Source organism: Camelus dromedarius, chromosome 7 (genome assembly GCF_036321535.1).
Source record: "Camelus dromedarius isolate mCamDro1 chromosome 7, mCamDro1.pat, whole genome shotgun sequence".
NCBI lineage: Eukaryota > Metazoa > Chordata > Mammalia > Artiodactyla > Camelidae > Camelus > Camelus dromedarius.
The window spans coordinates 84,359,619-84,479,997 of NC_087442.1; the positions used below are offsets into that span (position 1 = coordinate 84,359,619).

Here is a 120,379-nt window from a genome sequence, read left to right on the forward strand (position 1 = left end):
CCAGTTTGTGGTTTTTTTTTACTTTTATGGTGTCCTTGAGAAGCAGAATTTTCTGTTGTAATGTCAGATTTATTCGCAAGCATCATGCTTCTGGTATCTTGTTGAAGAAACCCTTCTCTGACTCAAAGTCAAAATGGGTCTCTCCTCTATTTTTCTCTAAAAAGGGTTAATTTTCTTTAAACTGTAGTTCCTGTAATTAAGTTCTCTTAGATTCCTAATATTTATTTATACTTTCTCTCCTTTAAAACAATCAATCTCTACAAAAGGTTGTCAATTTTATTAGTCTTTTTAAAGAAACCACTTGGCTTTGTTGATTCTTAGGATCAAATACGTGTTTTCCATTTAATTGTAGACTTTTCTTTACTACCACCACCCTCACACGATATTCTATAGCTCTTTATCCAGCCTCTTAGCTTAGGGTTCTCAGTTTTTTATTTTTAGCCTCTTTTCTTCCCATTGAAGTATTTGAGGTTATATATTTACCCTTAAATACTGTGTGCATTGTATCTTTTTTAAGTTTTACCATGCAGTAGTTTTTATGGTTCAGTTCTAGGTATTTAAATTTTTTTGATATTATTTCATTTGAGTCATGAGTTATTTAGACATATGGGAATATTTTAACAATCTTTTTCTATTTACATATATTTTGATTCTGTTGTGGCTGATCTATATGAGTCTTTGAGATTTTTCAGGTTTATTTCACAACCTAGTGTTAAATTTTTTCTAAATGTTGCATACCTAGAAGTATATATAGTGAATAATGAGTTTGTTAATAGTGTTGATCAAATCTCATTTATTGTTACTAATTTTTTGTCAGCTTGGATTATTAATAATTAAAAGAGTGGATTGAAATCGACCACTCTGATGATACGTTCATCAATTTCTCCTTTTGGTTCTCCAATTCTTAATTTATATATTTGGAGTCCACTTTTTGCATGCAAGTTTAGAATGCTTATATGGTATGGATTGAAAGTTTGTGTCCTTCCCCCAGATTCATATGTTGAAATCCAATCCCCAAGGCGATGGCATTATAAGGTGGGTCCTTTGGAAGGTGACTAGGTCATGAGGATAGAGCCCCAATGAATGGGATTAATGCCCTTCTAAGAACAGGCCCCAGAGGGCTAGTTTGACATATTCCCACCATGGGAGGAGATAAAATGTCAGCTGTCTGCAACCCAGAAGAGGGTTACCTCTTCCAGAACCCACTCACACTGGCACCTTGACCTCAGGTTTCCGGTCTCCAGCGCTGTGAGAAAACAATGTCAGTTTTCATGGTGCTTTGTCATAGCAGACTGAGCTGACCAGACCTCTACCTTCCTGGTTTAATTGAAGCTCTTGTCATTATATTGTGACCTTCTCCATCCTTAGGAACACTTTCTGTATTCAAGTTTACCCTGCCTGTTAACCTTCTCACGTAGCCGTCTTTTAGTCAGTGTTTGCCTTTCTTTCCTGTTTCGGTGTCGTTACCCATGAGCCCCTATAAACAAACTTCTTAATTTTGTCTGTATGCCCAATATTTGTCTTTTCACTCACCACACGGTTCAGATCACTTTTCTGGTTCATTTTCTTTTCCTCCTGGAGCCCTCCTTTCGAAATTGCATTACTGTAAGTGTATTGGTGCAATTCTCTTGGTTGTTGATTTTCTGGAAGTATCTTTATATCATCCTCATGAATGAAAGTTTATTCTGCAAACTGCACCATTCTTAGATCAGAGGTATTTTTTTCTCAGTCCTTTAAAACCGTAATTCCTCTTTATTGAGAACTTCTCTTTGTTGCTGTTTGAAAAGACTGTTCTCGGTCCACCTGTCTTCTTTTGTAGGTGACAGATGTTTGTCTTTTGGCTGCTTTTAAGATACTGTGTTTATTAGAGACTGTTGCTCCCTCACTTTCGTAAGTACCCTTTTAATTCCTTAAAAAATGTATTCATTGTTAGTCTGTACCCTGTGTGTGATCATTGCATTATCTCAAGTCCTTGAGGGTCTAAATCTATGTTGTTTGTTTGTTTGTTTTTTCTGTTGACTGTCACACTCAGTAATTTGCTTCCTTACACCTTTGATGATCTGATGAACTCAGGCTTGGTTTGTCTTAGTCTGTGGGGAACTAGGGACCCCAACCGAGGTGCCTTCCTATAGGGAGCACTTGTGATTTTGCTGGTAGCCCAAGGGCTGAATTCCCTACAGGTTCCCTCCTTTCTTGCCTTCTTCTTCCCTTTTCTAATTTTCAATATAAAAACTTTCAAACATAAAAGAAAGTGGAAAGAGAGTTTTCTTTGACTGAATGAATTCAGTGGAAGTTATAGACATTGTGAAACTTCATCCCTGAATATCTGAGCATCCATTTCCTAAGAACCAAGCCCCTCTAGTTCATTATTCCAACATCATTGTCACTCTTAAGAAAATCAAGTCAGCTGGCCACATGCCTCAATATCATCTAAGACCCAGGCCATCTCCACGTTTCCTTCACTGTCCCCAACAGCTCTTTTATGGATTTTAAAAACCAGGATTCAATCAAGGTTCATGTTTTGCAATTGGCCATTATTATGTCTCTTTTATTCTAGAACAGCCCCCCCACCTAAAAATTATATTTTATATAAAAATATAAAATAATTTTTTTTCCTCCTCACATATAACTTCCCAAAGGGGAGTCACAGACTGGCTGGCTCTGCCACCCACACTGATGAACTCCAGCCCACGGTTAAGGTGACTGCCCTGCGTTGTCCCTTTCTCCTAGCCATCAGGAAGGAGGACAGCAGTGGAGACGCATGCCCCACCCCAGCCCTGATCCCTTTCCTTGCCCCACACCCTCATCCTCCTTAATCACCCTCCCTGCGGGGCTAACTGTCTTTTCTGCAGGTGAGGGGACCTGACTCCCCTCCCCACAATCCCTCGGGGCGTCCGTGGGGGCTCTTCCCAGCACTTCCACAATGGTCAGGTCACCCCATTTTCACAGTAGGGAGAGATCATCACAGTCACCATCCTTTTTACAGTCAAAAATGTCAAGGCTGAGAGTCGGTGACTGGCTGAGGTCTCACCCGGGCAGGTGGAGGGTTCATTCTGGAAAGAGGTCCGTGGCAGAAACAAACCCGCCGGTGTGCAAGGCCAGAGCTGAGCTCCAAGCGTTTGTGCAAAGTGAACCACGCCCCCCACATCAGTAACTCCCGCCAAAATCCAGATGCACCGCCCAGGAGCACCCAGCCTGCCCAAGATGCTCACGGATGCAGGTGTGCACACAGGTGTGCACAGGGCTGGGGACTGCACATTGCTGAACTCAGGGACCCAGGCCATACCCCCTTCACTCCCCAGAAGCCTGTTCAGTGCAGATCTCAGTTCCATGCCCCCCTCACCAGCATCCTGATTTGCCCATCCCCCTGGGATGCGGGGGCACCTCCTTGGAGTTCTGGTCCTCTCTTCCGTGATTTGTTAGCATTCTAACTTTCTCTGTTTCTTCCTGAAAACGTTAATGAATGCACAATAACTAAGCATTTACTCCAAGCTTGTGACTGTCTGTGGGGAAGAAGGAAGGCCTGCCTGCAGGGTTCCAGCTCGCTCTTTTTAAACAACATCTGACCAAAGAAAGTGTGCATTGACCAGACTTCACCAGGGCAGCCCAAGGCCTGGTTTACTGTCATTTCTGGCCAAGCTCTGGAAGCAAGGTCTGCTTTCTTCCCCCAGCCAGCCAAGCACAGGGCCTTGATAATTGTGAACCGAAAACCTGCATAAACTGGCTGGCTTTTCTCTCATTGTTTACAATTTATCTTGACCTCCAAAAGAAATATCATTACAATCATGGTGTATATTTGGCCTATGCTTTACAAAGGCTGAAGTCCTTCCTTATCTATTCTGATGTATTTATTAGTTCTCACAGCAGACCTGTAATGTGTTCGATTTGAATCAAGCCTCATATTAAATGACATTTTTTTCTGATTATAAAAATTTGTCATAAAAATTTTGAAAGCCACAGAAACACACAAAAGGGAGGACACAAGCATCCATGTTCTCACCCACAAGAGGCACGTGGACCCCTGGTTTTATGCACTTTTGCTGTTCTGGGTGTTTCACCATACGTCTGCGAGGGCAGCGCTGAGGTCCGGGGCCCCAGCGCTGGGCACGTCAGGGACTACAAATGATGGAGTAGCTTGCCCTGACTCAGTGGCCATCACTGCTCGGAAACACAGGACCCTCAGCGCTGGGAGACTCAATGAACCTTAGTCCCGGAGCATTTGCTGAGTACCGGCTGATGGGAGCTAAGCCTTGGGGTTGAAGGAGCGAGATACAAAAATGACTAAGAAGGTCACAAGGGAGGGAGACGGGAGTAGCTAGGTAATTGTCCTTCAATACTGTAATGGCTTCTTAGGGCTGCTGTAAAACACACACACACACACACACACACACACACACACACAAACTGGGTGCTTGTTTTAGAGTAGAAATTTATCCTCTCACCACCTGGACACCAGAAGTTCCACATCAAGGTGTCGGCATGGCTGTGCTCGCTCCAAAACCTGTTCGGGGAATCCTTCCTTCCCGCTTCCAGCTGTCGTGGGGGCCCCAGGCATTCCCTGGCTTGTGACAGCATCACCTCAAGCTCTGCCTCCATCCTCACATGTCCATCCTTCGTCCGTGCTGGACACCAGTTGTTGAATGTGGGCCCTCCCCTAGATACAGGATGGAGACCTCTTGAGACCCTTAACTAAGTGCATCTGGAAAAACCAAATAAAGTCACATTGTGAGGTTTCAGGTAGACATGAGTTTTATGGGCGGGGGTGGGGGGTGGGGTGGACCCTGTTCAACCTGCTGCAAAGACAGATGCTGCTGAGTGTGGGAAGGAGAGGGAGCATGGAGAGAACTGGTATGGGGCGATGGTGGGGCTCCTTTGATGAAGATGGAGTTGACCTTTAAATGGGGATATGATAACTGTGTTTCATCTTACCAGTGTCCCAACCTTCCCCAGTTGACATGGCTCCAACAGGGTGCCAAGCCATGCGTCTCCCTGACACCTCCTTGCCTAGGGTGGACACAGGACCCAGATTCAGGCTAGTTAGTCAGAGACCTTGGGCTCCCAGTTTAGTGATTGTCCCAGGAGCAAGTGCATGGCCTGGCAGGGCCAGAAAGGCTCTTGGCAGAGACGTTCTAAGTGAATCCCAAGAAGCGACCTCTTTCTCCTTCCATGATAAACTCTGAGTAGGCAGGTTGGGACCACTGCACTGCCTTTGCTGGCATGTGGAGGACAGAGCTGACCTGAAATGACCTCAGGTATAGGGGGCACCTTCCCTTCCTTGTGTTCCTCCCACTGGTGCCTATTAAACACAATTTAAGTCTCAGGACCCATCAAAGACATGCACAGACCAACCCATGGCTCTGTTTTCTTTTCCTTTCGGTTGAGCTGGAAGGTTTCTGGCTGATGCAGTGGGTGAAACTGTCCAAAGCAGAGGAGAGGTGTCGAGAGGACCACACAGAGGATGGCTGGGAAGAGGTAAAGAATCACCAGTGGGAGTTTGGGAGCGACCAGCAAGCAGGTGTGCAGGGGAGGAGGTGGGCTGGGTGCCGGCCTGCCCTGCCTTGTCCATAGCGCGTTCCTGCTACACGGAGCCCCGGGGTGTTCTGTGGTCAAGTTAGTTGAAAGGCTGCATTAAACCAAGGTAAGTGGCGTTTCTGCCTGCAGCATCTCTTGAAAGCTTTCAGAGACAGCATTTCTTTTCTTAGGGTTTTCCTCAGGATGCATGTGCTATAAAAACACGCTTGGGGGCTGCTCTGAGGCATTCGGAAGCATCTTTTTTTTTTTTTTAGAGCAAGGAATAGATAAGATCCTTTCTACATTTTAAGGAAAATGTGCCCGTGCCTGAGTGATGGCAGGGAGGGCGGTTCCCGTGGTCCCAGCAGGAAGCGGTGAAGACCCGGATGAAGGCAGCAGCATGTGGGCGTGAGTGGAGACACACAGGAGGAAGCTATTTCAGGGGCTGGGCACATAGGACTTGGAGACAGATTGGATGTGGGGTGAGGAAGGGAGGCATGGAGGGAGGCTGCCGGGTTCCCGGCTGGAGAAAGGCGGTGCCTGGAGATGCAGGGATCTAGGGTGGGCTGGGGCGGGGTACCCACTCACATTTCCCGTGGGAGGACCTGAGCGCTGTTCCCAACACTGAGTGTGACCCCAGAGCTGCAGCTCTTCGGCACAGGGAAAAGCCAGCGGAGCCGGAACCCCACGGCCATGAGCAGAGGGCCAGCCGGCAGCGGCAGCGGCAGCTCGGCTCTGCACCAGCCTCCACCCTCCGCAAAATGCAAAATGCAGGGCTCTTGTCTCCGGTGCCTTGGGCTGCATTTACAGCACTCTAAGTCCCTTGCCTTTAGAAGGGATGCAAAATGCATTTAACAGCCCTTCTGGAGTTTTGGTTTTCCTTTTAGTCCCAGATGGCCTTTTCAGCCTCTGGCTCCTATGTTTAACCTATTTAATGAGATTTCTTTTCCAGTAATTCCTGAAACTGGTAATCTCTAATTGGGTCAAATTCTCTACCCACAAGCCAGCGATTCTATTTTTAGCACAAATCCTCCGGCTGAAGCTTCCCTGCCTTTCGGGCGCAGCTGTCAGAGCCGACTCTCCTCCGGGCTTGGCTCCCGAGCAGGGCTTACTGTCAGTATCCCCCTGGTCTGTTTCAGGGTGCACCTGTAGGTTCAGTCTCCCGCCTCCCCCCATCTTCAGCCTGCCTCCCCTACCCCGCCCCCAGGATGGTTTATACAAATCCATTTAGTGTCGGTCAGCTCAGGTCCCTTGTGTCACTATAAATAACTGTCAGCGGCGGCTTTGGGGCAGCGCAGAGAGTGCGCCTCTCCTGTCGCCTTCTGTCCCCTTTGTGGACAGTCCATCAGGAGAGTGAGTACTAAGAGTGTTGTTTCATGAACTGTAAGGAACCTGAGGGTTCCTGGGAATTCACAGAAAATCCTGTCCTTGTCCTCATAGGGTGGAGTACCCCATTCAGCCTCAGGGAGCCTGGCTGGCACTGCTTCCTGCCCACGGCTTCCCACCACCTCCAGGGTGAGGCCCTTGTCCACGCCGATCACCCTGTCTTCTCTGACAGCAGAGGTGACCACCTGGTGCTGTCTGGGTTCCCTCCTTTCTTGCTGCAGGACTGTGAGCTCCCGATGGGCAGGGTGGGGTCTTCATCATCACTGTGTCCCCAGAACTCAGCACCAAATGTCCCCTAAGTTCCCCTCATTGGCCTCACCTTTTTTGGGGGGGCTGGGTCAGAGCCCCTGATGGAAGCGCAGGTGTCTCAGGTGCATGGGGCCAGGGAGTCACTGCCGGGAAGGGGCCCAGCCAGTGTCTGGTGTGGGCGAGCATGTCTCTGAAGTCCATCCCGCTCAGCAGGCTGTCACGGGGACCCACGGGCAGAAAACCCTGAGCCCCGCATCCACAGCTGGGGAGCTGGGAGGGGGAGCAAGGCAGCTCTGGGTTCCTACCCCGCCCCCACTGCCCAGTCTCGACTTGTCGGCAGTCGCTGCTGAGCAGGCATCTCCCTCTTCTGGAATTTTCCGCCCCCTTCCCACCCTCCCAGAAATACTGGGAGAGGAGGACGGTCAGCTCATGCCCACCTTCCCACATCAGCCCCAAGTCTGGATGGGGAGGTCATTCCTAACCTCAAATGATTTCCCACTGACAGACCTCAGTCTGGCCGTTCTTTCTGGTTCCTTTCAGGCCCAGCTCCCCCAGCCAGCAGATCCCAAACATGACTACAGTGTCCTTCCTGAGAGAATCACACTGATGTGATTCTGAATCAACTGAGAGGTGCCTGTGTCCTAAATGTGCCCTTGGGTTATGTTCAGGGTGAGGAGCCTGGGTACCAGCACTTCTCTCTCCTGGCTCCACCATCCCCTGCACCTCCCAGCACACAGGCCACAGTGGCCAAGGATGGCTGCGCCTTCAAGACACACCCAGGTGAGGACACATGGTGGAGCCTGGCATCCTTTGTGAAGTTGTTCGCCATCCGCGGGATAACCAGGGACACATGAAAACCTGTTCAGGAAAACCACTGGGCAGTCTACCTCCCTGACGGAGACCTGTGCTGTCTGCAGTGTAGCACAGCTTGGGACGGACCTCGGATTCGGAACAGGCAAAGTCCCACATGAGAGTGACCACTTGGTACCCCGAGGGTGTGTGCAGGGCCCCGGAGAGCCTGACGAGGACAGAGCCATGTTCCTGAGCCGCGTACTTGGCCCCAGATGGAAGGCTCCCCTTCCTTTCAGGAAAATACCCCTGCATACCTGTCCAGAATCTAATTTCTTTTGAATTTAGTAGGAAAAATTGCAAATTAGAGAAAACCCAAAGGGGATGCACTTGCTCTGGCTTATTGAGGGAGATGAGGGAAGACAGATTTTCCTCAGAACACGCGAGTGGGCATGAACGGGCTTGAATGAGCCGCTGCCCGTGCCGGAGAGCATCCACCATGGTCTCCCTCCCAGGGCCACCGGGACCCTTCCACCCTGCCCGTGGTTGATGTCCACTCCTTGTGAGGTCGCTTGCTGTCTCACTAGGATGACACAGAAACCTTACAGGCACCCCGGTTCCAAGCAGTACTGGAGATGGGCCCTGGCCCTGACCTTGAGTCTGGATTGTCTGGGCCCCACAGAGTGGTCTAGACATCCTGAGCTCAGGTCACGAGGTATCCCTGCTGCTGCCGATAGCCCACCCTTCTGGGCACTCGAGTGCTGTCACAGAGCCCAGCGTGGCCTGGCCCCACTCCCCCCACCTCAGGGATCACTGAGGACGTGCATGCGGCTGCTTCCTTTGGAGGTCTTTGCCACAGTGGTGATCACATATTTATCCGTGTGACTGCCAGCCTGGCACCGGCCTCTGCAACCAGCCAGGAGTCCTCTTCTGCTTGATGCTGTGTCCTAAGTGACAAGGGCAATTGGCAAAAGTGCCCATCACACAAATCTCCTCCTGCCAGCTGGATGTCCCTGCAAAAGAGGCATGCAGTCAGATACTTATCTGATGCCTGTCACCCCTAGGCTGGCTGGAGACCCTGGCACAGAGAGAGGCGAGGACGCTGAGTCCCCCCAGGACCCGTGAGCCACCTTACGGAGAGGCAGAGCTGGCTGGAGACCCTGGCACAGAGAGAGGCGAGGACGCTGAGTCCCCCCAGGACCCGTGAGCCACCTTACGGAGAGGCAGAGCTGGCTGGAAGCCCCAGTTAGCCTTCTTCCCAGCAACGCAGGGGAACGGCGATGCGTGAAGGGGCCAAATTAGCCAGTCTGATCCTGCTGCGGCTCTTGCCTGGCTCAGAAGCTCATGGGTCATCTGCCTACTGGTCACCCACCCGCTCATCCAGCTGCTGTCCCTGCTTGGGCTCCAGGACTCCCTGCCCTTGCTTCCAGGAGTGGCCCTGCCTGGGGAGTTGTGGTCCTGGCTCAGCCGTCCAGGCTTTCAGTTGGGAGAGAGAGCCAGCCTCCTAGCTTTGGGATTCAGATAGCTGGGGTTGGAAGTTCTTTGCCCCCTTTTAGCTGAAGGAGTCCTTAATAGATCCCATGACATTTTCTAATCACTGTCCACAAATTCTGTTAATGGTTCCCTCATGCTCCCAAAGAGCAAGTCTACCAGGAGATATGAGACAGGCTTGGGAAGGGTGCCTGTGGCTGGCATCAGAGGAACATGCATCTGGGCTCCCCTGGAGACTGAGCCCCCGCAAGTCACCCAGCTTCAGGGTTTCTCCACTTTAATGGCTCATTGAATCTGTCATGTGGATCATTTGATTATCTAGAAATGGCTTTGATAAAATTAACTTTGCTGAATATAGTTCCGTTAAAACTCTTCCCGACAAACTTGCATTTCCATGATCGCTCAGAGTCAGTCCATTAGAGGTGGGTCTCTTCCCTACAAACCCATAGGGGGAACTTGGTCCCAAAATACAGAGTGAGAGTGGGATAAGAAACACTTGTCTGGAAGCCAAATATCTGGCCAAAGTCCAAGGAACTCAACGAGCTCTCTCCTGACAGCCCTGGCTTACAGTGACTTCCCTGGTATTATGGTCTGCTCAGAATGCCTGAAACTCATACATTTGCCTCAAAGAGTTTGAATAACATTTACCCATTCCTGTGTGCATGGAATGCTGACTCACGAGAGGCAAAAACTGTCCACTTTGTGCTTATGAAGTGCAGGCTTTGTGTACATTTGAGACCTCTTCTCATGATAACTCTGTAAGCCAGGACCTGTTACCTTTCCAACCTAAGGAGAACGTAAGGCACAGAGAGGTTGAGTAACCTGCCTGAAGTCACCCAGCTGGGAGAAGTGGTGATGAGACATCAACGTGGCTATGTGACTCGAGGTCCATCCACCACTGTGGTGTCTGGGACGGTGGACCTGGCTCCAGGATGGGCCTACCCTGAACCATGCCCATGCACTATCCAGAGGAACTGGATTCTTTCCTCCATAGGCCAGGACCAGCAGCAGTTGTGAGGCGCAATTGCAAAGACACACCTGAGATTTATAAACAATGAAAAGTCAGAAGGACTCTCAGTGGCATCAATGGCTGCCAAAAGAGCTGCCTTCCTGGCTCAAATGAGGTGCCAGCCCTCCTTACAAAAGTGAGGAGAGGACTACAAACCACCCCCACCCACCAAGGGAAAGATAGAGCCAAAGGTGTCATACTTTTTTTTTTTTGAGAGGAAAGCTTTTGTTTGGTTACAAGGAGGTAACCGAACACCTGTCCTCCCAGACCAGCAGGACACAATGTGGCCCATTAGGGTGCCCTTCACCTGCTCCCTTCTGATGGGGAGGACGTGCTCCCCAGAAGAGCAGAATTCCCCCTTGTGATCTTTGCAGCCCCTTTGCTGTTGGTCAACATTCACCCTCTGCAGCATGGAACATTATCCAGGAGAGGACATGTGCTGGATGTCTCAGTCTGCTAGGGCCACTGTGATAAAGTAAGGCAGACCGGGAGCTTAAACAACAGAAATGTGTTCTCTCTCCGTTGTGGAGGCCAGATGTCTGAGATCCAGATGTGTATATGTGGGGTGTGGGGGCAAGAACGCTTCTTCCAAAGGTGCTGGCGAAGATCTCTTCCTGGCCCCTCTCCTGACTTCCGGCACTTCCTTGGCTGGTGGCGGTGGCACCACACCTGTCTTCATGCCCTTCTCCCTGTGTGTGTGTCTGTCTGTTTCCAATGCCCCCTTTGGATAAGGACACCAGTCATACTGGATTAGGACCCACTCTACTCCGGCCTGGCTTCATCGTCTTAATTACATCTTCAACAACCTCTTTTCCAAATAAGGGCATGTTCGGAGCTGCAGGGGGTCAGGACTCCAGCACATGAATTCTGGGGGAGCACAGTGCAACCCACAACACACACTGACAGTATGGGGTGTGTGCCCTGGGCTGTCTCTCAGACAACTGCCCCATTATCCTTGCCTGCACACTGCTCATTTGAGACCTTCTCCTTTTAACCCAGCAAACAGGATGAGAAAAGATGAATATATTAGCAGCACATGCCCACACTGTTGACAGTAACACCCCCTCCCACCCTCCGGAGTTACAAGGCAGAAGTTCCCACAGATCGCTCCAAGCTCTGGCACGTCCTGTCTCGGGCAATACAGCAATCTCTCCAAACCTCTGCCTTTTCTTCAACAAAGCAAGAGTGATAAACCTTTTCTCCGGGATGCCATGAGGAATGAAAAGGATGATGGACATGACAAGGACCCATGAAAAGCACCGCCCGGCCCTGGATGCTTTGTCAAGAGAAGCATGTGTGGCAGCAAGCAAAGGGCATGGTGCCCAGGCCTGAACCTCTTTCCAGCAACCCTGACAGACATCATCGCAGGCTCCTTAGGAAGCAGTTGATACAGAGCCTGCCTGTTACACTTGCTGGGCGAGGGAAGAGAGTGCTACTGATTTATGAACTTTGCACCCAGATCGCTTGATCATACTTCTTTCATTCTTCTGTAGCTCGACCCATTTAGCTTTCCATTCATAAAAGCATAAGGATATATCCAGTCATCTGTCAATGGACATTTAGGTTGTTTCCATGTCGGCTATTGTAAATAGTGCTGCTATGAACATTGGGCTGCATGTATCATTTTGAATTAAAGTTCCCACCAAATATATGCCCAGCAGTGGGATTGCTGGATCATATGGTAAGTCTATTTTTAGACTTTTGAGAACTCTCCATACTGTCTTCCATAAAAGCTACACCAGATGACTGGATAAAGAAATTGTGGTATATTCATACAATGAACTACTACTCAGCCATAAAAAGAATAAAATAATGCCATTTGCAGCAACATAGATGGACCTTGAGAGTGTCATTCTAAGTGAAGTAAGCCAGAAACAGAAAGAAAAATACCGTATGATATCACTTGTATGTGGAATCCTAAAGAAAAAAAAAAGACAAGTGAACTCATTTATAAAGCAGAAACAGACTCATAGACATAGAAAACAAACTTATAGTTACCAGAGAGTGGAAGGGGGTGGGAAGAGATAAATTGGAAGTTCGAGATTTGCAGATACTAACTGCTGTGTATAAAATAAGCAACAAGTTTCTACTGTCTAGCACAGGGAACTATATTCAATATCTTGTAGTCAGCTATAATTAAAAAGAATATAAAAACAAATATATGTATGTATATGTATGACCGAACTATTATGCTGTACACCAGACTTTGACACAACATTGTAAACTGACTACATTCCAATAAAAAAGAAATCATTAGGATATAAAAACACACCACACAAAAGAATCTACTGTTGACACTCAGTACTTGAAAGATCCTGCAGACTTCGCTACCATCTGGGGACCTGCAGAAAATTAAATGATAGAAGACAGGCGCTTTGCCAAGTCCAACACAAATGAAGGGGAGGCAGGCCATCTTCCTGGTCCAGTCACTGCCCTCCCAGGGCTGCCAGTTCTAAGAGGGGTGGGAGACAAATGACCAGATAGAGTGGTGGGTTTTAGGGGGAGTAGGGACTGGGATGAGGAAGCAATTGGCTGGGGCGGGGCAGAGCCCGGAAGGCTTCACAGAGGAGGTGCCCTGGGAGGGGAGACCATTCCCCACCAGGAGGAGGGACCCAATGGCCACCAAATATTTGCTGATATGAAGTATGGGGGACGTGGAAGGGAGGTGCTCCTGGCCTAGGGAAAGACTGTGAGGCATTATCTCTACAACTATCAGAGCTGATGTGTGACTACTTCGGATGTTTTACAAAAATGGCAACTTCATTATGGCTCAACCAAAATTGTTTCCAGAAAGATGTGAAACACCTCAAATTCTAATCCTTGTGCTCATGTAATAGTAGATGGTGCAGTGGTCCTCATCCCTAGGGCCCCTGCATCCCATGGAGTACCTCCTGCAGGGGGCTAGCTTCCTGCTCTTTGTGACTTGGTGGGCCCTCCAGTTCCCAGTCCACCCATACTGGGGTCCACTCATATGAGAAAGGGCATGGGATAATGGAGAGGGCAGGGGTTCTTCTGTGAGTCCTCATGACTCTCCAAGCCTCCAGGAGCCAGCTGCTTCCTACCTGAGACGTGTAAAGGAGGACAGAGGCACCAATCCCCGGGAGCCATTGTGAGCAAACACCAAAGGAGATAATGCAGGTGAAGGCCGGCACAAAGCCCCTTTCCTTAGAGTGAGTGAGTGTAAGCAGTAGGTCCCCTACTTGCCCCATGGCCACGGTCCCTACATTTGTCCTGCTGGAAGAAAACACCTCCCCATCACTTGGGTTTCCAGCTTCCTCTTAGCGCGAACTTCAGCGCCCCTTCTTTTATCTCCTACCTGATCTCTGCATCAACAGTTTCACACCCGCTTCCTTAGACACTTCACTCCAAGACTCTAACCAGGCTCCTTCGGCACCCGGGTGGCCCTGGCCACATGCCCTGGGGCCCGGAACACTGGCTCGGGGCTCTGCTTGTCCGACCTTACCACTGCTCCCAGACCCCTGCACTCGCACACACGGTTTGTAGGAACCAGGGCAGGACTTGCCTACAGCCCACCGAGTGGAGGGTCTCACGTTCGGAGGGGCTAGGGGGACGGATACGCCTCTTTCCCGCCCCCGGGGTCCTTGGGCATGGCTTCACCTTGCAAGGCCCAGTCTAACGGTCCACAGACAAGCCTGCTCTCCGCTTTGGGTTCCTTTAGAATAAAGAAGCTTGCTTTTATTTGGAGGGCACACATTTGACAGGGTAAGCCCTTCCCCCAGGGAAAGAGAAACAGCGCAGAATCTCAGCATTTTTCAACTCCAAGAGGAGGCACTGTGGGCTGCACGGCGCACCACGGGGGGAAACTGAGGCTGGGAGGGGCCAGGTGGGCGCCTAAGGTCACGCGGGCCCTCTGGCGGCTGGGGGCGCGGGTTGCGGGGTTGAGGTGCAGGCCGGGGCGCGAGCGTGGGCCTTGCGCGCCCAGGCCCGCGGCTCCGAGCTCGGCTGTCGCAGCGCAGTCACCGGAGGACCGCGGCCGGGGCGCGGGCGGCGCCAGTGCGCAGGCGCGGCAGGCGGGAGGGGACGCGCTCGGGGCGCGCGCGCGGGGCAGCCGGCGCCCCAGCTCGGCCCGCCGCGCCCCGGCGCCTCGCCGCCCGCCCGCCCGCCCGGCGCCCCGGCCGGCGAGGGGCGCGCCTGCTGCATGGCGCTGGGATGGCGGGGGCGCCGCGCGGCGGAGGCGGCGGCGGAAGCGGAGGCGGCGAGGGCGAGTCTGGGGGCGCCGAGCGGGCGGCGGGGCCGGGCGGCCGGCGCGGGCTGCGGGCGTGCGACGACGAGTTCGCGTGCCCCGAGCTGGAGGCGCTGTTCCGTGGCTACACGCTGCGGCTGGAGCAGGCGGCCACGCTGAAGGCGCTGGCGATGCTCAGCCTGCTGGCGGGCGCGCTGGCCCTGGCCGAGCTGCTGGGCGCGCCGGGCCCCGCGCCCGGCCTGGCCAAGGGCTCGCACCCCGTGCACTGCGTGCTGTTCCTGGCGCTGCTCGTGGTCACCAACGTCCGCTCGCTGCAGGTGCCCCAGCTGCAGCAGGTCGGCCAGCTCGCGCTGCTCTTCAGCCTCACCTTCGCACTGCTCTGCTGTCCCTTCGCGCTCGGCGGCCCCGCCGGGGCTCACGCCGGGGCGGCAGCGGTGCCGGCAGCAGCCGACCAGGGCGTCTGGCAGCTCCTTTTGGTCACCTTCGTGTCCTATGCCCTGCTGCCCGTGCGCAGCCTGCTGGCCATCGGCTTCGGGGTCGTGGTGGCCGCCTCTCACTTGCTGGTCACGGCTACCTTGGTCCCCGCCAAGCGCCCACGCCTCTGGAGGACGGTAAGTGCCGCTGCGCGCCCCCGAGCGGGTCTGGGACACACCTGCCCGGGAGGGACTGGGAACGCTGGGAGAAGGGCACACATCTGCCGGTTGGGCAGGTGGGGAAACTGAGACCCCGAATTGGAACGGGGACGTTCAAGGTCACTCAGAGAACTGGGGACACCTTGGGGGCTGGCACCCTGGGGCCAGACTCTTTTCCGAGTTACAGTCCACAAAGCGCCCCTGCATGTAGAGTGTAGAGACCGGAGACTAGCGTGGGGAAGGCAAGTATTGGCCCAAGGTCAGGCAGCTGATGAGCGGCCAAGTCGGCCGGGAGCTCGGGTCTGCTCTCTGGCTGCACCCATCCCCGCAGGAGGGACGAAAAGTAGGCGCGGGGAGCTGGCCCCAAACAGGCAGGGTTCCTGCTGGCTGTGCGCACAGCCGCGGGCTCCTCTCCCGTGCGCCTGGAGCGCGAGCAGGGCTCGCAGAGTCGCCTTCCCAGCCTTGCGGCCACGCGGGATGGGGGGGGGCAAGGTCTTTGGCCCCCTCCAGCTGCTCTGGCGCCGAGTGTGGCCCTATCTGGGGTCCAGAGGGACAGGGTTTGCCAAGGCTGTACAGGGCTCTGGTTCCTGCCGCCGGCTCTGCTGCAGCCAGACCCAGGCTCGCAGCGCCTGAACTTTGTCACTGTCTTGGGCTGGGCGGGCAAGACCGTAGCGAGGACGCCCATGTGGTGCTTGCTGCTGGCTCCTTGTCTGAGGAGGTCTGAGGCAGATGTCTTTCCGTGTGGGGTTTTTGGATCTTCTCTGTTCAGCCCAGCGCATCCCACCTGGGCTTGGAGAGCCCTGAGGGAGGGTTTTGTTCCTGCCTCTGGCTGCATTTTGGCAGGAGAGTGGTGGGAATTTGATGGTGTGGGGGAGCCCATCTACGGAGAGAATGGCAGCAGATGGAGGAGATGAGGAGATGGGGTGGGGGGAGCTGGACAGAGCAAGATTTGGGAAGAACAACTGCGGGGGATGATGGGAGTCAGACAGCTGGGGCCTGGGCCCCACCAAGGGCCCACCACCCAAGGACCAAAGGAGGTGCTCCCAGACAGTGATGCCCAGGGTGCACACGGTGAGGGGCCATGGGACACACAGGATAGACACTGGTGGACCTACATTTCAGGATCCAGAGAGGCCAGTGTGGGCGGAGGGCTGGGAGGGCAGGAGGAGGGAGTATGTGGAGTGGAGCTGGTGGAGAGGGACTGGGCAGGTTGGGGGAAGGGAGGAACAGAAGTAGGGTGAAGGCTGGTGACCCAGAGGAGGCAGAGACAAAGGCAGAAGAAAGGGAGAAGGGTCCGAGGGCTGGGTGCTCCCTGGGAGGGGCGGATGGGCAGGGAGGGGGAAGAGAAGGGGGAGTGGGTTCAGTTCTGGACTGTTCTCCAGCAGGCCTCCTGCCTTGCATCCTATGGGCATCGAGTGGGGCTGTTTGACCTTCTCAAGAGGCACTCCTGTACCTCCCCTGCCGCAACCCTCCCTTGTGTTGTGTGTTTGGCCCCTCCAGCAAGGATAACTCCCCTACTAGGACCAGAAGTGGGGCCCAGAGGCCAGGTCAGCTTCAGTAGGGGAGGAGGCCTGAGCTGGGCAGGCCTGGGCTGGGGTCTTTGAGTTCTGTGCACCAGGGGTTCATACAGCTGCTTCAGTGAAGGGCTGTACTGTTGTCTTCTCCTTTTTAAATAAGTGACGGTCTACATAGCCTGTAGTCATTCCTTTTAGAGAATTGACAAGATTGAGAGGGAGAGAGGGAGGGTCTGTAAAGGTGCAGGGGCACTGAGAGCCCTACCCCCTACCCCTTCCCCAGGAGAAGATGGGCTCCTGTGTTCTAGGGAGGAAGGGAGCCCATCTGAGGAGCATGGATCCTTAGGGAGCAGACATCTGGGTTTCACTGCTGCTGGCTGTGACTGCCTGGCAATGCAGACCCGCCTCAAGTTTCCCCACCTGTCTAAAGAGCATGGAAGCTCCCCTGGAGGGCTGCGTGAAATGTCTGTACTGGAAAATCACATATTCGAAGTCTTGTGCCACTTCTAAATTGCTTCGGCTTCTTTTGAATGTTCATATTTTAAGCCCACAAGTCCGTACAGGTGGTGGTGATACTGACAGATAGATGGAGATGGATACCGAGAGACATATGGTGATCAGACTGTGTGTTGCCCCTGGGATTCTCCCTTCCAATTTGGAAATTCTGGGAGTCTGTGAAATCCGCCTTTAGTGAGCTGAGACTTGGGACTTGAGGCTGGTGGAGGAGGTGGCACCCACGTTTACGAAGCACATTTGTTGCTTCTCACGCTTCGCCGCCTGCCATCCTGCAGCGCACACACCTGCTGACAGCGCCGCTCCCTCAGGATGGAATTCAATTCAGAGCAGGCAGAAGCCCTGCAGGGGACAGGGTAGAGGCCCAAAAGAGGCTGAAGAAGGGCTGGATGGGCGAGGCAGTCTGTGCTGGGGGGTTGTCTTTGCTGCATATATGCAGTGTGTCATATGCTTGCTGGAGAAAGTGTGCTCAGTTCATGTGTGGGCTCCCAGGGCCTCTGTCCCTCTGCAGGGAGGCTCTGGGGTTTCCTGCAGCCATCCTGCGCTGCTCTGGTGTTCAGGGCTCTGGGGACGCAGCCGTGTGCTTTGGGGCTCTGTAGAGTCCAGGCCAGCCCAGATGATGGGAGGACAGGGAGGACTGGGTACCTGACTGCACAGCTGAAATTCGGGGGGCTGGTGCTCCACCCTTTCCTGAGAGGCTGTGCTCCCTGCTGCTTTCAAAACTCCAGAGCAGAAGGAGTTCAGGGGAAATGGCCTGATTTCCACCTGGCCTGGCACAGAGGAGGAGCTGCATAAATACTGACAAGACTGAGTCCCCTCTCCCAGCCCCTTGCTTTCAGGGCCCCCTGGTTATACCTCAGCTGAACACAGTTACTGACTTTTATTTAACTGAGCGACTTGTGAGAACTGAAGGCACATTATTCAAGAACACCAAAGGCCTGCTCAGAGCCAGCAGCTGTGGCCAGGCTGGAGAGCGTGGTGAAGGGGGTGGGGTCCGGGGTGGGGTGGTGAGGGTCAGTGTAACAGGCTGTGGGTCCTGGGGCTTCGAGAAGGGGAGTGGGAGATGCCAGACTTGTGGATTGCTGACTTACAGAGCCTTGAGGGGCGAGGCTTGGGGAGGAGGTGACTGTGTTAGGGATGGGGCAGGGGAGTGGTGGGGAAGTTGAGTCAGGCGAGTGCTTGCAAACGTCACTGCAGGGGAGTGATGGTGGGGGAGGAGGGGTATCTCTAAAGAAGGGCAGCTGGCTCGGTGTGCCTGCCCCACCCCTGGTGCCCTGCCCCCAGGTGCCCGCCCCCTCGGCGCCCAGCCCCCTCAGGTGCCTCTCGCCAGCGCAGAGCCTCCTCCCTATGTCTCCTCTCTTGCTGGCTTCTCGGCCAGGGTCAGTCAAGATTGGTGTATTTTTTCAGAGGGCAGATAGTGAAGGACCACTACCGTGTGCAGTTTGCAGCACAGCTTGGTTGCCTGTCAGTGTAAAAGGAATGTGTTTAGTGCCCGACGAGTTCTGAACCACAGAAAGGGTAACGGAAAACCATGGCTGTCCCCAGGGACGTGGCAGCTGACCAGAATTCCCCCATGGCCCTCCAATTTGGTCTGAGTTCTTGATGAGACCTCAAATGCTGGCGGGTAGAGCAATTAACCTCCCTCCAGAATCACCAGTAACCCTGGGCCCACACATGTGGCTGCCCACAGGCGTGGACCCCTGCCTCCTGCCCCTACCCGCAGGGTCTCCTCCTTCAAGTCAGGCCTCTGGGGATTCTGTCAGGACCTGTGCAACTCCCTCAGCCCAGCCCCTCCTTAGGCTGAGCCCCTCACCCTGCTGGCCCCCTTCCCCACTGGCTGGCCCTCTGCCCCTCCCCCTCCGTGGCCTCTGCTGCCCTGCCCCACAGCTGACCCCTCACCCTGGTGTGGCCCTTTTCTTCGACTGGGCGCTTTCCCAGGCAGGGCCCCTCCCCTGCTGCCCCTCCTCCCGCGTCCTGACTCCTCCCCCCTCACTGATACCTCCCTCTCCCTCCTCTGCCCCATGGGTCCTGTCACTTGTTTGCCCACCTGCTTGTGTGTCCACCTGCCTGGCTGACCCAGTGCTGCCCTGGCCGGGGCAGGAGCAGGGAGGGAGACAGGTAGATCCTCCTGGTGTAAGCTTGTCCTCGGCTGGACGCTCTTCTTCCAGGCCTTTCGTCGCGGGGCAGGGCTCAGCCCCCACAGCCCCTGCTCTTACTGCCCCCGGCTTCCCATCCCACTGTCCATTACAGCCCGGCTGCTCTCTGAGCCTCAGGCGGAGTCCGGTGCGTCCTCCAGGCCTCCTGGTACACATCCAGTGGGCAGCCCACCTGATTCCCCAGAACCTACACCCCCAGCCCCCTTGTCTGATGATGGGTGGTTCCCTCCCTGCATCCTGGTCCATTTCCATCACAGCTCGGGTCCTCCCAACAGGGCAGCCAGCTCTAACTTGAAGAAGCTCTCAGAACTGTTCCCGCCAGGGCAGCAGGAATTAGGGTGATGAGTTCAAGTACAGAGTAACTCTATCAGGGTCCAGCTTCTCCTCTGCTTTCTGGGAGCACAGCCGCCTCTGACGGATGAATGGGCCTTGGTGCTCACGCGGCAGCCCTGTGGGGCCCGTGGTACTGTGTGCCCAGCTTGGGGGTTGTCGGATGTTGTACTGTGGACAAGGAGAATGACTGGCGGTATGTGGGACATGGCCCTTCAGCCATCCCTTCTGCTTGACCTCTCTTCCTGGGCACTGTCCTCCTGGCACCCTTCTCGGCACTGCCTGTAAATCCAGGTGAGACTGCACTCCTGGGAGGGTGTCTCCCACCTCTGCACCGGCAGCCTCGTGCGCATCTGAGCCAGGCATCTGCTCTGAGACATGCTGCCCCTGCTGGGAGAACTTGGTTGTGAGCATGGGGCTGGGGGCTCACTGAGAGCCTTGTGCTGGCGTGATGTGCTGGAGGGATGGCCTTCTCTGAGACTGGTTAATGTGTTTTTCTTGGTGCCTTTTGCCTGATTTCCTTATGGGAGAAACACTCTTGTCAAGAGAACGCATTGCCCTCCTGAATCAACCCTGGCCAAAGGGATCTGACACGCGCGCTCTTTGAACTTGTTTTGCGAGGTGGCTGCTTTCCCAAACCCACGTGCCCTGCTGCAGGGATGCGAAACTCAGGGAGCACATTTGGGGAGTCACTGGTTTAGCCTACGGATTTGGAAATCTCTCTGGCACTTTATTTTAAAGCAGATCTTTACTTGCAGATACCACGCTCTCTCCTGGACACTCACCTTGTCCCCGGGGGACCCTATGCAATGAGACCCATTTCTACAATCCAGTTTGTTCAAGGGTCAGGGATGGGTAGTGAGGTGAGAGCCTCTTTGTGGCTGGAGTTGGCGTCCAGGTGTCTAAAGGTGAACGGAGGTGGGGAAACACTGTACGTGCTGTGGATGGGCGGGTGGGGAATGCCGGGCACGGGGTTCTGCGGCTGGCTGGCTTGGAGTGGGTGCTGCGCCCCAGCGGGTGGGGTGAGCCAGGCCCCAACACCAGGACGTCCCCTTGATGAAGGTGCTGAGGGTTACACAGCACCGTGCCCGGGCATCTGCCCCCTACCTAGGTGTGGCGACCACAGCCCGTTGGTCCTCATCCTCAGGGCTTGCAAATGCAATGGCAGGAGCTCAAAAGAGCCCATTAGAATCTTTTTAAAAAATACCCTGTTTTTATTTTATTTTTATTATGGAGAATTCAAACACACACAAGAGCAGAGGGACCTGCTCTTGGGTACAAGCCCTCGGCTCCAACAGTTATCAGCATTCTGCTCTTTTTTCTAAAGATGCTGATCCTAAAACACTTTCATTAATTCGAAAACGGAGAGCTAACAAGCAATTATGTTAATTTAACAACACACTTGTGAGCGATGTTGAAAAGCCAGCTCCACTTTAAAAAAATGACAGGAGCACCACCCAGCCTGCTGTGACCGCGCAGAGGTGGGAACGCGTGGGTCCCACTCTGAGCGCCTGCGGGGAGGAGGTAAGAGGGACCCAGTGGGTCTTAGGGCCTGGCCCACGGCCCAAAGGCACAGAGGCTTTGCAAGGTGGGGTGTGGAGGGTGGGGGTGCGATGATGGACCAAATGGATGTGCCCAGTGAGGTGCGGGACAGTTTCAGGTTGGCGGCAGTTGCTTTCTTGTCTTGTGGCCACACTGCCCTCTGTGACAGTGAGAAGGACGTCTTCGGAGCCAGACCCTTATGTCTACACACTTGCACTCCTCTGCAGGAAAGGCTGTGTGCCCAGTCTGGATGGCGACAGATTGAAAATGGAACAAGTTCAGCAAAGAAGTTGGAGTAATAAAAGGGGATCTTGGCATTGTGGAGGGGGGGTCAGGAGGCTGCCGAGTGAAAGGAGGAAACCCTTGCAGGCAGAGGCAGTAGTGAGAGGGAGCAGTGCCAAGGGGACAGCGTGGTCTCCCCCGAGCTGAGGCTGCGGCGTTTGCATGTGTGTGCATGCACGCATGTGTGCCCCGCGCCCTGCACACGGGGTGTGAGCAGTGACCACAGGGAGTATGAGAGCAGTGACCGTGGGTGCGGGTGCCGTGAGCATGGAGGTGTGAGAGCAGGGATCGGGGGTGCGGGTGCCGTGAGCACGGAGGTGTGAGAGCAGTGACCGCGGGTGTGGGTGCCGTAGGCATGGAGGTGTGAGAGCAGGGATCGGGGGTGTAGGTGCAGTGATGGGGGTTTGGGTGCATTGATCATGGGGGATGTGGGGGATGCTGTTCCCATCGTCTGCTGATACTTGAACTGGTTTCTCAATTGCCATGAACTTAGAAAAATTTTTCTTTGGTGTGTGTCATTTCGTCTTATGAAGGACCCCTCTGAGGACACCAGGGGCTCTCTAGGAGAACATACTTGCCTGTTTAACTCCCCAGCTTGAAATCCTAAGTGTTTGCCCTTCCTTCCTGAGGAGCTGTGGGGGAGGGGAGGGGGGTCTCCCTGCATCCCCTGGAGGTGGGGCGGGGTCCACTAGTTGGTCCAGGTCTGACCCCAGGCCTGCTTAGCTTCTTAAGTTTTCATATGCTTGGGGCTGACCAAGTGCCCTGCGGAGGAGCCTTTGGGGGAAGCCCAGCAGAATTCCACTGGGGGACAGAGGGTAGGGGGGCGCTCACATGCGCTTCAGCATCAGAGGGGTGCTTGACTCTGTCTCTGAGTCCCTCCTGTTCTGAGATGGCCCTTTCCCACTGGAGGAAAGAAGGGAGCTCCAGGGGCTGGGGTCTCAGGGGCAAGGCTCGGGCCCTGTGTCTACCCTGGACTTGGTCACCTTTCTGGGAGGGGGATCTTTGGCCAGGTGAGATTATGCCCCACCCACCTGAGCCCCGTGGAATTAAAGCTAGCATGGGGTCATCTCCTTTAGGGAAAGGGTGCAATGCATTGCACACTCCCAGGTCCACATGGGGACCAGGGCCCTGAGCAGCCTCTTGGCTGAGGCCATTAGAGCCCTGTGGAAAGCAGCCCCAGGCAGGGTGTGGTCCTGCTGGTCACCCATCACAACTTTAGGGGCCCCTGTGCCAGCCCTGGCCTGGCCTTGGAGCCCAGAAGCTCATGGTCAGGCTCTGGAGGATGGGGTTTCTTCAGGATTGCAGCCTGGCCAGACCGAAGAGGTGTCCATTTGGCCTGTGTCCAGTGCTGGGGGTCCCCAGGAGTAGGGGGCACTTGGAGATCCCCACCTGAGAGGAGGCCCACTGAATGGCTCTGGGATGTGGTACAAGTCTTTCCCAGGCCAAGTGACAGTTTCCCACTTGGGAACTCAGGTACCCGGGCACAGTCCCCGTGTGGGCTGACTGTGGCCCATAGTGGGCCCAGGCGCTCCCTCAGAAGAAATCTCTGGCTCACCTGGGCTGGGAGAGACGAGCGCTGCTCTCGATCCTGACCCCCACCCTGCCCTGGGCCCTGGCCGCGGGCGATTCTGCCTGGGCTGGCTTCTAACTCACCTGGCCCAGGTCCTAGGCACTATCCTGGAGCCTTCATGGAGAGCCCGCGTGTTGACCTACTGCTGTTTCTTTCCCGTGCTGAGTAGTGAGTGATGCACGTGTCACTGTGGGTGCTCCGGGAGTGCAGCCTCTCCTGAGGAGGGCTTGGGATCCCATCACTGCTCCAAGTGTGGCAGGTGATGCCTGCAGATGCTGCCTCCCCCGCCCCACTCCCAATCCTGCAGCCTGTGGTCACCCCCATCTTTGAGCAGCTCATGGTGACCCCAGGCCTGTCTACCCTGTCGTTTCTGCACAGGCCCGTCTCCCCTGTCGTTTCTGCACAGCCCGTGCTAAGCCATGTGGCCTGCCAGGCCATGAGTTCAGAAGGCTTCGTGGGGAGAATTAAAATCCTGAACCCTGGGGAAAACCTCTGGGGTGCCTGGTTTGGATCAGTAGATGCGCTGGGCATGTGAGGAAGCTCCAGTCTGGGAAGACGCAGGGGAACACCCAGTCCCAATGGGTAGCATCAAGGGAGAGAGCCCTGGGGGCTCCCAGGGTGGGGTGAGAGGTGGTTGGCAGACGTCCCCACCCAGTCTTCCTGAAGTGTCCCCTCCCCTCGGTGATCCTGTCTCGGGAATCCCTTTGGTTCTCCTGGGGTGGGGGGCAGCTCTCAGCTCCCGGGGATGGGTGGTTTTCCTCCTGGATGAAGGGTCTGCAGGTGGTCGGAAGGTGGAGTGGAGGGGAAATATGTGCTTTGTTTGTGAGGTTAGCTCTCAGATTTCCTAACTGCGGTTAACTAGTTATCCTCGCGCCAAGCAGGACAGGTTTGCAGCTAATAGAGATGGGGAGGTGAGTTATGGGGAAACAGGCAGAGCTGCTTCCCCCTGAGTGGGGTTCTGGAGGCTGCAAGGAGCCCATGAGGGATGCTGCTGGCGGCAGGGCAGTGGGGACACGGGGAACGCCTCCTTTGGGTGGCAGTGAGGGAGACACCACTTGGGAAGGGCGCTGACCACACACATGGCAGGTGTGTGTGTGTGTGTGTGTATGTGTGTGTGGGACCCAGGACCCTGGCACATAAGGACCAACTGGTCAGTCATCTCGACAAACCAACACACTGGCTCTTTTATGCCCCCCAGGGACTCCTCATTCATGTTTGTAATCTAACCCCGAAGATGAGAGAAAGGAAGCTAAGATGATGAGAAAACCTCAGCAGGGGTTGTCTGTTTCTCTCCATGATAGTTTTCTCGTAAGGGCCTCTGACTTCACAGCCTGTGGTTGTCCAGTGAGTTAATAGCCAGCTGGGCCCGGCTGGTTGAGAAGCCATGTCACTGCAGACATCAGGACACGTTGCCTCTTCTGTGCCTTTATTGTTCGTGGTAAAGCTGGAGTCCCTCCCTACAGCTCATCTGGTGACGGATCTGAGAGCTGGGACACAGTCTTATCAGCTCTCATCTGAGGCGGCCTGGAGAGAGGTTGGGGAGTGCAGGCAGCAGCGCCGCTGTCAGCCTCAGAGTCTTCCCTCCACCCCTTTCCAGCAGTGTGACCAGGCTGGGCCACCTCACCACCCGTGCACCCTCAGTTATTCATTCAACCAACACCAGGGCACCTGCTACAGCACGAGAGGCTCTCTTCCAGTCTCCCAGATCCGTCACTGGACCTGACAGGCTGAGGCCCCTCTTGAGGGGCAGACAGGCAGGGAAGGTGATAAGTGAGTTAAGGATATAATGTATTGGAAGACAGAAACTGCTAGAAACAACAAAAAGAGATTTGCAAATACTAACAACTATATATAAGGTAGATAAAAAGCAAATTTCTTCTGCAGGGCACAGAAAACTGTATTCAGTATTTTGTAGTAACCTATAATGGAAAAATATGAAAAGGAATATATGTATGTGTATGTATGACTGAAACGTTATGCTGTATGCCAGAAATTGACACATTGTAACTGACTATACTTCAATTTTTAAAAATACAAAAAGAATAAGGAGAAAGAACTGGAACTGGCTGGCAGGAGAAGCTTTAAAGTACAGGTGGGAGTGTGTGCATTTTTTGACACGGTGGTCAGATAAGCTGGTGAGAAGGTGACAGTTGAGTGGTGCTCCTAGAGGTCGCGGGGGTGAGTGGGTGCCATATTGGGGAAAGGGTTCCTGCCCAGAGGCCCCAAGCAGAGGAGGCCAGGCCGGGGAACACAAGGAGCGTAGGATGTAGGGGCATCAGGGCTAGGCCACAGAGGCCTCTGGGCCCAGGGGGACTCCGGGCCAGGAGGCTAAGGCAGAGGACAGAGCCATCTGACCTTGGCTGCTCAGTTCAGGAGATCCTGGGAGAACAGGGGAGGCACTGTCAGCAGCCAGGCAGCGGCTGGCCCTGGGGGTGGCCAGGTGCCCCATCTGTTGAGTGGGGGCTGGTAGGATTTGCTCATGGTGGAGATGAGTCCATGGCCTGTGCATTTTCCAGGGGCCTGGTCAGCAGAAGTGGGAGAGGCTGTGGGGTGAGTGTTGGGGGTGACCAGGGGTTCCACCAGGGCCTGTCCCATGGTGGGTTGAGCAGACCCCCAGCTGGAGACATGCATGGGCTGGGGAGGGGCGCAGCTGGCTGAGCCAAGCGGAAAGCGTTGATTTGGGGTCTTTGACACAGGGATGGAGTTCCAAGTTGAGCGTGGATGAGACACCAGGAGAGGTGATGTTTGGGGTGGAGAGGGGTGCAGGGGTGAGGCTGGGGAAGGGGCCAGGGCAGGGGAGCTGGTGGTCCTGAGCAGGGTGGGCTGGGCTCAGGATGTGAAGGTGGCCCTGACCTGGTCACAGATTGCCCAGAGCAGCCACGGAAGGGAAAGTAGGCTGGGGTAGTGCCAAGGCCAGGGGCAGGGTCGGGGAGGGTGAGTCTTTTCTAGGAGTTCTGCTGGAAAAGGGAGGAAAATGGGCAGGTCTGGGAAAGGAAGAGGAGTCAAGAGAACGGTCTCATTTTCAAGGGAAAGAAATAATCATACATCGGCTGCTGAGGGTAAACATAGAGAGTGGCAGGTCCCAGCTTCAGGGGAGAGGGGAGCCCTGCTGGCGAAGGAGCGGGACTGGCTGGGATGGCTAGAGGGAGGTCCCTGAGGGAGGAAGGGCAAACGACGATGACTTCCTTGCGGCTGGAGTAGCACTGGGCACGCGGATGTGCGCTCGTGGGAGACGGCTCCGTGGGGTGTGTCCTCTGCCGGTGCCAGGCACGTGCATGGAGCTGGCTTTGACCAGCTTGGAATTTCCAGAGTGTGAGAAAGGCATGCGGCTGTCCTGTTGGGCCATGGAGTTTCAGCTGGAAAAGGAAGCCTTCAAAGGGTGGGGAAGGTGCAGGATTGGGGTCCAGGCAGGGCCCAGGCCTCCAGGGAAGCGTGGGTTGCAAGGAGGTCCTTGGGGGCCTTGTATGCTGAGGCCAGGTGTGTGTGGGGGAGGTACCCCGAGGCCAGGAGTGCAGGGCAGGTACAGGGAGGCCAGTATGTGGGGCTCCTGGCTGTGTACTGCCCTCTGCAGCTGGGGCCCCTGAACTTCCTCAGTGACCCCATGTCTGTAGAGTGGGGTTGCCGGGCAGGGGTGGTGAGAACTTGTCACTTCCAGGAGGCCCTGTGGCCACATGCTCAGCCTCCACCCCAACACACACCCTCCCCCGAGCTCAGAACCCTCTCAACCTGTTTCCCCCATCACCTCTCCCGCTGCCAGTGTGAACCAGCACCCTCTCCGGGTCACACCTGCCGGCTGGTGGCCTCTAGGCAGCTTTCTTTCTGCGTTGTCATCCTTGTCACTTATTACTAATTAGGTAGCCAATCGTGAAACCTCCCCGTGCCCTGTGGGTTGTCCCTGCCCACGTGCCCATCACTGTGGCTCCTGATTGCGGGTAGGCGGTGAATGAAGGAGGGAGGCAGGGAGGCAGGTGTGCAGGCAGCTTTGCTGTCGTGTGGGTGGCCTCTTCATCTGCCTTCCTGGGGGAAGGTCAGCGGGGTGCCTGGAAGCACCCTGGGTGTACGAATGTGAATGCAGAGCACCAGGCAGGGGAGGAACCATCCCCCCACCAACCCCAGGATCTCTGCTCCTGTCTCACCCTACTCACCAGACTTGCCATATGGGGCGGGCCTGGGGCTACTCTCCATGTGAGCAGCTCAGACGGTGTTGATGGGGCAGCCAGGTACTCAGTGAGCACCCAGCGGGGCCTCGGTCTCCCTGGGGGAGCACATAGCCGGAGTAAAGGGAAGGTGTGATGAAGGTGGGTATAGAGGAGGTGACAAGCTGGGACTCCCAGTGACCCAGCCTGCTGCTACTCTGCTATTGATTTTTCCCAAACTGTCCAGCCTCTACTGGCCCTTCTGCCTCCCAACCCATGTTTCACCTCTCTGCCCAGACCTTAGTGGGGACACCTACCTCCCCTTGTTTCTGCCACAAGCCAGCTGAGGCCTTGCTTTCTGGAAAAGCCATGTCTGCCAGGCCCAAAAGGATGGCCTGTGGCATCGTGCACCCTGTGCTGAGCCGACCCTGGGCGCTGGCCCCTCAGTTGGACTCCTTGTCCTCTATCTGACTGTGTCCCCCACCTGACAGTGACAGCTGGGCTCCACCGCAGGGGTCTGCGGGAGCTGTGGGGGCGCCAGGCTGGGAGGGCATCTCAGGAGAGGTTACTGCTGCATCCAGGGAGGGTGTCCTGTGTGTTGTATGTTGTGTGTGTTCAAAGCCTTAAGCTGAGGCTGGGAGGGGCCGTGACGATGCCACGAGTGATGAACGGTCTACTAGGAGAGAAGCACGTTTTGTGCAGAGACTCACTATTGTTTGAATTTTTAGAAATGCGTCTACTGCTGTGCCTGTGGGTGTTTTAAACACTCTCAGTGCACATTTAAATACTGACTTTACCAAACTGCAGTTTATTGTTTCATAGATGCCAGTCTCCCTGTCGCCACCAGACAAGTGCCTTCATAAACAGATCGGCATGAGCTGATCCCAAAATACAGCAGATGGTCCTTTGGACGCAGAAAACATGCCTGATGCAGGGGCTCAGCACAGCTCCCCTAGGTGCAGCCAGTGCTGGCCACGCGTGCCTGGCCAGAGGCTGGTGCTGGCACCAAAAGAGCATTGGTGTTCCAGCCCTGCATCCGATTCAAGCACAGATGTCCCAGCTGGGGGGACAGTCAGACCTGGGGATGTTCAGGGTCACGGTGAAGGTGATCAGGGTCACTTGGAGATGTCCTGGGTCACATGGAGATGGTCAGGTCTTATGGAGATGTCCAGGGTCACAGGGAGACGTCCAGGTCACATGGAGATGTTCAGTCACATGGAGATGATCAAGTCACAATGAGGTCTTCAGGGTGACAGTGAGCACCGTTTTTATAGGACTTTGGTCCACTCTCCTGTCCCCTCAGAATGGCCGTCCCTCGACCTGGGTGGCAGAGGTAGGATTCGTGAGGCGATCTGCGGCAGAATATTTTTGCGTATTTGCATATTTGTGAGACTGTGTGTGATGTAGGGGTGTGCACATCCTCTCTGGCAGGTGTGTGTGAGATGGAGCAGCCCCGGCTGAGCTTTCTGGGGACTCACCCCCTGCTGGGGGGTTTAGGGAGATGACCATTGTGAGCTGCAATCCTGCAGATTCGAGTCCCTCGGCCTCGCTGCCTGTCACCTCCTGTGAACAGCTCTCACGTCTCTAGGTGGTTGTCACTGCCGACTGCCACCTCCTGGGTCTCTTCTCTCCTCGTCCCGCCGCTCACCCTGTTAAGGCCGCCTTGCCCATCGCTGCCTGGACTCTGCCCAAGGACTACTGTGTTTGTCCTGTGTCATCGGGTGTGGCTGACAGTCCTGGGTGGGGCGTGCTTCCGGTTAATCCACGAGGAGCAGTGTCCTTTGGAACCTGCAGGAAATGCTGGAGTTTAATCAGGCACGAAATCATCCATTTTTGCAGCAGCTGAGAGGCAGCGGTTTTGTGCAGTGGTTGTAAACACCGCAGCCCCACCGGGAGGTGGTTGGGGGTTCTCTCTCTCTCTCTGTTAGCGGCCTGGGGGCCCCGGGGGGATGTGCTGGGTCTCCCAGCCCACGAGAGGCACTCCTTTCTTTTGGCCATAAGAGGTAGGGACAGACCAGCTGCGGAGGACCAGTGGGGAAGTGGGGTCTGATCCTCCCCCAGGCCTGCCACTCTGTGCAGTGCGACCAGGGGCGAGTGGGTCCTCTGTCCATGTAAAGTCCCCCAAGCTCGGTCCTGGGCGGTCTGGACTGGACTGGAGTTGAGGCAGGTGGAAGCAGGAAGCAGTAAATGCTGCTGTCCTCAGACCCGCATCTTCACTCACGCATCCTTTCCTGGTCAAGCAAGTCCCAGCCTCTGAGTCTGGGTCTCGGCTGCCCTGGAGTGGGTCCTTCTCAGCCGTGCCCGTCTCTCGCTTGTCCATCGACGTGGCCTGAGAACCCAGGGGCACTGGGAGAGGCTCTGGACACATTTTTACCTTCATGCATATATCACAGGGGTTCACTTCATACCCAGATGCCGTTCTTTCTTTCTCTCTTTTTTTTAATCAACCCTCCTTCACAGCTTCTCTCCAGATGTAGCCTTTGTGGAAATAATCACTCTGTCTTCATGTTTACTTTCTAGGTGTAATTCCGAGGGCTGTGGGAACAAAGTGCCACTAACTGGGTGGCTTACACAGTTGACGCTGACTTTTCACAGTTCTGGAGGCTGGTTTCTCCTGAGGCCTCTCTCCTTGGTGTGTAGACGGCCGTCTTCTCTTTGGGTCCTCACGGTCGTCCCTCTGTGCCTGTCTGCGTTGTAATCCTCTTTTATAAGGACACCAGTCGTGTCGGACCAGGGCCCACCCTCATGGCCTCATTTTAACTTGATTACATCCTAAAAGACCCTCTCTCCAAATACAGGCACACACTGATAGATTGGGAGTCGGAACTTCATATGAATTTTGGGGGCACAGCCCTTGAGCCTTGCAGATTATTCTATTACGTGACAAGCTTGTAGCCCCTGCACAGGGTGAGGGGGTGAGGTTGCTTCCCTGGCCCTTGGCCATGTGAAACCAAGCGGCTTTGCACTGTGGGTCTGGCTGGCGTGGTTCTATCATGGGCTGGTTGTCGGGGGACTCCTAGGAGCCTCTGCGCAGTGGGGACCCCTGCACCCAGCACTCTGCGTTGTTCTCTCCCCTCCAGCTCGGCGCCAACGCCCTGCTCTTCCTCAGTGTGAACATGTACGGGGTCTTTGTGAGGATCCTGGCTGAGCGCTCCCAGAGGAAGGCCTTCCTGCAGGCCCGGAACTGCATTGAGGACCGGCTGAGGCTGGAGGATGAGAATGAGAAGCAGGTCAGTGCGCGGGGGGTCTCGCGCGGGGGTTCGTGGGGAGCACGGGGGGCGGGGAGCATGGAGCCGGCGCAGCCTTCTCCCCGCAGGGCACTGGGAGTGGGGCCAGCCTGGCCTGCCTGGGAGTTGGGTGGGGACCTCAGGCCCCCGTTGGCCCCCCTGCCTCTGTGGGCCAGCCCCTTGGTGGTTTGGAGGAGACAGGACAGCAGGGGCACCCTGGAAAGGGAGGCGGAAGAACCGTCACCCTCCGTCATCCCTGGGTTTTCCCTGTTGGTGACTCGAGGTGCGGGTGGTGGAGGAGACACACTCAGGTGGAGGGAGAGGAGAGCTGGGGAGCCGGCACTGAGGGTTTGGTGCCTCTGGGAGGGGCTGACCTGCTAGGAAGAGACAGTCACCTGGGCAGCCCTACACCTGCAGCTTGGCTTGAGGCCGCAGGGCACCCCACCGGCTGGTGCAGAGCACTGTCCCCTCCAATCTAAAGGGCACAGGCTTGGAGGGAGCCGGGCTGGGTTCCTCCCACTCCCGGCTACTGTCAGCAGCATGTCCCAGGCTCACCATTCTCTCAGCAGTATTTCCTCATCCACTGTCCTGGGGCCCAGGAGGATGGTCCGAGAGCCCTGGGCGAGGTTTTTAACCCGTAGAACCCGGAATCCTGTGCTTTACCGGAGTACTGATGGTGGAGGCTTGTTTTCCTGTGGTGGAGGGACAGGATCAGTTTATAAGAGATGCTATTTTTACTGTAAATACAAGGCATTAAGTACTGACCATACCTTTAAAAAAATGCACACATACATTTCCATTTATAGGTATTACCATGATACCTAGTGTTTACAGTAACAGCCGGGTATCATTTAGAAATAGATGGCATATGTGTGTATTTAGATCATGTGTGTGGGTCTGTGGGTGGCTTTATTGGGGGGGGGATATGTGTCTGGGTGGATAGGTGCTCACATTTCATGTGACGTGTGCAGGTGTGTGTTGTGTGGCACATGCATGTGGGGATGTGTGCGTTTGTATGTCTGTACACATGTGTATGCTTGTGGACATGTGGGGTAAATGTACGTGTGTATGTGTGTGTGCATGTCTCTGTGTGTGTACACATGTGTGGATATGAATTCATGTGGACTGTGTGTGTCTGTCTCTGCGTACGTGTATGCATGTGTGTATGCTGTGGGGGGTGTGCATATGTGCGTGCGTGTGTGGGTGTGTATGGATAAGTGTGCACACACACACGTGCATGCGTGTAACGAGCACGTCTTCTGGGGCTGTGCCCTGAGCATTTTCCCAGACCGGCACCATCAGCAGGGAGGATGGGGGGGACTCCAGTGCTCAGAGGTGCTTGAACTTGCTGTCCTTACCTTCATCACCTCTGCGAGATCCCAGAAGTGGCTCTTCAGGGTCCTCGCCCCTTAAATACATCACCTGAAGTACTGGACAAATCAATCTTACGGCTGTGCTTGTGTGTTTCTGAATCTTCCTTTGCTTTCCTGCTGTTTTCCCTCCTCTCCATCTCCTTTCAAGTCTCTTCCTTTCCCACTTCCTCTGATTTTGTCTGTTTCCATTTCTTTTCTTTGGCTGCCACTCCTACAGACTACATAGCTTCCAGCCTTAAAATAATTTGAATGCTTGGTGCGCCCTCTGTCACCCGGGGTGGGTCCCATCTGTCGATGCCAGTGGTGATGGTGGGGATGCTGGCTGTGACGCGGCCACCATCGCGTGCCTGCAGGCAGAGGCTCTGCAAGCACGAGCCTCTCTCCCCTTGAGCCCGCGTCCCTGCCCTGGGAATACAGCGGCCAAGCAAGCACTCCTGCTCTCACGGAGCAGCTGCAAGCGTTGGCTGCCATACGTGTGTCATTTCACGCGCAGCTCGCAAGCAAGGGCTCATCTTCTCAGCCCCGCAGCCGAGGGAGCCCAGACTTATGGAGGCTTAGGACACATGCCTGAGTTCTAATCACAGACCTGATCTTAAGGAGGAAATGTGCAAAACGGGAAATGTCAGCCAATCCCACCAACCCAGCTGAATGCTCTGGGTTTTCAAGTTTTCATCTTTAGACATGTTCTTTTCCCACATCATTGTCGTTTTGATGTAGACGTAGATTTATTTTTAATTTCTGATTTTTATTTGTTTGTTTATTATTGAAGTACAGTCAATTACAATGTGTCGATTTCTGGTGTACAGCACAGTGTGCCAGTCATGCATATGCATACATATATTCGTTTTCATATTCTTTTTCATTAAAGGTTATTACAAGATACTGAATATAGTTCCATGTGCTATGCAGAAGAACATTTTTTCAATCTGTTTTTACACATAGTGCCTAACATTTGCAAATCTCAAACTCCCAAATTTATCCTTTTCTAACCTCCTTCCCCCCGGTAACCATAAGATTGTTTACTAAGTCTGCGAGTCTGTTTCTCTCTTGTAGATGAGTTCATTAGTGTCCTCTTTTCTTCTTCGTCTTTTTTTATAGATTCTGCATATGGGTGATATAGGGTATTTTTCTTTCTCTTTCTGGCTTACTTCACTTTTTGCTCTTTGTTCTGTTCTTTTTCTTTTTGGGGTTCAAAATTTTTCTTTTGTAATATCTTGGTTACTTTTCGGTTCCTTTGACCGCATTGTATGTTTTTGATTTGTGGTTACCTTGTTTTTCAGGTGTATTAACTCATTACTATATCTGTTTGCTTTAAACTGATAGCCCTATAACATATCTTAAAAAGAATGAAAAAAAGAAAAGAAATCTATATTTTCTTGTTCCCCTCTCCCAGCTTTAAGGATTTTGATGTCCTCTTTTACATCTTCATGTTTATTCTGTTGTAATTCATTGTAGTTATCACCTTTCCAATCATGGCTTTCCCCTTTCTGTAGCATCCTGCGTCTTTTCTATTTAGAGTAGACCTGTCAATATTTCTTTCAGCATAGGTTTAGTATTGCTGAATTCTTTTACTTTTTGCTTGTCTGTGAAATTCCTCATCTCTCCTTCTGCTCTAAAGGATAACCTTGCTGGATAGAGCATCCTAGGGTGAAGCTTTTCTCATTCATGCCACTCCCTTCTGGCCTGCAATGTTTGTGTAGGGAAATCAGCTGAGAGCCTTATGGGGGTTCCCTTGTAACTCACTCTTCGTTTTTCTCTTGCTCCCTATAGAATCATTCCTTTATCTTTAACCCTGGCCGTCTTAATTAAATTAATATGTCTTGGTGTAGGTCTATTTGGGTTCTTCTTGTTGGGGACCCTCTGGGCTTCCTGTACTTGGATATCTGATTCCCTCTTTAGGTTTGGGAAGTTCTCAGTCATGATTTCTTCAAACACCTTTTTGATCCCCTTTGCCTTTCTTCTCCTTCTGGGACCCCTATTATCATAGGTTGGGGTGCTTTAAATTACCCCACAGGTCCCTTGTATTGCTTTCATTAGTTTTCACTTGCTTTTGTCTGTTGTTCTGATAGGGTGACTTCTGTTATCCTGTCTTCTAAGTCACTTATCTGTTCCTCTGCATTATCTAGTCTGCTTTTGACTGATTTTAGCTTGGCTCTTATCTCAGCCATTGAGTTTTCTGTTTTTAATTGGCTCTCCATTATAGTTTTTATTTCCTTTTGATAGTATTCTGCATTTTTATCTATAGTCCCTCTCACTTCCCTCAGTGCTCTGATCACTCTGTTTTTGAAGTCATGATCTAGCAGACTGTCGAGTCTATTTCATTGATTGTTCTTTGAGGGGATTTCTCTTGCTCTTTTAATTGGGAGTGGTTCCTCTGCTTCTTCACTTGACTTCTGTCTCTCTCACTGTGGCTTATGGGGTATCAGTTATCTACTGTGGTCCTGAAGGGCCGTTTTTGTGTGTTCTGTTTTGTTTTTAAAGAGGATGCATTCCTGTGTAGAATGTGCGCCTCTACTAATTTTGTTGCAAAGTCTGTTTTTAGTACGTATGTTTGCCACATCTTTCTTCCACCTGTGTTGCCTGTTATCCCTTTGACTGGGGCTGTGGCTGGTGTTGTGATCAGAGCCTGCCCTGGATGTTGAGTGGGGCCTCCTTTTTGTTCTGTGTTTGTCACAGCCCTGACGGGCCGGGTCTGTTCCCCTTTTGTTGGAAGTGAGGCTTCCAGACCCATTTCTGAGCTGTGGTGTGTGGTAGGCAGGGTGGGAGCACTTCAGATACTCTGCTGATTCTGCCCTTGTCCCTGCTTTAGCCACAGGAATGTCAGTGCTCTGCCCTGGTGTCCCCCAGGTTCTCCGCCCTCAGAGCTGCCAGTGCAGACCCACCAGCTTCTGGGTTGCACACCTGGACTGTGGTGCACTATTGGGGTAGCGCCATCCCTGGTGCCCAGTGCGGCTCCTGCACTTGCCCTTGCTGTGTGAACTCTGCTCGTTCACCTTAGAGGCTTGCACTGGTAGAACCCCAGCCCTGCGGTGATTATGTGGTCGTGCCACCAAGTCAGAGCTGTCCCCAGTGCCACATCCGTGCATGGTAGGCAGGCCCACTGAAGGACCCCACCAGCCCTCACCCCCACTGTGTGCCAGAACTCTGCACCTTGCTTGTTTGTCTTGGAGTCGTGGGTCCACAAAGGCACCCGCGGACCCAAACAGTCCCTTCTGCCTCGGGCTGTAAACAACTCTCAGTCCCGCCTATGAAGTTGTGGGGCCCCTGGGTACAGATTCGGGCTTGAACCCCACCTTTACCTGGGAGCTGAACCTCTCCTCCCGAGAACACTCCAGTGATGGTACCACAGGCATGTGGAGACAAAGGCTACGGCCCAGCTGCGTTGCGCCCCTACCCGCAGTGCACACCAGCAGTGTTCCTTTTTTCCTTCTTTTTTTGAGGGGGGGGGTGAGGGGCCCAGGCTATCTTGTTCTGTATACACACCCAGCCACGGCGTACAGCACGCTGGATCCAGCCCCTCAGGCTGTCTCTGCCCACTTAGCCCCAGCCCTCCGCTGGGCTCGGGCGGCCGGTCCCACTCCCCCCGTGCCGGCTCACTTCTAGGGCTGGAGATTGCAGGGATCCGGGGATCGCAGGGATCCTCTGTGCCGGTTTCTCTCAGTTCTGTCGGCCAAGAGGCTGCTGTGCACTCCTCTGAACCTCGGAAGGTCCCCCTTCATCCCCACTGACCTCTCTTTTGGAGTGGGGGTCGTCCCAGCGTAAGAGCACTGTTCCTCCTTTGCTGCACCCTCCCCGAGGGACAGGTCCCACACTAATTTCCTTTTTTCTTCTGCTTTTTTTTTTCTCCTCCTACCAGCTATGTGAGGAATTTTGTCTTTTGAAGAAGGTGATATCTTGTCAAAGTTCGGCAGGTGTTCTGAGTGGATAGGTGGGTCCGTGGATGTCTCTCTTGGTGTGTTCGTGGGAGAGAGCGAGCTCAGAGCATCCTTCTACTCCACCATCTTGGCCGTTCCTCCTTCCCTTTTGTCTCTCAGTATTTGTTTTATATGATTAGGTGCTTCTATATTGGGTGCGTGTGTTAATGAGTGTAATATCCTCTTCTTGTATTCCTCCTTTGGTCATTATATAAAGTCCTTTGTCTTTCTTTATGGCCTTTGTTCTAAAGTCTGTTTTGTCTGATATGAGTACTCCTACCCCTACTTTCTTGTCATTTCTATTTGCATGAAAAATCTTTTTCAATCCTGACACTTTCAATCTATGTATGTCCTTCACCCCAAAGTGGGTGTCTTATAGGCAGCATATTGTAGGCTCTTGTTTTATTAGCCAATCTGCCACTCTGTGTCTTTTGATTGGAGCATATAATCCATTGACATTTATGGCAATTATTGATAGATGTGTGTTTACTGCCATTTTAAACTTTGTTTTCTGGTTGATTTTGTATTTCTTCTCTGTTCCTTTCTTTTTCCTTTTGTTCTTTCTTTTGTGGGTGATGATTTTCTTCTGTATTAGCTTGATTTCTTTCCCTTTTTTATTTGCTTTTTTTGTGACTCTATTGTATGCTTTTGATTTGTGGTTACCCGTTTTTCAAGTATGTTAACCCATTACTATATCTATTTGCTTTAGACTGGTAAGCATATAGTCTCAAACACATCCTAGAAAGAAAGAAAAAAAGTTTACATTTTCTTGCTCTCCTCTCTCACATTTTATGATTTTGATTGTCCTCTTTTACATCTTCATGTTTATTCCCTTGCTGTTCATTTTAGTTATCATATTTCTAATTGCGGTTTTCTCTTTTCTACAGATTCCTGCTTTTCTGTTTGGAGAAAAACTTACTATATTTCTTTTAGGATAGGTTTAGCATTGGTGTATTCTTTTAGTTTTTGCTTGTCTGTGAAATTCTTTATCTCTTCTTGCACTCTAAAGGATATTCTTGCTTGGTAGAGTATCTTAGGTTGCAAGTTTTTCTCTTTCAGGACTTCAAATATATCTTGCCACTCCCTTCTGGCCAGCAGTGTTTCTGTAGAGAAATCAACTGATAGCCTTATGGGATTTCCTTTATAACTAACTCTTTGTTGTTCTCTTGCTGCCTATAGAATCTTTATCTTTAACTTTGGCCATCTTATTTATAATATGTCGTGGTGTAGATCTGTTTGGGTTCTTGTTTGGGACCCTCTGTGTTTCCTGCACTTGGATATCTATTTCCTTCCTTAGATTTGGGAAATTTTTAGTCATGATTTCTTCAAATACTTTTTTGATCCACTTTTTTATTTCTTCTCCTTCTGGGACCGCTATTAGGTATAGATTGTCACACTTTATATTATCTCATAGGTCCCTTACATTACTTTCATTTGTTTTCATTTGCTTTTCTGCTATTCTGATGGGGTGATTTTCATTATCCTGTCTTCTAAATCACTGATTCATTCTTCTGCATCATGTAAGGCTGCTATTGACTGCCCTTAGCCTAGCTTTTATCTCAGCAATTGAGTTTTCTGGTTTTAATTGGCTCCTCTTTATAGTTTTTTTTTTTTTTTTACAGTATCTTTCATTTCTATCAATAGCCTCTCTTATTTCCTTCAGTGCTTTTATCATGTCCTCTTTGAACTCCGAATCTAGTAGACTGTTGAGGTCTATTTCATTGTTCATGCTTCCAGGGGACTTCTCTTGTTCTTTTAATTGGGGGTGGTTCCTCTGCTTCTTCCTTTTTTAAATATTTCTCCTTGACTATGACTTTAGGTGTAACAGTTATCTACTGTGGTGTTGAAGGGCTGTTTGTTCTGTTTTGTTTTGTTTTTATATGGGAGCATCCTTGTGTAGACAGTGTGCGTCTCATATTTTTGTCACAAGGGCTGTTTAAGTATGGGTGGCTGCCAGGTCTTTCCTCCCTGTGTGCTGGCTCTTATTCCCTTGATTGGGAGTATGGTTGGTGCTGTGGTGACCAGAGCCTGCCCTGGTTGTTGAGCAGGGACTCCTCTTTGTTTGGTGATTGGCACAGCCCTGACAGGGGCCAGGTCGCTTCCCTGTTGTTAGAATAGAGGCTTTCAGGCCCATTTCTGAGCTGTGGTTTGTGGCAGGAGGGAGCACTTCCACCGGAAGAAGATGTCCACTGGTGAGTGCCTTCTGTGGTGTCGTCTGTCACTCATCATGTAAGCTTACAAAGTGTACTTTGTTGTCTCTGCCCTTGTCCTCCCCTTAGCCACAGGAATGTCAGCAATCTTCCCTAGTGTCCCCCAGGTTTTGCACCCACAGAGCCATTCATGCTGATCCACCAGTGTCAGGCACCAGGACCCACTGCAGTGCTATGCGGTCATGCACCTGGATCCACTGTGAGCCACAGAGTCAGCCCAGAACCCAGTCTTGCATCTGCGAACGCAGGCCCGCTGTTAACGCCAGACCCACCCAGCTGCATGCCGGTACTCCACTTGTTTGTCTCAGAGGCGTGTCACAAAATCACCAGTAGAGCAAATTTGCCACCAGCGCTTGGGGCTAAAATCAAATTTCAGTCCCGCCTATGAAGTCTTGAGACCCCTGAGAATGGATTCTGTTTTCAGCCCCAGCTCTGCCTGGAAGCTGAGCACCAGGGATTGTGGCCCTCCAGAGCAATCCGAGAAGACTGCTCCGTGTGAACCGCTTTGCGAGAACACGTGCCAACATGGTTCTGAGCAACGCCCCCTGGGCTAGTGGAGATGGCTGCTATGTCTGGGCTGCGTTGCACCCCTCCCCTCAATGAGCACCAGCAGTGGTGCTTTTTATGGGGGACCCAGGCTGTTAGGCACACACTCCCAGCCTCAGCCCACACCACACTGCAGCCCCCTAAGGCTGCCTCTGTGCAGTCAGCTCCAGTCCTCTCCCTCTTCTGGGTTTGTCTGCAGAAGCCCAAGCTCCAGCACCCAGTCCTGGCCTGTCCCTTCCAGCTCACAGCTCACGTTAGGGGTTGCCAGGGCCCTCTGTGCTGGTCTCTCTCAGCTCTGTCTGCCAAGCTTCTGCTGATTTCTCCTCTGAGCCTCTAAGGTTCCCTTTCTGTAGCAGCTGACCTCCCTGCTGGAGAGGGGACTTCTCAGGGTGAGGGCACTTTTCCTCCTTTACTGCTCCCTCCCGGTGGGACAGATCCCACATCAATTTCTTTTTCCTTTTTTTTTTTTTTTTTATCTCCTACTTCTGCCCATTTTTGGATTGGTTTTTTTTCTTTGTTTGTTTGTTTTTGGTTGTTGTTATTGACCTGACCTGTGTAAGCTGCTTGTACATTTTGGAATTTAACCCCTTGTCAGTTGCATCATTTGCAAATATTTTGTCCCATTCTGTTGATGGTCTTTTCATTTTGTTTGTGGTTTCATTTCTTGTGCAAAAGCTCTTACGTTTAATGAGGTCCCATTTGTTTATTTTTGTTTTCATTTCCATTACTCTAGGAGATGGATCCAAAAAATCTATTGCTGTGATTTATGTCAAGGAGTGTTCTGCCTATGTTGTCCTCTAAGAGTTTTTCAATATCCCATCTTACATTTAGGTCTTTAATTCATTTTAAGGTGTTTTTTTTTTTTAATACGATGTTAGAGAATGTTCTAGTTTCATTCGTTTACATGTAGCTGTCCAGTTTTCTTAGCACCACTTGTTGAATAGACCGTATTTTCTCCATTATATATTTTTGCCCCCTTCACTGTAGATTAATTGACCATAAGTGTGCAGGTTTATTTCTGGGCTCTGTATCCTGTTCCATTGACCCGTATGTTTGTTTTTGTGCCAGTGCCACACTGTTTTGATCACTGTAACTTTGTAATATAGTCTGAAGTTAGGGAGCCTGATTCATTCAGCTCCGTTCTTTTTTCTCCAGATTGTTTTGGCTCTTTGGGGTCTGTTGTGTTTCCATATAAATTTAACAATTTTTTTCCAGTTCTATGAAGAATGCCATGGGTAATTTGATAGGGATTACATTGAATCGGTAGATTGCTTTGGGTACTAAGGCCATTTTAACAATATTGATGATTCTTCCAATTGAAGAACATGTTATATCTTCCCATCTGTTTGTGTTGTCTTCAGTTTCTTTCATCAGTGTGTTACAGTTTTTGGAGTACAGGACTTTTGCCTCCATATTCCTAGGTATTTTGTTCTTTTTGATGAGATGGTAAATGAAATTTCTTCCTTAATTTTGCTTTCTGGTACTTTGTTGTTAGTGTATACAAATGCAGCAGATTTCTCCGTGTTAATTTTGTATCCTGCAACTTAACCAGATTCATTGACGAGCTCTAGTAGTTTTCCGAGCATTTTTAGGATTTTCCATGTAAATATCATGTCGTCTGCAAACAGTGACAGTTTTACTGCTTCTTTTCCAGTTTGGATTCCTTTTATTTCTTTTTGTTTTCCAATTGCTATGGCTAGGAATTCCAGAACTATGTTGAATAGAAGTGGCAAGAGAGGGCATCCTTGTCTTGTTCCTGATCTTAGAGGAAGTACTTTCAGTTTTTCTTCATTGAGTTTGTTGTTAGCTGTGGGTGTGTCATATATGACTTTATTATGTTGAGTTTTGTTTCCTCTATGCCCACTTTCTGAAGAGTTTTTATCATAAATGAATGTTGAATTTTGTCAAAAAGCTTTTCCTGCATCTATTGAGATGATCATGTGATTTTTATTCTTCAGTTTGTTACTGTGGTGTATCACACTGATTGATTTGGGGATATTGAAAAGCCCTTGCATTCCTGGAATAAATCCCACTTGATTGTGGTGTATGATCCTTTTCATGTACTGTTGGAGTCTGTTTGCTAGTATTTTATTGAGGAGTTTTGCATCTATGTTCATCAGTGATACTGGCCTGTAATTTTCTTTTTTAGTGATCTGTCTGGTTTTGGTATCAGGGTGATGGTGGCTTTATAGAATGTGTTTGGAAGTGTTCCTTTCTCTGCAATTTTTTGGGAAAGTTTCAGAAGGATAGGTGTTAACTCTTCTCAAAACGTTTGGTAGAATTCACTTGTGAAGCCATCTGTTCCTGGACTTTAATTTTGGGGAATTTTAAAATTACTGATTCAGTTTCAGTACTGGTTTTTGGTCTGTTTATATTTTCTGTTTCTTCCTGGTTCAGGCTTGGGAGATTGTAGCTTTCTAAGAATGTGTCCATTTCTTCCAGGTCATCCATTTTATTGGCATATAGTTGCAAACGGCCTTTGCATTTCTGTGGTGTCAGTTGTAACTTCTTCTTTTTCATTTCTGATTTTATTGATCTGTGCCCTCTCCCTTTTTGCTTAATGAGTCTGGCTAAAGTTTTATTAATTTTGTTTATCTTTTCATATCTTTTCAAATAACCTACGTTTAGTTTCATTGATCTCTTCTATTGCTTCTTTAGTCTATTTCATTAATTCTGGTCTGATCTTTATCATTTCTTTCCTTCTACTAACTTTGGGTTTTGTTTTTTCTTTTTCTAGTTACTTTAGATGTAATGTTAGGTTGTTTATATGAGATTCTTCTTGTTCCCTGAAGTAAGCTTGTATTGCTATAAACTTTCCTCTTAGAACTGATTTTGCTGCATTCCACGGGTTTTGTTAGTGTTTTGTTTTGTTTCAGTTTTTCCTTGCAGTTGATTTCTAATCTCCTAGTGTTGTGGTCAGAAAAGATGCTTCATATGATTTCAGTTTTCTTAAGTTTACCAAGGCTTGCATTCTGGCCCAGCATATGATCTATCCTAGTGAAAGTTCCATGTGCGTTTAAGAAAAATGTGTGTTCTTCTGCTTTTGGATGGAATGCTCTGTAGATACCAGTTAAGCCCATCTGGTCTAATGTGTCATTTAAGGCCTGTATTTCCTTACTGATTTTTCTGTCTGGATGATCCATTCATTGATGTAAGTGAGGTGTTAAGGTCCCCCACTATTATTGTGTTACTGTTGATTTCCCCTTTCATGACTGATAACAGTTGCGTTATACATTGAAGTACTCTTGTGTTGCATATGTATTTACAACTGCTATATATTCTTCTTGAATTCATCCCTTGATCAGTATATAGTGTCCTTCTTTGTCTCTTGTAACAGGCTTTATTTTAAAGCCTATTTTGTCTGATGTAAGTATTGCTACTTCAGCTTATTTTTTTGGTTTCCATTTATTTGCAATACCTTTTTCCATCCCTTCACTTTGTGTGTGTGTCTTTAGCTCTGAACTGGGTCTCTTGAAGACAGTGTATAAACAGGTCTTGTTTTTGTATCCATTCAGCTATTCTGTGTCTTTTGATTGGAGTGTTTAATCCATTTACATTTAAGGTAATTATCAATAGGTTATGTTCTTATTGCCAATTTCTTAATTGTTTTGGATTTGTTTTTGTAGGTCTTTTTCCTCCTTTCTTCTTTTGTTCTCTTGTAATTTGATGACTTTCTTAGCATTATGTTCGGATTCCTCTTCCTTTTTTGTCTGTGTATCTGTTACAGATTTTTGGTTTGTGGTTACCATGAGGTTTTTGTATGGAATCACACACACACACACACATAATTGTCTTGAATTATTTATCTTTTCATTTCTAATACATTTTAGATACCTACATTCATAGTCTCCTCCCCTCGGGTTACTGGCTGTAGCATCATATTTTATATTTAATCATTTTGTGTATCATTTAACTACTTCTTGTGGATACAGGTGATTTTACTCCTTTTGTCTTTTAACTTCCCTATTAGTTGATGTGTGGATGGTTCTCTACCTTTATTGTTTGTTTGCCTTTTCTGGTGAGCTTTCCCATTTCATAATTTTCTTGTTTCTATTTGTGGCCTTGACCTTCTACCTAGAGAACTTCCTTTATTAACATTTGTTGTAAAGCTGGTTTGGTGGTGCTGAATTCTTTTAGCTTGTGCTCATCTGTGAAGCTTTTGATTTCTCCATCAATCTGAACAAGAGCCTTGCAGGATAGAGCATTCTTGGTTGTAGGTTTTGCCCTTTCATCACTTTAAATACATCGTGCCACTCCCTTCTGGCCTGCAGAGCTTCTGCTGAAAAATCCACCTATAACCTTATGGGAGTTCCCTTGTATGTCATTTGTTGCTTTTCTCTTGCTACTTTTAATATTTTCTCCTTATCTTTAATTTGTGTTGACTTAATTACTATATGCGTTGGTGTGTTTCTCTTTGGGCTAATTCTGTATGGGACTCTCTGTGCTTCCTTGACTTTGGCGACTGTTTCCTTCCCCAAATTAGGAAGTTTTCAGCTATTATCTCTTGAAATATTCTCCTCAGGTCCTTTCTCTCTCTTGTCTTTTTCTGAGACCCCTGTGATGCAGATACTAGTTGGCTTCGTGTTGTTTCAGAGGTCTCTTAAGCTATCGTCATTTCTTTTCATTCTTTTGTCTTTTTTTCTGTCTGTGGAAGTGATTTCCACTACTCTGTCTTCTAGCTCACTGATCCATTCTTCTGCCTTATTTAGTCTATTCTTGGTTCCTTCTAGTGTGCTGTCACCTCAGTTATTGTGTTCATCAAATCTGTTTAGTTGTTCTTTGTATTTTCTAACTCTTTGCTAAAAACTTGGAACTTCTTGCTCTGTGCATCCATTCTCCTCCTGAGTTCTCTGATCTTCACAATCGTTACTCTGAACTCTTTCTCGGGTATATTGCCTATCTCCTCATTGCTTAGTTGTTCTTGTGGGATTTTATCTAGCTCATCTGCCACCTCATTTTGTCTGAATTTCTATTTGTACTTTTATTATGTGATGGGGTAGTTACATTTCTTGACCTTGGAGAAGTGGCCCCCTGTAGGTGATGTCCTGTGGGTCCCAGCAGTGCACTTCTCTCTCGTCACCCAAGGGTCAGGCTACTGGTCCCAGGGTAGAGTCTGGCTTCACTTTGTGGACTCATCCCACAGGCTGTAGGAATGTTGCTTTCTCGCTTCTGGTGTCTGCCCCCTGGTGGGTGAAGCTGAACTAGAGGGCTGTGCAGGTTTCCTGGCAGGAGGGGTTGGTGCCTATCCACTGGCGGGTAGAGCTGGGTCTTGGCCCTCTGGTGGGCAAGGTCATGTCTAGGGGCATCCTGTCTGGTGATAACTGGGGCTGTGTTCCCACCAGGTTAGCTGTGTGGCCTGAGGCATCCCAGTACTTAAGCTTACAGGCTGTTGGGTGGGGCCAGGTCTTGGTGCTAACGACCCATGCAAGATCTCATCTTCCAGGAAAATGTATGTGGGTGATAAATACTGACTATTTACCGCCAGCTTTTGTGTCTCCAGGTGAGCCACAACCACCACACCCCCCAGTACCCCCCCCCCAGGAGATCGTCCAAGACCAGCAGCCAGGTCTGGCCCAGGCTCCTGTGAAATCACTACTTCTGCCCTTGGTCCTGGTGCACGTGAGACTGTGTGCTCTTTAAGAGCAAGTCTCTGTTTCCCCCAGTCCTGTGGAGCTCCTGCAATTAAGCCCCGCTGGCCTTCAAAGCCAAATGCTCTGGGGGCTCCTACTCCCGATGCCGGACCCCCAGGCTGGGGAGCCTGACCTGGGGCTCAGAACTCTCACTCCTATGGTTGAACCTCTACAATGTAATTATTCTCCAGCTTGTGGGTCACCCACCTTGGAGGTATGAGACCCGATTATATTATCAGTGCACCCTTCCTGCCTTCCCACTGTGGTTCCCTCTTTACGTCTCCAGTTGAAGATCTTTTTCGGTAGGTTCCAGTCTTTTTTTATCTATGTCTGTCCAGCAGTCAGTCATGGTTTTGTTGTGTTCATGAGAAGAGGCAGGTGTTCCTACCACTCTGCTGTCTTGACTGGAAATCCACAATAGATGGTTGTTAATTGACAAACCGCGAGACTCTTTAGAGCGGGGACCGTGGCAGGACCCTTCTGTTCCTCAGCCTCACCTGGCCATGCTGAGAACGCATCTCGCTGGCTGAAACTTCTTCCCCAGGACTAAGTCAGAGAGGAAGGACTGGTTTCTTTAAGCAGGAGCTCAGCCTCTGACTGTCTTAAGCAAGGATGCCACGGTGAGCTTTTATCCCTCACCCGCCCACTGCCGGGAGGGACCTGTGGGAATTCTGTGTGTGTAATCACTGATTTTGTGGCAACCCTGTGAAGAAGGTGATAATTGCTCCAGTGATCGGGGCATCCCCTCCCCTCCCATATTATTTGGAATTAACAGCCCTGCAGTTGTTATTTTAAAAGAAATCACAACTGTTTTGGTTACAGAAGCTTTTATTGATCTCTCACCTTGCTCCCTATCGATGAAGACAGGCATGGTCTCCCCAGACCAGTCTCCAAGAACAAGGTCTCCTCCTCCAGTGTTTTCACGAGTGGGAATATTAGAATCATTCTGTCCTCCTCAGGGCAGCCTGCGGAGCCAGAGGGGCTGGGACAGGACGGACAGCGGGCCGTCTCTGCTTCCTTGGCACACTCTACTTCTGGAAGGTTGTCTGCTCTACTTCGAAAAAGCTACCTGAGTCATCAGTGTCCCCAAGGCTGACTCCTTTGAGAGGGACTCGGATGTGCTGAAGTGACCCCTCATCCCACCAAAATCATAACAAGACAGTGGCCCCTGTGCAGGGCTGCCTGGCTCTGTCCTGTCCCGCAGGGGCTTGGCAGAGCAGATCAACATGCTTGATCTGCACGTATTCTTTCTGGGTTCTTAGGTCTTTAAAACTGATTTCAGGCCTCTGCATCCTAGTTAAGCATGTAAGAGCTTTGCTCCACTTTATAAATCAGAACTGGGGCTGGCTCTGAGAATTTAAATGATGTGGGAGGGATCATACGGTGAGTGACCATGTAGTTGGTGGCAGAGAGAGGAAGCAGAGGCCAAAGCCAAGAATCCACCCCCGACCCCAAACCAGCCTTGGCCCACTTTCTTCCTTTATAGTCTCACATCTCCTCGGCCATTAAAAAAGGCTCACACAGAGGTTTGGGGTTTGTAGGTACCCAGGTTGAAATATTCCAAAGGGCCGTGAGGTGCCTTTTAACCGGAGTCTTTCAGTTTCAGAACAAAAATGTCAAAAGTTGGTTCTTTGAAATAGGACAGCCTTAGGGAGCCTGACCAAGAAGAAAGAGCAGACACAACTGAGATGATTAGGGGTGGGAAAGCACGTGGCTTCCGGGATAAAGCTAGGTTAAAAATAGACGAGAGGGAAATATTAAGAGTTTTTTTTTTTTTGCCAGAATATTTGAAAACTTAGACAAAATGGACAAATTCCCAGGTTTTGAAACTGGTTCTAGAAGAAAAAGAAAGCCTGGAACATCTTATGATCATTAAAACAACTGACTGCTCAGGAATGGAAAGCTTGCCAAAAAGTAATCACCAGGCCCCAGTGGTTCTAAATTTGTAAGGGAAACATTCCGATCTGATCATCCATAGGACAGAAACTCCTTCTGTGAGTGCAGGATAACCTTGCGCATGATCGTGGAGGATGGAGCTAGGATTCCAGGCTGTCAGAAGTGCAGGTCAGGTGGACGTGCTGGGAGCAGCCCCCGTCCCCCAAGTCCTACACTTGTGAGTAGTGTCAGCCCCGAGGCCCTTTGCCTCTTGATGCTGGAGTGCATTTGGAGAGGCCCAGCTGGAATTCTCTGAGGGGTGGTCATCCGTCTGAATGCTTGGCACATGGCTTTGGAGATCCCAGGACAGAGGGAACCTGTAAAAGTTGATGTAACTGGATGGGAGACAGAAGGCAGCAGTTGGCCCCCATGGAGAGGCCCAACTGGAGAATAGTGGCGTCCAAGGGGCATGCTACGTAGAGGGAAGGTACATTGGGAATGGATGCCAGAGAAAGTATATTTGGTTGGGGCTTTGGAGGATGTGTAGGAGTTTGCTGGGTAGAGGGTGGGAGATGGGGAGCAGTAGATGACATTCAGGCAGCAGATGGGTGGGGGAAGTCACAGCATTGTTTTCCAGACAGGACAGGCATGTTGGTAAGCTGTAGCTCTGTCTTCCTTCAGCTTGGAGAGGATCAGGCTGGAGGTGGAAAGTCTGCTCCACTGAGGGGCAGAGACTACCTGAGGGCCTCAGCTGCTCACAGCTCCCCACTGGGCCGTAACCCTGACATTGGAGTCTGGCGGAGCTGGAGAGCACAGGGAAGGGAGTGAGAGGGCTGTGATGGTCACCCCTTAACTCCTGAGGTGGGGGGCCCTCCTCTCCTGCCACTGCTGAGCCCAGCCAGGAAGCCTGGGCTTCAGGAGCCCACCCTTGAGCTCAGCATCAGCAGAGGCCGCCACTGCAAAGGCCCTGCTGTTCCTCAAGTGCCGTTATTAATTCATAATTCCAAAATTACGTACAGTTGTTTACAAAGCACGTCCTCAGTTTGTCATCATAACAAGGTAAATGGGACAATTCTGATTTCCCATCGCACGAGAAAATTTATCAAGAGGAAGCAAACTTCCATTTGAGTGATACAGGATGGATTTTTTTAAAGCGCTCTGGCCGATTCACAGCCCCTTTCCAATCTGCTATAGTTGTTATTTATTTTGTAATTTAGAAAGAGCTTTTTTGATCTATAGTTTACATACTGTTAAGCTCGATTTAAAGTTCAAAGCAGCTAGATGTTTTTTCCCCGTATTTAGAATGTGTAACCATTACGATAATCTAAGTTTTTAGTATTTTCATCACCCCAAGAAGAGACCTGTACCCATTAACAGTCACTTCCTCCTCCCAGACCTAGACCCCAGTAATTTATGTTCCGTCTCTGTGGGTTTGCCTGCTCAGGACGTTTCATATAAATGGAATCATACAGTATGTGGTCTTTTGTGTCTGGCTTCTTTCATTTTGCATAATGTTCTCACGTTGCTATTCATGTTGTAGCATCAGTGCTTCATTCCTTGTTACATGGCTGAGTGGTGTTCTGCTGTGTGGATGGACCACACTGTGTCCATTTATCCTGATGGACAGCTGGGTGGTTCCTACTCTTTGACTGTTAGGAGTAATGCAGCTGTGAACGTTCCTGTGCGCATGTTTGTGTAGACAGACGTTGTCATTTCTCTTGGACGGATACCTAGGAGTGGAATCGCTGGGTCACATGGTAACTATGTTTAGCATTTCGAGGAACTGCCAGACTGTTCTGAAAGAGGCTCCACCATTTTACATTCCATATTTTTTCTTAATTAAACTTTAAATTTTGAATTAATTGTAGATTCACACGTAGTTGTGAAAAATAATAGAGACCCTGTGTACCCCTTACCCCATTTCCCCAACGGCAACATCTCGTACAGCCGTCACGCACCGTCACACCAGGATGCTGACGGTGGTACGGCCAAGATACGGGGCCTTCCATCACCACGGGGATCCGTCACGTCGCCCTTAAGTAGCCCCAGCCACTTCCCTCCTCCAGCCTCCAGTTTTAAGCCCTGGCAACTACTAATCTATTCTCCATTTTTATAAATCTGTCATCTTAGAAATGTCCTGTAAGTGCAATCATACACTGTGCGTGGGGGCAGGGGACTGACTTTTTTCACTCGGTCTTATCCTCGACGGTTGATCTAGCTTGTTGCTGCATCAATAGGCCTTTCATTGCCGAGTGGTGCGGATGGACCACCGTTTGCTTAACTACTCACTTCTTGAAGGACATCTTGATTGTTTCTAGTTTGGGGCTACTGTGAATATGATTTTATCTATCTGTCAGTCTATCTGTCTGTCTGTTTCTCTGTCTGTCTGTCTGTCTAATCCATCTAGGTATCCATCTGTCTGTCTACTCCATCTGTCTATCATCTATCTTCTACTTTTAAGCTTTGAGAATTCTTTATACATTCTAGATACTAGTTCTCTGTTGGATATGTGGTTGGCAAGCATTTCCTCCCAGTCTTAGAGTCTTTTCATCCTCTTAACAAGGTCCTCAAAGATCGATTGTTTTTCATTTTGTTGAAGTTTAGTTTATCAGCATTCCCTTTTATTGATTGTGCTTTCTGTGTCAAGTTTAAGGACTCTTTGCTTGGCTTAGATCTTAAAGATTTCTCTAATGGGTTTTCTAAGTTTTAACTTTTATTATTTACATTTAAATAGATGATATATTTTGAATTAATATTTTGCATGAAGTGTGAGGTTTAAGTCAAGGTTTCTTTTCTTTTCTTTTCTTTTCTTTTTTTTTGCCTATGGACGTTTACTTGCTCCCACACCTTTTGTTGAAAACACTGTTATCTCCTTTATTGAATTGCTTTCATCACTTTGTCAAAAACCAGTTGGGCATGCTTGTGTGAGTTTATTTATGAGTTCTGTGTTCTGTTCCATTGTCCTATGTGTTTATCCTTCCATAACCCTGATTATTGTGGCCATACCAAAAATCTTGAAATCCGGTAGCATGAGTCCCCGCATTTTGTGGTTCATTCTCAAAATTATTTTAATTATTATTGTTTCTTTCCCTTTCTGTGTAAGTTTCAGAATAATCTGGCCTATGTCTATCAAAGAATTTATAGAGATTTTGGTAGGGTTTGTGCTAAGCCTGTCTATCAATTTGGGGAGAATTGACATTTTACTATATTATCTTCGAATCAATGAAAGTTGTATGTCTCTCCATTTATTTAGCTCTTCTTTGGGCTCTTTAATTAGTGTTTCATAGTTCTCAGCATGCCGGTCCTCTACATGTCTTGATAGAATATGCCTGAATATTTGATTCTTTTTGAGTGATAGTAAATGATATCATATTTTTAATACCCATGTCTGTGTGTCCATTGCTAGTTTGTAGAAATACAGCTGATTATTGTGTGTTGTTCTTGTGTCCTATAACCTTCTGAACTCAGTTATCATTTTAGAAATTTTTTGTTTTTTGGATACTGTTTTATTTTATCTTGGTTTTTTAGAGTCCTTTGTGTTTCTTATGTGGACCATCATGTCACTGGCAAATAAGTACAGTATAATATCTTCCTTTCTAATCTGTGTGCCTTTTAGTTCCTTTTCTTGTCTGTGGCACTGAGTGGATGGACCTCATGCCAAGCTGAATAAAAGTGATGAGAGTGGGCTTCCTTGCCTTGTTCTTGACAGTGTTCAACGTTATACCCTAAATGGATGTTAGCTGTGGGCTTTTTCTGGATGTTCTTGATCAAGATGAAGAAGTTCCCCTCTCTTCCTGTTTTTCTGATACTTTTCATCATGAATGGATGTTGAGTTTTGTTAAATTATTTTTCAGTATTAATTGCTATGTGATTTTAATTTGTATCCTGTGGGCTATGCTGTATAACACTGATTGGTATTTCAGTATTGAACCACCATCGCATCGCCTGACGAAAGCCCGCTTGGGTCAGGTGTTCCGGAGGTGATGCTGGTGCTTGCCCAGCGCTCTGGGAGCCAGTGACCCGTGCAGTGACAGTCCAGGCCTGGGCCCTGCCCACCCAGGCTCTGGGGCCGGGCAGGGTCTGTAGGACTGGACCACATGCTCGTGGAGGGCAGCTCCCCGGCACCCGCCTCACTGGGGTGGGAGCGTAGAGGAAGCAGGGAGGGGAGCTGCCGTGTCACGTGGGCCCGTCTCTCCTGTCCAGGAGCGGCTGCTCATGAGCCTCCTGCCACGGAACGTTGCCATGGAGATGAAGGAGGACTTCCTAAAGCCCCCGGAGAGGATTTTCCACAAGATTTACATCCAGCGGCATGACAACGTGAGGTAGGGCTGGCGCTGGCCTGGCCCTGCAGTGGGCCTGGGGAGCCGAGGTGGGAGGGGAGGGAGGGGAGGGGTGAGGGAGGAGGTGGAGGTGATGGCAGAGATAGGAGGTGGGGGTGGAGGTAAGCAGAGGGTCCTAGTTTGAGGGAAGGAGGGAGTGGGTGTGGGTCAGGAGCCCAGGTGAACACTTGCCCGGCAGGGGAGCAGTGTGTTGCCTTCATTCCACAGCTGTTCTCTCCCGTTTTCTCATTCTGCACCTTTTACTTCCTGTGTTGGTTAAAGAGGGTCAGAACTCTGTTCCTAAGCCGGGTTTGGGCAGCGGCCTTTGGGCAGGGAATTTGCCTGTGTCGGGTCAGTAGCCATTGTTCTAGTTGGTGCCAGGCTCTGGGGTGGGGTGTTCTCTCACTCTGTTCCTCTCGCGGCCACCCCAGGAGGTGGGGATTGTTGTTCCATTGTATAGGTGAGGAAACTGAGCCCTTGGAGTGAGCCACCTCTCCCTGGACACTCTGAGGTTTGCTTGTTTGTTTTTAAAGGGCCTGTTAAAAAGCAGTTTACTGTGTTAAATCTTGGATTCCCTTCTACGGTACTCGGGATAGCTGAGCGCTGCCTGTCTGGGGGTAATACTTTACCGTAAGTGTCACTCAGGTAGGAGATGAGGTTTGAAGGTCTGAAGCTTTCTCCCTTCTCGCTGTTCTTTACTGGCTTTCCTGGGTGTCGGTGTCAGGCCTCCCTGCTCATCGCGCCCCTACGGACAAAAGGAGAAGACATCCTTGTTCTGTTTGTGTCAAGAGATTCAGACCATGTCCCTGCGAGCTGGTGCCTGTTCATCCGAAGCGAGCTAGGGGCTGCTGCCGCCAGCCCCTCCCCAGCAAGGTCCAATTGCCCCTTGTGGGGGCCAGCGTGGCTAACAGCTTCTGCTGAGTGCACTCACTCCCACTGTTGTGCCTCTCAGTGAGGACCAGTGCTGTCCTCCTACAGAGGACACCGAAGCTGAGGGGACTTAAGGCCCCGTATGTGGGGCGAGCATTCACGCCCAGGCAGGACACACCTCTCCACTGGACACAGGGTTCTCTTCAATGTCATCGTAGCCCTGATATCCATGGGTCCTGTCCCTCCACTTTATATGTGAGGAAATTGAGGATCAGCAAAGTGAAGTGAGTGTGCAGGACTCCCTGCCTAGTAAGTGATGGGGTTGGAGCTAGACTAGGATTGGCTGATTCTGACATCTGCCTAGACTTTGGACACAATTTAGTGGCCCAGCCCCTGACTGAGAAGATCAGACCACTCGAACAATCCAAGGAGCACCTTGCCAGGGCAGAGCATCTGTGCACAGCAGGGAAAGCATCAGACATGAAGAGTCTTCTGGTGCTGCAGGTGAAGCTGGGCACAGTGCACGGGCACCCAGGTGCCTTTCCCTCCCTCTCCTCTACCTGTTGACAACAAATACAGATGTGGTGACTCATGAATTCCCTTTGCTGCTAGAAATTTTCCATCCATGCCCCCTGGTGGACCAGTGTGCTGGATGCAGGCATGCCAGCCCTGAGATGGGAGAGGAAGCTGAGACTCCCTGTCACAGATGATGCCAGCTGCACACTAGCCCCGCTGGCCACCCTCTAGCAGGGTTCAGAGACATCTTTCTACAGCCCCGATACAAACATCTCAGTGCCCTCTCTACTATCCTTGTTACATCCAAGCTCAGTGTGCCATTCACAACTCACAGCGGCTGATGCCATTGGGAATGGTGGAACACCATGAGAACCCTCTCCTCCATAGAAGCAATGACAACGTTGGAGAAAATGGTCTGAGTCAACATTGTTAGAACATTGCAAATTAACCAAAGTCTAGCAGGAATCCGGGAAAGTTTCTTCAAGTTAAAGACAGCAAAATCTTGGTAAGAACAGTGAGCTTGGTGCAATTTTAACTTTCTCTATTCCACCCTCCCATCTCCCAATTCACAAAAGTTTTGAAAGCCAACAGCTGCCATCATGATGAAAACTTGTAGCCCGGCAGCGACTGGCAGGGGCAGAACTTGGCTGGCAGTCTTTCAAAACCCCATTCAGAGAATTACCATTATTTGACCGTCTGGAAATTCACTGGAAAACACCACTGATGGGCTTATCTTTATCTGAGCTGACTGACATTCAGTATGTACAGCCTTTGCCTGGACATTTGTTGAAAACAATCAGTGTCAATTGTTTAATATCATAGCTACCTTAGGCAATGATAACAGAGAAGGCCAATATAACAGAGAAGGCCAATAGCAAGGTAATCAAAAACCATAAAGGGAAAACAGGAAGATGTCCATCAGGGGCTTTGAAAGGGAGTATTTCTGGGAATCAGGAGACCATGTACGAGTGTAGGGATGTTTGCATGCTCAGGAAAGACCTGAGAAGGCCCTTAGTTCCCACCTCTGCCTGACCTTGAGGGTGTAAGCAAGCAGGAAGTGAAGGCTAAGGCAGAGTTGCAATCTTCCTGGCTGAGTGCTGACATCATGCTCCAACATGCACACACACCATGTTGTCAAAGACTGAGAGACTCATTGGCCCCAGCCATCTAAGGAGACTTCTGTGTAGTCATTAGCTGACCACTAAGATCACAAAGCAGACACTTTAGTTGCTTCACGTAGCAAGGAATACAGAATTTACAGAATTAGTTCAGAAAAGTCACTAAATAAAAAACAAAATAAACAGCAACGTCAGCAAACAAACGACAAACCCTGAGATGGGGTAGGGGAATCATTTTCAGAGTTGCCACATTATGTTATCCAGTTTTTAATAAAAAATATGAGACATGCAGAAAACACGAATGCATGGCTTACACAGGAATGAAAAAAAAAAGCAGTGAATAGAAGCTAACCCAGAGGAAGCCCAGACATTGAACTTATTTGATAAAACCTTTAAAATCAGCTATTTTAAATACACTCAAAGAACAAACTATGTCAAAAAAGCTAAAGGAAAGTATCAGGATAATTTCTTATCAAATAAAGAATACCAATAAAGAGATAGAAATTATTTTTAAAAATAAACAAATCTGGATGGTGGAGGATGTAGCTCAGTAGCACAGTGCATGCTTAACATGCACAGGGTTCTGGGCTGAATCCTCAGTGCCACCATTTAAATAAATAAATAAATAAATAAATAAAAATAGGCAAGCAAGCAAGCCTCACTCCCTCCACAAAAATCCAACCCAATAGAAATTCCAAATTTGAAGAATAAAATAACTAAAATGAAAAATTCACCTGGGGGCTTAACAGCAGATTTGAGGCTGAAGAAAGAATCAGTGAATTTCAAGATAGTTCAATTAGTTTACCCAATCTGAAGAACAGAATGAAGAAAGAACGAAGATAGAGGAACAGAGCCTCAGAGGCTTGAGGGATACCATCAAAAATAGCAACACATTCATCATGAGAATCTCAGAAAAGAGGAAAGAGAAAAAGGGACAGAAGAAGTATTTGAAAAAGCAATGGCTAAAAATAGCCCAAATTTGATGAAAGACACTAACCTACATATCAAAGAATCTCAATTAGGATAAACTCAAAAAGATCCGCACCTAGACACAGCAAATTCAAACTCTCAAGAGCCAAAGACAAGGAGAGAATCTCGAAAGCAGGAAGAGGGAAGTAACTTGTTACACAGAAGGGGACCTTAATAAAGGTTTTAGGATATGTGTCATCAGAAATTATGGAGGCCACAAGGCAACGGGTTGGCATGTTCAAAGGCTGAACTAAAAAGACAAGAATTGTATCCAGCCAAAATCGCAGCTGTTCCCTCCGCCTAGAACCTCTTTTTCCCAGTGTCTTCATGGCTTCCCCCCTCTTCGGGGCTCAAGTGTCCCCTAACCTGTCCTAGTTAACATTGCTCATGGCTCCATACTGATCGTCATTGTTTCATTTTTCTCCATAGTTACACATGTCACCTTTGAAATACCTCCCCTGACTAGAATGGAAGCTTCTGGAGGGCAGTGATGTTTGACTCTTTCCTTCACTGCTAAAGACCCAAGCACCTGGAGCACTGCCTAGCACAGATATCCTTCAGTAAATATTTGTTGCATTAGAGCACTTACTAGTTACTATAAAGAAGCAATTGTTGCGCTCTTACTTGGTCCAGGGTATTATTCTAAGTGCTTTGTTAATCCATTTACCCCTCACAACCTATGAGATGGACTCCAGTCTTGTTCCCATTTTGCAGATGGAAGGACTGACACGTGAAAGTGTTGGCTAAGTTGCTCGTAGGTCCTGTTGCTGTACATGGTGGAGCCGGACAGTCCGACTGGAGTCCAGGCTCTCACCGCTGTTCCCCTCCTGCCTTTCCTGGGCTGACACTCAGGAACCTCTCATCCTGGAGACTGTGCCCTGCTGCGTATTACTTGGACCCGTGTTTCAACCACTCTGGATCTCTCAGCTTTTTATAAGTCATTATATGGTTTCACACTCATCTTAGTTTCCCACGTGCTATTTGCACTTCTGAATCAACCCCCTCTTCCTTTCTTCTTCACTCTTTCTCTCCTTCCTTCTTTACTTGTTGGTCTGGATAAATGCCTGGGTGGGCTCTAGACCCTGCTCCAGCCTGGCTGCATCAGCCAAGTGGGTGTTGTGCCTTCCTGCAGAAATCTGGGCTTCCCGTATCATTGCTTCCCTGTGCTCCATCCCTCCCTGCTCTGAGCCTTCTTCTCCGGATGTTGAGCTCCTGAGGACAGGGACCTGGTGTGTAAGAGGTCCTGCACACGTGCTTGCCTGTGTGCATGGAGGATGTCAGGGTGCTTCAGCGGGAGGCTGAGGAGGACAGACAGGGCCAGCGCTGGGGGGCTTTCCTAGCATGGGGGTTGGCAGTGCTCAGTCAGTGTTTGTGAAACTCCATGACTGAGCAGAGGCTGAGAAGACAGTGGGTGCAGAAAGGCATGTGAACGCATGGTTACTTATAGAGTAGAGAAGGAGAAAATGGTGGCCCCTCAAAGGTGTAAATGAGCCTGAATTTTATACCAAAAGAGAGGGGAGAAAACCTGTGCTGTCTGTCTCCCCGCACACTCTTGCAGCCAGCTCCGTCTCCCAGCTTCCCAGTATCAGTGACACTTCCATAGCCTAGACACCCAGTTTTTTTACCCACCCATTCATCCATTTCATAGCAAAAGTACACATCCCCTTTGCTCTGTGTTTGGTGCTGTGGGATGTACAGGTTGGAGTCTGCGTCCTTACGTGCCCTGAGTCTCGGTGGGGGATGCTGTCCCACAGTTAGGGGATGACAAAAGGATATGAGACTCGTGGTGGGGTGAGCCCCAGGGGCTCTCTGCTCATGGGCAGGGCATGGTAGACGTGGTGGGGTGAGGGAGAAGCCCCTCTGAGATGTGGGCTCCCGCTTTCTGCCCATGACATGGTCCCCACTTACTGCTTGTGACAGGGGTCCCCACTGTCTGGCATGAAGTATTGTTAAAAATGCAGAACTGAATTCAGATCTGACATCAGGAATCAAGGTATGAACACAATTGTGTCCAAAAATCGAACTTCTATATTTCCAAGTCACTGTCAGACCCCTTCACGTACCCCTGTGTGTGACCTCCCAGGTCTCACAGCTGAGGACGCTTTAGGCTGCAGGTGACAAAAGTTGGCTGTGCAGTGTCTTCAAGAGTGAGGGGCTCACTGTCCCCTGGGATGAGAGGTCCGGAGGTGGCGCCTGGCGCTGGTCCGGTGGCTCCGTGTTCAAGCCCCGTGGCCTCTCCCTCGTGGGTTCCCTGGAGTGCCTCCCCCCGAGAGAGGCCCCTGGTCACATCTCACTCATCCGTCACACGTTTGGGGGCTCGGACACTTGGAGGGCTCGTCAGGAAGCCTGGCTCCTCCCGAACGTACGGCTCGGGGAGGCTGTCCGTGATTCTGCAGGTTCTCTGTGCTGCCTGGGTCCTCCGTGCTGTTTCGCTATTTAAGGCATTTACATCCTTTGCAGCATCTGGGAAGACAGCTGTGCGCCGCGGGTGGACACTGTGTTGTTTAGACTGACCCGGGTTCTGTAGGAAGCGGAGGCCCAGCGTGTAAGAGAATGTGCCCCCCACCCCTGTAGCGGGCCCGGGTGGCCCTCTGCGCAGCACAGTAAGCCACCGTGAGGCTGACAGTGCCTGCGTCAGCCGTGGGAGGGAGGGAGGCTGCGGAGGCTGCTGCTCCCTTAAGAGCACATCACTTCTGCTCACGTGCCCGCAGCCACGGTCCCGCCACAGGGACAGCCCAGGAAGGGGCAGGTCTAGTGGCCTTTGAGCTGCTCCCCTGTGTCCTGGGTGGGGTCAGCAGGAGCTCTGAGTGGCTCCAGCAGTTCCTCCCTCTGTGACTGTGAAGAGTCCCCTGGCCTCTCCCAGCCTCAGTCCTCTCACCTGTGAGATGTGAACAGCAGAGCCTTCATTGCCAGCCTGCTTGGAGGAATAAGCCGGGAGCTCTAGTTCAAGGTGCTGTGTGAGGGTAAGCGTCTGTCTAGGTGGCGGAGCCTGTCCATCCGTGGAGGAGGGCAGCCTGCACCCCTCTGTCTTGCAGCATCCTCTTTGCAGACATCGTGGGCTTCACGGGCCTGGCGTCGCAGTGCACAGCCCAGGAGCTGGTGAAACTCCTCAACGAGCTCTTCGGCAAGTTTGACGAACTGGCCACGGTAAGCGCAGCCGCTGCTTTTGTTTGGGTGTAATTTGAGTGACTCCTGGGGTGACGATGGGCCAGGTGGATCCCCGTGTCGGAGATGTGACCCAGGGTGGTTGGGACGCGGTGCTTACCAGCCTGGCTGTAAGTCACCACTGTTTCAGCCTCACTGCTCATTGGCTCCTTCCCTCGGACCTGAGTGCTGCATTTGCAGAGGGGAAGATGCTTAAGGGGCCACAGGCAGGAGGAGGCGCTGGCTGTGTTGCGGGGCTTTGAGAGGGTGTGGCTCTGCCAGCCGGCCACCCCCCACCTTCTGCCCCCTGGCAGATGTCACCTGGGCTGGCCTTGGCGGGGGGCCCTGCGGAGCAGGCCTGCTCTGCCATTCTCTGCCTGGACTTGAAACTTCCCTGCTGGGGGCCAGTTGGTGACATCTCACGGTGCCTGGTCACCTCGCTCACTGCGAGCTGAGCTCTGGGTTTTGCAGGCCAACCTGAGACAGGTCACATCTAAGTCCAGCCTCCGCTTGCAGCACGTGGGCCACTGACGGCCTGGGTTTCCTTGGACCCCAGCACCTGCTTGTGTCCTGCAAGGACCTGGGGACATAAGCACGTGGACAAGTTCACTTGCCCATCCAGCCTTGCTCGAGGTGGACGTAGAGGGGCCCCAAGTTGGGGTTGTGAAAGGGGGAGGTGGCAGCAACTTCTGCCAAAGTCAGAATCCATCTCAGAGGAGGTGACAGTTAAAGGTCTATGAGAAAGTGTTAACATCTCCTCTTGAACAGGGTGAGGAGAGGACCCTGGCCGGGCCTGGCTTACGCAGCGGCCAGGAGTCATGAGGGACATTGTGTGTGTGTGCGCGCGCGCGCGTGTGTGTGCGCATGCGTGCGTGCGCAGGGCTGCATGGTGGGTTCAGTGGGCCACAGACTCGGGCCAACCCCTGTGCAGGGCACAGAACACCAGGGCACAGCCTTTGCCCTTGACCTGCAGGCAGAGCAGGCAGGGGTCACACTGGCCGTAGTGTTGTCATGCTGGGCATGGAGCTGCCCATCCGAGATTTCCTGGCAGCCTTGGTCCAGGCGGCCACTGTGCTTGTTCCCAGGAGCGAGGCTGTGGTTGGCGCAAAGAAATGCCACCTCCCTGTCGTCCTCCCCACGGACGGGGATGCCGGTGGGTTTGGAGAAGCCTAGAGGAGAAGGAAGGGCGTGAGCATGGCCTGTGCCCCATGTGCCCCTGGCTGTCACTTGGGGCCTCCAGGACCTTCTGCATTTGGGTCAGGATGTGTGTCTTGTCCAGCTGAGGGGTGGTGACTGGCGGCCGAGGGCTCTTGCTGCTGCCCCACCGCTTTCCCGGGCCCGCTCCTTCCTCCCCTCCACCAGGAAGCTTCTGGACCAGGGTGCCACTCGGCCCACCAGGGCCTCTTCTCTGAGCATGTGCACAGGAGGGCCTGAGCTCTTTGCCCCGTCGTCCGCTTGTCCTCCCAGCAGTTGAGGTCAGCATCGTGGCCCCCCAGGGGTCAGGGCCAAGTGTCAGGGCCAAGTCAGTGACTCCCCGGTAAGTGGTGCTGCCAGCCTGCCCCTCCGCTGTCCCTGGGACACCCCCCGCTCCAGGTCTCTCGCGGTGGCACTTCTCCCCTGCCCCCGAGGAAGGCACAGGGAGTCTTTATAGATTTTCTGCTCATCCTTTGTTAGATGCCTGATTTGCAGATATTTTCTCCCTGATCTGGCCTGTTTGTTCATTTTTGTAACAGTGCTGTGTGAAGGGCAGAGTTTCGTTTTTATGCAGTCCACTGATCACTCTCTTCTTTTATGGATGCAGAGCTCCTAGAGGCAGGCATTCCGCCAGCCGGCCCTCTCGTGCTGCCTCCTGTCAGAGCAGACGCGGGGCCCGCCCCGTGCGAGGGCTGGAGAGATGGGCCTCCCTGAGCTGGGTGGGAGGGCACGGGTGGAGATGCTGCCCCCGGGGGAGGCTCTGTCTGGGCCTTTGTTCTCAGGATGAAATGTGTGACCTGGAGGCTCCCTGTCCTGTCCTCTTCCTTCTTTACCACCTTAGAGTACAACTCCATCTGTCACTTTGCCAGTTTCTTCCATTTTAAAGCAGCTGCTGTGTGTCACCTCGAGCTCGAGGCCTGTGCCCTCACCCTGGCCCTGGTGGGGCCTCTTCAGCCCATGTCCCACCTGTGACATCCACTGCCCCTTTCCATCTGCACCACCACCCAGGGTGCACGTGGCATGGGGTCCACATGTGGGGACATCACACGTTCCCTCTAAATGTCTCCGTATTCCATGTGTCTCCTGAAATCTTAAGATTTGCCTTTTTGTTGTTGTTGTTAAATTTATTTGTAGGTATTTTATTCTTTTTGATGCAGTTGTAAATGCGAGTTCTTTCTTTCTTTTTATTGAAGTATAGTCGGTTTACAATGTTACGTTAATTTCTGATGTACAGCATAGTGATTCAGTTAGACACACACATATATATTCCTTTCAGGCTATTATAAGATCTCAAATAAAGTTCCCTATGCTATAAAGTAGGACCTTGTTGTTTACGTACTTTATACATAGTGTTAGTATCTGCAAATCTTGAAACTTCCAATTTATCCCTTCACCCTGCCTCCCTTCCTGCACTGGTATCCATAAGTTTGTTTTCTACGTCTGTGAGTCTCTTTCTGTTTTGTAAATAAGTTCATTTTTGTTTTTGATTTTTTAGATTCCACATATAAGTTATATCATATGGTATTTTTCTTTCTCTTTCTGGCTTACTTCCCTTAAAATGATGATCTCCAGGTCCATCCATGTTGCTGCAAATGGCATTGTTTCATTCTTTTTTATGGCTGAGTAGTATTCCATTGTATAAATATACCACAGCTTCTTTATCCAGGCATCTGTCAGAGGACATTTAGGTTGTTTCCATGTCTTAGCTATTGTAAATAGTGCTGCTGTGAACATTGAAGTGCAGGTATCTTTTTGAATTAGAGTTCTCTTCAGATAAATGCCCAAGAATGGGATTGCTGGATCATAGCGTAAGTCTGTTTTCAGTTTTTTAAGGAATCTCCATACTGTTTTCCATAATGGCTGGATCAAACTGCATTCCCACCAGCCGTGTAGGAGGGCTCCCTTTTCTCCATAGCCTCTCCAGCATGTATCATTTGTGGACTTCTGAATGATGGCCATTCTGACTGGTGTGAGGTGATACCTCATTGTAGTTTTGATTTGCATTTCTCTGGAAATTAGTGTTATTGAGCATTTTTTTCATGTGGCTGTTGGCCACTTGTACGTCTTCACGGGAGAAATGTTTGTTTAGGTCTTCTGCCCATTTTCGGATTGGGTTGTTTGTTTTTTGTTATTGAGTTGTATGAGCTGTTGGTATATTCTGGAAATGAAGCCTGTGTCAGTCACATCATTTGCAGATATCCCTACTCCTTAGGTTTGGGATTGTTTTCTTAATTGTGCTTTCTGATAGTTCATTGTTAGTATATAGAAATGAGACAGATTTCTGTATATTGATTTTGTATCCTGCAACTTCATTGAATTCTTTTATTAGTTCTAACAGTTTTTTGATGGCATCTTTAGGCTTTTCAATATATAATATCATGTCGTTTGCAAATAGAGATAGTTTCCTTTTTTCCTATTTGGAAGTCTTTTTCTTTTCCTTGCCTAATTGTTCTGGCTAGGACTTCAAAACTGTGTTAAATAAAAGTGCCAAGAGTGGGCATCCTTGTCTTGTTTCCTGATCTTAGAGGAAAAGCTCTCATCTTTTCACTGTTGAGTATGATGTTAGCCATAGGACTGTCATGGCCTTTACTATGTTGAGGTCTGTTCCCTTTATCCCTGCTTTGTTGAGAGTTTTACTTCTGAAAGGATATTGAATTTTATCAAATGCGTGTTCTATATCTGTTGAGATGATTGTATGATTTTTATTCTTCATTTTATTAATGAGGCTGATCACATTGATTTGTGCATGTTGAACCATCCTTGCATCCCTGGAATAATGCTGTGTGACCCTTTTAATGCATTGCTAAATTCGGTTTGCAGATTTTTTGGTGAAGATTTTTGAATTTGTGTTCATCAGGCTACTGGCCTGTAATTTTCTTCTCCTGAGACGTCCTTGTCTGGTTTCATATCAGGGCAATGCTGGTCTTATAAAATGGGTTTGGAATGGTTCCCTTCTCTTCTACTTTTTGGAAGAGTTTGAGAAGAATTGGTATGAATTATTCTGTGTGTGTTTGGTAGAATTTACCTGTGAAACCATCGGGTCCTGGGCTTTTCTGTGTTGGGAGGTTTTCAATTACTGATTCAATCTCCTTCCTCCTAGTAGTTTTGTTCAGATTTTTCTATTTTTTCCTGACTTAACCTTGGTAGGTTGTATGTTTCTAGGAATTGATTTATTTCTTCTAGGTTGTTCAGTTTGCTGGCGCGTAAGAGATTTCCCTTCTTATTCACTACTTTGCTCGTTCACCAGGACATGTACTAGCGTTTGGGACGCTGGATTAAATACTTTCATCAAGAGAAGTGCATGCCTCCAGAGAACAGGTGCTGCACACATTGGAGCCTCATGGTGGGTTGAGTGGAGTAGAAGATGTGTTAGGTGTGTGTGTGTGCACATGGGTATGAGTGTGCTTCTGTGCATATATGTATGTTAGTGTGTACTATGTGTGCTAAAGTTTTGTATAGGTTTTTTCCATTTAGGTCTGAAGGATAAGTCTGTGGCTTTCTTTTCTTATGTTGTCTTTATATGGTATTATAGTAAAGCTGATGTTATACAAGAGTTTGGGATTATTTCCTCCTGTTCAATTTTCTGGGAAGAGTTTGTGTAGAACTGGTATTCTTTCTTTCCTAAATGTGTGATAGAATTCATTGGTGCATGGAGTTTTCTTTGTGGAAGTTTTTAAAACAAAATTCAATTACTTTAAATAGAGCTAGTCAGGTTACTTAATTTTCTCTTGAATGTAGTTGGTGTTTTTTAATCTTTAAGGAATCTGTCCATTTAATCTAAGTTGTAAAAATTACTAGAACAAAGTTGTTCCCATTATTGCTTTGTTATCCTTTTAATATTTGTAGAATCTGTGATGATGGCACCTCTCCCATTCCTGCTTTGGGTCATTTGTGTCTTCTTTTCTTTCCTCATCATTCTGGCTAAAGGTTTATCAATTTTGTTGAGTTTTTTTTTTTTTAAAGAATTTGCTTTTGAGCAAATAAATATATTTCTCTATTTCTGTTTTATTAATATCCTTTCTGATTTTTAGTGTTTAGTGTCTTCTGCTAATTTTGGTTTTGATTAGCTCTTTCTGTAGTTTCTTAAGGTAAAAGCTGAGGTCACTGATTTTCAATCTTTTTGTCTCTGCTGGTGTAAGTGCTTAGCACTGTGAAATTCCCCTGGAGTACTGCGTTAGCAGTATCCCAAATTTCTGATATGTTGTGTTTCTATTTTTACTCAGTTCTAAATACTTTATAATTTTTCTTTTGACTTTTTTAGACCCGTGGATTATGAGGATTTTGTCGTTGTTTGCTTATTTTTCTAAGGGTTTTGCAAAGATGTTTCTGTGTTTAACTTCAAATTTAATTTTATTGTGGTTAGAGAACATACTTTTAAAATTTGAATCCCCTTCAATTTATGCCCCAGGATATGATCTACTTTGGTAAAGGACCTATAGACACTTAAAAATAATGTGTATCCTGCTTTTGTAGAATCCTTGTGTTCTGGATGCTCTGTAAATAAAATTAGGCCAGTTGGTTGATAGGGCTCTTCATGGCTTTTATATCTTTACTGATACCCTGGCTACGTGTTCAGTTACAGAGAGGGGGTAGTGAGCTCTCCGACATAGTTATAAATTTTCCTGTTTCTCCTTCCAGTTCTATCAGGTTTTGCTTCACGTACTCTCAAGCTCTGTTACTCAATTTGTAAACATGTAGGATTGTAAAGTCCACTTGATGAATTAACTCTTATCACTAAGAAATGACCCTCTTTATCCTGGTAATCTACTTTTCATTGATGTTAATGCAGCTACTCCAACTTTCCTTTGATTACTGTCAGAAGGTGTATCATTTTCTATACTTTTATTTTTGTTTGTGCTTTTTAAAGTGTTTAAAGTGCCAGATTTTCCTTTTTTTAATTTAATCTGACAACCTCTGATTTTAATTGGGAACGTTTAGAGTATCTGTACTGCTGCTGTGGTCAGGTTTAAGTCTCTCATCTTGCTTTTTGCTTTTGGTTTGTCCTGCCCATTCTTTGTTTTGCTTGTTTTTGTTTCTGATACTTTTAATGTCCACTGTGTTCTATGACTCCATTTTTACTTCCTTTGTTGGCTTATTGGTTATAACTGTTTTGTCGTTTTAGTGGTTGCCTTGGTGTCTGGGAGGGATATCTTTAATTTACAACCATCTTCTTCATGGGGTTTATTATACCTCGCACATCACCTACAGTATCTGAAGGCATGTCACGTGACGTGTTTGTTACTTCCTTTTTGGCATTTGTGAACTTCTTGCTGTACATTTCACTTTTTCTTGTTAGGAACTCCATTCTACAATATTACTATGTTTGTTTACACAACCAGTTCCCTTTTAAAGAGATTGAAATAAGTCTTTCATACCTGTTATGAAGTCTAAAGTTGTTCTGCTTGCTGCACGACAGGCCAATAAATTGGGAGAGGAGGTGTTGGGGCAAGGAATAACCACTTTATTTGGGAAGTCTGGCAGACCAAGGAGATGGCCGACTGATGTCCTGGAGAACCATCTTCCCCAAGTCATAATTCAGGCTCCTTTTGTACTAAAAAGGGGAGGGGGTGTGGTTGGTTGTTGCAGACTTCTTGGTGCAGGAATTCTTCTTGGAATTCTTTGTTCTTGCAGCCGTCCACCTCGGTCAGGTCAGGGTGTCCCTGTAAAACCTCCAACAAAACAAATGTTATTTCCTATTCTGCAACTTGTTATCTTTATATGAATGGAAAAGCGTTAATATCCTTAAAGGTCAGAGCCTTCAGAACAGGCTCTCCTGTCTATTTCAGGCTAAAGGCAACATTGTTTTACAAAAGGCACAGAACAAGCAAGACTAAACCTAGGAAACAGGGCACAGGGTTAAAGCCAAAGGAACAGATCTAATATGGAGTCAGATTTGTTCTTGTCTACTACATACCTACTCCTAGGGCTTCCATTTCTGTGTGTCTTCATTCGTTCTTTATTCAGGGTAGTCTATATGTGGCATAGTTCCATGTGTTTTTTTTTTTCCTGTCTAAATAATTTCCTCTAAAGTCTCTTACTGTGTGGGTCTGCTGGTGATGAATTCTTTCAGCTTTTATATTTCTGAAAGAACCCTTTATATTGCCTTTATTTTTCTTTTTGAATTTCTTTCTGCTGGATATAAAATCCTAGGTGCCCAGATTCTCCCCCTAGAACTTTAAAGATGCTGCTATATTGTTTCTCACATGATAGTCAGTGAGCAGTCTCCTGTCAGCTTTGTTCCTCTGTATGAAATATGTCTTTTTTCTGTGTTCTTTTAAGATTGTGTCTTGGTCGCTGGTTTTAAGCAGTTTGATTTTGATGTGCCTTGCTGTGGTTTTCTTCATGTGTCTTGTGCTTGCAGGTTAGTGAGCTTCATGCATCTGTAGGCTTATAGTTTCACAGTATTTGGGGGGAAACCCCTCAATTACCCTTTAACAGATACTTTTTCTGCCCCTCCCCCTCCTCCTTTAGGGACATCAGTTCCACCTGCGTCAGGATGAATATCTTTTTGTTACTTGTGGGTGGGGTGGGCGGGTGTCTTTCTTTCCATTTCATTTTGGACAGTTTGTACAGCTGTGCCTTCAAGTTCACTGATCTTTGCATCTGCAGCGATTAACCTGCCACGTCTCCATCCGGCACAGCTTTCGTCCCCGATGTTACAGTCTCATCTCTAGAAGTTCAGTTTGGATTTTTTTTCTCTTCTTGTTGTAACTGTGAGGAGGCTTAAAATTAAGATGGCCTCATTCCCTTCTAATTTATTGCTTTTTTCCTCTTTTCTTCTGTGCATTGACGTTGTGTGTTTTAGATACATTTGCAAGCTAATCTGCTTGCATCTTACTCTGAGGAGCACCTGAGACGTGTGCCTGTCTTGTGTCCGAGTGCCCAGGGTGCAGGGTGTGGTGACCCCATGAGCACAGTTTTGGAAGTTACAGACAGGTGATCCAAACACAGCTTCCTTTAAAAGGTCCCTGCCGGGCAGTTAGATAAACACAGAGTGTGTTTGTCTTTGTCTTCATAGGAGCTGATGGTTTCTTTGCCCTGATCCCTGGCTGAGGGCCACAGATAGGCACTGAGTCTTTGACATTTCCCCCATTTTAGATCCATTTTAGATTTGTGTTTGCTCTGATGTCCGTGTGTATTTGGGGCACTGGCCACATCCTTTGAATTTATGGAACAACACCTGTCCTGGGCTCAGCCTTGCTCCACCACCACCTGTCAGAAACGAGGCCCTTCTCTGGATGTCAGTTTTCTCAGCGGGCAAGGGAACTGGCCAGACAGAGCAGCCCTCCCTCTGGCTGGTTCCAGGAGGCTGCGGAGCAGCGTGGAGAGTTCTCGGTGTGTCAGCGGCAGAGACCAGCCTGAGTCCCAGTGGACTTCTTATCAGCCGGGCCCCAGGGGCCGGTCGTGGCCCTGTTCTCAGGGGTGACAGACAGATGAGAACACAGTCCTTAGCTCTGGTCATGACCCCAGAAATCCCTCGAGGACTGTTTCCCAGTGAGAGCGGGTCACACTGCTGTCAGTCCTCCACTCCGATGTGGCTGTCACGTGGCACAGTACAAGGGACGCATGGGATTTTGGACAGTGCGGGTGGCTGATGTGCTTCATCGTGGGACCCGGCCATTGTGTTGAACCTTCAATTCCTGAAAGATGGCTGTTATGACCTGTGTTGGTGAGGGCATTACTTTTCAGTTACCTGTGTTATTAGGGATGCTTCTGAAAGGGACCCTGGAAGGTGGCCTGAGGGCTGGAGCTCCCTACCCAGTTCCAAGCTCACTCGGGTGTGTTCACGTCCATCCTTCCTGTACGCTGTCCTTCCTCCTCCTCAGGAGGCTTCCTCTGAGCTTGTTTCAGAGGGTCGTGCCTTTGTGCCGACATCTCGGTCCGGTGAGCTGCTCAGAGCTGGGTTCTAACTTATGCAGGTGACAAAGAGACGACATAGAGGCTCATGCCATAGAAGGCAACTCTGTCATTCACAGTCCTGGAGAGGAAGGGTCACGCCAGGCCTCCCAGGGCCACAGGGGAGCAGAGGGGACTGGGAGAGCGTGGCCTGGGCTTTATCAGGGTTTCCACGGGAAGAAGGGGTAAGGCAGACGTAGGGCTGGACAGTATGGATGATGAGAGCTCTGGGCTGCAGGGTGTCCCCTGTTGTCTGGCCCCTGCCCTGGTGATTAGGGTGGGGATCGTGGCCAGAGAGTGAGCGTCCACAGAGGAGGCGTGGGCTCTGATCCGTCGGTGGAATAGGAACGAGCTATTTCATGTCCCCAGGAATAAGCCAGCCCTGGGAATGGGAGAGGAGGGGGGTCCTTCACAGCCAGCAAGGCCCCCAACATGTCACACTATCATAGGATACAGAAGGTACAAAACTGGATGAATAGACATATCTCATTCAGTTGATATGCTTGCTAAGTGTTTCTTGTTTTTGGTTTTTTCTTTCTACTCTTCATTGGCACTCCTGCCCTGTGTGGCGCTCCCCGCAAGGCTGGGTGGCCGTGTGCACCTCCCACCTCGTCCAAGCCCGGACCCAGCAGATGCCCCTGCCTGGCTTAGGTCCTGAGCTTGCTCCCTGGTGTTAATGGCCCTTCCTGGGCCTGCGGGGCTTCTCCCCCTGGGCGCCCGCCCCTCCTCTGGCCTCCTCCCGCCTGGTCCCCTGGATCACAGGTTCCTGGGTGGTTACTTGCTCCCCAGGACGTGGATCCGAGGGGTCACAGCGGCTGCCCCCAGGGCTCAACCTGTCGGTAGTCACTTGTGTTTACACAGTGGTGGTGTCCTAACTCTGTCGTTTCTTCTGCATTTCTTAACTTGTGATTCTTTAAAAGTGAAGAACCTTTACTCATCAGCTGTTGGGTTGTCTTTAAAAACGGTAAATGCTGATTCTTTCCATTTATTTATTAAGATTCAGGAAAACCAGTCGGTGCTCTAGAACCCTCCAGAAGGGTGAGCTGTGAGGTCGCCTCCTGCTTGCTCGTGACACGGCCCGTCCTTTCCGAGCACGTTCCTGCCTCACGCCCAGATGCGGCGTTTTCTGGAAGCTCCAGCTTCTTTCAGCGGGAAATGGTTTTTCCAGCCTGTAATCTGGGTTGTCTTTGGTTTGGGGACTTCATGGGAGACAGAAATGGAAGATATTTGCTAGAAAAAGAAAAACATTCTGATGCTTCCAATTCACTTAACTTCACTCCTTTGATTTTTATATTTGTGTCTCTTTTCTTTTGTTGGAAACCCTGATGACAGTAATATAACCTATTTGTTTTATCCTTTTATAAACAGTTGGTTCAAAATAATATTGCCAGTATTATTATCCACAGTAAGACCGTTGAATGCAATTTAAGATGTCTTTAGTACTTTCTTCGGTTGTCTTGTCCTTGGATTTCAATTCATTAGATATACAGTCAAATACATAATTTCATGTACCTTGGAATAATTCTCTGTTGTGTGGTCATGCTACCAACACAGTCACAGTTAGGTTTCTGCATTTTGGTTTCGATTTTTAGGCGTCTCTTTTAAATTTAATTTTTCTTCAGAAGTACATAAAATATTCGCACTGCTCTGTCCCGCAGCGCAGACAAGACACGTGGAGAGAGAGCTGCCCCCCACCTCTCCCTGCCTCCTGCAGGTGGGCATCTACCCTGGGTTTGCAGTTGCCCCTGCACGGTTCCTTTTAGACACCAGGAGCAGATGCGGACGTGTGAGTGTTTATCACTGGAGAGCGGGCCTCAGTGGGGCCGGGTGACGTCTCTTGGGCATGACCGAGGCTGCAGAGACTTCCGGTACTGAGCTGACTTGTCCGGTCCCTGCTGCAGGGCAGGTGTCTGTGGGCTCCAGCTCCGTTGCTCCTGTGCGGTCCCTCCGTGTGGGCAGGAAGCCCCGGGGGCGCAGGCCCCCCATCTCCACATGCACTTGTATCCCTCGTGCTTACCGCAGGGGTGGCCCACGTCGGGGTCAGAGGAACTGTGCACGAGGGATGTAAGCACGTTGAAGCTGAATGGTTATGTCTCCTACCTTCCAGGGATGGGCGGGGTTTATATTTTGGTGCCTTTCTTTTCAGCTTTGTGTGGATGCAGCAGAGTAAACACACACTGCCTGAATGCATGAGAAGGCCAGCTAGAAACAACATTTTCTAAAATCTCTTCTTGTTTTCCCACTGGTAGCCCAGCGCCTTGCAAAGTTAATGTCACTTGGCCAATTGGCTTCTGGATGCAGTTACCTGGGGCATAAACTGGATCTTTTCAAGCTCTCTCTGCCCCTCCCTCTTCCCTGGGGGTGCCACCAGCCCCCAGGAGCTGACCTGTCTTCCCAGAATCCAGGCATAGCATTGGGGGTCCACCTGTTGGCTCTGGTTTCTCTGGACCCCACTTTTTCAGAGCTGGCCTCGGAGGGGTTTGGGCATCTTTGGGTTCTGGAGTCGCAGTAGGTCTTCCTGATCCCCCTAAATCTTCTCCTTCTTCCCAGGCCTGGGGCCAGGTGAGCAGGGTCACAGAGCCCTTTAGTGTGAGGGTCTCAGGTCCTCTCGGGCAGGGCCAGGTGGGCCAGAGTTCACCTGTGAGCCTGCAGACCACACCTGGGAAGCAGAGCATGAGACCTTCCTCCCATAGCCCGTCCAGGTCTCTGAGGGGGCTCTGTTGTCCTATCCTGTCACTCCTGTCCCTTCCAAGCGAGCCCCCCAGTCCTCCTCCTCCATTTTCTTTCTTCACTTTGGCTGGGAAACAGCTGTTCAGGTGTCACAGATGCTCCCTGATGGGGAACTGCAAGCGCTGGCTGTCAGTATTTGCAGGGAAGATTTTATAACTTGAAACACTAAAAGTAATGGGAAACGTCTTTTTTGGTTTCTCAATCTTGTTAACAAAAGCCAAGACAGTTGAGATTATAAAACAAGGCGACAGGTTAGCATTTCACCTCCCCAGTCTGTCCTGGGCTGTGTCAGCTGCCCCGAGATGGAGCTGGGCTCCTGAGGGACCGCATCTCAGGATGTCACTGATGGGCTGTAATTATGTGCCCAGTCCTGTGTGTGTTGACGGGTCCAGCCAAGGGTGGCTGTCCTTTAGGAAGGCGTCCCCAGAGCGCAGTGGACCTTGTCTACCTGTCAGCCTGCCGAACGCCCGAGGCCTGGCCGTCACCGGCTGGATGCCCTGGTCCTGCCTTGGAAAGCGGCCACATTGGGTAGTAAGGGCCACTCTTGTGTCTCACTGAGAGCACCCGCTGCCTTCCTGGCAGTTTACACCTTGTTCTTCCAAGGCCTCCTCCCCCGAGGAGCCCATCATTGGACATTCCACCCACCCACCCCCACTGTGACTTCCCTTTTCGGTGGTGGCCGCCCCAAGTCTCTGCATCAAATATGACAGCCGGGCTCCCGGGTGAGGCCGTTTGGGGCTGCTCCACCCACGGCCTCTTACATACCTTCAGATCTGATGGCAGTGCTGCCACTTACCACCTGCCCGTCGGCTTTATGGCCCGTTCACTCACTCACACCCCCTGCCCGCTCAGTGGCCTCATACTGCGCACCTCCCAGCCCCAGGGACAGGCTTGCTGGGGACACACAGAGATTAACAGCAGGCCTCAGGGTTGTGGGGCCTGGAGACGGCCAAGAACACTGCAGAGCCAAGCTGGGGTTGTGCAGAGGGGAGCCTGAAGAGTCTCGGGGGTGAGCTCTCTGCAGAGGGTCTCTGTGCCAGGGGAGGGGTCAGCCCCCTGCTCTGGCCCCTCGTCTTATCCCTGGGCTCTCGGTCCAGTGAAGGCAGCCTGAGTGTGAAGATGGGCAGAGGGTTGGGGAGATGCTGCCTGCCCCCCATCCCCTGGCCTGCATGGTGTGTACTGGCAGTGATGATGGCGACAGGTGGGGACAGACAATCTAGACGCCCCGGGAGAGGGCCAAGTGCTGCCCGCTGTCCTGGAGGCCTGGGGACTGTGGCCTGGAGAAGGCTGGCTGGCTGCCTCCCGGGGGCCCAACCCTTGGCTCCACAGGGTGGTCCTCTGCACCTGGCCATCTGGCTCTGGGCTCCCAGACTCCATCTGTCACGGGACGAGTCAACCCCAGTACGGCCTGCCGATGCAGTGTGGGGAAACCCCTTCTGCAGACCAGGAGGCTGGCGTCCTCATGGTTAAGTGGCTGCCCCTTGTACTTGGAAGCTGAGAGGCCAGACCCTGGACCTTGCTGAGGCCAGCTCTCTGTCTGCAGAGGGAGCCTTCAGGGCTCTGGATGGAGCAGATCCAGTCACTGGGCTTTCTGAGAGCCCTCCTGGTGACAGGTGGAAGTGCCTGCCCTTTGACTGAGTGTCCCTGCATTAAGGGCGGCCCAGGGCTGCGAGAAGCTGGGCACCGAGCCGTCTGTGTGGAGGCTGCGCCTTCCTCTGATGCCAGGGTGTGGCCTGGGCCATCTCTCAGGAGAGCAGTGGGGTCACTGGCCCTGGTTCCTCCCCCGCCCTCTGCCCTTGTGGAGAGTGTCCTGCAGGAGTGCAGGGAGTGAGCTGAGGGTGCGCATCCCAGAGCCCTGTGTGAATTGCTAGCAGTCAGGGAATCCCGCAGGAGTCTGCTTGGCTCCTTTGTAAAAAACTGAAGAGCAGAATTAAATAGGAGTGACAGGATGTGTTCTCAGCGTGGGGTCGGCACAGCTCTGGGCTTCGGGGGACTGTCTCAGGGCTGTGAGGTCCATCACGTCCAAGGTCAGGCTGCGTGAGGCTGGTCTCCACAGTCCGCAAGCTCAGGAAGTAATGGAGTGAACAAGAAACCAGAGAGTCAGCTGTCCCCTGTGAGGACAGATGCTGGAGACTTGCACAAGAGAGAGCAGTGCCTCCTTTTCACTGACTGTTTTTGTGGCTTTGGGAAATGACATAATTTTTCATAAAATATGTTACCTGTGTTAAAAGTAATGGATTTGCTATTGTTGCTTTAAATGCATTAATACATTAAAATTTTCTCAGTTGTAGCTTCTTATGTGTAAATATCCGTGGCTATAACCCAGTTAGATGAAAACTTTCCGTGAGTGTGAAGGGGTGCTGCAAACGAAACATTCTAGACCTGCCGTTTTAATGCTGTCCTTGAAATAAAACTGACAGTCACTGTCACAGTCGTAGCTAGCACCGATGGGTGAGCACAGGGCAGGTGGTAGTGAGCGTCTGACGCTTCTCTTCTGTCTCCAGCAGATGGGGAGGTGGGTCCTGGTTTTCTTCTGTTGTGTAAATGTGAGAGGGGGCCCTTCTGTGGTGCGGGATGCCTTCCCCAGGTGCTCCCTGTTGGTGGTGAGGTCAGGGCCCAGGCCCTGACTGGTGATTTTGGGGGAGAGCGGCTCACATATCTCATGGACCTTGACTGGTGGTTCAGAGCCACAGGGGCACTCAGATGTGGGCTGCCCTTCCTGGGGTGGGGAGGAGTTGGGCATGTTCCAGAAGGGCGATCAGGTGGCCATCAAGTTGGTCGTCAAGAGGGGTGCTGTGCTACCCGTCTTGGGAGAGGGTCCCCTCCTTGGGGACAGGAGCTGGTTCCCTGGGGTTGGAGTTGGCCCGGTGAAATGAAGGGCAGGATCCCCACGTGGGAAGAGGCTGAGTGCAGGTGTGGGGCGGCCTGGTGCACCCCACGGCAACCCTGATCACAGCCATAGGGGCCACCCGCCCTCCCGAGGCTGCCCTGAGTGCGGGAGAGTGGCCCGGGCCCCGATGTAGGTCGTGCCTTGAACTTGATGGTACATTAGAGGTGGCAAAGGTGCAGGTGCTCGGGTGCCCCCAGGCACGTCACTAACATGCCATGTGTCCTCTTGCCCAAAGGAAAACCATTGCCGCCGCATCAAGATCCTGGGAGACTGCTACTACTGCGTGTCCGGCCTCACCCAGCCCAAGACCGACCACGCCCACTGCTGCGTGGAGATGGGCCTGGACATGATCGACACCATCACGTGAGTGTCCCGTGGGACCTGGACCTGCCTGCCGTCCCGGGGGGCCCCTTGCAGGCCTGCGTTGTCCTGGCTTGTCTGTCCAAGGTGGGTCACCTATGCCATGCAGGGCCACGTGGCGAGCTACAGGGTGGAGGAGTCCCACCTGATCTCTGAAGCTGTGCCCCTGCCATCCCCTCCTTTGCATTTTGTTGGGACTGCATTTCTTGGTCCACGGTGATCCCAGGCATTGTGTGCATTAGTCAGGGAAAAGAAATGACTTTTATAGCTTAGCCTGATAAGATGGTCAAGGAGTGGATGGGGAAAGGGCTGGCTCCAAGCCAGCCAAGTTCCAGGTGAAAAGGAATCACGTGTGCTTATCTTCATGCGGGCAGGTGACCAGGGGTCAGGTGCGCTCTGTGGAGAGAGGGTTGGCTGGAGCGGGTGATTATTCCTGGAACACTGGGGGCCTGGCCTGCCTGTTTCTTAACCAGCCTTGTCTCCTCGCAGCCCTTGACTGGGATGAGGAGTTAGGGAGCCTTGTCTTTAGTGAAGGAGGACTTGGAGGCGGGAGGCTGAGCTGGTGGGTGGAGCGCAGAGCCACATCCCAGCCCCTCAGCAGCGTGGCGAGGTGGGTGCAGTTCAGTGAGACAGGGCTCCTGGGGGCTGGTGCAGTTGCCCATTTGGGAGCATAGAAGTCATATTACAGGAATTGTGTGAGAAAGACGTGGTGAAAGGACGCACAGAGACGCTGTCCAAACAGAAGGACTGCAGAGCTGGGGACACACGGCAGGCTCGCTGTGCCTCCTTGTGAGGGGCCCGCAGCTGTCCGCACACCTGCACACTGTGTGCAGAAGCAGGGTGTTCAGGGGCGGGGGGCCACCTCGCCAGTGTGCTCAGTCTGGTACCCGGCTTGTCAGGAGACAGGCGCTGCGTGTCAGCATTGGTGAAGGACCTGGGAGGGCTTCCAAGAGACAGCATCCGGGCTGGGCCTGTGTCATATTTGAACAAGGTGGACACATGTGAATCAGCCCTGAGTCTTGGAGCAGGAGTGAGATTTGGCCGTGAGCTCACAGGCTCGGGGCATCTGCTCTGTTGTGGGTGTAGATGTGGTTGGACTGTGAGCACCTACTGCTGGGAGGGACTGAGGGTGAGTAGTCTGTGTCGGGCTGCTGGAGGGTGGTGGCAGTGTGGCCCTGTGTGACCCTGGTCTCCTGGCCTGCCTTCCTTCTCACGGACAACGTCCTAATCACAGGGCCTCAGTGTCCCCTACCCTCGACTAGGCCTCCTTGCCCTTCTTGCTACAGCACGTCACCACTGTCTGGGGAGTCCCACTGACACACCTGCCGTTCAGGGCCGCCTTCGCACCCCCAGGCTGGGGAGGGGCCGGGGCGCTGAGGCTGACCCCCGCCCCTCCCTCAAGGCCTCCTTGCACTTCTGTCCCTTGGAGCGCACCAACCAGGCCAGATACTGCTTCCTGTTTCAGACTTTTTAAAAGTAAAATAACGTCTGCCTTTTGGGGGAAAAGTGGAAAATACAGGAAAACAGCATCAGAGGGCATCACTGTGGCCGTGGTGCGTGCCCTGAGCTCTGACTATGCCACCAAAGGCACGTCGTGTGCCTCCTGCATTTCACTTCACTGTGGGCATCATGGGGTTGGAGAAACCATGTGGGGCGCCCTCATGGGCCCCTGAGAGGATTTCTGAGCACAGCCCTCCTCCACCACTGCGGTGAATCTCTTTACAAGGAGCCTTTAAAGTCACCTCCCGTTACCTTGCGCAAGTGCTCCTGGGATGCTGCCCCCACCTCCGAGGGTGGTCGCGCCCGGGGCCTCGCCGCAGGACTTGGAGCCGCTGTGTCCCCAGCTGGGGCTGGAGCCCAGGGTCGTGAGTGGCTGGGGAGGTGGGGTGCGCGCCGAGCCCTGCAGTCTGATCTTGGCGTCTGCACATTATCTTGTTTCTCCCACAAGTGACTGAGGCACAGTTTGCAGCCCACGGAGTCCATCTGTTGTTCAAGGCAGGTTTGCAGAGCCTTGGGCCACCCTGCAGGCTGGGTCTGCAGCCCACCCTCTCAGTCAGGGGCCCAGGGTCAGAGCTTGCCTGTTCCCAGGGCTCCTGGGACTGTTAGATGCTCCCTGTGGCTCTCATGCGGGCCTCTTGCTAGTAAGCAGGCGTGAGCGCCCCGCCCAGGGCAGTGGTGCTCAGAGACGGCTCGGGGTCCTGGGATTGGAACCCTGGGCTCATTTCCCTTCAGGGCTGCCCTGGGTGGGGAGGGGAAAGGGGGGGTGTGATGCACTGTGAGATGGCCAGTGGCCAGGGAGCTGCAGGGAGCCAGCCCGGAGCAGTTCATAGTTCAGGGGTTGGGCTGATGAGGTCAGGAAACCCCCCCATGCTCCTCCTCTGGGCACCATGCCCGGCCTCACAGCAGGGGCAGCACAAGGCCTGGCTTTCCTGTCCTTGTGGCGTCCCGGGAGCAGACAGCTGGGACCCAGCCCCACGTCCTGTGTCTGTTTACTGCAGGTCCGTGGCTGAGGCCACTGAGGTGGACCTGAACATGCGTGTGGGGCTGCACACCGGCAGGGTCCTCTGCGGGGTCCTGGGCCTGCGCAAGTGGCAGTACGATGTGTGGTCCAACGATGTGACCCTGGCCAACGTCATGGAAGCTGCCGGCCTGCCTGGGTGAGTCTGGGACCCTGAGGGCAGGTGTGGGGGATTCTAACCCGACCTTCTGTGTGGGGATCCGGGAAGCCGGGCCATCTTGGCCCCCCACCAACATGGAAGAGACTTTCTCTGGGCTGATTCAGGCACCTGACCCCGTGAACCCCACAGAAAGCAGGCGAGTGGGCCCTGGAGGAGGAGGCTGGAGGCGGGGGCTGCGTGCCCGGCTTGGAGCTGTCCGGAGTGCTGACGGCCTCGTCGCACTTCGCTTCTTTCTCAGACTCAGAGGGGAACGTGCTGTGGCTTCAGAGCCCCTCTGGGGAAGTTACAGGTTTCCCCCTAGAACGGGGATGAGTTCTCAATGGTCTGTGTACTTCTGATGCGTTGTAACTACATTTGCCTTCTCTGGGCTCATTTTCTTCAAACCTTTCACAAAGCCAAGGCATAGTATACTGTATGAAAAAACAAAACAAAACAAAACAAAACAAAACACTACAGAAGCTCCCCTTCCTCCCCTAGCGGGGGGCGGCAGGACATTGATGTGACTGCAGGAAAGGGGGCTCTGAGGCTCGCGCTCGAGGTCCCGCCATCCTGATTTCCTCCCGTTAGAGGAGATCACAGGACGTGCTCACATCTACTGCAGAGACCAGCAGTGGCTCCCAGGTGCTGGAGTTGAGCGTTAGCCACCCGCATGTCCACGTCTGCTTCTGCACACGTCCTGTGAACGTCAGGGCAAAGCTCTGCGCCCTCTGCTCTGGCCCCTCTGACCTTCGCTGCCTGCCCTCTCCCCACCCTGAGGCGGCCTGTTCTCACCCTGCAGGCCTGGTGTCCTCTGGGCACATCCTTCCCCCTCCCTCCCGGCCTGACCTCAGGGGAGGTGGTTGAAACACGCAGCCCTTTCCCTGTGCCGAGGCCCTGAGCTTGGCTGGGGACAGCCAGGATCCAGCGGTGCTCGCTCTGGCCAGCGGCTGCTAATCGCATGAAAGGAAGGTTTACTGAAACCACAGTAGTAGCAAGCATGGGAGTTAGAATCTAACAACAGGAAAATGGAGGTGGGGACTCAAAATCATCTTGAATACCACGGCTGAGCCAGCCATGGGAGTGGCCACAGCATTTCTAAATGGGCTCAAAAACCACACCATTTTTGTCTGTATCCTGGGCAGCCTCTGAGCGTCCCCTTGTGGGGGACACTCACAGCCACTGACCCCTCCCTGCCACCCCACTTCCTGCCAGCCCCCCACTCCCCTGTCCTCCACCCTAAAGCACAAGGCCTCGGGGGGTTGCTGTAAGCACCCTCTCACTGTCCCTGCCCCTCCCGCTCTGGCAGCCAGAGCGGCCCCCCACTGACAGCACTCCTGCCGCCCCACTGTGCTGCACAAATTCCTGACCCTTAGCTGGCTAGGTGGTGACGAGCTGCCCACCTCTCTCCTCTGCCTCCCTGCTGAGGTCCTGTGTGTTCCGTCTGCCCTGCAGCTCCACAGTTTAGGACAAGCACAGATTTCCCACCGCTAGGCAGCCCCTCCCCAGGCCCTTCACCTGGCCAGTGCCTCTTTCAAGTTCAGACTGACCTGCAGCTTCCCTTCCCTTATTCCACCTACCAGACCTGCAGGAGGGGCTGCCTCCTCCCTGCCCTGTTCTCTGCTACTTCCCTCCTCTCCTCCACCCCACCCATTTCTAAAAGATGGTCCCCCACCCACCACCAAAGAAATGCTGCCAGCCAGGAGCACAGTGTTACTGAGCACATGCTGTGTGCAGGTGCTGTTCCAGGAGGTGGGCTTTGGCAGCAGAGACAGACCCCGGCCCTGGTGGAGTTCATGTTCTTGGGGGGCCACAGGGAACACTACAGGGAATGCAGAAGGGGGGAGCATGACACAGGGTGGGGGGGGGTGTTAATCAACACAGAGCTGGGCTTGGGGCCCTGAGCCTGGGAGGTCCTTTATCACCTGTCAGGCCAGGTCTCCCCAGCACTGAGGTGAGAGGTCGGTCAGGGGCTGGGCAGGGGTCTGGGCTGGAGGCTGAGTGTGGAGGGGTCACAGGCACTCGGGGCACTGACGCCCTGGAAATTCCATGCCAATCATGAGAAAGAGAGAAGATGATGAAGGGCCAAGCCTGAGCCCCAGGTTCCTGAGAAGGGGAGCAGGGAGAGGTGGGGGCGGTTAGAGGGAGCGTGGGCAGCCGGAAGGAGTGTCCCCCCAGAGGAGGAAGGGCCGTCAGCTGTGTTCAGCACTGCTCTTTTGCAGCAAAATGAGGACTGGACACCAGGTCAGGTGCATGAGGTCAGTGGTGGCCTCAACAGAGGGTTCAGGGCACCGGGAGGGTGAAAGCATGGGTGCTTCCAGGGAGGCAGCGCACTGCAGGTCTCCCAGGCAGGGAGGTGGGAGGAGTGGAGGGAAGCTGGCCGGGGAGGGGCTGCTGGGAAGCTGCCTGATGAGTGGGGACCAGGGGCTACCAAGCCTGCCCTTCCCAGTGCCTTTAGGGGCCTGGCACACCTGGCTTGTGCATCCCTCAGGGTCCTGCCCCGCCCTTGGGTTGGGGGCAGTGATAGGGGTTTTCTAGTAACCTGAGACCCCCAGGCCCCTGGAGATGATGTCCACCCCCAGGCTTCTCACCACTTCCTCACTCCTTCTTGCTTTAGGATTGCTGTTTCTTGCATTACTCGTATGGGATTTTTTTCTTTTGCTTGCTTTATCCACCCAGCCATCCATTCTCCATACTTCCTTCCATCCATGGGAGGAGTGAATCAACACTGTGTCTTTACCCACCCTCTCATGCCGGGACTCCTGAGACTCGGTTCATGGGCTCCTTCCCAAGGCCGTAGGCCCTGGGTGGTTGTCTTGGAGAGGCCAAGGCCAGGGAGGGGTCTGCTCCTTGCATGGTGACAGCTTCCAGCTTCTTGGCAGCAGGAGACAACACACCCCGCTCTGCTGCCCCAAGCACATGCAGCTCCCGGTCTGCCCCAAACCGGTGTGCTGGGTGCGTGTTCCAGGCTGCCTAGAAGCAGGTGAAATTGGATCCTGAGCAAATGCTCCTCCCCACCCCCAGGGGCCCTCAGGCCAGAACCAGCTCCAGCATGTGGTGGGCCCCCCCCGCCCCAGGCCTCATGTCTCCCCACCCCTGCCATCGTGGACAGGACAGTCTCATAAGTAAGCGGGCCTCTGGTGCCAGGGGCCTGGGAGGTGGCAGACACTGGGCATCGCCACCCTCCATCCCCGGGGATGGAGTGCTCCCGTGGCTGACTGTCTCCACTCCCACCACACATGCTGGTGAGCGATCGCCCCTGGTGAGTGTGGGCAGCGCTCACTAGTGAGGGTGCTCTGTCCCCCTTAGTGGCCTTGCTGCTCAGGACCAGCCAGGCCCCCAGTTTCTCCGCGGGTCCAGACTGGGACCCTGGGTGCCGTCCGTTCCCACCATGTGCATTCAGGGCCTCCTCGCCCGAGACTCCTCCTCTTTCCCAGGCCTGGGATGCTCTGTGCTGAGTGCCATGGCTGACATTCCTGTCTCCCTGTGGGCCCCTCAGCTCAGCAGCAGGAGTGCCGTCCATCTCTGTTGTGAAAGCAAGGGAAGAAGGGAGGAAGGACCAGTGAATGCATGAGCAGACACACACTCATTTCTAGAGACTGTTGGTGCCTGGGTTCCTTTTGCAGTTCAGGGCCAGGCTGATGGGGAGACAGAGTCCCAAGTGCTCTCAGAGCCAGCCATGGGGGGACACTCACTCCTGCCTCAGCGCTCTGCATGTCTGCCCCTCCCCATTCCCCCATCCCCGAGGCTGGCAAGGATTTCAGGAGATTGTGCAGAGATGCAAGGACTTAGCGCTCAGGCCGTGCTAAGGGGCGGGAGCTCAGGCTGTGTGGGATCGGTTTCTGCTCAGGTTGCACTAACGGTGAGGATTTCTCCTTCTGTCACGAGAAAACTCACTTAGGGGAGTGTGAATGCCGCCCACAGGGTACTGTTCCCACCTGCCCCCCGTTGTGTGGGGGCAGCGTGGGCCTGATGTTGGGCCGGGTCCTCCCACCCTGCAGGTTTCGGGGACAGACTGCCGACTGGGGAGGGGCCTCGCTTCTCCCCTCACCTGGCCGCCCTCTCCTTCCGCATCGTCTCTACTGAATCCTGACACTTGCTTCTTGTCTCCCTCTGGCCCCTACTCCCCTCTGCCTGAATGTTCCTTCCAAATCTCTGCCTCCTTTTCTGTAGGAAGGTTCACATCACAAAGACCACCCTGGCGTGCCTGAATGGTGACTATGAGGTGGAGCCGGGCCATGGACACGAGAGGAACAGTTTTCTGAAAACTCATAATATCGAGACCTTTTTCATCGTGCCCTCACATAGGCGAAAGGTAGGTTCCAGAACCCTTCCTGTGCTGCGCCTTCTCAAAGACTAACGGCTCCTGTTTTCTCCTCAGATCACTGCTTCTCAGGCCTTGAGCTCTGTGCGCACTGGAGGGTGTCCCCACTAACCTTGTCCCTGGGCCTGGCCTTAGCACGTGGGGAGGGCAGTAGGGGAGGGCAGGGGGACTTAACTTGAGGTCAAGGCCCTGGGGACCTCAAGGGCTGGGCCATCCTGCATCCTCCCGCACCTCCCCTCTGCCTCTCCTGTAATCAGCTTTGAGAACCCTCTGCAGGAAGTCAGGGATGGGGTGCCCTATGGATTGAGGGATCTGTGCACACAGGAAGGCTTGTGACCATCGTGTGTGGGGCGCTAGAGGTCACTTTGTCAAGGAAAAGTGACCTGGACACGATCGAGGGTGACTGAGCCACTTCCAGGGCTCAGGTGAGGGGCGCTGGGCTCAGGTGGCCCCAGTGCTCCTTCAGGACACAAGTAGGTCAGATACAAGGGAAAACTGAGTTTTGCTGCCTGCTGCATCCTCGGTCCCTGGGATGCAGTGGTGCTCACGTGACATGGGGACCGTGGACAGGAGTGGCACTGGCCAGGAGAGAGACGTGGGGCTCAGAGGGGTCAGGCAGGCACGGTGAGTTGAGTCCTGAAAAAGGGAGTGAGTGTGCGGGCAGACTGCAGGTGTGAGCATGGCCAGGAGGAGGGCAGGGGGAGAGGTTTGGGTGACCAGTGGGGGTCAACCTGGGGACAAGGGAGTGGAGTGGGGGCTGAGGAGGGAGGCCTGGGGGCCACTGCAGGGGTGCAGGAGGTTCCGAGCCAGAGAGGGAGCCTCGGCGCCCTGCAGGGATGCTACCCCATGCATCATGCAGAATCAAGCACCAGCATCAGTCATGGCTGCAGTTTGGGGGTGAGCGGGGTGACGAGGTCTGTACAAGGAGCAGCCCCTTTGGAGAAGTTTGGGATGAGGAGAGAGAAAAAGGTAAAAGGCAGAAGGGGAAGCTGCGAGAAGGCCCCCGGGGGCTCATGGGTGACATTCATCAGCCTCGTGCTGACCCAGCTGGGCGAGGTCCCTGAATCCACACAGGAGTCCGAATCCACCCCGGGATTCGGGGCACTGATCTGGCTTTCAGAGGCCTTGGGGGTATCTGAGAGCTGCGAGTTTGGAACTGGGTTGCTGGTTCTGCTCCCTGCTGTGTCTGGCGAGCAGCAGGCCTTGAGCAGGCGGCTGTGACCTCCCTGCTCGTCACATTCGTGCTCCCTTCCTGACAGGCAGGACGAGTGTGTCCACTCACAGCGTTTCTCTTTGCCCCACGTCTGCACAGATATTTCCAGGGCTGATTCTCTCGGACATAAAACCGGCCAAAAGGATGAAGTTCAAGACCGTGTGCTACCTGCTGGTACAGCTCATGCACTGCCGGAAGATGTTCAAGGCGGAGATCCCTTTCTCCAATGTCATGACCTGTGAGGACGATGACAAGGTAGGTCAGCCCCAGTGTGCAGGCCCTCGGCAGACACCAGTTGGGACCGCATTTTTCCCATATCCTCTTGGCATTGTGTTACCAAGTCCAAACTCGTTCTGTTTGCCATACGACAGGCCAGTAAATCGGGAGATGAGGTGTTGGGGCAAGGAATAGCGGCTTTATTCAGAAAGCTGACAGACCGAAAGGATGGCAGACTGATGTCCTGGAGAACCATCTTTTTCAAGTCAGAATTCAGGCTCCTTTTATGCTAAAAAGGGGAGGGGTGTGGTTGGTTGTTGCAGACTTCTTGGTGCAGGAATTCTTTGCTCTTGGCAGCTGTCCGTGTGGGTCAGGTCATGGTGTCCCCGTAAACCTCCAGTAAAACAAATGGTATTTTCTATTCCGCAACTTGTTATCTTTATATAAGTGCAAGAGTGTTAATATCTGAAATGATCAGAGTCTAGAGAATAGGCTTCCTGTCTATTTCAGGCAGATCTAATATGGAGTCAGATCTGTTTCTTTTCTGTTACAGTCTGTGCTCCAGCCTCTGCCCTTCCACTGAAGCCTGTGCCTCCTGAACATTCTCTCTTTCCCCATCATTTGTGTTCATGGGTCTGCACGGCAGTGACCGATTGCCTATTTCCTGAGGTTGCATTGCTGCCTTCTGCACTCTTGTTTTCTCTCCTTGTGGGTTTTATGCCTTTAAAAGGAATTTCATCACTTTTTTGAAGCTTTTCAGGAAGCAGCAAACTCCTGCTGTCTCACTTGCGGTGCCTTATCCTAGAGGGATTTTTTTTGTGTGACTTTGCTTTTGAGTTCATATTTGGGAAAACTTTATTTGGAAATCCCTTAAGAGCTCTGATGATGGTGAACTCCGTAAAGAAGATTGGCCTTTCCTCTGTCAGCCATGCCGGTGGCTTTAAACTAAATGCTTGTGGTTTTGATACAGGAAAATTGTGGGGCAAGAGGATGGCTGTGTCCCAGGTCTCAGTTGAGTCCCTAGGATGCGCCTTGGTGAGTGTGGGTCCTTGGCTTCGCTCAGGAAAGAATTCAAGAGTGAGCCACAGCTGAGTGAAGGTAAATTCATTCAGAGAGAGAGATACACACCAGAGACAGAGTGCGGGCCATCTGGCTCAGAAAGGAGAGTGACCACGAGGTGCGGGGTTGTCAGTTTTTATGGGCTTGGTAACTTCATATCCTAACAGGTGGCAGGATTATTCCAACTACTTTGACGAAGGGGCGGGGATTCCCAGGAATCGGGCCACTGCGCACCCTCTGACCTTTTATGGTCGGCCTTGAAACTGTCCTGGCCCCTGTGGGAGGGCCAATTAGCTGTGATGGTATTTTAATAAGCGTAGATTGAAGCTTGAGGTCTAGTGGGAGATGAGTCTTCCACCTTCTTGGTGCTAATTGCTGTGTCTTTCTTTTAATGGCTATGCCCTACCTCCCTCCCTCCGGTCACAGTCTCTGGAAGTCTCAGGTGGGGAAGCTGGCCCCAGATGGCAGGCAGGTGCAGACACACTGCTGAGGTTCCCCGGGGCAGAGCTGGGTCTGAGACGGGTCAGCTTTTTCGCCTTCCCCACTGCACGATCTCCCCTGGTCAGTATTTGCTGATGGAGCCTCTCAGGGCCTGGGGTTCAGCCAGAGGGCTTCAACCTCCCTGCCCATCTTGCTCAGGCCCCAGCTTTTCTGTGAGAGCCCAGGAAACATTAAAGGACTCAGGAAACTCTGGTCTCCTCAGACTGCAGCAGCCCGGGCAGTTCCCGTGGTGGCCCCGTTCCCTGGCCTGCATCCTTGCTGTCTTGACACTTCTGGCCCCCGGACATTTTCCTTACTTTCTTGACTGCTGAGTTTCAAAGTATGTGTGAGTTGATACATTTACCTATAATTTGTAACAGGACAACTTTCAGGCTTCCTTGTTGCCAATATTGCCAGAGTAGAAACAGGGATTTAATTGCTGTCTTCTTCCTCCAGTGCCCCCACCCCCAGCCCCCAGCCCTCTTGACTGAACTTGACCCCTCGGGGATGGAACTGGGGGAGGGGAGTGAGGCACACAATTGAAACGCGTCCAAAATGCAGGATCAGGATAAGTAATAGTAATAATAATTAGTGCAATGTTTTAAAAAATCAAACGTAACCCAAAAGAATCCACAAGGAACAAAAAAAAATCAAATTTCGGGTGAAGCCAGGGCAATCCAGAGCCATCCTGGAGCCCGAGGCAAGGGCTGATCTCCCCCATTACTCCTCAGAGAGGAGGATTGACAAGACCTAAGGGTCCAGACTTTTCCCGGACAGTGCACGCTGACTGGCGGCAGGAGCCTGTGACCCCTGGATTCGACCTGATTAACCCACACAGTTAGGGGCCTCTCCTTTGCTGGGGCTGAGCAGCCTCCTTGGTGTCCCCCACTTGGACAGAGCTCCAGCAGCACCCGCCCCCACTCCTAAAACGGCTCCTGAGGTCCAGGAGGAATTGCACACCTGGGCTCACTGGCCCACCTTCTCTGGCCGGTGTCTCCAGCCCCCTCCCCTGACCCTGTGGCCCAGGACCCTGCAGGACCCTGCAGCTCCATCCCTCCCATCCCAGGTCGCAGACCTGCCTGCGTGCAGGGCCCCTTCCCTCCCCCACTTCATACCAGTGTCAGGAATCACGTTTGGCTTCCTGGATTCCCGCGTCCTGCGTGCCTTTCACATGCCTGGCTTTGTGGCCTTCCCTGGGAGCACGAGAGGTGGGGTCCTGGGTTTCTTCCTTGGCCCCTCTGTCCCACAGTCTCCCACAGGCCCCCAGACCCCAGCTCTGACTAGCTAGCCCCTTCCCCGCTTGGAAGAAGCTTTGCAGTGAGCTATAGGGTAGTGGGTGCATGTGTACCTCAAGGTCTGCTCCCCAGTGATTGTTTCTGTCACCTTGTGCCCTCACTCTAGGGTCCAAAGCCAAGCTCACATCTATCATGTGGTTTTCAGGCTCCCTATTTGAGCTCCCTGCCCTGGGAGGGTCCCCGCTCGCCCCCTCCCCGCACCCTGGATAGCAGCCGGCTAGTACATCCAGACTCAGCCACACACTGTCTTCTCCGCCTTGGTCTCCATCTCCGACCCCTCGCCCCATGGGCAGCCTGTGTGGGCCTGGCATTTCCTCTCCTGGCGGGGCAGACAGTGCAGCCTCCACAGGAAGGTGCCGTGGGCTGGGGGCCCAGCTGGGAGCCTGGGCCTCTGCTGCCTGGCTCTGCGCCTCCTCATCGCCACTAGCCTTGTGATTAGTGAGAAGGAGTCCAGAATGGGGCTGGTAGCAGCGTCTGCAACGTGGGATGGCATCAGGGTGAAGATGGGGCAGTGACAGGCAGGTGGCCTGAGGCAGGAGGTCCTTGGTGGTCCTAGAAGGATGGATTGGAGAGGCCGTGCATGGGCAGGGCCAGCCTGGGCATGTGGGGGGATGATGTGAGTGACGTGTCGAGTGATCGTGTGCATGGGGAGCAACCCCATCCACCTGCCGCCTCTCCCCAGCGGGTCTCAGAACCTGCTTCTGCTTTAGGATGAAGTCTGTTTCATCATTCTTGTTCCTGTCTTCCATTTACTTCATCTGCATCTCCAGGCCTGACAGCCTGATCGAGGTCGCCTTGGAAATGGAGCAGGGGAAGCCGGTGGGATCAGGGCAGTGGGTTCCCCTGCCTTTTGTGTCTTCGCACCGTGTTTGGAGAAATCGTGTCCTAACTTCTGGGGAGCGACCTGCAAATGTATGTGGTTAGCTTCAGACCACAGTCCCTCTTGGGTCCGCCTGGTCTCTGGCCTCTCCTGGATCAGGGCTGTGGGCGCCCAGAGTGGGTTGGCCACGAGGGGGCAATGCTGTGCAGGGCACCTCCTGGCAGTGCCTGGGCTGTTGGGGTTTGGTCTCAGGGCTGCCAGCTCGGTCTTCCTGGACTACTCCCCTTAATGTGCAGGGACAAGCACCTGCCGTAAACCCCAACCCCCACGAGCTTACACTTGTTCTGTTTCTTCCTTCAATGTTCCTTTCTGATCATAAAACGAATTTATGGTGGAAAAAAGTATAGAAAGATACAAAACTGCACAAAGAAGACAATGAAAAGCATTCATTTACAATCCAACCGCCTGCAATCAATTTATCGTTAACATTTTGGTCTTTCTTAAGTGTGTGTGTATTTATACATTTTTCAGTAAAATTGATGGGATGATACAGTTTGCTGCTTGTTTATTTTCACTTGCCAATATTTCCTTATCTTACTGAATATTCCTCAAAAATAGGGTTCTTTAATCACTGTGTAGATTTTCAGCCTAAGGAGAGACCATTTACTTAATCAACTTCCATTGGTATTTAGGTCATTTCTGGTTTTTGTTTCGGGTTTTCTTTTTAATCAAAGTAAATAATTCACAGCATTTTTGCCCATGAAAGTGCATTTACATCTCTGATCACTTTGTGTGATGGAATTCTCTGAATCAAGTGCCTGTGAAAGTGAGTCTGTAGCCGGTAAGACTGCGTTAACCTGTAGCAGCAGGTGGGGAACGTGCCTCCCCAGTGCTCTCTCTCCCTTTCTTTAAAATGCTGCTTCTGTCCTTCTCTTTATGTTTAAAATACCTAAGCATATCTATTTAAAAAAAATAAAACATGTAGACACAATGCAAAAATTAAATCCCCTGAACTGTTTATCATTTTGTGTTTCCGTCCAGAAGAATCTGGTGGTGTGCCAGAAGGTGATGGGAAATAGGATTTAACCTATTTGACTGTCCCAACACCCTGTTTTTTCACTCAGTAACAGACATCAGAGATCCTGGCGGCGCGGGCCAGGTGGCCTCCGCTTGCAGACACAGATCGTTTTTTTTTTTTTTTTTTTTTAAATATATCTTAGTGAACTTTATAAGGAAAGCCTGGGCAACTTCTTTGTAGTGAAATTGCTGGGTTAAATGGTGTATGTATTTTAATTTTTGATAGCTGATACCAAATCGTTCTCCCCACGTTTTCCGAGCCTCCTGACCGCCCAGCTCGGTCTTAAACCCGGGACCTGGTGCCTGCTGGTAAGCACGCACTCTCCCACTGAGCTCTACCCCGACCTCAGGCTCAGCACATTTGAAGTATTGTTGGCTCCGTGCTGTGTCTTCCCTCCTGCTCTCCTGTTTCAGAGCCACAGAGGGCCTTTCCTGCCCCTTCTCCCAGCTTTTTGTTTTAAACATGTCTAGGAATTCTTTAAAAATATATTTTCCAGTATCTGAAATTAATGAAGATAAAATTCCAGTCCATGTTGGTTGGATCACCCGTATTGAAATGATTCTAGTAAATTTTTACTTCCTTCGACTTTTTCTGATTTACAGTAGTATCACATTTATTTTTTTCTTTTAGAAGGGGAACCATTGCTCACATTTGGAAGGAACCAGCTACTCCTATCTCATCTTGGTCTAGCTGGGTAACTCCAGAGTTCACAGTAGTATCATGTTTAAATGCTGATCATTTTTGTTTCTCTTTTACATCCTTTATTAAGTGATGCTGATGAGTGGCATTCTTTTCCATTCTGGCCTTAATTAGCTAAAACAAAGGTTTACTATTAATCGCAACGCTTTTGGTTAAGACGTTGTCATAGGTGCCAAATTATCTCAAGAAAGTAGCCCATGCGAGTGAGCGTGTGCGCTTTTTAAAATGAGATGTTGAATTTTAGAAAATGCTATTCGGCATCTCTTGAGATGGTCAGTCTGGTGGGTCTTCTCCTCTGACTCTTACAGGGTGAACAGAGTTACAGGATCCTGCAAGGTTTCTTTGATGTTTAGTAGGTTTTTACTCGCTTTCTGTCCCCGCTGAATCAGGATGCTCGAGGTACACCCCCTGCGAGGGGCAGCAGAGGGCTCCCCTCTCTGCCACCACAGCGATGCATGTGCCACTCTTTTGTCAGTGGCTTTTAGTTGCTGCAGGAGGAGACTGTAAACCTTGAGGTGACAGGCTAACTTGAGGTGGCTCCAAGGTCCATCAGCCGCAGACAAGTCAGACCAGCTCACAGTCGCCATTGGCCACTAAGCTTCTGAGTAGAAGGTCACTCACTGTGGTCGAGACCCAGGTGAGGTCTGCCCACCTGGGGACAGTCTGCACTGGTATCTGGAAAGCTGCTGGACAGAGCAGGAGACCCGAGACACAGCTCTGTGCTTTGCAGACTTGGGGACATTTTTATTGATCTCAGCTGCTTGTCTGCTTCAGGACAATGACGGCCAGCTGGAAGACTCCCTCTGGGCCAGGTGTCTTTCCTTGGAGTATGAACATTTTTGGATCCTCATGAGTGCTAACTAGGAAACTGGAGCACAGAGAGGTTAAGCAGCTCAATGCAGGTTGCACAGCCCCTGGTTCCTGCATCGCTGCGGTATCCTTCCCTTTGGCGGGTCAAGAAAGCCGCTCAGAAAGCCAAGTATCACTTCAAAATTAGCAATATTTTCCCTTGACTTGATTTGGATTTGTTTTTAAAGGAAGTATATATTTGTTGTGGGAAAGAAGAGGAAAGCATGACAAAGGGGAAAATCTGTAATTACGATGCCAGATGCCAGGAGTTGGCCACGGTTAACATTCTGTCCCACTGATGGAGTTCCCGTCCCACTGTTCAGCCACCCTGAGGGCCGAGGATGACATCTGCCCCCCAGATGTCAGCCCTGCCCACACAAAATAACTTAGCACAAAACCCTGAAAACTGATGACTGTGTGTGATACCTGCCTAAAGGCAGCCTCCTGGGCCCTCCCCACAGGAGAGCCAGCTCCCAATCTCACAGACACAACATCAACTTTTTTTTTTCCTTGATATTTACAAATGTGTCAGGTCCTAGAGGGAGAAAGAATTCACAGGAGCACAAGACACTCGCACATTAACTCAAGGCAGACTTCACAGTTTCTTTCTCTCCCGCTTGCAGTATTTTCCGTGCTTGGTTTCAGGCCCAGGGGAGGCCAGAGCACATCTGGAGATGGAAATGCGAGCCTCTGATTGGAAAATAACACATTCCCAGGCTGGTACCTGCTTAGGGAAAAATTTGGAGGGATGCACTGCAAAAGACTGATGATTTATTTCCAAGCAGAGATTGGGAGTGACTTAGGTTTTGTTTATTTACTTATTTAATATTTTTACAGCTTTCTGGAGATAGAATTGATAGACTGCTGATTGCATGTGTGTGAGCTGTGGAATCAAGCAGACTGTACCCTCTGCAGTTTCCCACGGGGTTTCTGTTGCATCTTAAAACTAGTGTGACACCCAGACTAGGAAACGGACATTGGAGCACCGAGTGTGTAGTCCTGTGCCATCTCATCACATGGTGGATTCGTGTAACCATCCACACGTGGCATTACATACAGAACATTTCCATCACCACCAAGGTCTCTCCCTGCTCAGGGTCACACCGCCTCCCTCCCCACAGCCATCCTTAACCCTGGTTCTCCCTGCCTGTAACTTTGTCACTTGAGAATTTGGTGTAAATGGAATCACACAGTGTGTGACCTTGGGAACTTGGCCATTTCATCACTCAGCTCCATGCCCCTGTGTCCTTCCAGGTTATCGTTGGGGTGGGTAGCGCCTTCCTTTCCGTGGCTGGCTGGCACGGCGTGGCTGGGATGGCTCACCTTTGTTCAGCCACTCACCTGCTGAAGGACATTTAGGTTGCTTTCAACTTGTATATTACATATACAACTACTATAAACATGCAGGTACAGATTTTTATGTAGACATAAATTTTCATTTTCTCAGATTGATGCTCAGGTGTGCCATTAATGGGTCATGTTTTTTTCTTTTGTTTTTTGAGGGGTGGTAATGGTTTATTGATTGACTGATTGATTGATTGATTTACTGGAAGTGCTGAGGATTGAACCCAGGACCATGTGCATCCTAAGCATGTGGTCTACAACTGTAGCCTCCCCACTTCTTCTCTCTTTTATAGGGAACAGCCAAACTGTTTCCTGGAGTGACCGTCCCATTTCACCTTCCCATCAGCTGTGTGTGCGTGATCCAGTTTTCTCTGCTTCCTTGCCAGCACTTGGTCCCGTCACTTCTTTTTTTTTCCAAACATTACTGTTGTAATAAATGTGTGGGGATATCTCTTTGTGATTTTATTTTATATTTCCCTGATGGCTAACGATGTCGCACATCTCTTCAAGTGTTTATTTTTCTATCCGTATGTTCCTCTCTTTGGTGAAATGCCTCTTGTATCCTTTGCTTTCTAATTGGATTTTCTATTTTCGTGTTTGATAGTTACACCTATGATCCATTCTGAGTTAGTTCTTTAAAATTAAGTGTGAGGTTTGGGTTAAGGTTTATTTATTTGTTTTTGCTAATGGCTCTGCAGAGGCCCCAGCACTGTTTGTTGAAAAGCCAAGCTTCTTCCATTGAACTGCTTTTGCACTTTGTCAAAAATCAGTTGCCCGTTGCAGAGGAGGGGATAGCTCACGTGGTGGAGCGCATGCTTAGCATGCACGAGGTCCTGGGTTCAATCCCCAGTACCTCCTCTAAATATAAAGAAATAAATAAAGCTTAATATCTCCCCCCCAAAAAACCAGAAAACCACCACCAACAACAAAAAATCAGTTGCCCATACTTGTGTGAGGCTGTTTCTGGGCTCTGTGTTCTGTTCCCTTGATCTGTGTGTCTATCTGTCCCTGTGCCAACACCACATTGTCTGGATTTAGATAGTAAGTCGCTGTCAGTCACTGTCAGAGTGATTGCTCTCACTTGATTCTTTTTAAGAAAAAGGAGCTATTCTAGTCCCTTTGCCATTCCATTTCATATTTAGAATAAACTTGTATTTCTACCAAAAAAAAAAAAAAAGTCCTTCTACGATTTGAGGGGAATTACGTTAAACTTGTGTCCATCCACGTGGGGAGAATTGACATCTTCACTATGTTGAGTCTTCTAATCCTTGATAGTATGTCCATTTACTGTGGTCTGCTTTGCTTTCTTTCACTGGCGCTCTGTAGTTTTCAGCCTACAGTTCTGTACGTGTTTTGTTAGATTCACTAGTATTTCACTTTCTCAGTGATTGTAAATGCTACTGTATCTTAATTTTGGTCTTCACGTGCTCATAGCTAGTATGAAGAAATATGATTGACTTTCAATGTTTATCTTGTATCCTGTGACCCTGTGGAACTTACTCATTCGTTCCAGGATCTTTTCTTCCATCAGGATTTTCTATGTAGGCTATCATCTGCAAATAGGGACAGCTTTCTTTCTGTCTGATCTACCTGCTTTTTATTTCCTTTTCTTACCTTACCACACCGGTTAGGGGGGTTCTAGCGCTATATCGAATAGGAGAGTGAGACGGACAGCTCTGACTGCAGATTGTAGAGGGACAACATTCTGTCTTTTACCATTGAGTGTGATGTTAGCTGTAGACGTTTTTCATCAAGTTGGGCAGGTTCCCCTCCATTCCTGGTTTTCTGAGCATGTTTATCATGAATGGATATTGAATTTTGTCCAGTGCTTTTTCTGTATCAATCGATATGACCATGGGGTTTTCCACATGATGGTTAATGTGGTTTTAACATAATGAATTGCACTGATGTTCAAATATTTAAGCAGCCTTGCGTATCTTGAAATGGTCATGCTATATACCTCTATATATTGCTAAATTCTATCTACTAATGTTTTGCCAAGGATTTTTTCCATCAATATTCATGAGGAATATGGCCTCAAATGTCTTTTTTTTTTTTTTTTTTTTTTTTTGCTGTCTTAGTCTGGTTTTGGTGTCAGGTTAATGTTGACTTTATAAAGTGAGCTGGGAACTGTTACCTCCTCTTCTATTTTCTAGAATCTATTGTATAGAATTTTTGTTAATTTTTATTTAACTGTTTGGTAGAATTCTCTGGTGAAATCATCTCGGCCTGGAGATTACTTTTTCATGAATTTTAAAATTATGAATTAACTTTCTTTAGCAATTACAGGGCTATTCCAATTATCTTTCCTGTTGGGTGAGTTGTGGTAGTTTGTGTGTTTCAAGGAGTAGGTCATTGATCTAAGCTGTCAGATTTACGTGCTAGAGACCTACTGATTTTATCAGTATTTTCAAAGAGCCAAGTTCATTGCTGTGTGCTGGGCACTGTCCAGTTCTCACATATGGGGCCCAGAAACCCTCCACACGGAGCCACCACTCAGGTGCCGTGTAACCCCACTTACAGACACGGGAGCCCAAACACCAGTGATGAGATAACTCACCTGGGATCTTGCCGCCAGCAGGTGGTGGAGCCACACCTGCATCTCAGATCCCCACACCAGGCCCCCCAGACTCTGCAGTGGGCGAGGATCCAGAAGGAGGGACACATAAGAGTTCTCTTTTTTGGTAAGTGGAGAGTTTGACAACATTTCTCCCTTTCTTCCCGTGATGGGCAGCGGAGGGCGCTGAGAACGGCCTCGGAAAAGCTCAGAAACCGCTCCTCTTTCTCTACAAACGTGGTCCACGCCACCCCCGGGACACGCGTCAACAGGTACATCGGCCGCCTCCTGGAAGCCCGGCAGATGGAGCTGGAGATGGCGGACCTGAACTTCTTCACCCTGAAGTACAAGCAGGCTGAGCGAGAGAGGAAGGTAGGTGCCGGCGTGGGGGCGGTCGGGGGTGGCGGGAGGCTGGGGCCCTGGGACATCCTGTGGGCGTGGGTGTGGCCCTTCTCAATGCTGCAGTGGTTCTGGGCATCCCCGGCACCCTTGGGAAGACCCTGGTGTCTCCAGGAAGCCAAGGCCACTGACGGGGGATTTCTGTCTTGTAGTACCACCAGCTTCAGGACGAGTATTTTACCAGCGCCGTCATTCTGGCCCTCATTCTGGCCGCCTTGTTCGGCCTTGTCTACCTGCTGATAATCCCGCAGTAAGTGTTATTCTGGGGCCATCCGTCAGAGGTCACCAAGAGTCCTTTGCTTTTCAAGTTCAGGTTCGACTCCCGCAGTCACAGTCCCACGGTGCCCCTGCCCCTGGAGGGCGTTGAGAACAGTCTCAGAAAAACTCAGAAACCACTCCTCTTTCTCTACAAACGAGGTCCACACCCCCCCACCCCGGGACACGCGTCATTTCCTGGAGGAACTGGCTGTGCGAGCCTGCTGGCTGGTGTGCGGGGCTGCTGGTTCTCAGTTTTTAATTTTAACTTTACTCAATTCTAAGCCCTCTCCGTCCACAGCACGTGCACCACTGGCTTCATGACAGTTTCTGTGAGAGGAAACAGACCAGACAGGCACCCTGATTTCCAGGTGCTTGTCCACAAATTTTCAGAAACATTAAAATGAGAAAAAGTAGGTTCTGGAAAGGAACGCAGACATAATAATTTTAATAACATTTCATCCTTATGAGTGAAAGTGAGTTTGGGAGTTTTGGGTTTGGGGCAAGAAAGACCCCAGAAAATCTCCACTTTTCTTGCAGACCTACAGCTTTGTTAATAAACCTCCCAAGTGGAGTGATTCCCCTGCGAGTTTCCAGAAAACACATGGAAGCCACCCCCAGCCCCAGACACTGTGGACACGCAGTGGCCGTCTGCATGGCCCTGCCTGGGGATCCAACTTTTTCTAGAAAAACCCTTTGTAGATGAGGCCCAGGAAGAGGGCAGTGCCCAGCAGCCAAGTCTGTGCAGCCCTCGTCCTTCCTGCACGAGGAGAGCGCCTCTCAGGCGCTCCCAGGGCTAGAGGGACCCTGGGGTGGCGGGGAACTTAGAGGGGACACAGGAAGGGCTCCTCTGCTAGAAAAGGACCAGCACGGGCAGCTCCCCAGAGACCACTGCTGCTTCCCCAGGTCTGGGACCCGGGTGGGGCAGGGGAGGAAGGGCGCGGTTCCAGGCATCCTCTGGGCACCTGTCACCTGGCCCAGCCTGCAGGGACTGTGTGTCATCTGTCCTAGGAGTGTGGCCGTCCTGCTCCTGCTGGTGTTTTGCATCTGCTTCCTGGTGTCCTGTGTCCTGTACCTGCACATCACCCGGGTCCAGGTACGTGCACGGTGTGTCCTGTACCTGCTCCTCACCTGATCCAGGTACACGCGTGTGTGTGTGATGTACCTGCACGTTACCTGGTCCAGATGCACGTGTGTGTGTCTTGTACCTGCCTGTCACCTGCACAGGTAAGTGCACGGCCTCTGCATGCCCTCTTAGCAGGACAGGTGGAGGCAGTTTGTCCCTCACCTTCTGGCAGGTGAAAAGACTTGTCCATGTGGGAGAAACTCACTGGGCCCCATCCTGTGTGGGTGCTGTTTGGAGTTCTGGGAGCGTGCCCCGTAGACACATGGGGTGGGTGTGGATGGTGATTGAATAAATGAACACAAGGGGTGACACTGTTCCCTCCAAAGGAGGGTCCTGTGCCCTGTCGTGTGATCGTGTCATAGACTGGGGCCTCCACACTCTCGAAGATTCTTCCTTGGCTTTGGAGCCAGGGTTGAGCTTGTGGCCCCGTGCCGCCCGAGGCTCCCAGGAGAGGGCTCTGTTCTGAACCTTCTTTTTCAAAAGTCCCATTTCCCCCCTAGACCCCAAGCTGTCATGTTTGAGAGACCCTGGGTTATCTTTGTACAATTCTTGAAAACAACTACTTTGTGAGAAGATTGAATCTAGGTGTATTTATTAAAATTCTTTATTATTCATGGGTACCTTCTTGATTTAGGTTGAGACAAAAAAAAAAAAAATGCTATTTGAATAAACAGCCACAATCCTAGCTCTTTGATTTCATAGATGGAGTGGCATCTGATTGGGTCAAGTGAAATTTCCCACTTCACATAAGATGGCTTTATTCAGCTAATTTCAAGTGAAAGCATCGCAAATAGATGCTGGTTTCTAAGTCCTGTCACACTCGTCCCCAGTGTTGGGGACCTGTGTGCCTGGTGGACAAGCAGCTCTCCTGGTGGAGGGGGCCCAGGCTCCGCCAGCCCCTTTCTTTCTGAATGTCCACTCACCCCTCCTCGCCCTCCCTCGTCGGCCTGAGCATTTTTTCTAAGTGTGATTTTGACCCAGCACGGCAGCAGGTCCCCCTCCCGGCTGCGGGTCAGGAAGCAGCTTGGGCGGAGCGCACGGTCCTGACGGCAGGCGGCTTCAGTTCACCCAGCCAGCATGTGTCTGTTCAGGGGCGACCCACGTGCTCACACTCTCCCCTCCTGAGGCCCTGGACATGACAGCAGGGCTCTGAGTTCACCATGGGGCTTGTGCAGAAGACTGGGGCCAGGAGACAGGGGGGGCATGGTCGGCAGGATCCGGCTGGGGAGGATGGGGGCCGGCAGGTGGGACAGAACTGTCCAGCAGAGGCCCAGCGCGTACCGAGGAAGGGAGATGCCAGTGGGCACAGCTGTGCACGCGGCTCAGTTGGGACCCATTGCAGCCACACATCCCCAAGAAGGCTTGGGAGTCAGCAGAGGGCTTTCCTCCATGACATGGAAGTGGCCACAGCCAGGGCATCAGGGCCGGTGTGGCAGCTCTGGGACCACCTCGGCCCTTCACCCACCCCACTGGCTCCCTCGTCACTAGGGGCTGCCAGCTCTATGGCCTTCGTGTCTTTGTCTGTGAAAGGGATGGGAATTGGAGCTGATATTCGCGAAGTCCTGGGAGCAGGGCCTGGGACGCCATAGGCGCAACTGAACGTTCTTAGAACAAGAGGAGAAGCTGGTGAAGCAAAGGGGCGGGATCCCTGTCTGTCCTGGAGGCCAGGATGCCGTGACCAGAGGAGGCGCTCCACAGGGCTCAGAGTGGAGGGCGGGAGAGAGGTGGCTGGAGAGTCACGGTGAGGGCTGGAAAGGGGCAGAGCTGGACCGACCAGGTGTGCGGATCCAGCTGAGGCTGCGTGGCCTGCCGTGGGCGTTTCTGCAGTGGTGCTGGCCCTGGGTGGCGATGTGGTGGGACCAGGGCCGAGCAGGCGGGGCGGGGGGAGGAGGAGCAGTGAGGAGGGCGCCAGAGGGGTGCACACTGGACCAGTCACTGGGCACCTGCAGTTTCAGGTGCACTTTGCTCTCTGGGGCTCCAGGCCTCTCTGGTTCCTGGGGACACGAGGGTGATGTGACTTGGAAGGAGGCCGTTGTGCCTTAGACAGCAACCCCCCTCATCTTTCTCACCCAGGCGTGGTGCTGATGGTCATATTTCAGCCTCATTTTTCCATCCACTGTCCCAGTCACCCCTTTGTGGTCTTCTGAGCACAGGCAGAGGGGCTCCATCAGGAGGTGAGAGTCCTCACATGAGCTTCCTCCACTCTCTGGGTTACCAAGACCAAACTCGTTTTGCTCGCCGCATGACAGGCCAGTAAATCGGGAGACGAGGTGTTGGGGCAAGAAGTAGTGACTGTATTTAGAAAACCGGCTGACTTGAGAAGATGGCAAACTAATGTCCTGGAGAACCATCTTCTCCAAGTCACAATACAGGCTCCTTTTATACTAAAAAGGAGATGGGGTGTGGTTGGTTGTTGCAGACTTCTTGGTGCAGGAATTCTGTTCTTGGAATTCTTTGTTCTTGCAGCTGTCCACGTGGGTCAGGTCATGGTGTCCCTGTAAAACCTCTAACAAAACAAATGTTATTTTCTATTCTGCAACTTGTCATCTCTAAGTACAAAAGTATTAATATCTTTAAAGGTCAGAGCTCAGAGAACAGGCTCTCCTGTCTATTTCAGGCTAAAGGCAACATTGTTTTACAAAAGGTGCGGAGCTAGCAAGACTGAGCCTAGAAAACAGGGTACAGGGTTAAAGCGAAAGAAACAGATCTAATACGAAGTCAAATTTGTTCTTTTCTGTTACACCTGCTGCCCTGGGAGGGCTGGCCTCCAGGGAGGAAGAGCGCCCCCAGCCCAGCCCACCCTAGACCCTGAGAACCCTGCAGTGGGTGGGGAAGGCAAGGAGGAGGTTTGCAGCTCTGGTGAGATAAACTAGACATGGTTGATGAATGGACAGTGAGTAGAAAGTTAGAAAACCTCTAGGTTTTCCCTCTTTGGGAAGAGAGAGGGAGCCCCAGCAGAGGGCAGCGACCCCAGAGACAAACCCAAGAGCTCCTGCCAGCCCCTGCAAATGCCCAGTCCTGGTCCTCATGTTACATCATTTTCTGCCGCAGCCCCAGTGGCTCCCGCAGTGTGTCTGTGTGGGACTGAGTTCGTTTATTTAGCATAGATTGTCAGTGTTTTTTAAACTTCAGATTGCAACTCACCGGGGGCTGTGAAATCTTTTGTGTGTGTGTGTGTGTGAGTTGTAAACAAAAGAAACAGAACAAGAATGAATGAAAATGTCGGTCTATCGATTGTCATCAGGGTTTTCTGGAACTCTTTGAGTTGTGTGTGTCTGTGCAACTGTGATTTACAACATGGTTCTTAGTTTGTCGCCTGGTTGGAAGCCTTTGAATGCCCCGCTCCCCCCGCAGTGGGAGTACGTGGTCCAGGGAGCCGGGCCACGCCTCCTCCTGGCCCCTAACACACGGCAGGAGCCCTGAGAATAAGCCAGGAGCACGGCCGGCTGAGTGGAGAAGGATGTGGTTGTGTAGTTGTCCCCTTTGCCTAGACTGTTTAAACTCCGCAGCCACAGGGCTGAGGCACGGTGGGGTCATCACTCAGCGGCCACCCTGCCTCCCACGACCATTTGGTGCAGCTGCGGTGCTCCTGTGTCGTGTCCCGGTCACGGCATGCTCCGCGGCTTCTCTCCCTGCAGAGCACAGGCTCTCGCTCCACATTTGCCCTGCATCCTCCTGCCTTGTGACCTCGTCCCGCTGTTGGGGTCCTTTGTGAAATTCAGCTCCGGCTGTGAACTGCCTCTGGCCGTGGGGTCCGGGACACCCAGCCTGGCCATTGCTACACAGTCACTTTCTGAGACAGTGACAGCGAGCTTTGAGGATGGTCCAACAGCTAACACCCCACTGGGCCGCCTTTGATTAATCGTGGGTCCCGTTCTAGGGGCATTTTCCATTGTTCATGTCGGATCAGCTGTCTTTTTTTGGTGTTAACGACAAATTAGTTCTCGTGCTATTGTTTGGTCTGTGTGTGTATCTGTCTCAGCTCAATGTGAGCTGAGCAACCCGCTCTGTGTCCTGGTCTGTAGAGCGAGTGAGGTTGGCTGGTGGTGTCCGGGCCCCGGTTCCTCACCTGTAGATCAGGGATCGTAATGAACCCGACTTCACGGGGTGGGAGGGTTAGAGGGGTAACCACACGCACGGCCCAGGGCACCCTCGCTGGTCCATGCTTTCTGCACGGTCCCGTGGTCTCTATTTTTGTTTTCATTTCTAGTTTCAGAAGTGTGATTCTAAGATCTTCTGACTATCCTTGAAATCATTTGTCGAATATTATAAAAATGTGTTTAAATAGGCTTAACAAAAATTGTATAAAGCCTGTGTAAAGAAAATGATAAAACTTAAAGCATGTAAGAGAAGAAACAAATAAAGGGAAATTCTCACCATCTCTGATATAGAAGGATGCAGTATTATAAAAATGTCAAGTTAATCTATTCAGTGAATTTCAGTGCCAGTCAGTGTCACAGGGTAGAGCAGATGGTGGGAAGTGTTGCGCTTTTGAATTTAAAGATGTCGCCTTTCAGTTTTTTAATTTTGGCAACTTTTTCACCTGGGAGATTAATTATATGAAAACAGCCAGGAAACGTGTGTGGAAGATGAATTATGGGTGAGGATCTTGCCGCGTTCAGATGGTTCTGGACGTTCTGTACTGTGAATTATCTGCTGTGGCCACAAACGACTTTGTAAAACAGGTTGTGTTTTCAACAGTATTTTATCTTTCAGTGTTTTCCAGGATGCCTGACGATCCAGATCCGCACCGTCTTGTGTATCTTCATAGTCATCTTAATCTACTCTGTGGCCCAAGGATGTGTGGTGAGCCTGTCTGCGGGGGCTGGGCATGGAGAGAGCCGTGAGGTGCAGGGATGAGGGGCATCTGCAGGAGCCGCACTGGAGGGCCCGTCCCTAGGATGGGGAGGGAAACAAGGGGGTCAGAGATGGGCCTGGGGTGCCCCAGGAAGCCAGGGCGAGGGGGACATCACCCAGTGGAGGAAACGTGATCGGCCCTTCGTAGTGTGCCTAGGACAGAAGCTGGGCAGAGAAATAAGAAGGAGAGGGTGGTGGGGAGAACAGGATGGAGCTGAGTGGTTTAGAAGGATGGTAGGGGTCTCGTGCCCCCCAGCCCAGATCCTGGGGCTCCCCTTCTAGTAGTGAGGAGCCTCAAAGGGCCGGAACTGGGTGGGAGTGTCCGAGGCCCTGCTGATGGCACTTGGGGAGTGGGTCAGAGCCAGAGGCTGGAGAGAGCGGGGGAGGAGGGGGTGCTGTGTGCCCTGAGTGGGGCCCTCTCCACACTCCTGGCCCCTCCATCCCCCTCCAGGTGGGCTGCCTGCCCTGGGCCTGGAGCTCCAGCCCCAACGGGTCCCTGATGATCCTGTCATCTGGGGGCCGGGCCCCAGTGCTGCCTGCCCTGCCCTGCGAGTCTGCACCCCATGCCCTGCTGTGCGGCCTCGTGGGCACCCTCCCGCTGGCCATATTCCTGCGGGTCTCCTCCTTGCTCAAAATGATCCTGCTCGGCGTGCTCACCACATCCTACATCCTGGTCCTGGAGCTCAGCGGGTACACAAAGGCCGTTGGGTAGGTACGCTGCTCCTGCCAGAGCCCATGGGCGGGCATCTCAAATACCTGCCTGTGATGCCCCGTGTTCCAATTTGCTGACTAGAAGCTCGTTACTGCCAGGGTTTCTCCCTTTCTTCACTTGGGTGCCAGTTCCAGCAAGTCCTTGGGGTTTCCCCATGAGATGTGGCTCTCAGCCCGGGTCAGTCCCAGGCACCTCTGGGGGTGTCACGTCTGAGGGGCCCTCTTTGGACGGGTCCTATGTTCTTGGCACTGACGTGGGTTTTCCTTCTTCTCTTTCACAAGGGGCGGCAGCATCTCCGGGCGCAGCTTCGAGCCGATCATGGCCATCCTGCTGTTCTCCTGTGCGCTGGCCCTGCACGCCCGGCAGGTGGATGTCAAGCTGCGGCTGGACTACCTCTGGGCCGCGCAGGCAAGAGGAGCCCCTCTGCTTCCTTGGGGGTCGGCAAGGGAGTCCCTTGGGAGGGGTGTCACATGGGGGCTCCCGGCTAGACGCCAGCAGCCATGTGGGTGGTGTTAGGTGTAAGGACCACTGCAGGGGGGTCTTGCAGTGGGGGAGAGAGACGAGGCTCCACCCTAATACAGCAAGGGCAGGTGGGCTTGTATAGCCAAGGGGCAGAGTGGGGGCAGTGGATGCAAAGTTACTAAGAGGAGAGATCAGAGGTGAGGGGTTTCTAAGCTGATCTAACAAGATTCATGCTGAGGACAGGCCAAGGTGATCAGACATCACCTGAGAAGGGAAGGAGATGAGGAACCCAATCAGATGTGTAGGGTGATCGGATGTCAGGGATGAGGTGTCTGGTTGAGCTGGCTCAGCAGGGTTCTTGCTAAAACTGGACGATGTGGAAGTGAACAGGGATGCCCCAAAGTCAGGGCCCAGTTGGGAAGAGGGTTCAGAGTCTGGTCCAGGAGAGAATCTTGTCAGGTGGCGGGTTGTTGAGCGAGTGAAGGAAACATGGATGAGCAGGTGAGTGACTAATGGAGGATCCCGCCCTCCCCAGGCGGAGGAGGAGCGGGACGACATGGAGAGGGTGAAGCTGGACAACAAGAGGATCCTCTTCAACCTCCTGCCGGCCCACGTCGCCCAGCACTTCCTCATGTCCAACCCCCGGAACATGGTGAGCGTGCGGCCTGCGTGGCAGCTGCTTCCCGGGCACTGAGACCCAGCAGGGTGCTCCTCCCAGCCGAGCTGGTCTGGTGGGGGTTGCAGCTGGAGGTCCGACCCAGAGGGACCCTCCTCCAGCCTAAAGTCGCAGAGGGTGGCCATTTCCAAGCCCTCAGCTGCACTGAGGATGGGAGGCCCCCTGCCCACCCCCAAGGGTAGGGCAGAGGCTGGGCCATCAGGAGGCCCCTGGGTTGTGGGATTGACAGATGACCAGAACTGGTGTGTCCTCCCCTTTGATCCTGAAAGAGAGAGTAACATTCACCAGCCCCACAAGGCAGGAGATCGGGTTTCAGGAAACCACACTCAAGGGGAAAAGTGCTGTTTCAAGGCCTTTATGTTCTGAGTGGCGCCCCCTCCTGGCTGAGTTTGTGTGGACTGCCTGGCCCTGCCCATCTGGCTGCAGGGCCGGTGGTTCATTCCCTCCTCCGTGTTCAGCGCAGTCAGGGGCCATGACCTAGAGGTGAAGCTCTAAAACCACCCCAGCAGCACAGCGCAGGGCTTAGAAAAGCTGGCTCAAAAATAAAGAGGCTCAGGTTGGCTTTTTAGGTCCTAAAGGCACAAACACCAAGACTCAGCTTGACCAGCTTTGGCCTGAAATAGCTCCCGGGCTCATCTCTCATCCTGCTGGGCCTGGGGCTGTCCAGAGCGGTTTGTTTTCCCAGAACAGTGTGTCCCTCCCTGGTGCCTCCTCCCCTCCTCGCAGGGGGCTCTGCTCCCACCTGTGAGCTGAACGACCTCGCGGTGTCCTGGGCGCTCCGAGCCCCCTCCTTGTGCGGTGTGGGGTCCCAGCACATCCTGGCAGCCCAGGCAGGGGTTCCTGGTGGGGCCTGTCCCCAGCACCAGCGCTGAAAGCTGCTCTGGTCCCGGCTTCGGCGCTGGTGGCTGACCCGACCTTTGACCCCCAGGACCTGTACTACCAGTCGTACTCGCAGGTGGGGGTCATGTTCGCCTCCATCCCCAACTTCAACGACTTCTACATCGAGCTGGACGGCAACAACATGGGGGTAGAGTGTCTGCGCCTCCTGAACGAGATAATCGCCGACTTTGATGAGGTAAGGGCCGCCCCACTGCCCCGACTCCCTGGGGCCTGAGGGCGCCTGGGTGCCCAGCCCCCAACAGTTCTGAAGTGTAGCATGTTCTCTGCAGATGCACATACACTTTGTCTCCTTGGGAATCCCAACGGACTTTGACCGTTGAGGAAGGGGCTTTGCCTTAGGTTGGGGAGGATGGGTTCTGGGCTAGGAGGCGGGGTGCTGGTACCTGTACCCTACCTTGTAAGTGCTGGGCTCAGGTGGGTGGCCTCACTTACAGGGTGGGCGGATGGGAATCTCTGCAGCCTCCACCCTGGGTCCCATGTCTGTGCCAGATCTTCCCTCGCTGGGGGCCCGCCCTCCTGGGTGGTTGTGATCTCAGCTCCTGAAAGACAGTGTGTTCTGTATGCTTCCCCCGGCTCCTCTTTTAAATGCCTTTGCAGGAGCCCCTGAGGCCTGTGTTTCTTAGTTTTTCAGTTCAGCCCCAGAACTTGTCTCATAGCCACATGAAGAAGACACGTTGCTTTCCATCACGTGCCCATCCGCTCCGCAGTTGCTCCTGGTGGCTATACACTGCCGTGACTTGTCTAAAATGTTATGTAACATTTAACAGTTTTGTGTTTCAAACAAAGCTCATGGACAAAGACTTTTACAAGGACCTGGAGAAGATCAAGACCATTGGGAGTACCTACATGGCTGCTGTGGGGCTGGCGCCCACAGCCGGGACCAAGGTGAGTGCCTGCCCGCTGTCCAGGTGTGCCCTGCTCAGAGACTAGGTCCCAGTTCTGCCCCAAACTGCCCAGGGACCATGGACAGAGTCCCCACTGTGGGCTTTGGTTTGCCCTTTGCATTGGATTAGGGCAGCAGCCTGCAGGCTGTCTTGTCAGTGACCAGCTCTCTCTAGACACGACCTCCTGTGGAAAGTCAACAGAGGGAAGGCCCGTCATAGGGACTTCCTCCAGCCCTGCCCCCTCCCCACCAGCACCCTACCACCACCACTGTGGCAGCCTGGCACCACTGAATGTTCCCTTTTCCTGATGCAGGATTGTGAATAAAGTCCTCAGGTTGCTCCTATAAAAGAGGCAGAAAAAGAAAGGAAGATGTTAAAAAAAAATAAAAATAAAAGTGCGATGGCTAGAAAGCAGTTGTACATACAGTAGATACTAATCTAATTGTATCAATAATCACCTTAAATGTGAATGGTCTAAATATACCAATTAAAGAACAGAAACTGACCAAGTGGCTAAAAAACAAGATCCAACTAGATTTTCTGCAAGAAACACACTTTAAATATAAAAACACATACACATTAAAAATAAAAGGATGTAAACAACCCAAATGTCCATCAACAGATGACTGGATAAAGATGTGGTGGTACATATATATGATGGAACACTACTCAGCCATGAAAAAGAATAAAATAATGCCATTTGCAACAATATGGATGGACCTGAAGATTGTCATTCTAAATGAAGTGGGCTGGAAAGAGAAAGAAAAATGCCATATGACTTCATTTATATGAGGAATCTAAAAACTAATAATAATAATGACACAAATGAACTAACTATTATTTTGATGTCTTGAATATGTGTCAGCACATCTGACTGTCCTTTATGATTGGATTACCACATTCTGTTGATTCTTATTTTGTAGTTGGCTTTTTTCCTTTGATAACTGTGTAAGTTTAAAAGGCTAAAGATCTAATCTGTTCTTAGAAACAGTAATTAGTACATATACGTAATCTAAAAAAAGTCCAGTATACTGTATATATGTATTCACATGCAATATAATGTGTATGTGCAGTCAAACTATAGTAATTCTACCTAATAAAACTGAAAAAAAAGAAATAAAGAACAGAATCTTAAAAAAAAAAGGATGTAGAAATAAATACAATGGCAGCACTATTAAAAACTCAAGTAGCTATCTTAATTTCAGACAAAGCAAGCTTCAGATCAAGGAAAACGATCAGGGATGAAGAGGGTCATTACATAGTGAAAAACGAGTCAATTCTCCAAGAAGACACAACAATCTTCAATATTTATACACTTAACAACAGGGGGCCAAAACTGATAGATCCGCATGGAGAAATAGATGAATCCACTATTACAGTTGGAGAATTTAGTGCCACACTATCAGTAATTGGTAGATCCAGTCGGGTGGAAATCTGTAGAGATAGTTGAACTGAACAGCGTTGTCAGTCACCTGGATGTAATTGACATCTATCGACTACTTCATTCAACAACCGCAGAATACGCTGCTTTTGAAGCTCACATGAAACATTTACCAAGATAGACCACACTCTGGGCCATAAAACTCAGTTTAACAAATTCAAAAGAATTGTAATCATATAAAGTATATTCTCACACCAGAATGGAGTTAAAGTAGAAATCTATTTCTAGGAGATAATTGGAAAATTCCAAAATATTTGGAGATGGAGCCATACACTTCTAAATGACAAATGGGACAAAGAAGAAATCTCAAGAGAAGTTGAAAAATAATTTGAAATTAATGAAATTGAAAATATAACTTATGAAAATTTATGGGATGCAGAAAAGGCAGTATTTAGAGAGAAATTTCTATTATTGAATTCATATATTAGAAAAGAAAACCAATCCAAAATCAATAGTTTTAATTTCCCCCTTAGAAAACTAGAGAAAGAAGAATCATCTAACCTCAAGCAAGAAGAAGAGAAGAAATAATAAAAGTCAGAGCACAAATCAATGAAATTAAAGACAAGAAAACAATCAAGAGAATTGACAAAACCAAAAATTTGGCTCTTTGAGAAGATCAAAAAAATTGATAATCTCTAGCCATGCCAACCAAGAAAAAAGGGAGAAGACACAAATATTAGAAATTAAAGAGGGGCCATTTCCACTGGACCAACGGATATTAAAAAGATATTAACATATATTGTGAACAACTCTATGGTGCTGCACTGGAGGTCCTAACTAGTAGTCCAATAAGGGAAGGACAGTAAATAGAAGATTTGTGAATTGCAAAAGTAGGAATGGAGCCATCATTCTCAACTAAAAATATTTAAACTGCTAAAATTTTTAAGTGAGTTTACCAAACTTGCTGGATATAAAATTAACATATGAATTTCTGTTTTATCTCTGTATATTAGCTGTAGACAATTAGAAAATCAAACATTTTAAAAGTTACTATTTCCAATTAATCTTTACAACTATATGCCCACAAGTTTGATAAATGAGGAGAAACGGACCAATTTTTTGAAAGACACAATCTCCCAAAACTCACCTGAGAAGAAACCGATAATCTGGGTGGGGAATATGTCTATTAAATACATTGAATCAATAATTAATAACTTTCCAAAACAGAAGGTGCTGGGCATAGATGGGTTTCCTGGTGGATTCTGTGAAACATTTAAGGAAGAAATCATCCCAGTTCCCTACAATCTCTTCCAGGATATAGAAGTAGAAGAAATACTTTCTAACTCATTCTGTGAGTCCAGCATTAGCATGATATTGAACCAGATAAAGAAATTACAAAAAGGAAAATTATGGGCCAGTATTTCTTTTGAACACAGATGCATAAATTCTCAACAAATATTAGCCAGTTGAATCCAGCAAGGTTCGAAAAGAACTATACACCACAAACGAGTTGTTGAATTTATTCCAGATAGGCAAGGCTGGCTCAACATGTCAAAATTAATAAAATTCACCTTATCAACAGGATAAAGAAGAGAAATCACATTAATGGATGCAGAAAAATTATTTGACAGCCTAGAACACTCATTCCTGATTTAAAGAAAAATTTTTCATCAAACTACATATAGAAGGAAATTTCCTCAACTTGATAAAAAACACCTACCAAAAAAACCCTGTAGCTTAACCACATGCATAATGATGAGAAATGCCTTCCCCCTGAGGAAAGGAGCATGGCAAGCAAGCCCTTCTCACCACTCCTATTTGACATTCATGCTGGAAGTCCTAACTAGTGCAGTAAGGCAAGAAAAGGAAATAAAGGTACATAGACGGAAGGAAGGAAGGGATAAAACTCTCTTTGTTCCTAGATAACGTGAATGTTTATGTAGAAAATAAAAAAGAATCAACAAAATATCTGCAGTAAGCAATTACAGCAAGGTTGCAAAATGCAAAGTTAATAGACAAAAGTCAATTACTTGCTTATATACCAGCAATGAACAAGTGGAATTTAAAAATACAGTACCGTTTATATTAGCACTCCCTCCCTCAAAATTAAATATTAGGTACAAACTTTTAAAGATATATGTAGTATGTCTATGAGGAAAACTGTAAAACTCGGATGAAAAAAATCAAAGGTCTAAATAAGCAGAAAGATAGTCAGTGTTTCTGCGTAGAAAGACATCATTAAGACATCAGTGATTCCCAACTTGACCTGTAGATGTAACTCAAGCAGCCCGGCTGCTGCACTGCTGATGTGGAGATCAAATCCCTGAGCTCGTCAGGGGTAAAGGCTGCGCCCCTCCCCGACAGATCGCTGGCCAAGTGTCCCTGCTGCCTCTGCCCTTGCACCCCTTGAACGTAATAACCCGTGTCTGCTCACATCCAGGCGAAGAAGTGCATCTCCTCCCACCTCAGCACGTTGGCAGATTTTGCCATCGAGATGTTCGACGTCCTGGATGAGATCAACTACCAGTCTTACAATGACTTTGTGCTCCGTGTCGGTACGTGGCTGCAGGCCGTCCCATCCCGGGGGCCAGCACACCCTTCCCGCACCCGCCCCAGGAGCTGGTGGCCATGGCCCTGCCCTAGGAGGTCATTGGTCCAGGCTCCCTTGTCTCAGGAAGGAGGGTGGAGCCACCCAGATGAGTGAGTGGGACTCAGGGACAGCTGGGTGTGCCTCAGAGCTGGGTATCAGTGACTTAGGACCTGGAAGAGTTATTGTCCAGCTCACAAAACACATGAGAAATGTAGATTGTCTTAGAGGCTTTCAGATACACCTCTGAGTCCACACTTAGCTGGGGGAAGATGCCCCATTTCCCTGTCAGCAGGCCCAGAACACTGGGGCCGCGGCTGTGCGGAGCCCAGCTGTGCAGACTCAAGCCGGGTCCCTTGTCCTCCTGGGGTCACTTCCCTCACATGTGCGTGAGGAGGGGGACCATCGGAGCTCTAAGTTCCTTTCTAGCTTTTATAAATCTATAGGGTTTTGTTTTTCACTCTTAAATTCAGCTTTTTTCCAGGAAGAAAATAATTTCCCACAAAAATTCTTGCTAGTCAAGAATATAGTTAAAGTAGAGATTTATGATTTTTTTTAAAAAAATCTTTCTGTCTTAACTATTTTAGGTTTTTCAATTTATTTTTCAGTGGGGGAGGTAATTAGGTTTATTTATTTACTTTTTTAACAGGGGTGCTGGGGATTGAACCCAGGATCTCTTGCATGCTAAGCACACACTCTTCCACTGAGCTATACCCTCCTCCCTACAGATTTATGGTTTCTTTCTCTTTTTCCTTTCTCTCTCTCTCTCTCTTTCCTGCTAGTCACGATATAGTTAGTTGAACTGGACATTTCTGGCTGTTTTACAATTCACACATCTAGTGGCCTTAAGAGCAGGACTGAGCGCTGGGTTTGAGTGTGAGGGGGGCGGCAGGTGTCCATCAGAGTGGGTGGAGTTCTGATGCGCTTAAGCTAACTTAGACCTGGTGCCTGGCCTGAGGGACGGGCTGGAGATGGGGGCAGGCCGCCCTCTGCTCACCCCTAGCGGTCAGTTCTCCGGGGCTGCGAGCTCAGATTAATAGATGTACTGGTGTGACAGGGAACAGATCCAAGTGTCCAGCAGGGAAATTCTATTGTTTACTCTCCCACTGAGAACCCACCAGCCAGTGCCCTCTGTGCCTGGATGGCTGGTCACATGAGGCTGGATCCTGGCTCCATCTCGTTCACGTGGACTGGGGCATCCGGGGTGGTAGAGGGTGGCTCTCTGTGTCCCACTTGCCATCTGGGAAGTGGGCCCTTTGGGGCTCTTCCTCGAGGTCCCACATCCACCTGGCCCAAGGCTGAGCACTCCCAGCTCACACCGTCCAGTTCTGCCCGCTTCTCCCACATTCTCCCACGGATGCCAGCACTGCCTGCCCAGGCTTTGGGGAATCGACTAGGCCAGTATCTGAAGTGTTATTAACATACTTGGCTGAGCTCAGAAAAATCGATGCCCAAGGACAGAATCAGAAGATACAACCTGGTGTTGGCCCAGACACAGCTGGGGCACCCGGGCCAGTGTCACTCCGCAGGCCGGGTGGACCCCGAATCACATAAAGAGAAGGGGGCCTCCGCTCTCCTTCAGAGCATCCTGAAATACTTCGTTCTGGGCCCCACTCCCGAAGGAGCCGAGGGATCCCACCCAGGGAAACAGTCTGGAGCTGCTGTCCTTTCTGAAAGAGGGAGCTGCTGTTGGGGGGACACACACTGTGGCTCTACAGACTGAAAGGTCAGCCTGCTTAGCAGCAGGACTCGGCCTGAGGATGCTGTTCCAGGAAGTGGGACTTTTTCTGGGGATCAGGACTGCTTCCTGGCAGTGTGGGGTGCCAGCAGGGGCTGGGAGCAGCCGCTCAGTGATGCTGTGGGGTCCCTGATTTAGGGAGGGTGGTTGCACTTGGTGACCCCAGGAATCCATGACCTCACAAGGGCCAGCTCCTCCCCTCCAAAGTCTCCCCACTAACACCACACCGGGACTGTTTTCCAGGCATCAACGTTGGCCCCGTGGTGGCCGGAGTAATTGGAGCTCGCAGGCCCCAGTATGACATCTGGGGAAACACAGTCAATGTGGCCAGTCGGATGGACAGCACCGGGGTCCAGGGCAGGATCCAGGTCAGTGCATTCAGAGTTCCCAAGGTACAGGTGCCCATTCCTGCAGGCGGGAGAGGCAAGGGTCAGGCGTGGGCCAGCCACCCAGCTCTGCAGCCTGCATCCTCCCTTCCTCGTCTGCCTCTTCTGGGTGGGGACACAATGCTGCATGAAGGTACGCTGATGGGGGCTCATTGTGTCTGCGGCCTTGGGGGTTGATCCCTTTGTGGCCATGCGGAGAGTCAGGGTGGTGAGTGACCAGGACAGCTGGGGACAGTGAGTGATGGCTCCTTAGAAGGGAAGGGGCTTCCTCGCCGTTTGAAGGGCAGAGTGCTGTGGGGCCACCTGACCTGGGATGAGACCCTGGTGCTGTGACCCCAGCGGGGAGCCATCTGAAGGTTTCGAGGACAGTGGACCCTGCTTTCATGGGTAGGTGGGAGTGTGGATCCACTCTCTGAATTTCCTTTAGAACAAGCAAGTGTGAGTCAGCTGGAGCCTGGACGCTGCAGGCCTCTGGGAGCCTCAGAGGGAAGGAGCCTGTCCCCTGGGTGTGGCTGTGGCTGTGGCTGTTCTCTGGGGACCCCGGGGGACAGGGCAGAGAGTGCAGCACTTGACAAGCAGGGCTGCTGCCTTCCTGCTGTGGCCTGGCCTTGGGGCGGTGACAGAGAATTGTTCGCTCAATGGCTGTCACCACGTTGCAGCCAGTTAGCGCTGGTCTTTTTGCTGTATCACAGAGTCGCACTTGGTCCTCTGCAGACCCTGTGAGATGTGCATTCATCCCGGGTTTTGACAAAGACACTGGGGTGCAGCCCCCTGCAGGATGTGGTTCCAGTGAGAAGGTTGCGAGCCTGGGGCTCTCCCACCTTGTGCCTGTACGATTCCGGTGGCCCCACCTGGCATTCGCTGGGCACTAACTCTTGGTCAGGTACCTTGGTGGGTCCCTTGGATCCATCAGCTTGAACGACCAGCAGACCAAAATCCTTATGGCGCTCTCTTGCTGCTCAGAACGTAGGTGGGATCTCCGTGCAGCATCTGTGGTTCTTTTTTTTAAGCTTCCCTTAAGGTGGTGAAACACACATAACATAAAATTGACCATCTTGGGCAGTTTTAAGTGCCCGGCTCGGTAGTGCTAAGGGCACGCACATTGTCGTATGGCTGTCGATCCCAGGTCACTGTGTTCCTTCCCTAACAGGATCTTTCACCCTCGTTCCTTGCAGCCTTCCCTAAGAGCTGGTCATGTCCCAGGGCAGACCTGGCGGGAGCCCCACCCACTCTCCAGCCTGGCTATGTCCAGAGCCAGCGTCACGTTTCTAAGTTTCAGGAGTCAGATTGAGTCGGCCACTCCTCTGCTCAGAACCGCCCCTGTTCCCTCAGCCTCTTTTGAGGGCTGTTTGCCATCACGTGGCCTCCCCCACACCATCCAGCCTCCCCCAGCTGCTGCCTGGCGATGTCCGCGTCTGGGCTCCCACAGGGCAGTGCTGCGGCTTGGCTCCGCGGTCCCTCTGCATGGACCTCCCGGGAAGGCCTGCATCAAGCAAGATTTTTGCAGACCAGGCCCCTCGTCTTCCTCCATTTGGCTTGAGTGTCAGCACCCATGCACTTGGGACAGGGCAGGACAAGAGCGGGGCTCTGCTGACATTTGTCAGCCTGGGTGAGACCAGCAGTCCCTGCCCCCGGCCTGGCCACGTGACCGCCCTCTTCGCTGACGGCGCTTTCGGCCCATCGGGCTCCTGCCCGCTGTTTTAAGGGAGAAACACTTATGCTCCCCTGTTGTGTGGTTCTTTTAGGGGTTCATGGTCATGGTCCAGGAGAGAGCCCCTTCCCTGTGCTGGCCCACATTAAACCTTTGCTTCTTCCCTTGAAGAAGGGAGTGAGAGACTGGGATTTTAATGTTAAAGGTTTGTAAAGAGGCATCTTACTTTTTCCTTAAAATAATGTCAATTAGACATCGCCTGCTGGAATTCTCATTCCTCAGCCCTCTGGTGGAAGCTTTTTTCTTCTGTGTCAAAAATCCAAAAAAGGAGACTCCCTCCCACCCGTGTCTCCTCTCCCAGGAGAGGCAGGCGAGGGTTCTGTGCAGACTGAAGTCCCAGGGACATCTCGGGGCCCCGTTTTCCAAGCAGTAAGGCAGCCAAGGGAAGGCTGACCACAACGATGCCCAGATTCCACCTGGGCTGTCCGCTTGGGGACCGAACAGATGCTTCCCTGGAAATGCCTCCAGGGGGCCCAGCACTTGTTCTCAGGCAGAGTGAGGTCGATGTGGCTGTGGGGTGGGTCCTCCCCTGCCGGCCGGGCCTCACAGGGAACTCTAGGGAGCGTTCCCAGCTCGACTCTGCCTTGACACAGGGACCCTCACGCAGATGGCTAAGAATCGGACATTCTGGGGGATGCCTTCGTGGCCTCTTGAGGCCCTTGTGTCTCTGAGCTCCTGACCTAGGCACTCGCCAGGACCCACCCCGGTAACAGCACGCACTGTCCTGATTCACAGCCTGGGACTTCCTGGCTGGACTCTCAAGGCTGAGGGGCGTACAGGGGCAGCTTGCAGCCCGGAAGGTCCCCCTGGCCCGTCCCCACCTGCTGTCAGACCTCGGCTTTGCTGTGTGTGGCGGTGGGTCATCCTCACCTCCAGCATTTCTTTGCACGATGTTTTGGATTTTTTATTACCTTTCTTCATAAAACAAGTGGAAACAGTAAAAGGAGAAGCTCAGGGTCAGGATCAGACTCAGAGGTTTTGTCGGCGTGTCAGTGTGTATCTTGGGGTTCAAGCAGGACTTTGGGGTCTCCAGAGCACAGGTCTCTAAACAGATGAATTGTGGGTTCAGTTGTGAAAGGAAAGAGCAAAACGGAGCCTTTGATCATGATCCATTTTTCCACCTTGCGTCTTAGAGGCCTCATCTGAGTGGTGACCTCGGTGTCTCCCCTGGTAACCAGCCAGTTTCTGGCTGAGTTCCATGAAGAACTTCAGGGTGCGCTGAGCGAGCCCTGCGGGGGACCTGAGTGAGGCTCTCACCGTCGTGTGGCTTTAGACCGGGGCCTTTGGGGCCACCCGCCAGCCAGCGCCCTGGGGAGTTTAAGCGCTCCCCCCTTTCTCTTGACCATCTGAGTCTCCGTGACTGTGATAGCCACCGTCAGGCTGACCAAGTTACTCTTCTTGTCAGCGGACAGCATCCTTCTCATTTACCAGGTGTGGGAGGGACCACCTGACCAGCTCCCAAGGCTGAGAGATGGAGCCCATCTGGCGAGGGTCCAGGCCTCAGGCGTCCACCTCCCCTTCCCTGTCTGGGTGGGTGGATGGCGGCATCCGGTTCCTCCCCAGGGCACTTTCTGCAGACGCCAGGCAGCCCCCAGCCCCTCCGTGCCAGCACCAGCCAGGGCCTCGCTGAGGAGCAGCTGCAGAAATTGGCAGAGGTCGTTAATTAAGGGCACTGGTAGCGCCCTGGGCCGCCTCCTATAGGTCGAGCAGACGCAGTTCCACCCCCTCCTGTCTACACTGGATCAGCCAGTTTTGTTTGTTTCTCCCCAGGGGCTTTTAGAGTCATCGACGGATTTCACTGTCCAGGGAGCTGGGCAGCTTCTGATTTTCTGTGGTCATGTGTGATTTCTGTGCTTCCCTGGATAAACAGTTTTCTGCAGGCCTTGGTTGCCCGCCTACGTTCCTTCCTTCCTTCCTTCCTTCCTTCCTTCCTTCCTTCCTTCCTTCCTTCCTTCCTTCCTTCTTTCATTCAACAAGCACTTATGAATACGGAGCCCTGGTAAGACGTGATGAGATAGACCAGACCCCTTGTGTGGGGCACTCACTGTCCAGAGAGGGAGTTGACGCTGTGCATGCCAGAAGCAGGCCGATGGTTAGTGAGCGCGAGGGCCACGCGGGAGAAAGGCCAGGTTCCAGCCCATCGGGCAGGGGAGAGAGCAGTCCTCTGCCCAGCTCTGCCAGGGACTGACACCCTGGGGACCTGAGACCCTGGGCCCTGGATGGGCTGAGTCATTTTAACTAAAGATCCCAGAGATGACATGGGGTGGGGGAGGCTGGGGGGGGTTTCAGAGCAGCACCCGGGGGGATCAGGAGGGAGGTGGTCTCCTCCTTCAGTGTAAGGCGAGGAGGAACCAAGTTACTATGTCCTCTTCTGCTTAAAGAACCTTATTAGAAAGTGCTTTTTCCTCTATCTTTTTTTTTAACTTTGTGAGGCAGGAATTCTAGCTAGCATTGTGTGGGAACCCAAGAATTGAGGGAGTTAAGTCATGTCCCGTTGTCACTAGGGGAATGTGCCTACTGCCCTGTCTGTGCTGGTGGCTCCACTTTTGGGCCCACAGAAGCCCCAGGAGCCTGGGCACCCCACCTGGGTCCTGAGGGCTCTGTGCCGGCCACAGGGATACGAGCCTGGTGCTGGCCCCTTCCTGCCAGTCCCCGACCCTCGAAGTTGTCCGAGGTTACTGCAGGTGCCGAGAGCCCTGCAGAGAGCCGGGCCTGCTCCTGTCTGTCCACAGCTGGAGCTCGATGTCTGCACATCTGGCTGGAGCTTGGGGTGACCACGGAACTCACACTCTGTCCCCTTCCAGCCCACCCATCATCCATGGGGAACACTATCCTCGCCTGCTTGTCTGGGGCCGGTTAGGCCCCTCTTGAGTCCCCTGCTCTCTTTGTGGGATCACGTCCTTCTCACAGAGTGAGCAGAGTCACCACAGGAGGAGCAGAGGACCCAGCTCCCAGGCTGGGCTAGGGAGGCCAGGGGCTGAGTGATCAGGGTGGGCCGTGCAGGTGGAGGAGGGACCCCTCTGTGGGTTCCCCACTGACCAAGAGTGATGCCCGCATGTCTCTGCTGCAGGTGACCGAGGAAGTTCACCGGCTGCTGCGGCGGGGCACGTACCGCTTCGTGTGCCGAGGCAAAGTCAGCGTCAAGGGCAAGGGCGAGATGCTGACATACTTCCTGGAAGGCAGGACCGACGGAAACGGCTCCCAAACCAGGTCCATGAACTCAGAGCGGAAAATGTGTCTTTATGGAAGAGGTGGCTTCCAGAGCAGACTGGCCACGGCCCACCCCCCAGTGCCCCCTGCGGCCAGCCTCTCAGTCAGAGCCGGGATGGGGGCTCTGCAGGGCTCGGGGTTCACCCCCTGTCCCCCAGGTCAGCACTTGCCCCCTGGAGCAGCTGGGAAGGAGGCTTAGTGGAGCCCAGACGGGCTACTGGGGACACAGGGCACAAATGCTCGGGGCTTCAGGGGCCTCAGGCTCCTGCAGGGACCAGCCCGGGCAGCAGAGCAGGGCCAGGGGCCAGCGGCCAGGCTGGAGAAGAGTTACTGTCCAGGCATGGCCCCAAGCAGCTGGGCAGCGACTCCAGTGAGGGGACAGCCCTGGCCGCACGGACGCCAAGGCTTTCCCGGCGGCTGCCTGTTCCATCCTCTCCTTGGTGCCAGAGGGAGGTTGGCCGGGTCAGTTTCGGGCCTCGGGACCTTCAGAACATCCACCAGGGCTGCAGGCTGTGGGGAGAGCCCTGGAGGTCTGACTGGCAGGTTGACAGGGGGACCCACCTTGAGTGTGCCCCGAGACGGGTCAGCATCAGTCCAGCTGTGTCCCTGGGGGCGGCTCCAGCCCTGGGCAGCGGCCTGCAGAGCCCAGAGTGGGAGTCAGGGCTCTCTCAGCTGGGCCAGAGCTGGACAGACCTAGACGGACGGCTTGGGGAGAATTGAGAAGCCCTGTACCACCGCACGGAGGGTGGTGCCCTCTGGCTTTCTTCAAGGTTGGTTTTTCACTAAGAGCCAGACTCGGGTCTCCTGGAATTCTTGGGGGCCCTGCAGCCACATCTCTGTACGGTGACCAGCACACTTCCTGCTCCGCCTGTGCGTTCTCCACCTGCCCCTCCTGAGCGTATCGGCTCCCGTCAAATCCGGACATTCCCTTTTCTGCCCACGTCACTGTGTTTGTTCAAAGGAGAGAAGGTGGTCGGTGTCATTTCTTACCTCTCTGCAGTGGCGTCTTGGGTTTCTGTTTGCTGAACGACAGCGCGAGACTGTTGATTTTGAAAACGAGTGAACCTCATGACCATGGGAAATCTTCCTGGATGGAAGGCATTTCTCTAGCAGAACCGGGCCCTGGACATGGTATTTTGGAGTTCGCTGATGGCTGTAAATACAAAGGTCCCTGCTCTAATTTACAGGGAAAGTGACTGCAAGTAATTCTGTGCGAGTCTGGGGATCTCTGACCTGCGCTTCGCTGCAGTCGCCGTGGAGATGAAGAATGAGGCTGTGCTGGGATGTGCTGTTGGGGGCAGGGGTCTGAGGGGGCCAATGGGATGGCACTGGCCAGAAATAGCTGGACATGGGGACCTCAGCTCTCGACTGCAGGAAGAGAGGACAGCTTGAAACCAGACCGAAGGCTCTGGACAGGCAAGTCAGTGGGGGAATGGCTGTCCAGAGACCCTCAGCTCTGACAGCGACGAGGAGGGGTCTGTGGCTTGCAGGGGAGCCCTGCTCGGTAGAGCCAGTGGGCCTGGGGGTCCCACATCTCACTCCTCCTCAAGGGCCGACTTTTCAGTATTGGAACAGGAGTTCACTCTGCACCGAGCCCCACGGGGGTGGCTAGCGGTGTCCCCTGGGCTGCCCCCATCGTGGGCATGTGACTTTTTGCTGTGTAGAGGCAGCCAGCAGGGTCAGCCACCCTGCCGTGTGTGGGCAGGCCAGTGACGGAGGATTCTTTTGTCAGATGTGCCCTGGATGGGTGGCCGGATTTCCCTACCCTCCTTACAGACAGGGCCCAGTTCCTTCAGGGAAAACCAGGTCATCTCTGGAGCCCAGTGAGCGCTGGCCCGTTGAGGTGTGTGCACTTGCGCCCTTGGCACCTCATGGCCGAGCCTCCACCTCAGGCAGGGTGAGGGGACAGCCCAGTGGCTCACGACCCTATGAATATGCTCTGTCACATGGCAAAGGGGACTGTGCAAAGGGAACCAGGGCTCAGGCCACAAGCTGGGGAGGGGATCCTGGGCCATCTGGGTCAGCCCCTTAGAAGTGGATGAGGCAGGCGGGGCGGTCAGGAAGATTCAAAGCATGAGGTTGCTCTTTAAAGCTGAGGGGCCACAACCAGTCTAAGGTTAGGACGCCCCAGCCATCAGCCAGTGAGGAAGCGATCAGCACTCCCACAACCCACTCCCACGGGCGCTGAATTCGCGTTGACCTGAGTGAGATGGACCCTGAGCCTCTGGGCGAGAGCCCAGCCTGGCCGTGTCAGGACCTCAGGTCTGCAGAGCCGTGGGACCCCCTATGAGTGTTGGCAAAGCCATGGAACATGTGGCCAGCTGTCACCGCGGCCGCGGGAAGCCATTGGGGCCTCGGCTGTGCTGAGACAGCGAGGTTCCCCTTTGTGAGCAGCACCTCCTCCATCATCAGCAGTTCCAAACCCTACCTGCATCCTGCGGGCACAGGGGCCCCGTTCAGCCATAACGTTCCTTGGGGTTTGGTCAACAACTTCTTTTTTATTTGTGATGGCACTGTATGATACTGCCTTAGTTATTTTTAACCTTGTACAATACTCGTGTACAAATGTTAGCGCCCTCTAAGTAGGAGTCTCTCTAAATTATTTAAGATGCTCTGTAAATAGTGCACCGCTTACAGGTGCTGCCTGTTTCCTTCTGACCAAAATGAAGACAGGCACGACCGCCTGTGTGCACAGCCCGCCGTAGCCGGTTTGTGTGAGGTTCCCAACGCATCACACCCTGCTTGCCTAGGCTGCTGCCCTTTGGAACGACCCCTTCCGTGTGTCCCCTCGAGACCCTTGCATGCCTCTTGTGCTCCAGCCTCAGTAGAGTAGAGGACAGCCTCGAACTTCCAAATGCTTCCATGGACCCTGACCCTGGGCCGGTCCACTCCGGGGTCTGTGTCCTGCAGGGTGGACCCTCAGACCCAGCCACCCTGAGCCCGCCATGTTTATCTGACTCCAAAGCCACCAGGGCTTCCAATACCTTCTGTCACTAGAAGCAATAACTAATTCTAAACTGTAGAGACAGGTCTGGTCCAAAGCAGATTGGTGATTGAGAGACAAGCCACGTGTACAAGTTTCCCCAGATTGCAGGGCACCGTGGGGGCTGACACCCCCAAACCCTGGCTGATGGGTGGGCTCTGGGCTCAGGCAGGATCCGGCCAGCCTTCAGAGACGCGATGCTCTGTCTGCAGCTGATAGAAATCCTGCACCATCGTCCCAGGAGCGAGCTGGATAGAGGGCTTGAATCCCTGCTTTCACCTCCCTCTCGAGAAGGAAGGGCTGGGTTGGCCTGTCACCATGTCCAGGTTCACCCCCTGGCAGGTGGCCCCATCTAGGTAGGGTGCGCCCACCCTTCTGCATGGTGTGTTCTGTGAGCGCCTGAGTTGGGATCCTGCTGGTCTACCTGCGTGGCCAGCCCTGCCCCTGACCCGCATGCATGACTCGTAAGGCAACCGCTGCGTCCGTGTGTCGCCCGTGCAGGAAATGCAAGGTCAGTGTGCCCTGCATTGAGTAGTGCTCTTGGGGGGATCACAGATCTGCTGGTACACTTGTCATTCTCAGTATGCAGCCCCATTGGTTGTGTGTAACTAACTCCCCAGACACTGACTTATCCTTGGTTTTGTAATGGCTTCAATTAAAAAAAGAGCAACAAAGCAAAAACCAAAAATCCAAACTCCGTAGAGACCATGAGTTTCAAAATATTTTGGTTTGGTGAAATGAATGAGGGGTGAGCTGTGGCCAGCTGACAGTTGGCAGCCTCGGCAGTGTCCCTGGGCCTGAACATCCTGCCTCCCCAGCTGCGGTTTGCTTTGAAAGTCGAATTTGCACTAGCAGCCTTCATTTTCATGTAATACTCCAGGTTCCGCAGTGGATGACGAAAGACGTGACGTTTCTCCATATGGCGCGTTGGGTTTCATCTGGTTTCACAAGTCCTTAGGCTGTGAGGCTGTAGGTGGGTCTAAATCAGGAGGTTCAAAGTCTGCTGGGAGCTGTGTCGCCAGGCCCAGAGGTCAGCAGGCAGGACGGGGACCCCCACCTGGGTGTCAGGAGGCCGGTCGTGATGGGTCAGGCCTCCAAATTGACTTTGGGGTACAGCAAAGAGTTTTGAAGAGCTCCGATTCCACAGTACCTATCGTCCAGTGACATACGTGGCAAGAAAAGTCCAGGCCAGGTGCCCAGTGGTTGGCAAAGTGGGCGGTGGGGGGAATCGAGTTGTGAGTTTTCCCAGGATGGACTCAGGAGCTCGAGGGCGTCCCGTCCAAGGCAGGGTTAGCTGGCCCCAGGGAGTGCTGACAGACAGTTGTCCCCCACCACCCAGTCCCTCAGTGCTGATTCTGTGTGACCTGATGGGCAAGAGCCCCAGGCAGGCCCATGTGCCTGGGAGACGGTGTGGGCGGAGCAGCTGAACATAGGAACGTAGGAGCACAGGGTGCAGGGGGCACTCGAATGGCCGAGACTGGGGTTGGCGTGGCCAGCAGGGCGGCCAGTGAGACCAGCATGGACCATGGGCCCAGCCCCAGCAACTGGAACCTGACCTAGATTTTCTCTCTCTGGGTTAGGGGCCGGCACCCCAGACAGGGAGCGCCTGGTGAACTTTCACATCTGGGAAATCACAGGATGCTTTGGAAAGGATTCAGGGAGTTTCCCTTTGTCTCTCGTGTGTGTGCGCACATCGTGGAGGCAGGTCCTGTGATGGTGTAGCGGAATTTGTCTCCTCCATCATCTGTTTCATAACAAGCCCAATTTCAAGGGCCCCACTTTGGGGCTAGACCTCCTTACACAGCTTGACTTTGTGGTAACGACTCAGACATTTGTATTCCTTAATTACCCTGAAAATATAATCTGTTCATATCAAATCTGTTCTCTAAGATAAAAAGAAATTATTCTGCCAGAGGTCATGCTTAATCCAAGTTGTGTGTGTGTGTGTGTGTGTGAATGGCATGGCGTAAGCAAAATTAAAATCAGTTACTTGTTCCTGGGATTACGATGGATGCGTATAAAGAACAAATTAACTTGGAATACGGACAGACGACTGCCACCCCCAGGGCGTTCCCTGACGGCCATGACTTGATTTCCCCTAGAAATCCTGACCCCGGGAGGAGGAGGGGCAGCAGCTCTGGGACACAGAGGTGGCCTTGACTCCCACCAAGGTCCCAGTGGTGCCTGGGCATCGGTCTCCAACATCTGCTAGAGAGGAAGAAAGTCTCTTTTCCTTTTTCCTTTACTGAAGTCCCGCAGCATCAAGGCACTGAATTGGTCCCATTCTCCGTAGTTTGTGCTGTTTCATTTTGTTGTGTTTGGGTTTTTGGTATACGTGGAGGCCTGAGGGGAGAGCCACAGGTGGGTGTTGGTGCAGGGATTCTGGAGGGAAGAGCCGGCAGCCCCCCGCCCACCTCCCTCCCAGTTACCCAGGGAGCCACTCACGTTCAGCACCTCTCAGCCAGCAGTGAAACCAGCCAAGTTGTGCTGGTGTTGTTGGAGCCCTTAGCTCAAGCGCTCGCAGTGGCTGCGGTGCCTGGCCGGCTGGTTCTGAACAGCCAGGCAGGTCCCCGGGCATCGGGTTGGCCCCACCGCCCATCCCCGGATGTGCCCAGGCACAGAGTTACCCTCACTTAGGCCTCATGTTGTGAGATTGGAACAGCACATGGACTGTCAGCTAAGCCCTGCCTCTGCTTTAACAACAGGTCTCTAGCAAAGTCATACAGCGTTGGCCTGAAAACTCCCTGCCTTATCTTAGCGTACGTTCTATCCTAAAACTGTATCCGGCAGCGCCACCTGCCAGCGCGTCTTAGAAAACACAGACTCTTCCCTCAGTGAGAAGGACAATTGTCCTGTCTCTTTCCGTAAGGCCTCTTTGACATCAGCCAGGGGGAGAACGGGGGCCCCCAGATGCCCTCATACTCCCACACGCTTCTCCACTTATGTGGAGCCAGCCCAGCCCCCAATGCCTGATCAGAGCCCTCCCGTGTCCCCGTCATGCTGTGGAGCGATGTAGGTGGTCACTGTTCCTTCCTGGGGATGAGAGGACATACAAGAGCAGATTTCACTGAAAATGTGCGGGAGGCGAGATGGGGATCGTGATGGATGGTGAGCAGTTGGCAGCCACTGGAGAACGGGTGTCCTGGGCTCCCCCAGGCACTGATTTCTGTGGTTCCAGGCAGATCAGACTTTGGATGGGTTGGATTCCAGAACAGCTGGCAGTCATTTACTAAGAATTGATGTTTAAACAGCGAGGAAGTCCCAGACCAATCCCCAAGAGATCTGTCCACCTCTTGGGCTTTGTAAACATGTGCAGAGCCACCTGCAGGCACAGCCATGCAGTGTCCTGTCCACAGGCTCTCACTCCCCGGGGCACGTGCATTGGGCAGTGGGCCCACCAGCAGCCAGAACTTGTTTCTTGCCTCCCACCAGCAACTCCCGTGCCCCCCCCCCCCCCGAGGCCCAGGCAAGAAGCACACGTCTCAGGGGACCACTCCCACTTCCTGGGACTCCTGACGAAGACACCGCGGCCTCTCCTGCTGGCCTGGAGCACCGGCTCTCCCTGTCCAGGCATCAGTCCCAGAGAGGCCTGCAGCTTTGCCTTTGCCCCTGTCGAAACTGTGGCTGCACAAGCCCTTTGCACTCAGCATCGCATGCCGTGAAGTTCCTAACTGTGTGTCACTTAGTTTGGATTCCAAGACACGCAGCATGCGCAAAGGGACAGGCCCCGGCCACCACGGGTCGTCTGCCGGCTGGCCGCAGAGCGTCCCGCCCCTGCGGGTCCTGGCCCCCACGCCTGAGTGGTTCCCGCACCCCTCCTGCAGCGCCCCCACTAGGCCCCGGCACCCTCCCCGTCTCTCGTGCACACTGATCGCACACCTCCCTGCACACGCAGAGATGATGCAAGGTGATCATGACCACCTCTTAGCAGCAGATTCCACTCTCATTTAAGGTAAACCCAAAGCCCACTCTTGGGTTCTCTTTACTCACTGAGAAGGGTTGTGGGAACCCTTCAGCCCTTCTGTGTCCCTTCCTTGGCACAGAGTGGCCCGGGTGACACATCCTCCCACCAGTAGAGCTCACTGAGAATGCTTCTCTAGACGTGGAAACGAGATGTCTGTGTCAGAAGGACAACAACTCAATATCACTGGGTAACTTCTCATGATAGATTTGTATAATCAATACGGGTCTATTTTTACGTCAACTGGACACTGTAGAGCACCTTCCAGTCTTTTCCAAGATTGTTAAATTGAGACAAGTCATTGAATAATTTGTCCTATTTTTATTTAAAAACAAAGTGAATGGACTGAAATGTTAAATGTGAATGTACATTTCTTAATTGTAACTTTTCTACTGAGTGTTTGCACTGTACTTTCCGGAATCTTATTTAACAAAAATAAAGGAAAACAAATTGCTTGACTAAACTCCGTGGCCAATTTAATTGAAAAACAGAAGATTGTTGGATGTTTTAAAGACACTCCTGTGCGATTCACATACCCTGTCATTTTCTACAATGCAGTCACCCTGTCCTCCTTTGGGGCCCTGGCGCGGGGTCTGCTCCCCTTCTGATGAGCAGTCCCATCTCGTGACAGGTGGGAGCAGTGGATAGGCGTACTTCAGTGCTCAATTTTTGCACCTAAATGTGAGATTCCAGGGAAGAAGATTTGAATTATTTGTAATTCCTCATGACTAGTCTCTCTAACCAGTGTCTTCCCGCTATTTTAATCTTTTATAAAACAATAGGAAAAATTTTGCCTGCCTGAAATGAAATATGGAAGTTAGAGTCCATCCTCACTGTTGATCTGTGCCCCATGCAGACCTAGTGAGTCCTGGGCCCTTTGGGCAGATGGGGACGGCCACCTCCAGGCAGAGGCCTTGGTGAAACAGCACAATCCAGGGCTGCTGGGAACAGCATTTAGTGGAGTGAGTGATGGCTGTCATTGTGATTTAGGGAAAAAAATCCATCCCAGCCCAGAGTGGAGTGTGGGCCCTAATTGTGGCAGATGCTAAATCTCCTGCATCCTCAGAGAATGTCAGTGGGTGCCTCTGTCCCCCTTGAGAGCAGGTTAAGTTGTATCCCTGCCCTGGACCTTCCAAAGCTTCCTGCCCAATGAGCCTGTGGGGTGGTGCGAAGCATGGCCAGGAGAGGAGCGCAGTCACCATGGAAACCTGAGAACTGCCAGTGGGGAGCCTGGACCACTGGGAAGCCGTGGGCAGAGGGAGGCGCAGGAGGAGACCCCAGGAGAACGCACTGGAGGAGAGGTGGGGTGCGCGGGTTCCACACTCTGGAAGCGCTCAGACTTTTCTCAGGTTCTGTGTCGTGCGGGCATGTGTGGGTGTAAGCCCGGGTGTGCTTGAGCTGTGACCGCCACGCGGCAGGCTCCGTGGTGCTGCTGGTGAGGAGAAAGTACTCACTGGACACTTGTTAA

The 120,379-nt window shown here is 51.6% G+C and overlaps 1 protein-coding gene across 1 annotated transcript; it reads left to right on the top strand.

The window, feature by feature from the left end:
• The first annotated feature begins 14,509 nt into the window (after window positions 1-14,509).
• Window positions 14,510-112,621, top strand: ADCY1 (adenylate cyclase 1). Its single transcript, XM_031454568.2, has 20 exons — window positions 14,510-15,250; window positions 30,395-30,544; window positions 50,293-50,411; window positions 56,917-57,028; window positions 71,971-72,098; window positions 74,594-74,752; window positions 78,923-79,064; window positions 80,386-80,541; window positions 90,861-91,055; window positions 91,235-91,332; window positions 92,349-92,433; window positions 97,180-97,269; window positions 97,772-98,028; window positions 98,314-98,440; window positions 99,030-99,146; window positions 100,099-100,245; window positions 100,857-100,955; window positions 104,776-104,890; window positions 106,904-107,028; window positions 111,828-112,621. The coding sequence occupies exons 1-20, from the start codon at window positions 14,606-14,608 to the stop codon at window positions 112,164-112,166; spliced, it is 3,405 nt and encodes a 1,134-aa protein (XP_031310428.2). The 5' UTR covers window positions 14,510-14,605; the 3' UTR covers window positions 112,167-112,621.
• The last annotated feature ends 7,758 nt before the right edge of the window (window positions 112,622-120,379 follow it).

Excerpts from the sequence above, each read along its gene's own strand:
- ADCY1 (XM_031454568.2), top strand. The coding sequence starts at position 14,606 with ATGGCGGGGGCGCCGCGCGGCGGAGGCGGCGGCGGAAGCGGAGGCGGC. Across the intron at positions 98,441-99,029 it reads ACTACCTCTGGGCCGCGCAG|GCGGAGGAGGAGCGGGACGA; the intron begins GCAAGAGGAGCC and ends CGCCCTCCCCAG. Across the intron at positions 107,029-111,827 it reads GGGTCCAGGGCAGGATCCAG|GTGACCGAGGAAGTTCACCG; the intron begins GTCAGTGCATTC and ends TCTCTGCTGCAG.